General features: G+C 42.8%; 8 protein-coding genes and 1 pseudogene across 16 annotated transcripts; 4 read left to right on the forward strand and 5 right to left on the reverse strand.

The window, feature by feature from the left end:
* Positions 1 to 4,327: 4,327 nt before the first annotated feature.
* Positions 4,328 to 11,985, reverse strand: LOC121538810 (ectonucleoside triphosphate diphosphohydrolase 5-like). Its single transcript, XM_041846977.2, has 13 exons — positions 11,531 to 11,985; positions 11,010 to 11,089; positions 10,498 to 10,641; positions 10,044 to 10,119; positions 9,606 to 9,641; positions 7,532 to 7,620; positions 7,348 to 7,427; positions 7,165 to 7,226; positions 6,872 to 6,973; positions 5,926 to 6,069; positions 5,649 to 5,705; positions 4,560 to 4,675; positions 4,328 to 4,453 (listed from the first exon to the last, which is right to left on the reverse strand). Exons 1-13 carry the CDS (start codon positions 11,838 to 11,840, stop codon positions 4,370 to 4,372), a joined length of 1,380 nt encoding a protein of 459 aa, XP_041702911.1. The 5' UTR covers positions 11,841 to 11,985; the 3' UTR covers positions 4,328 to 4,369.
* A 12,568-nt stretch (positions 11,986 to 24,553) lies between these two features.
* On the forward strand, positions 24,554 to 36,051 carry LOC121539295 (basal body-orientation factor 1-like). Of its 3 annotated transcripts, none has more exons than XM_041847677.2 (11): positions 24,554 to 24,895; positions 25,014 to 25,266; positions 25,366 to 25,431; positions 31,411 to 31,554; positions 31,661 to 31,741; positions 31,955 to 32,025; positions 32,841 to 32,985; positions 33,582 to 34,075; positions 34,185 to 34,289; positions 35,096 to 35,164; positions 35,354 to 36,051. In XM_041847677.2, the coding sequence occupies exons 1-11, from the start codon at positions 24,855 to 24,857 to the stop codon at positions 35,451 to 35,453; spliced, it is 1,569 nt and encodes a 522-aa protein (XP_041703611.2). In that variant the 5' UTR covers positions 24,554 to 24,854; the 3' UTR covers positions 35,454 to 36,051. The 3 variants fall into 3 exon arrangements, with proteins under 3 accessions (XP_041703611.2, XP_041703612.2, XP_041703613.2); XM_041847678.2 differs by having other exon boundaries at positions 35,099 to 35,164; XM_041847679.2 differs by lacking the exon at positions 35,096 to 35,164 and having other exon boundaries at positions 24,555 to 24,895.
* On the reverse strand, positions 35,632 to 45,142 carry LOC121539294 (methylmalonate-semialdehyde dehydrogenase [acylating], mitochondrial-like). Of its 4 annotated transcripts, none has more exons than XM_041847675.2 (13): positions 44,986 to 45,070; positions 44,391 to 44,516; positions 44,224 to 44,268; positions 44,009 to 44,083; positions 43,194 to 43,355; positions 42,705 to 42,783; positions 42,148 to 42,450; positions 41,794 to 41,915; positions 40,887 to 41,076; positions 40,240 to 40,421; positions 39,950 to 40,129; positions 36,559 to 36,657; positions 35,632 to 36,280 (listed from the first exon to the last, which is right to left on the reverse strand). In XM_041847675.2, exons 3-13 carry the CDS (start codon positions 44,242 to 44,244, stop codon positions 36,176 to 36,178), a joined length of 1,518 nt encoding a protein of 505 aa, XP_041703609.1. In that variant the 5' UTR covers positions 44,245 to 44,268; positions 44,391 to 44,516; positions 44,986 to 45,070; the 3' UTR covers positions 35,632 to 36,175. The 4 variants fall into 4 exon arrangements, with proteins under 4 accessions (XP_041703609.1, XP_041703610.1, XP_041703608.2 ...); XM_041847676.2 differs by having other exon boundaries at positions 44,387 to 44,516; XM_041847674.2 differs by lacking the exon at positions 44,391 to 44,516 and having other exon boundaries at positions 44,224 to 44,265; positions 44,986 to 45,142.
* A 223-nt stretch (positions 45,143 to 45,365) lies between these two features.
* LOC121539296 (maleylacetoacetate isomerase) lies at positions 45,366 to 49,520 on the forward strand. Of its 3 annotated transcripts, none has more exons than XM_041847682.2 (9): positions 45,366 to 45,640; positions 46,022 to 46,073; positions 46,183 to 46,250; positions 46,353 to 46,433; positions 46,593 to 46,718; positions 46,978 to 47,053; positions 47,150 to 47,202; positions 49,153 to 49,202; positions 49,320 to 49,520. In XM_041847682.2, the coding sequence occupies exons 1-9, from the start codon at positions 45,611 to 45,613 to the stop codon at positions 49,444 to 49,446; spliced, it is 663 nt and encodes a 220-aa protein (XP_041703616.2). In that variant the 5' UTR covers positions 45,366 to 45,610; the 3' UTR covers positions 49,447 to 49,520. The 3 variants fall into 3 exon arrangements, with proteins under 3 accessions (XP_041703616.2, XP_041703617.2, XP_041703618.2); XM_041847683.2 differs by lacking the exon at positions 45,366 to 45,640 and adding an exon at positions 45,774 to 45,880; XM_041847684.2 differs by lacking the exon at positions 45,366 to 45,640 and adding an exon at positions 45,845 to 45,902.
* Positions 49,521 to 51,666: 2,146 nt separating this feature from the next.
* Positions 51,667 to 52,544, forward strand: LOC121538808 (annotated as a pseudogene).
* A 4,191-nt stretch (positions 52,545 to 56,735) lies between these two features.
* LOC121539293 (protein TMED8) lies at positions 56,736 to 60,540 on the reverse strand. Of its 2 annotated transcripts, none has more exons than XM_041847672.2 (6): positions 60,260 to 60,540; positions 59,411 to 59,450; positions 59,088 to 59,187; positions 58,887 to 58,983; positions 58,364 to 58,654; positions 56,736 to 58,173 (listed from the first exon to the last, which is right to left on the reverse strand). In XM_041847672.2, exons 1-6 carry the CDS (start codon positions 60,270 to 60,272, stop codon positions 57,956 to 57,958), a joined length of 759 nt encoding a protein of 252 aa, XP_041703606.1. In that variant the 5' UTR covers positions 60,273 to 60,540; the 3' UTR covers positions 56,736 to 57,955. The 2 variants fall into 2 exon arrangements, with proteins under 2 accessions (XP_041703606.1, XP_041703603.1); XM_041847669.2 differs by having other exon boundaries at positions 59,411 to 59,522; positions 60,260 to 60,538.
* Positions 60,541 to 60,818: 278 nt separating this feature from the next.
* noxred1 (NADP-dependent oxidoreductase domain containing 1) lies at positions 60,819 to 64,457 on the reverse strand. The gene is made up of 7 exons (XM_041846976.1): positions 64,444 to 64,457; positions 64,123 to 64,283; positions 62,167 to 62,369; positions 61,893 to 62,073; positions 61,576 to 61,730; positions 61,265 to 61,463; positions 60,819 to 61,069 (listed from the first exon to the last, which is right to left on the reverse strand). The coding sequence occupies exons 1-7, from the start codon at positions 64,444 to 64,446 to the stop codon at positions 60,874 to 60,876; spliced, it is 1,098 nt and encodes a 365-aa protein (XP_041702910.1). The 5' UTR covers positions 64,447 to 64,457; the 3' UTR covers positions 60,819 to 60,873.
* Positions 64,458 to 65,428: 971 nt separating this feature from the next.
* Positions 65,429 to 97,324, reverse strand: LOC121539291 (autophagy-related protein 2 homolog B). The gene is given in 42 exon segments (XM_045207487.1): positions 65,429 to 66,381; positions 66,511 to 66,660; positions 68,425 to 68,579; positions 70,251 to 70,372; positions 70,543 to 70,625; positions 70,876 to 70,945; positions 71,584 to 71,797; positions 71,894 to 71,972; positions 72,129 to 72,230; positions 74,363 to 74,554; positions 74,827 to 74,944; positions 75,131 to 75,363; positions 75,467 to 75,666; positions 75,767 to 75,899; positions 76,207 to 76,377; positions 76,473 to 76,549; positions 76,639 to 76,709; positions 76,808 to 76,900; positions 76,998 to 77,104; positions 77,246 to 77,326; positions 77,468 to 77,667; positions 80,785 to 80,935; positions 81,061 to 81,236; positions 81,473 to 81,636; positions 81,770 to 81,912; positions 91,160 to 91,358; positions 91,464 to 91,572; positions 91,672 to 91,945; positions 92,114 to 92,302; positions 92,552 to 92,644; positions 92,821 to 92,983; positions 93,088 to 93,331; positions 93,689 to 93,800; positions 93,915 to 94,063; positions 94,206 to 94,355; positions 94,455 to 94,551; positions 94,667 to 95,093; positions 95,246 to 95,348; positions 95,444 to 95,596; positions 95,766 to 95,928; positions 96,097 to 96,512; positions 97,262 to 97,324. Coding segments are annotated over 41 exon segments (6,303 nt in total). The 5' UTR covers positions 96,259 to 96,512; positions 97,262 to 97,324; the 3' UTR covers positions 65,429 to 66,150.
* A 93-nt stretch (positions 97,325 to 97,417) lies between these two features.
* On the forward strand, positions 97,418 to 99,607 carry LOC121539290 (GSK3-beta interaction protein). The gene is made up of 3 exons (XM_041847664.2): positions 97,418 to 97,792; positions 98,454 to 98,693; positions 98,798 to 99,607. Exons 2-3 carry the CDS (start codon positions 98,457 to 98,459, stop codon positions 98,954 to 98,956), a joined length of 396 nt encoding a protein of 131 aa, XP_041703598.1. The 5' UTR covers positions 97,418 to 97,792; positions 98,454 to 98,456; the 3' UTR covers positions 98,957 to 99,607.
* The last annotated feature ends 2,642 nt before the right edge of the window (positions 99,608 to 102,249 follow it).

Raw genomic sequence — 102,249 nt, forward strand, 5'->3', positions numbered from 1 at the left:
CATTCTCTCAACCAGCTTCATAAGGTAGTCACCTGGAATGCATGTCAATTAACAGGTGTGCCTTGTTAATGCATTTAAGCCAATCAGTTGTGTTGTGACAAGGTAGGGGGGGTATAAAGAAGATACCCCTATTTGGTAAAATACCAAGTCCATATTATGGCAAGAACAGCTCAAATAAGCAAAGAGAAACTAAAGTTCATCATTACTTTAAGACATGAAGTTCAGTCAATTCGGAAAATGTCAAGAACTTTGAAAGTTCCTTCAAGTGCAGTCGCAAAAACCATCAAGTGCTATGATGAAACTGGCTGTCATGAGGACCGCCACAGGAAAGAAAGACCCAGAGTTACCTCTGCTGCAGAGGATAAGTTCATTAGAGTTACAAAGCCTCAGTAATTGCAGCCCAAATAAATGCTTCACAGAGTTCAAGTAACAGACACATCTCAACATCAACTGTTCAGAGGAGACTGTGTGAATCAGGCCTCCATGGTCGAATTGCTGCAAAGAAACCACTACTAAAGGACACCAATAATAAGAAGAGACTTGCCTGGGGCAAGAAACACAAGCAATGGACATTAGACCGGTGGAAATATGTCCTTTGGTCTGATGAGTCCAAATTTGAGATTTGTGGTTCCAACCGCCATGTCTTTGTGAGACGCAGAGTAGGTGAACGGATGATCTCCACATGTGTGGTTCCCACCGTGAAGCATGGAGGAGGAGGTGTGATGGTGCTTTTCTGGTGACACTGTGATTTATTTAGAATTCAAGGCACACTTAACCAGCATGGCTACCACAGCATTCTGCAGCGATACGCCATCCCATCTGGTTTGCGCTTAGTGGGACTATCATTTGTTTTTCAACAGGACAATGACCCAACACACCTCCAGGCTGTGTAAGGGCTATTTGACCAAGAAGGAGAATGATGGAGTGCTGCATCAGATGACCTGGCCTCCACAATCACCCGACCTCAACCCAATTGAGATGGTTTGGGATGAGTTGGACCTCAGAGTGAAGGAAAAGCAGCCAACAAGTGCTCAGTATATGTGGGAACTCCTTCAAGACTGTTGGAAAAGCATTCCAGGTGAAACTGGTTGATAGAATGCCAAGAGTTTGCAAAGCTGTTTAACACTTTTTTGGTTATTACATGATTCCATACGTGTTATTTCATAGTGTTGATGTCTTCACTATTATTCTACAATGTAGAAAATAGTAAAAATAAAGAAAAACCCTTGAATGAGTAGGTGTGTCCAAACTTTTGACTGGTAGTGTACATCTTTGAGTCGTCTTGGGTATGTCTGTATCAGCTTTGCAGATCTGGATTTGGGGATTTTCTCCCGTTCTTTCTTGCTGATTTTCTCAAGTTCTGTTAAGTTAGATGGGGAGCGGCAGTGAACAGCAATCTTCAAGTATTTCCACAGATTTTCAATGGGATTCAAGTCTGGGGTTTGGCTGGGCCACTCAAGGACTTTCACATTCTTGTTCTGAAGCCATTCCAGCATTGCTTTGGCTGAATGCTTTGAGTCAATGTCCTGTTGGAATGTAAGTCTTCGCCCCCAGTCTAAGGTCGTTTGCACTCTGAAGCAGGTTCCCATCAAGGATTTGCCTGTATTTGGCTCCATTCATTGTTCCCTCTATCCTTAACCTGTCTCCCAGTCTCTGCCGCTGTAAAGCATCCCCATAGCATGATGCTGCCACCACCATGCTTCACAGTATGAATGGTGTTAGACGGGTGAAGAACTGTGCCTGGTTTTCTCCAGACATAACGCTTTGCATTCAGGCCAAAGAGTTCAATTTTTGTCTGAACAGACCACAGAATCTTTTGCCTTATGCTCTGAGTCTTTCACGTGCCTTTTTACAAACTCCAGGCGTGCTGTCATGTGCCCCTTTTTCAAGAGTTGCTTCCGTCTGGCCACTCTCCCTTAAAGCCCAGATTGGTGAAGTGCTGTAGAGATTGTCCTTCTGGCAGGTTCTCCCATCTCAGCCAAGGAACAGCCAAGTTCTGTCAGAGTGTTCATTGGGTTCTTGGTCACCTCCCTGACCAAGGTCTTTCTTGTCCGGTTGCTCAGTTTGGTCGGACGGCCAGCTCTAGGCAGAGTCTGGGTAGTTCCATATTATTTCCATTTCCCAATAATGGATACCGCTGTGCTCTTGGAAACTTTCAACACTCTAGAAATTGTTTTATACCCGTCCCCAGATATATGCCTCATCATATAATGATATCTCTGAGATCTAAGGACAGCTCCATCATGGTATAGTTTCTGCTCTGACATGTACTGTCAACTGTGGGACCTGTATATACACAGTATATACACAGGTTTTCTTTCTATGGAACTACCCAGACTCTGCTTAGAGCTGGCCGTCAAACTGAGCAACCGGGCAAGAAGGACCTTGGTCAGAAAGGTGACCAAGAACTCAATGACCACTCTGACAGAACCACAGAGTTCCTTGGCTGAGATGGGAGAACCTGAATTGGCCACATGTGGACTCCAATCAAGTTGTAGTGAAATCTCAAGGATGATCAAAGGAAATTGGATGCACCTGAGCTCAATTTGGAGCTCATAGCAAAGGGGTGTGAATACTTATGTAAATTATGTTTCTTTATTTCATTTTCAATAATTTTGCAAAAATTTCTAAAAACATGTTTTCATGTTTCAGCCTTTTGTGTGTAGATAGGTGAGATTATTATTATTATTATTTTTATTTTATTTAATTCAGGCTGTAACACAACAAAATGTGGAATAAATCAAGGGGTATGAATACGTTCTTAAGGCACTGTACCTGTACACCAAGAACACTTTTAATATTTTATTGAAACATACATGTATAATGTATACATGCATTTTACTTGCACCAGGTTTTCATAAAACATGATTTACATGATCAGTTATCAAGCAGTTCACCTTAAAACATTGTGAACATTATGCAGCAGAAATAAAGTTTTCATTTGCAAAGTCAAAGCAGTTACAGTCTGGTAAGTATTTTACTAATACAGGTTTACTTTGTAGTATTATATACAGCAGTAGTTATTGTACATGTTTGCTACTGGATTGTTGAATAGGCTAATGCATTGCACGAAGAGCAGTTATACAGCAAAGTTCATTTTGTACAGATTGCAACAGCATTCAAAATAAGCAGGATCTGAGATTTAAATATTTGTACAGTTCACAAGAAGGAAATTCCAAACAGTATTAATAAGCATTGTGTGTGTGTCTTGCACCAAGAGCTATATCGCTACAAATGAAAGATTTATGGGTTTAAGGTCTTTGATATATCTGACATGCTTCTTAGGCTGTATGTATCAGTCTATGAATGATATAGTACTAGAGGGATATTGAAATGATGACTAGTTGCTGAATACAGCAACAAGCTAAAAGCTACATTTTCATTTGGAGAGAGTCCTGTAGTCTTGCCACGGTTGATCGAACAATTACCATTTAGTGCTCCACTGTAGACAACACAAATAACACAGCCTTTACCAACAGTTAGAAACTCAAGGCACTCACTCGTATGATTCAATTCAACTGGCCATTCTACACAAGGCCACATCTACTAAGGCTGCACTTTCAAGACATAGGCATCAACGTCATACATACAATAGTTATCATATATCAAATGCAAGACATACTCAGTGAGAACACTATCTTCTCACCCTCTCTGTGCTTTACTTTCCCCCTGAGTTGTGGCAAATTGGTCACCTCTAACGTTGATGAATATGTACAACTCTGTAGACAACATCCAAGCAAAATATCTCAGCTACAGCATCGGCAGTTAAAGTGTTATGTGCAAAGTATGAGGGGAAACGTTGCTGGTTATATATATATTGTGTATTGTGAGGGAAAATATATTGTTCATCTGTCCTACAAGATATTTCCAGATAGAATGAGTTGCAGGCATTCAGAGCTATGACTGAAGGTTGCATTCCTGGAACTTATTTATTCTCCAAATATTCCACTGTACTTTTACAGTGCACTCCAGGAGCACAGTAAGCACCAAAGTTTCCTAAATAATTTACCTGACTAGTTGCAGTGCTTCTAACTACTCTACACGCTCGAAGGTAGCCAAATAAGACTGCATTTCAGGTCAGACACCACTAAGGAAGCGTAAATGTAAACGCTTGCTGTAAAAAAATAAAGTAAACTCACTAATTATGGATTAAACATACAGTAGAAATAGCTGTCCTTCCTTATAAAAATATAGTGATTTCTTTGTCAATAGTTCTTGTATTATTTGCAGGAGGGTGCTGGTGACAGAGGGGAGGGGTTGGCTGGAGAAGCTTGGCAGTGCTGCTGAGCAGGAGGGAGGGGCTGGTGGGGGGGGTTGGGATGCCCCCAGTAACAGGCTGTCCCTCTCAGTGCAGGTAGGCTAGCTGCCCTTAGTGGATGTTGAGGTTGTTGAAGTGATCGAATGTGGCTCCCAAGGCCCAACTTGTCTCAACATTGTTCACCTTCTTGGCGAGCTGTGGAGCAGAACAAGGAAAATAAACATCAAAAATAAACCATCCTATTAACGCCTTGGTGCATGTCCCCTGCCTGTGTGCCCAGTGACCTGTTCCTGACTCTTACCTGCAGCACTGTGTTGTCCTTGAAGCCAAAGCCCTCCTTCAACAGGCATGTGATATATGTCATATCCATGCAGAGGAAGGGGCTGATGGGACGGTACTTGGTCATCTTGTTGCACACTTAAACAAAACAAGACAAGTAGGCACTACATTAACAACAACTCACATATCACTGACAGAAAGCAGAGAGCACGGGTGGGCGTATTTAGAGATATCTTGTATCATGTTCAAAGTGGGGTCAAGCAGCAGTCAACCTCTAACCTGTGTGCCACATAATAGAAAGCTGGTCAACTTGTTTTGTTTATTTAGTTTGTTTAGCTGACTGAACAAGAGGGTGTGAGAAGAGTCAAGGGTCTGCACATGTTGGTGAGTCTGGGGGTGGGAGGCCGAGCCAAACAGACTAGCTGTACACAGCGTGTCTCTCTCAGTCTCAGCCCCCGGGTCGGGTTGGGTGTTGTGTGGCTGTCAGGTACAAGAGACAGAGCTCACAGCTGCCCAGGTCAACTGCCTGCCAACCTGCCCAATGCCAGACGTGTTCATCGAGACCATGTGAAAGTGTTCTCACAATGCAAACAGACTTTACATAACACACCAACTCGCTCCTGCTAGCTGTAAATCTAGCACAACACAGGCATTTATTTTGCCACATACTCTAATGAATTAACCAAAGCTATATGTCAATCTAACGTGTCAGGGCACTTTTCACATCGCATCAGATTACTGTCAACTATGTGTAAATGTCTTAAGTAGCTAAATGTCCATGTGTATGTAGAATATCAATGTGTTTCTGTATGCTCCGAGAACAGTTATGAATCAGACATTACATCTGATGGTCCTTCGTTATATTGGAAATGGCCAATGTTAGGTTAGCTGTGCCAAGAAGAAGTTTGGCCACAAACAAGGTTGAATATTTGTGTGAGTTCAAACAGCGTGTATTTTTGCAGGATAACTATGTGGGGTAAGGAACTGATATTTTGTGAGGCCTTGTGAGATTGTTGGAGTCTAAAATAAGTGCCAACATTTCTTGTTTGTACACTGTGTACTGTATCAATATAGTCAACATGTGTCTAAGAGAACAGCCTAGGACTCTCACCTTCTTTGGCTCTCTTCTTGAAATCCCTGACTTCTACTATACCACCCCGACTGCCATCTGGAAAACAAAAACAAGATTAGCCTACTTTTTGTCATCTGCTACAACAGTTGTCGTTTCAGTTTTCCAAGCATATCATGAAAAATGCAGTAAATGTATCTGAGTAGAAAACAACTAAACAACTCTTTAATTGAAACCCTTTCATATCATTGTGAGGTTTTACTGGATGCATACTGAATGGTGATTTTGCAGCTGTCCTGCTCTCTGTGTGTCTACTCACCAATGAGGCCTGACTCCACAGCTCTGTCGAAGTAGTAGGAGAAGGCATAGAAGATGCTGCTGCCCTTTATCTCGAACGGCTGGTGTACGATGCCTTTCACCACTCTCATCACCTCATAGTAACACAGCTTGTACCCTGCATAACCTGGAGAGAGAAATAGATCACACCATTAGTATCATTAGTATCTATCACAAGCTGTACTGAATCTTCAAGGTAGGTATCATATTTATATTATAGCATTATGTCAGCTTTATGACGACAAAACCCCAATTAAATTGTTAACAAGAATAATTAAAAATCAGCACCAACAATAAAATATTTATTTTCAAATGAGAGTAAAATAACTGAGTTTGCTGCATGCTTGTGGTGGAATGCACTGGGAGACCCTGGAGCCTCTTTATGAGGTCAAAATGGGGTTGAGGCAATGGGCTCTCCACTAGAAAAGCCCTAAAAGCCCTAAAAGTACACTCACATCACCCTGGGATTGGTTGGTTGGTTACAACCAGGGAAACCAAGTGCTGACAAGAGTAGCACTTAGCAAAGGCCTGTTGGGTGATCTATTTTTACCACATAATTGTGAGCGGTCAACATTAAGCCTTTCGTTACACAGAGAAATAACATCTCTGGGACTAACCCAGTATCTCTTGGCTACATGACTGTGGTATGGGAGCGTTGCATTATTTGCGGAGTTAACTGACAATTTTCCTCTTATTTAAATACAAGGTTTGCTGTATTATAACTGTTGAAAGTCTGAGTGCAGAGAGAAAGAATGACAAAACATGCATTTTGCACCACAGTGCAGTTGGCTCCAGTGGAAAATGTTTCCCAAATCAGACTCAACTAAACTCTTACATTGAGCTATCTGAGACTGAATAATTGATTTCTAGATTAGAAGATTATAAAAAATTAAATGTTATCGAAATGGTATGTTTTATTTTGCGCTTACCATCAGGAATTCCGCTAACTTTGTAGGTGATTCCCCCAAAAGTCCAGTCCTCTCTGAACTTCTTGGGTAGACAGGAGCTTGTGAAAACTTTCCAGTCCAGACCTGAAAGAGTAAACCAGATTGGCTATAGCATTGTCCATTGTCCCCCACAAGGATGACATCTAAATAGTGTGTCTAATTTATAGAAAGCTTAAGTGTGTCTTGCAGCATTATACAACTCTATTCATCATGTACAGATGAATGACTGAGCAGTTAATCTTGCATATCTAAGTAAATTAGACAATTCAAATTACCATCAGCTCCCAAAGCCCCAAGAGTTGCCAATCGAGCCGCTACGAGTCCATTTCCAAGGTAGCTGAATGAGGACAGAAATTCAGAATACATTCATGACAATGCCAAAGTAATGTGAGTATAGGGTTTTGCATTGTATGCCATGACATATAAAGTAACTGCTTTACCAATGGTTGATTACTCACCTGTGAGTGTAGAGTTGTAGAGTGTTATTGAACATGTTGATATTGGCAATGTAACTGGCTGGGGCGGTGAAAACTGTTTTCTATGGGAACAGAGAGAGGTGTTCAGTAATGTGTAATTAAATAGCAATAGTTATCTAAATCTTTGCAAAACGTCACTAACAGTGGAGTTCAGTTGAACATTTACCTTTGATTTAGGAAGGAAAGTGATCTGGGTAGATCCTCCACCCAAGTCCAGGATCCCCACTGTCTTCCTGGTTTTGGCATACAAGTGACCTAAAGCAAACAGATGGAAAGTCAAACATTTCCAGAATTGGAAATAGAAAACTATAGACAGGATGCTATCCATCATCAACATTATAAACAGAAAGTAGAACATACTGCATTTAGAATTAATTCATTTTCCAACCGCCCGCTTGAGACAAAGACTGGCATTCTAGCAGATATACAGGGCATTCGGAAGGTATTCAGACCACTTGACTTTTTCCACATTTTGTTACTTTACAGCCTTATTCTAAAATTGATTAAATTGTTTTTTTCTTCATCAATCTACACACAATACCCCATAATGACAAAGCAAAAACAGATTTTTAGAAATTTTAGCAAATGTATACAAAATAGAAAACAGAAATATCACATTTACATAAGTATTCAGACCCTTTACTCAGTACTTTGTTGAAGCACCTTTGGCAGCGATTACAGCCTCGAGTCTTCCTGGGTATGACGCTACAAGCTTGGCACACCTGTATTTGGGGAGTTTCTCCCATTCTTCTCTGCAGATCCTCTCAAGCTGTGTCAGGTTGGATGGGGAGCGTCGCTGCGCAGCTATTTTCAGGTCTCTCCAGAGATGTTCGATCGGGTTCAAGTCCGGGCTCTGGCTGGGCCACTCAAGGACATTCAGAGACTTGTCCCGAACCCAGTCCTGCATTGTCTTGGCTGTGTGCTTAGGGTCGTTGTCCTGTTGGAAGGTGAACTTTCACCTCAGTCTGAGGTCCTGAGCGCTCTGGAGCAGGTTTTCATCAAGGATCTCTCTGTACTTTGCTCCGTTCATCTTTCCCTCCATCCTGACTAGTCTCCCAGTTCCTGCTGCTGAAACACATCCCCACAGCATGATGCTGCCACCACCATGCTTCACCGTAGGGATGGTGCCAGGTTTTCTCCAGATGTGACGCTTGGCTTTCAGGCCAAATAGTTTTATCAGACCAAAGAATCTTGTTTCTCATGGTCTGAGAGTCCTTTAGGTGCCTTTTGGCAAACTCCAAGCAGGCTGTCATGTGCCTTTTATTGAGTAGTGGCTTCCGTCTGGCCACTCTACTATAAAGGCCTGATTGGTGGAGTGCTGCAGAGATGGTTGTCCTTCTGGAAGGTTCTCCCATCTCCACAGAGGAACTCTGGAGCTCTGTCAGAGTGACTATCGGGTTCTTGGTCACCTCCCTGACCAAGGCCCTTCTCCCCCGATTGCTCAGTTTGGCCGGGTGGCCAGCTCTAGGAAGAGTCTTGGTAGTTCCAAACTTCTTCCATTTAAGAATGATTGAGGCCACTGTATTCTTGGGGACCTTCAATGCTGCAGACATTGTTTTGGTACCCTTTCCCAGATCTGTGCCTCGACACAATCCTGTCTCAGAGCTCTACAGACAATTCCTTTGACCTCATGGCTTGGTTTTTGCTCTGACATTCACTGTCAACTGTGGGATCTTATATAGACAGGTGTGTGCCTTTCCAAATCATGTCAAATTAATTGAATTTACCACAGGTGGACTCCAATCAAGTTGTAGAAACATCTCAAGGATGATCAATGGAAACAGGATGCACCTGAGCTCAATTTCGAGTCTCATAGCAAAGGGTCTGAATACTTATGTTTTCGCTTTGTCATTGTGGGGTATTGTGTAGAATGATGAGGAATAAAATGTATTTAAACCATTTTAGAATTAGGTTGTAAAGTAACAAAATGTGGAAAAAGGGTCTGAATACTTTCCGAATGCACTGTAGGTCTGTGGCCACCGACAGGAAGAAGAAGGCTATTGTTTGGGCCATTGGATGGGTTTGAAAATAAATCTCCTCTTATTAGGCTAACCCTGCGTAAAAATTGAGGGAATTTTGCATCCCATCGTGACCAGATTGTGGCCAACATGACTCAATACAAGACAGTCAGACAAGAGAAAGGAGTCTTTCACTGCCCGGCAACTGTGTACAGTGTAAACCTCAGAAATGAACCCCCTGACCATTAAGACCACCTTAGCAAAACATGAAAAATGCCTTACCTGTCAAAAAGTTCACCGTTACCCAGGCCAGGACTCCTACGAGAGAGAGTTGATGGAGAGAGTGTAAACATTCACTTGAACAAAATCATGTGCAATTGTTGCCTTTGTAGTCTTGTAGTTGGAAGTTAACGATACATATTGCCATTTGAACACATGCATAGAGGACAGATTGAACTGTCAGTTCAGAGATTAGAGTTTTTTAAAATAATTTAGCATCTGTGTTATATTAGTAATATTTATCTGACATGGATAGACCAACCCAGGTAATTACTACTGTCTCAGATCTCATGTTATGGCTCTCATAAAGTGAGGCTAATGAATTGCACATTTGATGAAACAGGAGTTAGTGCGGGTGTCTTAATGAGTGATGTGGAGGATCACTTAATATTGGGCGTGGGAAGAGACAGATGTTGGTGACATACCAACAAAGTGGCATACCTTCATTTGTTCCATTCATTATGGAGACACTGTTGTTTGGTACAAAGAAGGGGGACTCGTCGAAGACTTCCCGAACCTACATAGAAAATGTATAAATGCAGTGCATATTAACAAAGAACATCCTGAATAAAGACAATAAGAACAAAACATAAACCTAAAATACTAGACTCAGGAATCCTTCTGAGGCACATTTGTCTGAGAATGACTGAATTCAAAACCACAAGCATAGCTTGAGTAGCTACATGAATTTAATAATTCAAATGACATATTCCACTACTCCAGACAACCCCAGAACAGCTGTTTTTTGCACAGTGATAGCCACCAAAAAGTGGGAAGACTTTTCCCCGTTCTTTCAAGGACACTTGTAAGCACTTAGCGGTTTCTCGTCCCTATCCTTGGCGGGACGGGTCGTCCCTGTGCCAAATTGTCTGAGGGGAGAGAAAACGTGCCTCACCTCATTCAGCAGAGCGTTAGCCTTCTCCTCAGGTAGGAGTCGGAGCCCGGCTGTGGCTTTCAGGACCACCGGGGTCTGCTTCCACTCGTGCTCTGGAACCGTCTTCTTGGCCACCTTCAGCAGCGCTCTGATCGTGTTCCCACCCTGAATGGGATAACAGGCATTAAGAGATGAGCATGGTCTCCACTGGAACACTCTCAAAGCATATCCGTGACCAAACTAGGCTGATATGGATATTTCAACAGTAAATTAAGTATATAACGGCATTAACATATTCAGTTGATTAAGGGGTTGATATGTTTGTCCACATATGCTCTTCACATCATCTGGTTTGTAAAATTTAGATCCCAAGAACGTAAAGATCAGACGTAGTGATAGCATCAGCAGAATCACATCATGTAATTATACGGTCTACATCACATTGCAGACTGTAATGAATGATTTGTGGACTGTGGACAAACCTCCTAATTCCCACAATCCCTAAATGAGAAAATGATAGACATGATACATACCTCTTCAGGCTTATCTTTATAGGCAGACAGACCAGGCTTCACTGCATGATACATCTCATTGTCCAGAACTGGCAGCTCAACTAAAAACAGAAACAGTGGATGCATTCAATTGTCAAACAATATATGAATATGTGAAATAATAGAACTCTGTTGCATTTATGTCTGCTTTTAAATTAGCTGTGTTGCCTCAATCACTCCATTACTTTACAATCACGGATGTTTAGACAGAGTACATACATAAACAACAAATTAACCTCTAGAGTCCATTGGAGGTCTGTTTTTAGGGATTTCAGTCACACTAACAGATGATTAAAACTACAACTCAGCTGCCTCTGGGTTCCGTTTTGCCCATGCTTGCTCTCTCCCCACGCTGACGGGACATGCTTGTCTTTACACCACTGAGCGAATGACCCAACAGCAAACATAGCCTCTCTGGGAGACAGCTGAGTGTAAAGCCCTATTGGCTCCTGAGACTGAGAGAGTGAATGAGATACACAGAAAGAGAGAGAGAAAGCACTCACCAGGGTCTTTCTGAATAAACTTGTAGATGTGGATCCGGGTGCCTGTGCTCCCAGCATCAAACATGATCCCAAAGAAAGTGCGGCTGTTGACAGGTTGGGAGACCTCAGGCAAGACTTCAGGCACAACTTCGGGCAGGAGGTTTTCGGGCAGGAGGTTTTCGGGCAGGAGGTTTTCGGGCAGGAGGTTTTCCATGTTAGCAGAGTGTTCGTGGTGGACTGTCTGGCGGTGATAGTAGGTTGCCTCCGCTTGGAAGTTCCAAGCCAGAACCCACATGGACATTACTGTAAGGAGTAGCATCTGAAAAGCCATCGTTTTAACACCCGAAGAAACACTGATGCTTTTGTAAAAGCTAAGCAAAACCCTTTACTGTGCCTTTTTCAAGTTAGTCTTCTTCAAAGGAGCAGCACAAAATGCAGTGGCAGCAGCTTGCAGAGGTGATGAGAGGCAACCGGAGAGGCAGAGGCAGAGTGGGTAGCGATGCACACTCAGGACTGTCTGGTCATCTGTTTACAGTATATAAAGACATAAGGGCTTGATGTGGGGCCACACCATCACAGGCCATCCACCAATCCTGTTGCGTTCCATCTCAGTTCCTTCAAAAGTCCCCCCTTCTGAAAGAGCTGGATACTGAATACCTGCTTACCAGAAGCAGTTCTATTAATTCCTAAACTGGGTAACACTAAACCGTTTTTTTTTCTTTCTTCATCTTTAGTGTGCAAACTGGAGCCAAACATCCCACTAAAAGAAGAAAGAAAGGGGATATATCAAGACATCAAAATGACTGGCTTGCAGAAACTTGAAGCAATGTTCTTAAAATACATTTTATTGGTGTATTTAATTAAGACTTACATGCAAATTTGCCAATTACAAAAATTCCTTCCCTGTATCTTGACTTTTACATGCACACTTCACAATTACTTAAATTTGCCTGAATTTGCTTAATTAGCATGATGTCAGAAATAAGTTATTTTAGAGTAGATTACTTATTTTAAGCTCATGTTGCTTGCACTCATTAGTATTTTGAAACAAAACTGTATAACTAAATATAAATATAATATAGTTATTTCATAACTGATTAAAATGTTTGTTTTTCTAGTCTTGGTGTATAAAGAAAAGTAGCCATTATCTAATATACTGTGGGACTTTGTGGTGAGGATATAAAATGGCATTAAAATCATTAAAATGAGGAAACCCCAAATGCTTCAGCAGAATTTTGAAGTTCAGACAGAAAATATTAGTCATTGCGGGGTAGAGGAGTTGCAAGATGGATTTTGCATTACTACCTGAAAGCCCAAGTCACGACAGGCAAGACAACTTTCTCTGGGTATGCACAAGTCATTTTGCGTGTGTATTACATTCCGAACAAATCATGACGTGTGAAAATTACCTCATTAAAACATATGCTGCAGCCCTTTAATCCCCAACCAACCTTTAACAAGAGATGTGCAGATGCAACTTGAGCTCCAACTTGCATAAATGCTGAAAGAATGTAAGCAATAATCTCACTCCCACTCATCCCTGTGTTAACCACAAGATCTCCTAGGAAATACATTTAAGGCAAGTTTCACAGGAGAAACCATGAAAAGCATGAGTGGCTGCTCTCAGTTTTAGGTGGGTGGTTGCCTGGTTGGCAGGCGTCTTTAACCAATCTATCAGCAAAAGTATTCTAATGTACTGTAATGTTCAAAGTTTCCAGGAGGGAGGGAGGCAATAACGATATGCTACTGCACCTCAGCAAAGAGGCCCTGCTAACTCAGAGACCTCATATGAACTGAGGTTTGCACCAGAGTGAGATTTCCTTCCCTCAGTCCCCACGAGAAGCTGCAGCAAGAGTGAACAAAGACTGGGCTGAAACATGTAGAATTTGTATATTTCTAGATGCAGGCTTGCTGAACTGGTCTCACCCAACTCTGCTTCTGCTACTAATGAAACTGGTTCACCACCCAGTCAAACACAGGGTGAGTGAAGCACAAATGTGTCAGACAGCTCAGCTGGCAGGGTGAAATTGAGCGGGAATGGGGGCGGCCGGCGGTCCTGCAGCAGGACTTGAGGAGGGCAGAGAGGAGGTCCACAGAGAGGACATTCCAATCCCGGGACACTCCGCTGTTCTTTTTTTTTGTGCAGCGCACTGTTCCAACACTGTAATTTGGACTAAAAATATTGCACTTTCTTTTTTTCTAAATACTGTGGGTACTTTTTTCCAATCCTGTGGCTCACCATTATGGTCCCTTCCCCCTATCAAAGCATGCATGTGCTGGACCTCTCATTGACTTTGTGTCTATTTAAGAATATTCTGATCTGGCATGCCATGACGACATTGTAATGCTCTATGAGCCAATTTAACAGGTTGCTGGCTGCTCACACTCAAAAACATAAGATGTCATATTAGAGTTACTTACTCTAGTCCTTGCGAAAGCCATGATGTGTGTTTGCTGTCCCCCCATGCTGCTATCTCCAAAGTCCTTTGTGGGAAGATGAATCTTGCCCTGACAAAGACAAACGTATTATACTTTATAATTAAGTTTGGCATTCAGACATACAGTAACCTACATTAAGTACTACTATAGAAAATTATGTACAGTATTTGGATCATTTGCAGTGTTTTGATGGATCTGACCCTTGGGATCTTACTACTTGTACTTTTCGCACACTGTGTTTACAGCATGAGTCAAAACATATGCTATACCTTCATGATCCAATTACAATGATTTCAGAGGACAGCCATGGTCTGACAAGTTCTGACCAATGGCGGTCAAATGACTAATGTGAGCTGAGCTGCAAAAAGCGAAACTAGAACTGTTCAGTGGTTGTGGTTGAAAACCATGATAAAAATTGTATTTTGCTTCATTGATATCTGTTAATTTTTTTTTGTAATAGTTGAGAAAAACAGTAACTTGTAAAGCAAGGTAATTGGTAAATAATATAAATATCTATATGAGAAGTTTCGTTAGCCTATAGGGCTTTAGGGAGGGAGGCATAGGCCTATAGAAATTAGCCGGCAGTATGACACAGCACGTACTAATCAAAGGTCCAATAAGAAATCCTCAGTGGTAGTCTAACTTAAATACAACTTTTGATGTTTTGTTGCAACTTAAACAAATGCTTTAAAGCACGAGAGGTGACCCATGCTTTGTAATCCAAGCCTTGCAATCTATTATTAATACACTGCAATGTTACCCTCAGGAATTTCATGTTTGTGGGTGTCCTACCCCAAAACTCTATTGAAGAGACCTAAACCTTGTCATTACAATTCCAATGATAATGACAGCTTCGAAATGCTCAGGGTTATTTCAGTTCTCTACTCCCTGTCATAGCAATTAGCTTTAAATTTAGTCCCCAAACTTTGTGCATGATGCCAGAGCAAAAAGCTATATTCTTAAATTTACAGTAACTACACCCTGAGATTTTAGGATATACGTTTTTGTTCAACGTTTGGTTGAATATTGTTCCTTGGGCACCCTCCAGTTTCTCCAGAAAGCAGAATTTGGACGCCAGTTCAGCTTTGCAAGGGCATGCAATGTGGGCTTTGGATTCAAATGACCTGCAATAACTTTACATTGTTTATTTCAGTTGGTTGAGGTTCTCAAAATCTGCAAAGTCAACTGCAATTTGTTGAACTTCTGTGGATTCTCCGCAATTTATGTAATCCAACAAAACAGCTGTGTGATCCTGATGGCTGTGTAACCTGTCAGCGGCCCAAGGTTCTTCCCAGGGCACACAGTACAAAATGCCTCTCAGAAGGGGTGCAAATGTTATTCCATACCAGGGGGTGCACCTCGTTCCACATACACCTATGAACAGATCCTTGTGTCAATGTGTGCTACAGTGCATTCGGAAAGTTATCAGACCACTTGACCTTTTCCACATTTTGTTACATTACAGCCTTATTCGAAAATGGATTAAATTGTGGGGGTTTTCTCATCAATCTACACAATACCCCATAATGACAAAGCAAAAACAGGTTTAAAAAAAACTGCAATATCACATTCACATTAGTATTCAGACCCTTACTCAGTACTTTAATGAAAAACCTTTGGCAGCAATTACAGCCTCGAGTCGTCTTGGGTATGACGCTACAAGCTTGGCACACCTGTATTTGGGGAGTTTCTCCCATTCTTCTCTGCAGATCCTATCAAGCTCTGTCAGGTTGGATGGGGAGCATCGCTGCACAGCTATTTTCAGGTCTCTCCAGAGATGTTCGATCGGGTTCAAGTCCGGGCTCTGGCTGGGTCACTCAAGGACATTCAGAGACTTGTCCCGAAGCCACTCCTGTATTGACTTGACTGTGTGCTTAGGGTCGTTGTCCTGTTGGAAGGTGAACTTTCGCCCCAGTCTGAGGTCCTGAGCACTCTGGAGCAGGTTTTCATCAAGGATCTCTCTGTACTTTGCTCCATTCATCTTTCCCTCGATCCTGACTAGTCTCCCAGTCCCTGCCGCTGAAAAAAATCCCCATGCTTCACCGTAGGGATGGTGCCAGGTTTCCTCCAGACGTGACGCTTGGCAATCAGACCAAAGAGTTCAATCTTGGTTTCATCAGACCAGAGAATCTTGTTTCTCATGGTCTGAGTCCTTTAGGTGCCTTTTGGCAAACTCCAAGTGGGCTGTTATGTGCCTTTTACTGAGGAGTGGCTTCCGTCTGGCCACTCTACCATAAAGGCTTGATTGGTGGAGTGCTGCAGAGATGGTTGTCCTTCTGGAAGATTCTCCCATCTCCACAGAAGAACTCTGGAGCTCTGTCAGAGTGACCATTGGGTTCTTGTTCACCTCCCTGACCAAGGCCTTTCTCCCCCCGATTGCTCAGTTTGGCAGGGCGGCCAGCTCTAGGAAGAGTCTTGGTGGTTCCAAACTTCTTCCATTTAAGAATGATGGAGGCCACTGTGTTCTTGGGGACCTTCAATGCTGCAGAAATGTTTTGGTACCCTTCCCCAGATCTCGGAGCTCTACGGACAATTCCTTTCACCTCATTGCTTGGTTTTTGCTCTGACATTCACTGTCAACTGTGGGACCATATATATACTGTGAGGGAAAAAAGTATTTGATCCCCTGCTGATTTTGTACGTTTACCCACTGACAAAGAAATGATCAGTCTATAATTGTAATGGTAGGTTTATTTGAACAGTGAGAGACAGAATAACAACAACAAAATCCATTAAAACGCATGTCAAAAATGTTATGAATTGATTTGCATTTTAATGAGGAAAATACGTTTTGACCCCCCTCAATCAGAAAGATTTCTGGCTCCCAGGTGTCTTTTATACAGGTAACGAGCTGAGATTAGGAGCACACTCTTAAAGGGAGTGCTCCTAATCTCAGCTTGTTACCTGTATAAAAGACACCTGTCCACAGAAGCAATCAATCAATCAGATTCCAAACTCTCCACCATGGCCAAGACCAAAGAGCTCTCCAAGGATGTCAGGGACAAGATTGTAGACCTACACAAGGCTGGAATGGGCTACAAGACCATTGCCAAGCAGCTTGGTGAGAAGGTGACAACAGTTGGTGCGATTATTCGCAAATGGAAGAAACACAAAATAACTGTCAATCTCCCTCGGCCTGGGGCTCCATGCAAGATCTCACCTCGTGGAGTTGCAATGATCATGAGAACGGTGAGGAATCAGCCCAGAACTACACGGTAGGATCTTGTCAATGATCTCAAGGCAGCTGGGACCATAGACCATAGAGAACCTCCTTCCCTCAGCCAGGGCATTGAAAATGGGTCGTGGATGGGTATTCTAGCATGACAATGACCCAAAACACACGGCCAAGGCAACAAAGGAGTGGCTCAAGAAGGAGCACATTAAGGTCCTGGAGTGGCCTAGCCAGTCTCCCGACCTTAATCCCATAGAAAATCTGTGGAGGGAGCTGAAGGTTCGAGTTGCCAAACATCAGCCTCGAAACCTTAATGACTTGGAGAAGATCTGCAAAGAGGAGTGGGACAAAATCCCTCCTGAGATGTGTGCAAACCTGGTGGCCAACTACAAGAAACGTCTGACCTCTGTGATTGCCAACAAGGGTTTTGCCACCAAGTACTAAGTCATGTTTTGCAGAGGGGTCAAATACTTATTTCCCTCATTAAAATGCAAATCAATTTATAACATTTTTGACATGCGTTTTTCTGGATTTTTGTTGTTGTTATTCTGTCTCTCACTGTTCAAATAAACCTACCATTAAAATTATAGACTGATCATTTATTTGTCAGTGGGCAAACGTTCAAAATCAGCAGGGGATCAAATACTTTTTCCCTCACTGTAGACAGGTGTGCGCCTTTCCAAATAATGTCCAATCAATTGAATTTACCACAGGTGGACTCCAATCAAGTTGTAGAAACGTCTCAAGGATGATCAATGGAAACAGGATGCACCTGAGCTCAATTTCGAGTCTCATAGCAAAGGGTCTGAATACTTACAGTTGAAGTCGGAAGTTTACATTCACCTTAGCCAAATACATTTAAGTTTTTCACAATTCCTGACATTTAATCCTAGTCTTAGGTCAGTTAGGATCACCACTTTAGTTTAAGAATGTGAAATGTCAGACTAATAGTAGAGAGAATGAGTTATTTCAGCTTTTATTTCATTCATCACATTCCCAGTGGGTCAGAAGTTTACATACACTCAATTAGTATTTGGTAGCATTGCCTTTAAAATTGTTTAACTTGGGTCAAATGTTTTGGGTAGCCTTCCACAAGCTTCCCACAATAAGTTGGGTGAATTTTGGCCCATTCCTCCTGACAGAGCTGGTGTAACTGAGTCAGGTTTGTAGGCCTCCTTGCTCGCACACACTTTTTCAGTTATGCCCATACATTTTCTATAGGATTGAGGTCAAGGCTTTGTGATGGCCACTCCAATACCTTGACTTTGTTTTCCTTAAGCCATTTTGCCACAACTTTGGAAGTATGCTTAGGGTCATTGTCCATTTGGAAGACCCTTTTGCGACCAAGCTTTAACTTCCTGACTGATGTCTTGAGATGTTGCTTCAATATATCCACATAATTTTCCTTCCTCATGATGCCATCTATTTTGTGAAGTGCACCAGTCCCTCCTGCAGCAAGGCACCCCCACAGCATGATGCTGCCACCCCCGTGCTTCACGGTTGGGATGGTGTTCTTCGACTTCCAAGCTTCCCCCTTTTTCCTCCAAACATAACGATGGTCATTCTGGCCAAACAGTTCTGTTTTTGTTTCATCAGACCAGTGGACATTTCTCAAAAAAGTATGATCTTTGTCCCCATGTACAGTTGCAAACCGTAGTCTGGCTTTTTTTAATGGTTTTGGAGCAGTGGCTTCTTCCTTGCTGAGCGGCCTTTTGGGTTATGTCGATATAGGACTCGTTTTACTGTGGATATAGATACTTTTGTACCTGTTTCCTCCAGCATCTTCACAAGGTCCATTGCTGTTGTTCTGGGATTGATTTGCACTTTTTGCACCAAAGTACGTTCAACTCTAGGAGACAGAACGCGTCTCCTTCCTGAGCGGTATAACGGCTGCGTGGTCCCATGGTGTTTATATTTGCGTACTATTGTTTGTACAGATGAACGTGGTACCTTCAGGCGTTTGGAAATTGCTCCCAAGGATGAACCAGACTTGTGGAGGTCTACACATTTTTTTCTGAGGTCTTGGATGATTTATTTTGATTTTCCCATGATGTCAAGCAAAGAGGTACTGAGTTTGAAGGTAGGCCTTGAAATACAGTGGGGGAAAAAAGTATTTAGTCAGCCACCAATTGTGCAAGTTCTCCAACTTAAAAAGATGAGAGAGGCCTGTAATTTTCATCATAGGTACACGTCAACTATGACAGACAAATTGAGAATTTTTTTTCCAGAAAATCACATTGTAGGATTTTTAATGAATTTATTTGCAAATTATGGTGGAAAATAAGTATTTGGTCACCTACAAACAAGCAAGATTTCTGGCTCTCAATTACCTGTAACTTCTTCTTTAAGAGGCTCCTCTGTCCTCCACTCGTTACCTGTATTAATGGCACCTGTTTGAACTTGTTATCAGTATAAAAGACACCTGTCCACAACCTCAAACAGTCACACTCCAAACTCCACTATGGCCAAGACCAAAGAGCTGTCAAAGGACACCAGAAACAAAATTGTAGACCTGCACCAGGCTGGGAAGACTGAATCTGCAATAGGTAAGCAGCTTGGTTTGAAGAAATCAACTGTGGGAGCAATTATTAGGGAAATGGAAGACATACAAGACCACTGATAATCTTCCTCGATCTGGGGCTCCACGCAAGATCTCACCCCGTGGGGTCAAAATTATCACAAGAACGGTGAGCAAAAATCCCAGAACTACACGGGGGGACCTAGTGAATGACCTGCAGAGAGCTGGGACCAAAGTAACAAAGCCTACCATCAGTAACACACTACGCCGCCAGGGACTCAAATCCTGCAGTGCAGACGTGTCCCCCTGCTTAAGCCAGTACATGTCCAGGCCCGTCTGAAGTTTGCTAGAGTGCATTTGGATGATCCAGAAGAGGATTGGGAGAATGTCATATGGTCAGATGAAACCAAAATATAACTTTTTGGTAAAAACTCAACTCGTCGTGTTTGGAGGACAAAGAATGCTAAGTTGTATCCAAAGAACACCATACCTACTGTGAAGCATGGGGGTGGAAAGATCATGCTTTGGGGCTGTTTTTCTGCAAAGGGACCAGGACGACTGATCCGTGTAAAGGAAAGAATGAATGGGGCCATGTATCGTGAGATTTTGAGTGAAAACCTCCTTCCATCAGCAAGGGCATTGAAGATGAAACGTGGCTGGGTCTTTCAGCATGACAATGATCCCAAACACACTGCCCGGGCAACGAAGGAGTGGCTTCGTGAGAAGCATTTCAAGGTCCTGGAGTGGCCTAGCCAGTCTCCAGAACTCAACCCCATAGAAAATCTTTGGAGGGAGTTGAAAGTCCGTGTTGCGCAGCGACAGCCCCAAAACATCACTGCTCTAGAGGAGATCTGCATGGAGGAATGGGCCAAAATACCAGCAACAGTGTGTGAAAACCTTGTGAAGACTTACAGAAAACGTTTGACCTGTGTCATTGCCAACAAAGGGTATATACCCTAAGTATTGAGAAACTTTTGTTATTGACCAAATACTTATTTTCCACCACAATTTGCTAATAAATTCATTAAAAATCCTACAATGTGATTTTCTGGAGAAAAAAACTTTTTTCCCCCACTGTACATCCACAGGTACACCTCCAATTTATTCAAATGATGTCAATTAGCCTATCAGAAGCTTCTAAAGCCATGACATCATTTTCTGGAATTTTCCAAGCTGTTTAAAGGAACAGTCAACTTAGTGTATGTAAACTTCTGACCCACTGGAATTTTGATAAAGTGAATTATAAATTAAATAATCTGTCTGTAAACAATTGTTGGAAAAATTACTTGTGTCATGCACAAAGTAGATGTCCTAACCAACTTGCCAAAACTATAGTTTGTTAACAAGAAATGTGTAGAGTGGTTGAAAAACGAGTTTTAATGACTCCAACCTAAGGGTACGTAAACTTCCGACTTCAACTGTGTGTAAATAAGGTATTTCTGTTTTTTATTTTTAATAAATGTGCAAAAGTTTCTAAAAACCTGTTTTCACTTAGTCATTATGGGGTAGTGTGTGTAGATTGATGAGGAATTTTGTTTATTTAATCCATTTTAGAATAAGGCTGTAACATAACAAAATGTGGAAAAAGTAAAGGGGTCTGAATACTTTCCCGAAAGGACATACTTTCCAAATGAACATATCCCCGAAGCAGAAAATGAACATGTTTTCTTGATATTCATGCAAAGGTCTGTTGATGGGATGTTTCCGCATTTATCTAATTGGTCTGAATGTCTGTAGCACAGAGATCCTATTAAATTAGTTATACTGAACAAAAATATAAACGCAACATGCAACAATTTCAATGATTTTACTGAGTTACAGTTCATATAAGGAAATTAGTCAATTGAAATAAATTCATTAGGCCCTAATCTATGGATTTAGCTGGGTGGGTGGATTGATTGGGTGGACCTGATTGGGTGGACCTGGCTCCCAAGTGGGCATAGGCCCACCCACTTGGGAGCCAGGTCCACCCAATCAGAATGAGTTTTTCCCCACAAAAGGGCTTTATTACAGACCGAAATACTCCTCAGTTTCATCAGCTGTCCGGGTGGCTGGTCTCAGACAATCCCGCAGGTGAAGAAGCCGGAAGTGGAGGTCCTGGGCTGGCGTGGTTAGACGTGGTTAGACGTGGTCTGCGGTTGTGAGACCAGTTAGACATATTTCCAAATTCTTGAAAATGACATTGGAGGCGGCTTACACTACCGGTCAAAAGTTTTAGAACCCCTACTCATTCAAGGGTTTTTCTCTATTTTTACTATTTTCTACATTGTAGATTAATAGTGAAGACATCAAAGCTTTGAAATAACACATATGGAATCATGTAGTAACCAAAAAAGTGTTAAACAAATCAAAATATATTTTATATTTGACATTCTTCAAATAGCCACACTTTGCCTTGATTACAGCTTTGCACACTCTTGGCATTATCTCAACTAGCTTCACCTGGAATGCTTTTCCAACAATCTTGAAGGAGTTCCCACATATGCTGAGCACTTGTTGGCTGCTTTTCCTTCACTCTGCGGTCCGACTCATCCCAAACCATCTCAATTTGGTTGAGGTCGGGGGATTGTGGAGGCCAGGTCATCTGACGCAGCACTCCATCGCTCTCCTTCTTGGTCGAATAGCCCTTACACAGCCTGGAGGTGTGTTGGGTCATTGTCCTGTTGAAAAACAAATGATAGTCCCACTAAGCCCAAACCAGATGGGATGGCGTATCGCTGCAGAATGCTGTGGTAGCCATGCTGGTTAAGTGTGCTTTGAATTCTAAATAAATCACAGTGTCACCGGCAAAGCACCCCCACACCATAACACCTCCTCCTCCATGCTTTACGGTGGGAAATACACATGCAGAGATCATCCGTTCACCCACACCACTTCTCACAAAGACACGGTGGTTGGAATCAAAGATCATTGAAATCTTAAATATAAAATATATTTTGATTTGTTTAATAGTTTTTTGGTTACTAAATGATTCCATATGTGTTATTTATAGTGTTGATGTCTTCACTATTATTCTACAATGTAAAAAATTGTAAAAATAAAGAAAAGCCCTTGAATGAGTAGGTGTGCCCAAACTTTTGACTGGTAGTGTATGGTAGAGAAATGAACATTCAGTTCTCTGGCATCAGCTCTGGTGGACATTCCTTCAGTTAGCATGCCAATTGCACGCTCCCTCAAAACAATCTGTGGCATTGTGTTGTGTGACAAAACTGCACATTTTAGAGTGGCCTTTTATTGTCTCCAGCACAAGGGGTCTCTTTGTAATGATCATGCTGTTTAATCAGCTTCTTGATATACCACACCTGTCAGGTGGATGGATTATCTTGGCAAAAGAGAAATGCTCACTAACAGGGAAGTAAAACAAATTTGTGCACAAAATTTGAGAGAAATACATTTTTTGTGCGTATGGAAAATGTCTGGGATCTTTTATTTCAGCTCATGAAACGTGGGACAAACACTTCACATGTTGCGTTTATATATTTTATGTTATTATATGGTGTGTAGCCTAGCCCTTAATCATGACTCTCAGTTCCATTAGATTATACATACTGTAAGTAATTGGATAAAGGATTATTCTATAAGGGGGTATTTTGCTTGTGGTATGGTTTTGGAACCATAAGAACCTTATTTTTTACATCAGCTAAAATTGATTATGAAAAAAACAAAAGGTTTGATATGCAGTCCACAGGAGGCTGCTGAGGGGAGAACGGTACATAATAATGGTTGGAAGGGAGCAAATGGAATGGCATCAAACACCTGGAAACCATGTGTTTGATGTTTTTGATATCATTCCACTCCAGTCATTACCACGACCCCATTCTCCCCAATTAAGGTGCCACCAACCTCCTGTGATACACACCTTTATAGGGTTAGGGTTCCCGCACGGCCATGTTTAACAGTCATCCAACTCGGGCCTCTTTCTAGAGCTCTGATTTACCGACCTTAAAATCACTGACGGCATGATTTGGACTCATATTCCCAGTTGTCTTGAACGCACCATCTGCCCCATGGAAGCGCTTACATCGTTTTCGTGACGTTGTCAGCCAACCCATCATGGTGTGTTGTTGTAGGCGCTAACTCGTGTATGGTTCGTTGGACAAAAACTATGGGAAAATTGAGTTTAGGGTTTTTGGATAAACGTTGAAAATAAGGGCTGTTAAACACAGGCTTATGAGATCTAATACTTTTGTTCTATGCGATAATCTTTATCAGCTAACATCACTTTTTGTGAATTTTGATGCATTTATGTAATCAGAAAACGCACACAGCCTAAAGCACATGAAGGCTTCATAATTCATAAAGGTCATGTTAACTGACTGATGTTATCTCAGAACAAAACGTATAAGATCGCCTAAGCCTGTGTAAACCTCAGACCTTATTTTTGGTGTTTATCCCAAAACCCTATCTTTCCCCATTCATTTTCCTCATAGGAATGGCTGAACGAACCAGAGGTAACTCATTTTCCGTTTATTAGGACTACAAGCTGGCGAGCTCTATAATGGACTAAGCAACGTTACTCCTTATAGTCAAAGGACCTTACTTGTTCTGTTTAAAGGCAAATTGGTTCTGGAAGCCAAAACAGCCAAATAGTCCATCTAATCGTGAATCGATTCTCAATTGTGGTATGTTCTAGAAACATAAATCCCTCTACTTTCAGATCACATAAAAATAATTTCACAAATGCTAAATACACTGTTTTAACTGGTTTATACACAGCCGACAGTATTTTTCAGTGACCGCATGTTTGTGGAGTCTGTTTTCCTTTTACACACAGGTGTTTGGAGAAGCAGATAGCTAATTAGCACAGGTGGTCCACTCTGTCTTCTGTCTGTTTTCCGTAAACAAGCGCTGTAACGTGGATATCTATTTTTCCCAGTCGGAGCACGTTTTCTTCCGAGTTCCCAGTTGTCGGAAATCCGATGTGTTTTTGTGTGATTGCATGCTCATTGAAATTTAGCTGGAATAGTTGTGTATACTGTGCACATATGACATTACTTGTTTTTTGTTGTTGCATTTAACATTACATTACAGACATGCTGCAGGTGATTTTGACGTAGGCTGTGAGCATGTCCACAGCCAGTGCCATATGACAGCGTTTCTATGCCAACATTGTTGTAAACACGGTTTCCCCAGTGCCTTGAAGTGAAGCTAACCTAGTTAGCCTGTAAGTGTCCCATTAATTCTTAGCAGTTAAATTATAGCTAGTATTCGAAACAATGCCCAAGAAGAAAGGAAAAAATGGAAAGAAAAGTAAAGGGTAAGACAATTTTTTCTTGGTGTCGTTATAGCTTGAATTGGCTAGCTAGCTACCTGTAGCTAGTTTTACGCACGGTTTGTGTAGCTAATTTACTACAATTCTTTGTCCAAATGTCTAGAAAAGGAAAGAAAGAAGGCAAACATGAGTCAAAAGCAGATAAAGAGTCTGACATTGAGAAGGCAAAGGCCAATGCTGCTCTTTGGGAAGCCAGGCTGGATGTCACTGAACACTCGCGCGTGGAGTACCGTGAAGCTGCCCGCAGGTTGGCACGAGCCAATGAAGAGCTCACTAACCAGCAGTATCGTGCAGAGAAGGACACAGTTGACATAATTACCTTCTTGAAGAGGAAAGATGCCGAGAAAGAAGAAAAGGTTAACTTTTGTCCCCAGATATTTATAATATCCATAGTACATCTGCACCTTAATTTATTTTCGTTGGGGCGTTTCCTAACATTTTTTATTTTATTTCAGATTGCAAGGCTGGAGGGACAACTTAAAAGTAAAAAAAAACAAGCCCTTGAGGAAAATGAACAACTGGTAAGGATTTAGTCTTTGTGAAGGAACAAACTTGGGTAACCTGCCAAGTAAGTCTTCCATAATTTCAAAGAACAGGGAGTGACTAGACAGTTTACAAAAACAGGTCAGAAATGGACCAGGAACATTTGCATGTTTTACTAAAACTGCTGACATCCCTGCCCAGCATTGTAGTCTACAGTGAGGGGGAAAAAAGTATTTGATCCCCTGCTGATTTTGTACGTTTGCCCACTGACAAAGACATGATCAGTCTATAATTTTAATGGTAGGTTTATTTGAACAGTGAGAGACAGAATAACAACAAAAAAATCCAGAAAAATGCATGTCAAAAATGTTATAAATTGATTTGCATTTTAATGAGGGAAATAAGTATTTGACCCCTCTGCAAAACATTACCTAGTACTTGGTGGCAAAACCCTTGTTGGCAATCACAGAGGTCAGACGTTTCTTGTAGTTGGCCACCAGGTTTGCACACATCTCAGGAGGGATTTTGTCCCACTCCTCTTTGCAGATCTTCTCCAAGTCATTAAGGTTTCGAGGCTGATGTTTGGCAACTCGAAACATTCAGCTCCCTCCACAGATTTTCTATGGGATTAAGGTCTGGAGACTGGCTAGGCCACTCCAGGACCTTAATGTGCTCCTTCTTGAGCCACTCCTTTGTTGCCTTGGCTGTGTGTTTTGGGTCATTGTCATGCTGGAATACCCATCCACGACCCATTTTCAATGCCCTGGCTGAGGGAAGGAGGTTCTCACCCAAGATTTGACGGTACATGGCCCCGTCCATCGTCCCTTTGATGCGGTGAAGTTGTCCTGTCCCCTTAGCAGAAAAACACCCCCAAAGCATAATGTTTCCACCTCCATGTTTGACGGTGGGGATGGTGTTCTTGGGGTCATAGGCAGCATTTCTCCTCCTCCAAACACGGCGAGTTGAGTTGATGCCAAAGAGCTCCATTTTGGTCTCATCTGACCACAACGCTTTCACCCAGTTCTCCTCTGAATCATTCAGATGTTAATTGGCAAACTTCAGACGGGCCTGTATATGTGCTTTCTTGAGCAGGGGGACCTTGCGGGCGCTGCAGGATTTCAGTCCTTCACGGCGTAGTGTGTTACCAATTGTTTTCTTGGTGACTATGGTCCCAGCTGCCTTGAGATATTTGACAATATCCTCCCGTGTAGTTCTGGGCTGATTCCTCGCCGTTCTCATGATCATTGCAACTCCACGAGGTGAGATCTTGCATGGAGCCCCAGGCCGAGGGAGATTGACAGTTATTTTGTGTTTCTTCCATTTGCGAACAATCGCACCAACTGTTGTCACCTTCTCACCAAGCTGCTTGGCAATGGTCTTGTAGCCCATTCCAGCCTTGTGTAGGTCTACAATCTTGTCCCTGACATCCTTGGAGAGCTCTTTGGTCTTGACCATGGTGGAGAGTTTGGAATCTGATTGATTGATTGTTTCTGTGGACAGGTGTCTTTTATACAGGTAACAAGCTGAGATTAGGAGCACTCCCTTTAAGAGTGTACTCCTAATCTCAGCTCGTTACCTGTATAAAAGACACCTGGGAGCCAGAAATCTTTCTGATTGAGAGGGGGTCAAATACTTATTTTCCTCATTTTAAAATGCAAATCAATTTATAACATTTTTGACATGTGTTTTTCTGGATTTTTTTGTTGTTATTCTGTCTCTCACTGTTCAAATAAACCTACCATTAAAATTATAGACTGATCATTTCTTTGTCAGTGGGCAAACGTACAAAATCAGCAGGGGATCAAACACTTTTTTACCTCACTGTAAATCATATTAATTGTCCTGCAAGCCTCAAGGCTATACATTGTTTGTCTGATGTCATGTACAGCATCAAAAGAATGTGCTGTGTTGTGTCTGAACAACAGTGTTATTTTTTAATTAGGCAGTCCCTATGCAAATTTATAGAAAACAAGCTAAGAAAACATAAAACTAAGAAACGAATCCCTACATTTCCAGCCATATAGTCTAGATTTATGATATATGGTAATGCTATGCGGCAACAGAAAATAAAACTTAATTAAAATGTGCATGGTCTCAAACATACAAACTAGTTTTGATATAGCCTAAGTTATCCATCCCTCATGTGTCATATGGATTGTTTGTGCTGGTGTGCAACTTTTTTACGGGTTAATTTTGACAGTTGATCACATTGATTGGAGTAAAGATCATCCAAATATCTGTTGCAATGGTTCAACAACAAGGAAATGTGCCGCTTTGGCTAACAGCTGTTTTCCATCTCCATTTCTTACTTCATGGTGGTAAAAATAGGACCCAATAAGCTTTTGAGAAATAAAAGAAGCTCGGTCTGGACCAACTAAAAAAATCCCCATCATATGCCTATGTAGCACTAATTCTGGAAATAAATATTGATGTGGTTGAGCTAAAGATGTGATTTCAAGACATGCCCCTCAAATCCATTTGCTCATTGTGAAGTGATAAAATGGTTCATCTTGAAAATTGACTTAGCTAATGGAAACCATTGCATTAATAGCACTCAAAGAACGTGAGTGCAGTGGCTTTTGTCTCAAAGTAGTCTGACATGTGACTCTGAATGTTGAAAAAGTCAGCCAACCAAACAACTACACTGAGTGTACAAAACATTAAGGACACCTGCTATTTCCATGACAGACTGACCAGGTGATTCCAGGTGAAAGCTATGATCCCTTATTGATGTCACTTTTTAGATCCACTTCAATCAGTGTAGGTGAATGGGGGGAGACAGCTTAAAGAATGATTTTTTAAATTGAAACATGGATTGTGTATGTGTGCCATTCGGAGGGTGAATGGGTGAATGGGCAAGACAAAAGATTTATGTGCCTTTGAACGGGGTATGGTAGTAGGTGCCAGGCGCAACGGTTTGTGTCAAGAACTGCAATGCTGCTGGGTTTTTCACGCTCAACAGTTTCCTGCTTTCGACACCTTGGAGAGTCCATGCCCTGACAAATTGAGGCTGTTCTGAGGGCAAAAGCGGGGGTGCAACCTCAATATTAGGAAGGTGTTCTTAATGTTCTGTACACTCAGTGTATATCATCAAGAGTTTTCCAGTCATTCTATTGGGTCAGTGTCATATTTTAATTACATTTAAAACACTGCATTAGGCAAAACAAAGAAAAGAGAGATGCATCCATAAGCAAAACTTCTTAAGCACAAATCTGGCCATCAGATAGCATTGAGGAGTACACCACATCAGTCACTGGCTTCATCAATAAGTGCATCGATGATGTCGTCCCCACAGTGACAGTACGTACATACCCCAACCAGAAGCCATGGATTACAGGAAACATCCGCACTGAGCTAAATGGTAGAGCTGCCGCTTTCAAGGAGCGGGACTCTAACCCGGACGCTTATAAGAAATCCCGCTATGCCCTCAGACGAATCATCAAACAGGCAAAGAGTCAATACAGGACTAAGATTGAATCGTACTACACCGGCTCTGACGCTCGTCGGATGTGGCAGGGCTTGAAAACTATTACAGACTACAAAGGGAAGCACAGCCGCGAGCTTCCCAGTGACACAAGCCTACCAGACGAGCTAAACCACTTCTATGCTCGCTTCGAGGCAAGCAACACTGAAGCATGCATGAGAGCACCAGCTGTTCCGGATGACTATGTGATCACGCTCTCCGTAGACTTTTAAGCAGGTCAACATTCACAAGGCCGCAGGGCCAGACGGATTACCAGGACGTGTACTCTGAGCATGTGCTGACCAACTGGCAAGTGTCTTCACTGACATTTTCAACATGTCCCTGACTGAGTCTGTAATACCAACATGTTTCAAGCAGACCACCATAGTCCCCGTGCCCAAGGACACTAAGATAACCTGCCTAAATGACTACTGACCCGTAGCACTGACGTCTGTAGCCATGAAGTGCTTTGAAAGGCTGGTCATGGCTCACATCAACACCATTATCCCAGAAACCCTAGACCCACTCCAATTTGCATACCGCCCCAACAGATCCACAGATGATGCAATCTCTATTGCACTCCACACTGCCCTTTCCCACCTGGACAAGAGGAACACCTACGTGAGAATGCTATTCATTGACTACAGCTCAGCATTCAACACCATAGTGCCCTCAAAGCTCATCACTAAGCTAAGGATCCTGGGACTAAACACCTCCCTCTGCAACTGGATCCTGGACTTCCTGACGGGCCGCACCCAGGTGGTAAGGGTAGGTAACAACACATCTGCCACACTGATCCTCAACACGGGGGCCCTCAGGGGTGCGTGCTCAGTCCCCTCCTGTACTCCCTGTTCACCCATGACTGCATGGCCAGGCACGACTCCAACACCATCATTAAGTTTGCCGACGACACAACAGTGGTAGGCCTGATCACCGACAACGATGAGACAGCCTATAGGGAGGAGGTCAGAGACCTGGCCGTGTGGTGCCAGGATAACAACCTCTCCCTCAACGTGACCAAGACAAAGGAGATGATTGTGGACTACAGGAAAAAAAAGAGGACTGAGCACGCCCCCATTCTCATCGACGGGGCTATAGTGGAACAGGTTGAGAGCTTCAAGTTCCTTGGTGTCCACATAACCAACGAACTATCATGGTCCAAACACACCAAGACAGTCGTGAAGAGGGCACGGCAAAGCCTTTTCCCCCTCAGGAGACTGAAAAGATTTGGCATGGGTCCACAGATCCTCAAAAAATTCTACAGCTGCACCATCGAGAGCATCCTGACTGGTTGCATCACCGCCTGGTATGGCAACTGCTTGGCCTCCGACCGCAAGGCACTACAGAGGGTAGTGCGTACGGCCCAGTACATCACTGGGGCCAAGCTTCCTGCCATCCAGGACCTCTATACCAGGTGGTGTCAGAGGAAGGCCCTCAAAATTGTCAAAGACTCCAGCCACCCTAGTCATAGACTTTTCTCTCTGCTACTGCACGGCAAGTGGTACCGGAGTGCCAAGTCTAGGTCCAAAATACTTCTCAACAGCTTCTACCCCCAAGCCATAAGACTCCTGAACAGCTAATCATGGCTACCCAGACTATTTGCACTGCCCCCCCACCCCATCTTTTTACGCTGCTGCTACTCTGTTAATTATTTATGCATAGTCACTTTAACTCTACCCACATGTACATATTACTTCAACTACCTCAACTAGCCGGTGCCCCCGCACATTGAATCTGCACCGGTACCCCCCTGTATATATAGCCTCCCTACTGTTATTTTATTTTACTTCTGCTCTTTTTTTCTCAACACTTTTTTGTTGTTTTATTTTACTTTTTTATTAAAAATAAATGCACTGTTGGTTAAGGGCTGTAAGTAAGCATTTCACTGTAATGTCTGCACCTGTTGTATTCGGCGCATGTGGCCAATAAAATGTGATTTGATTTGATGAAGGAATGGGAGCTTTCTAAAGAGAGCTGTTGATCATTTAATTTATCCCTGTCGTAAGTTTATAGAATAGCATTTATAGAGTTATCTAAAGAATATAAATTAGGCATAACAATATAATCAAATAGTTGGTAACCTATAATTTAGTCATCATGTACATGATTGTGGGTGCATGTTTTGCTTGCCTTCAATAACTTTGGCAATTTTTGTCACATTTTTGACTGGAGTGTACACAGCAGCAGTTAAACTGATTTCAGCCTTTCTGACTGATCTGTTCCCGAAGTTGGGTTGGGTTGCAAAGGCCGGACTTCATCTAAACTTTTTGATTTTCGTCCCAGCTATTATAAGTGGTTGTTTTCCTCCTATTCCTGGAAGCTATGGTAATTTTTTTCAGAAAATCTGAATAGATTCTATTTCTGAAATGGCAACTGCCATCTCACGTACAAATATGTAGTGGATACACACAGATGGTGTACATTCTCAAAATGTTCATTGTATACGTAGCTAACAATAGTGGTGTATACACTATTTACACCTGCTGTATAGAGTTACATTATTGTCTATGTCTCCAAAATTCAAGATATATAACTATATGATTGGTTGTTGCAGGTTGCAGAGTACACTCTTAAAATCAATAAGCTGGAAGAGAAGTTTGAGAAGAGATCCAATGAGTTCAGGATGATCCAGGGTGAACTGAAGACTATCAAGGAGTTTCGAAAAAAGAAAGCCCAGATGGAGCAGGAGTTAAATAGTGTGAGAACAACATAGACAGAAACCTTGCTTGACACCCTGAAGTACCACTCTTGATTGTGTATGATTTCACAGTTCTATCAATGATCATCAACTCTCTACTTTCTAGATTAAAGAAAGCATGTACATTGCGGACAGGGAGCACAAGGAAAGCCTAGCTAGAATGGAGCACAAATTCTTCAGTGAAAAGGTATGATGATGGCTTCAAATTGACACATTATTTTGTACATGCACTTACAGTTCCAAGGAGGTGTTGCCAGTGCAAAATAAACTTGGGGAAAACTAGCCTTGAGCTAATAAAAAAGTATTGGATTAAATGGGTAAAGATGTTCAGGTGTAAAAGGCCTAACTGAGCAATAGAGAGGCGGGAGAGAAACAGTGAGTACTGTGTGTTCCCTTGCAGGTTCGCCTAGAGAAGGAGGCCGAGCAGAGGATCGCCCAGCTGGCTGAGAGGGCCCACAATGAAGCCATTGTGTGAGTGTCTCCGCTGGCCAATTACATGCTAATTTTACTTTTCAAACTGCACCTTCAGGTCAGGGGAAAAAAAAGAGGCAAAATACATAATTTGTGAGGGAAAACAAGGTTATTATCTTGACTACACCAGTTTGTCTTCCTCAAGATAGTGTACATCACCTAAGCCAATGATGACATCCCCAGCAGTTCCAGAATGCCTTGCAGGGAAGAGTGTTCTGGTTTGGAACAGAGTGTGGGGAAGACCTCTGTGTGCTGTATAGTTCTAAAGCCATGTAGGCTGTCATTGTGAATAAGAATTTGTTCTTAACTGACTTGCCTAGTTAAATAAAGATAAAATAAAATAAAAAATATGAGGACAGACTAGGGATGTACTTTGAATTCTGTGTGTTTTATGGTCTATAAACTCTTCAACATTGACACTGAATGTGGCATTTATCATCGATTGCATTGCCAATTCTAGACCTAAATCCTTGGCCATATATAAAGTTGAAATGCATGTAACCTGTGTTTTCAGACAGAGCTGACATTGACCCAGTTTGTCTCAATTTGGTGACTAAGCGAGAGTGACTCAAAGGAAAATTAAAACCAGATCCTTCCCAGTATTCTAAGCTTGGAATTGAATGTCACTTATAATTTGCTCTAGTCTACCACATCACCAGACTGCTCCCTATCCCGCCACCAAACCCAATGCACCACCTTGATGTTGTCGAAGTGACTTTAGACTGATAGATAACAGAGGGGGAAGTGCCAGTTGTACCTCAGAGTTTGGCACCTAACATAAAAAACGGTGCATTCCTTGTTTCCTACACTAACAGCCAGTTGGACGATGCGTCACGCTCAGTGTTCAAGGAGAACGTTCGTCTCAGTGAGGCTCTCAGCTGCCATATGAAGGAGGTAGATGACCTGAGGAAGATGACTGTGTCATTGGCTGAGGAAAACACTTCCCTGGCACTGCATAAGGTACACCGGCACCATGGCACGTCAAACAGAGCAGTGGGCATTTTCATGCACTAGCAGGGCCTGGACAAAATAATTTGTATTTATTTATGTGGCAGATCTCCAGTGGACATACAGTATTTTAGATGGTATTTCCCCTGTTTTATTTATTTTTGATGACCCCATGTTTGTTTTACTTGCGGCCCCTCTTTCCCCTCACCTCCACAGTACGAGCCAGTATCTCGGTGGCTGGTAGTTGTGATGAGTTTCCACTGGCTTCTGGGTTCCAAGTCAGTGGCTTCCCCCTCAGCATTTCTGGCACTGTTTCTCTAAGGCAAATAAATACAGTGTACCGTAATCTCATCCCTGATTATGTCGATAAAGCAAGGATAGGATTAAGTCACCCCAGCTCAGTATTTCTTCCAATCATTCTTCCATTCTTAATCCTTTTTCCGTTTGGCAGTTAAGTCCCCCAAAACATTATCCATTTATCAAAATGCCATTTAGTGGCTTTAATGAATTACGTTACTTTGGAGAATGCCTTATGTATATTTTCATGATGATCTCAACTCTTATTTTAAGACTAACCCCTCAATCTTTCCTATATTTTCCACCCCTAGGAGACCAGTGAGCTGATGATAAAGGAGAATGTGTCCCAGGTAAGGGCCCAGAATGAGGAGATAGCAGAGCTTAGGGGGAAGGTGGGGACCTTGGAGCAGGCCCTGGGGCTCATGGTGGGGGAGTTTGAGAGAGACAAGGAGGAGACGCAGCACCGAGCCCTGGTTAGCACCCAGGCCGGCCAGGTGGAGCTGGATAAACTGCAGAAGCTGCTGGCCATGAGGGAGAAGGAGATGGGGCGAGTGAAGCGGCTGGCGCACAGCATTGTGGAGCAGCGCACAGAGCTGGAGTGCTTCTTTCAGGAGGCTTTGGGCCAGGTGAAGCAGGAGATCCAGGCCAGCCGGCTGCAGTACAGGCAGGAGGCCCTGGAGGCCTACCGCAGGAGGATGAGTGAGGCCCGGTCAGGCAAGCAGGAGTACCCCCGCATCCGCACCTTCCACAAAACCCCTCACAGCACCAACAGTGTCTACACCGACCTGGAAGAGGCCGAGAAGTGGTGAGGCCTGCCTGCGGTCTTTACCACCACTTACTGTACATTTCCCCATTGCACTGGTAGAAACTGTTCCAACTTGGAAATCTATTTTTCCACTACACTTGTGTTTCAGGAATAATCTCCAGAGCAACAAGGTTGACATCTCTGAACTCACGTGGGAGCAGAAGGAGAAAGTGCTTAGACTGCTGTTTGCAAAAATGAACGGACAGAAAGCAAGGTAACAGCTAGCTACTACATTGTGTGGGTCCTGTGTTGTCTGCCAGCAGACATGCTCATTGTTAGCTTCCCTATTTTCTCATTTCTATTTCTACTGCGTTCAGTTTAGAATGATACCATCAAATTGGAATCATTAAACATGAAAACGAAACCACTAGCACAATAAATGTTGAGAACAAAACGCAGTGACACCATAAGAAGCATGAGCCGTGCTGCAGTCTGGGAGAGGGCCTTTATTTGTGACTCCTCCTTTTTAATGTCTTAAACAGCTCTTTTCTCAGCAAAAGAGGATACCATAAAACATCAGTTAGGTTTAAACCAATTTTCTTTTCCGTCCAGCGGCTTAAAAAGAATGAAGAAAGAGTCTGGGCACAATAGTAAAAATAGGGCCAGCCACAGAGACGTGTGCTTGAAAACAAACATCTGGCCACGCAGATTTGCCTTCAGCCTCTTGGCCCCACTTCACGTGCACAAGGGGTTTATTTCGTTTTTGAACGCCTGTGGTCAGGGAACCGCTGGCAACATTAATTTTAAGTTGAGTGCAGGGGATCTGAATGTATAAGGGGGTATTGGAGGGCAGAGATGTGCATTCATGGCAATGTCAACATTTCCCTGGCATCTAGCCTTGCAAACATACAGCATTTGGCAACGTAGGATGAATTTACAGCAGTAGAGTATGAATCATAATGACCTGATGTAACCCTTACAAGGCCTTTCTGCAGTCAACAGCTAGAGAGAGAACAGGTGCCACAGTATGGTAAAATATGCCTTTTTTAAATGTACAGCATTTCAATGCAACTTATTTAGCAGGAAACAGAGTCAACCTTTGGCGTTGTCTGCGTCCCCAGAGAAAAACCAGAACGACACTAATCCCGGGTAAGACACCAAAAGAATGCTTGAGGACATGACAGTCCTGGTTTTTGTCTTCATAATTACAACGCTTCGGTAGATTTATGTCCAACAGAGCATGTTTAGCCACCGAAACATTTAGCAGTGAGAGTGATTCCTGAGTGTGATTTATCAGACCTTGTTGATTTTTTTGTTACATAATGACATGTCTTGCAGAATTACAGAGGAGCCGTCCCATGTGCCCTTCATCACCCAGGCGCCTGTGTCTAACCTACCCTCGAACCCCAGCGCCCTGCCGGATATCCAGACCACATGACCTCTCCCTGCAGTGTTAGTCGGTCTGAGAAATGTGCTTGTCCAAATGAAGTGTCTCCAGAATTATGTGGATGGTTATGTGAAAATTGCTTCTATGGTATTTTCTCATTGTCATGAATTAAAGTTTACTTGAACTTAAACAGACAGACAGGGGAAAAAGACAGATGGACGATAAAGGGTTCAATTTAAACGGATGGATTTTTATTAAAATGCAACCTGGACGAAATGAATAACTGCACCACAGCAAGTGTGCATAACACATTTCAAATATTCAGATGCACTGAATGTATGATTAATAGTGGCATCACATTTGGCAGCTACACAATCATCAACATCAAAATGCTGGTGAGGCAGTATACTTTGAACACAGATGTTGCATACAAAGAAAAGATATGCAAGCACTTTACACTGTTTTAACTGCTCCACAGTTATTTGCATTGTTTCCTAAATCGTAACATAGATACAGACACAATTAGTAGAAACGTATACAGAACAAAGGAACCGTCATTCAATGATGAAGCCAAACTATTGATCCATAGTGAGTGAATTAATCTTGAAATACCATTGAAAAAATAAAATCATTTTGGGTCCAAATTCTACATTAAGGCTTGTCAAATTACTATGGGTAATTATCAACTCATGGTGACGGGACTGCACAGTAGTTTTTGACATTTTGCTTCACAAAAGACATGGGGAAGTGGGATCGTTCTTTCTCCAGACCCTTTAGCGTCCCATGGTTGGCATGGAAACTGCAGGAGTTTTCACGGTTGCGTCTTCTGCCTTCCATTGTGAAGTAACTGTTTTGATCTGTGTGTAAAACTGGATGCCCTGTAGAAAGCAGAGACGACATTATAATAGACTGCTCTGTAACTATGGCATCATGACCGTATTACATAACAGAAAATGAAATGAAGCTGAAAATCTGGACTCAAGATAATTGGCTTTGATCAGCCATCACTAGGACTGAGTGGTTTACATCATCAGTCAGCCACAGAAACTCACTGAATAGAGGCCCCAACCTACAGTACAACCCCTTATTAGGACCAGCCATACTAACTACTGTCTGTCTTCAAAGACCTTGTTACCATATGTCAACTGATACTCACTTGTTTGCCGTAGAAGTTGGTGTCTCCTCTGAAGGAGCCTCGTGAGCCAGTGAAGGAGAACATGGGTAGAGGAACAGGGATGGGAACGTTCACCCCAATCTGCAAAACACAAACTTCCATTACCGCATTGGAAACAAATACCCCTTCAGAGCAACTGAATGAGTAACACTGGGAGAGGAAGGTGTACTAAATGCTAGTTCAAAGAACAAACAATGCATGAAAAATGAGTCACAACAATCCCGAAAACCATTGCTTGTGTTCACAGTGTTGAAAGCATTGCATGCGAGAGGGACAGAAGAACTAAACAAAACATTTTGTTTTTGAGGCCACTGGAAACTCATGGTTGGTCGAGAATGTTTGAAAATGCAGGAGTAATTTTGGACACGGGAGTCAAGCCTTTTGGCTGAGGGATGGAAGAATCAGCAAACACAGGACATAGCGGAGGCCCACATTTTGTTGTGTTACAGTCTGAATTTAAAATGGATTGAATTTAGATGTGTGTCACTGGCCTACACACAATACCCCATAATATCAAAGAGGAAGGAAACCATTCAGGGATTTCACCATGAGTACAATTGTGACTTTAAAACAGTTAGAGTTTAATGGCTGTGATAGGAGAAAACTGAGGATGGACCAACAACATTGTAGTTACTTCACAGTACTAACCTAAATGACAGAGTGAAAAGAAGGAAGCCTGTACAGAATAGAAAATATTCAAAAACATGCATCCTGTTTACAATAAGGCACTAAAGTAAAACTGCAAAGAATGTGGCAAAGAAATGAACTTTACATCATGAATACAAAGCGGTATGTTAGGGGCAAATCTAACACGTCACTGAGTACCACTCTTCGTATTTTCAAGCATGGTGGTGGCTGCATCATGTTATGGGTATGCTTGTCATCGGCAAGGATTGGGAGTTACAGTGGGGGAAAAAAGTATTTAGTCAGCCACCAATTGTGCAAGTTCTCCCACTTAAAAAGATGAGAGAGGCCTGTAATTTTCATCATAGGTACACGTCAACTATGACAGACAAAATGAGAAAGAAAAATCCAGAAAATCACATTGTAGGATATTTAATGAATTTATTTGCAAATTATGGTGGAAAATAAGTATTTGGTCAATAACAAAAGTTTCTCAATACTTTGTTATATACCCTTTGTTGGCAATGACACAGGTCAAACGTTTTCTGTAAGTCTTCACAAGGTTTTCACACACTGTTGCTGGTATTTTGGCCCATTCCTCCATGCAGATCTCCTCTAGAGCAGTGATGTTTTGGGGCTGTCGCTGGGCAACACAGACTTTCAACTCCCTCCAAAGATTTTCTATGGGGTTGAGATCTGGAGACTGGCTAGGCCACTCCAGGACCTTGAAATGCTTCTTACGAAGCCACTCCTTCGTTGCACGGGCGGTGTGTTTGGGATCATTGTCATGCTGAAAGACCCAGCCACGTTTCATCTTCAATGCCCTTGCTGATGGAAGGAGGTTTTCACTCAAAATCTCACGATACATGGCCCCATTCATTCTTTCCTTTACACGGATCAGTCGTCCTGGTCCCTTTGCAGAAAAACAGCCCCAAAGCATGATGTTTCCACCCCCATGCTTCACAGTAGGTATGGTGTTCTTTGGATGCAACTCAGCATTCTTTGTCCTCCAAACACGACGAGTTGAGTTTTGACCAAAAAGTTCTATTTTGGTTTCATCTGACCATATGACATTCTCCCAATCCTCTTCTGGATCATCCAAATGCACTCTAGCAAACTTCAGACGGGCCTGGACATGTACTGGCTTAAGCAGGGGGACACGTCTTCCACTGCAGGATTTGAGTCCCTGGCGGCGTAGTGTGTTACTGATGGTAGGCTTTGTTACTTTGGTCCCAGCTCTCTGCAGGTCATTCACTAGGTCCCCCCCGTGTGGTTCTGGGATTTTGCTCACCGTTCTTGTGATCATTTTGACCCCACGGGGTGAGATCTTGCGTGGAGCCCCAGATCAAGGGAGATTATCAGTGGTCTTGTATGTCTTCCATTTCCTAATAATTGCTCCCACAGTTGATTTCTTCAAACCAAGCTGCTTACCTATTGCAGATTCAGTCTTCCCAGCCTGGTGCAGGTCTACAATTTTGTTTCTGGTGTCCTTTGACAGCTCTTTGGTCTTGTGACTGTTTGAGGTTGTGGACAGGTGTCTTTTATACTGATAACAAGTTCAAACAGGTGCCATTAATACAGGTAACGAGTGGAGGACAGAGGAGCCTCTTAAAGAAGAAGTTACAGGTAATTGAGAGCCAGAAATCTTGCTTGTTTGTAGGTGACCAAATACTTATTTTCCACCATAATTTGCAAATAAATTCATAAAAAATCCTACAATGTGATTTTCTGGATATTTTTTTCTCAATTTGTCTGTCATAGTTGACGTGTACCTATGATGAAAATTACAGGCCTCTCTCATCTTTTTAAGTGGGAGAACTTGCACAATTGGTGGCTGACTAAATACTTTTTTCCCCCACTGTATATAGGATTAAAAAAACTGAAGAGTTAAGCACAGGCAAAATCCTAGAGGAAAATCTGGTTCAGTCTGCTTTCCAACAGACACTGGGAGACAAATTCACCTTTCAGCAGGACAATAACCTAATACACAAGGCCAAATACACACTGGAGTTGTTTACTAAGATTACATTGAATGTTCCTGAGTGGCCTAGTTACAGTTTTGACTTAAATTGGCTTGAAATCTATGGCAAGACTTGAAAATGGCTGTCTATCAATGATCAACAACCAACTTGACAGAGCTTGAAGAATTCTAAAATAATAATGTGCAAATATTGTACAATCCAGGTTTGCAAAGCTCTTAGAGACTTACCCAGAATCGGTGATTTCAATAAATTTGCAAACATTTCAAAAAACATGTTTTCACTTTGTCATTATGGGGTATTGTGTGTATACGGGTGATTTAAAAGAAATTTTAATCAATTTTGAATTCAGGCTGAAACAACAAAATGTGGAATATGTCAAGGGGTATGAATACTTTCTGAAGGCACTATTTATGCTTTAAATATTTAACAGGTCCAAAGGAATCCCTTTAATTTAAGATTTCCCGTCCTGTAATCCTACTAGGAAAATGTATTTCTATGTCCCTGTTTTAATAAAAAAGGCACATATTTGCTGTAGCTATTTATAGTCCACATGGGGCGGGGTGGTGAAGGGAAGAGGGGGCAGAAGTGTTTGGTTTAGAGCAGAAGCAAATAAGGCTATACTTGCCATGGAAAATAATGGTTGTTGAGTGTATGTTTTAGAATAGATGTGCGATGTCCTCCTTGTTTAAGGTATAGACATGGTAGAGGGTATGAATGCCTCCATTCTCCCAGGAAGTAGGGACACACACAGGTCCACAGACACTCACCTGGCCTACGTCCACCTCGTGAGTGTATTTGCGTGCTGTGGCTCCGTTGGTGGTGAAGATAGCTGTGCCGTTGCCATAGGGGTTATTGTTAACCAGGCTGATGGCGTCATCCAAGGATTCAGCCTCAAGGACAACCAGAACAGGCCCAAAGATCTCCTCAGTATAGCACTTCATCTGAGGCTAGGAGACAAAAAGGAAATGACCGGATTTCAGGATATGGACAGAAAATAACATCAGCATACTTTTGGGCAGTACAACTAGAAGATTTGCACCTGCAAGAACACACTTACTGTGACATTGCCGATGATGGTAGGCCCCACAAAGTTGCCGTTCTCATAGCCCTCGACTTTGACGTTCCTGCCGTCGAGCAGCAGCTGAGCTCCCTCGTCCACCCCACTCTGAATCAGGCTGTTGACCCTTTCCTTGGCCTGAGGGGAGATCAGGGGCCCCACATCCGCACCTGCCTGGTCCCCTGGGAGGGTTCCCGAAAAACAACCTGCAGTGAGAACTCTCCCTCACAGCCACACACACGAGACACACATGTACACACAAATACACCTTCACCCGCAGACACACAAACACTCAAAAGCCCTGCCAGGGTGAGGGGCACATTGAGGCACTCCCTCTAAAATGGCTGTTTAGGGGTTTCCTGTGCAGCCACACAAATTAGAGTGTTTATGATTGCCAATAAGGGGAATCATTCATTCTTCTCCTCCCCATCAAGTTCTCTTAAGCTTTGGCCACAAATGTCGCCGCAAATTTGCAGCATGAGTGACTCAACAAGCCCTCTTTCCCAGCTCAGCCCCATCTGAAGTTATGGTACAGCAAGAGGCGAGAGGTGTGGTTAGGGCGCATGGGTGGCCTTAAGAGGGTGAGCAGAGGGCCCCTTAGGGATGGAAAGGGCGGGAAGTGTGGGCAGGGTGAGAGGGTGGGGTACCTGCGTTAACTCGCAGAGCCTTGGCACGTTCCACCAGTTCAGGCAGCCAGCTGCGGGCCTCGCCCACCAGGATGGCCGTGGAGAGAGCCATGCAGCGCTGTCCTGCTGCCCCGAATGCCGCACCCACCAGCTGGTTCAGAGTGTTCTCCTTATTTGCATCAGGCATCACCACACCATGATTCTTTGCTCCCTACAGCAGAGCATAAGGGTGGGAAATGTTTAGCCTCCTGTCCCTCGATCTGAATACCCATGATCTGAATACCAGGGAAAAGTGATCCAATTCAAATAATGCACATTACGTCTCGATCAGACCGACAGCTTCATTGCGTTTTGGAACACCAGCAGTACATTCATTTCCAATGGAACGCTGCACTGCAGAGGCAGTTGCAGTGCGTTCTGTGTGGTGCATACGTTGGATATATCCAAAGTATGCATCAAATTGTATGCATAAACTTGACAGAAATAGTAGCAAAAGGGGAATTATTAACTTTTGTTGCACACATATCAAGTTCAAATGTTGGATTACATAATGGAAAAAGTTTGACTGCAAAATGTATTACGCAGCATTGATGCAATGCCTTCAATGTGGTTGCATGCAGATTAGATCAGAGATGGTCTCGAAAGTTCATCCTCTCAAAGAACAATAAAAAGTACAATATTGTAAGTGCTTTATATTACGTCAATGCATTTCATTTGTAGATCATTATTGTGGGAATGTGTCAAATAAGATAAATGACACATTTCCACTCAATCTTTTCCACAAAGTGTCTGGGCTGTCTGGATCTGAATCCCTGTTTCATCTGTACAGCTAATCAGCCAAGGTAGAAAAGAGAAGCAGAGGACAACATTCAACAATCGTTTTTAAGCCAACACTGCCACCCTCTGTTCATTAATGGCACAAACTCACCATGTTGGACTGTACTCTCTTGCCGTTTTTAGATCCCCTCTCATAGATGTACTCTCCGGCTTGGTTAGAGCCCACGAAGCTGATGGCCTTGATGGCCGGATGATCACAGATGAAGTTGACAGCTGGGAAAGACCGGAGCAGGGATTCATTTTGCATAGAGCACTGACAGGCCAGCCATAATCTCTCCATTATCTCTCCACTTTGTAATGCAACAACAACATCAATGCATTGTAAATGCATGTGAATCAAAGCATAGAGACACAGTGATTATTCAATTATTCACATCACAGCACCAATGTCTCCAGATATAGCTTAGAGAACAGCAGGTGATGGGACATTTAGCTTTTTTCTTACCGTCGTGCTGGCCATGGATGATGTTCAAGGTCCCGTCTGGCATCCCAGCATCCTGCAGCATCTTGGCCAGCAGCATGGTGCAGGCTGGCACCCGCTCTGAGGGCTTAAGCAGGTAGGTGTTGCCACACACCATGCCCATGGGGAACATCCACAGAGGGATCATGGCAGGGAAGTTGAAGGGGGCGATGCCAGCACACACCCCGATGGGCAGGCGGAAGGTGTAGGTGTCCATGTCTTTGGTGATGGAGGGCAGAGTCTCCCCCAGCATCAGGGAGGTGATGCTGCATGTGTGCTCCACCACCTCTGGAGAAGAGACAGTGGGTGTCATTCAGGTACAGAGAACACTGGGTCAGTCACAGAATGTGTGTGTGACTATCCCTCATATGGAGACTGAGTCACATTAGTGATAGACCAAAGAGCTCTTTATACTAGTGACCTAGACCCTTAAATAATGTACTGATTAACCATTTCCTTGGCTGCAACAAGTATTAACAGAGGCTAATAGACCATCTCTCTAAATGTTGCCCTTTGGAAAAGCCAGTGCACATGAGACTTACGCAATCCTCTGAACACATCCCCCTCTGCATCTGCCAGGGTCTTGCCCTGCTCCATAGTAATGCTCCTGGCAAGCTCTTTCTGCAAAACAAGACACATACACCATGAGCTAACACGCACATCAAATCAGTTTAATTTAAAATGAGTAACTCAAGCTAAGCAACAGCAGCTGTAAACAAATAGTATGGAGGCATTGTGGTGTTCCTCCTTTCTTATCACCTAAGGACCTAGTAGCTATCATGTTTAAAAGTGTGCCATTGAGAGTAGGGTTCATATTAAATCAAATCCATGCTGAATTTGTATGGTATAAAATATTCAAATTAAAGGGCATGCAAGGGCGGTCTTTGGACCCCAAAACATGACAGAAAAACAATGTGCAACCAAAAGTGCATGACGTTAAACGTGCAACAGAGAATTATGAGATTTGACCTTTGCTTCTAGCGATATTGTATCATATGTACTACAAGTTCTTGTCCCTGCTACAGACTTACAATGTTGTCCTTGATAAGCTGCTGATAGCGCAGAAAGATCTGTTGGCGCGCCAAGATGGAGGTTTCAGACCACGAGTGGTAGGACTGTGAGCAGGAGTCCACAGCAGCCAGCATCTCTTCCTGTGTAGCCTTGGGGACGCGGGCTATCACCTCGTTGGTGGCCTATAACAGTCAGAGGGAAGAATTCATTAGTGGGTGAACTGTAACCTGATTATAAAAATATATATTTGATTGGTATGAGCTGTGTGCTCAGCTTGAGCAGATAACTTCAACACATTATGATCTGACACACACTGACAAAACCATCAGATCGGGCCATTTCATCAAAAATATTGCAATCTAGAGGAATTTCTTTGACTCTTGAGAGTGCTCTAATCTCATTCTAAACCTCTATGATATGAGCAAACTAAAAGCAAAGGAAGGCCGAAGGAGCAAAGTGTCAGCTAACTGACCTTTGAACTTTCATGCAAAAGCATTCTTGAGAATTATAACAATTTATTGCACACCTATATGTATACTCATAAAAGTCTAGCTCTTTTTATTTTACATAATAGTAATGGACCTATAACCTTGTCATTGCTGAAAACTTGGACAATTTTGTACAGCAACTGGATAACATAATATGCTGAAAGTCAAAACTCAGGTAACTGATTAACCAGCTAAGTAGACCTTAATGTAAAGTGCAGCAGTAGGCTGCACTTTACAAGGTGTTGTTTGTGCATTGTGACACATGTTCTGTGCATCAACTAATAAAATACGATGGGTAATACAATTTAGAAGACTATATTTGAGCTCTTTTAGGCCTAGTTACTTACCGGATTGTGAATATCTAACCATTCTGAAGTCTTGGATTCAACAAACTTCCCATCAATAAACAACTTTGTGGTGGGCTGCGGGGAGAAATGTTTAACATGTTAAATTTCTATCAGAAATACAGATCTGTGTGACAATTAATCCTCTAGAGGTAATCTGTTTGTAGTCATATACAACCACCATCATTCAACTGTATTATTAAACTGTTATTACTGACCACTGAGGAGGAGTAACACATGCGCTTGACCTGAAGAGGTACCTGCTGAGAGGAAGCAAGTGGTCAGCTGTAAAGAATACCTCATCCATGAGTTTATCCATTTATTGTGAATAGTATCATCTCAAATGTCAGCTATATAGCATTAGAAGCAAAGGACTACTACCTACTTCCAGGCCTTCTGTTAGGACGGGAGATTAATGTACAACTATGGCAATCCGGAATGTCATAGAAGTGCAACAGGGCCATGAAGGTGCACATGGGGGTCAATTTTACAGTGATTGTTGGAGGGATTACTAAAAGTCAAAAATGTATCAATTAAACAATTTAGCTGGAGAGCACACATGGGAGTCATAGAGCTGTACAAAGCTTGACAGGCAGCTGCATATGATAAGCACATACTTTTTTCCATACAAAGAGCAGGAGAGGTCTAAGGAGGAATGGTTCCTTAAACTTAGTGACCCACAGAATAGACAAGAACAAGACAAGAGCCAAGCCATATGGCATCTATCACTTTGTAAACAATGTGAAACATTTCAAAACATTGGTGGCACCTTAATTGAGGAGGTCAGGCTCGTGGTAATGGCTGGAGCAGAATCAGTGGAATGGTATCAAATACATGGTTTCCATATGTTTGATGCCATTCCATTGGCTCCATTGTGACCATTATTATGAGCTGTCCTCCCCTCAGCAGCCTCCTGTGTTTCAAAAGCTGTTAGTGTCTTGATTGACTCTTGGGTAAAGCAATATAACATGAGTTCTTACCCCTTTCTTCAACAGTGATCTCATTACAGTCGTTGCCATGATGAAAATGTGTTTATTGCTTGATTTATCCCAAAATAATGTCCCAAACCCCCTTCTAGGACCGTGGCCAGGAGACACCCTTCAAACTTACTCCCTCAACTACATGGATTTAAAAGAAGGAACTGTCTAGAAATAGCTGCTCAGTTATTGGCTTAGAATAAGACCTCCCACAAAAATATAAACCTTATTGGCTGAAACTGCAACTCTATTAGCTAATCTCTATTTACAATTAAAGACGAACCGCCTTTATTAGAAAAAAGCTCTCAATGCAAGTATTTCATTGGATAAAACGCGGATCAGTCTTTTTGACCACTCAACTTGGTTCATTTATGTAATGTCTGTCACAGAGTTTATCGCCAATGTTTATACTAAGTGAAAATAGCTACATTGTTACAATTAGTTGGCGCTACCTTTATGAAACACGGTGGAATTTATAATCTGCTTGATAAAGGAGAAGATTGCCAGTTTGTATCACTGACAGCCGTGATCGAACAGTCAGAGTAGATTCTGTGACGTCATTGTCAAAGCAGTTTAAATGACCAACACGATAATAGTTTACTTGTCTCTAGCCTACCTATAACCTGCAATGCGGCTCTCACTCGCTTGCCTGACAAAGGTAGGCCCGTTGTACCAATTCTTGCTTGCAACAAGTAGACACGTGTGTGATACTAAAACATGTGGAAATATTTGCAGACAAGATACTGGGAGAGTGCTTAGTCATAGACCAAAAAAACAGGGAGGGTATTTGGGAACGCATTCTATTGGCCGCCAGAAACTGAGATATTTTTGGTAGCATTAGGAACTTGTAGTAGTTGAACGCCTGATCTGTCTAAATACTATGGCAACTCAAACAAAGGTGAAAAAATGAGCAAACTTTAGTAAGATATAATAATATTGTATTGTTATCACGTCAACTGATTTACTTTTCTCCCTTTTAGTAAGATATAATAATATTGTATTGTTATCACGTCAACTGATTTACTTTTCTCCCTTTTAGCCCATTCTTCATGGATATTTCAGGAGTTCATGCTCTTGGAGGGTTCGAATTGGTAAGTTCCTTTTGACTATGTAGTCTTCTACATCACTGCCTATTTTACAGCATTAGAAAATTGTCTGACTTTGACCCTGGAAAGAAATAACCTACTTTGCTTCTTCCAGCTTTTGCTCTGAAAGGTATTGAATTTGACCAAGTCCCAGTCAATCTGATCAAAGATGGGGGTCAGCAGGTAACTTCCTCACACATCATGCTTTTTCATCAGGTAGAGGTAATTAACCTCAATGGTATATCAGATATAATGTCCTCACACTGTACCTATTGTATATTTCAGCTTACAGACCAATACAAGGCATTAAACCCTATGCAACAAGTGCCTGCTGTCCAAATTGATGGCATCACCCTGTCACAGTCAGTGAGTCCAATAATGTTATTGGTTTGTCACTGTTAACAGTTATGTACTTTTGAGATGCTGATAAAAGTCAAAAGATAACCTCTTAAATCTAGCTCCAAATTCCCTAAATATAACATTGACTACTGACAGCATTGATAAGACCTATCCACTCACACTCAGCTGGCAGTGATCCAGTACATTGAGGAGACCAGACCAGGACCCAGGCTTCTCCCTGCAGACCCAAAGAAGCGTGCCCAGGTGCGCATGATCTCTGACCTCATCGCCTCCGGGATCCAGCCTGTGCAGGTGAGTGAATTACAGCACAAAGAAAGTGGGTAAACGAGAGAAAAGTATACAACAAATTGAAAGCACACCAGTCCACTGCAGATCTCTGACCTAGTTTGCAAAACAAACTTGGTTTACTGTATTGAAGGAAAGCAAAATCAGATGGCAGAACCTCAGACATGCTGACATCGTGGTTTAACAGCCATTGCAACAATGATGATGATGATGATGATGATGACTGTAGAGGTACTCAGTCATGTCTGATCATCTTGTATTTCAGAATTTGTATGTGCTACAGAAGATAGGAGCAGAGAAGGTGCAGTGGGCGCAGCATTTCATCCAAAGAGGTTTTGAAGGTGGCTAGAATAGCCTTACATTCAACGTGCCACTATAGCTCATCTCCAGACAACCATTACAGGCCTGACTCCATGTCCCTGTGTGTTTCTCCTCAGCCCTGGAGCCCATTCTGAATGAGACGGCTAGCAAGTACTGCGTAGGGGACGAGGTGAGGAGACACTCGTTCATCACATAAAAACACATTGGCAGTGTTAAGCTAAGTATCTCAAGTTAGGTTTTTTTATTGTCACGCGCACAAGTAGAGTGAAATGACTTTCTTGCTTGCTCATTCCCAACAATGCAGTCATCAATATCAGTAGTACAAAAAAAATAAAAGTCAAGTAGAACAAAAACACACGAGAAATAGAAATAAGAACACAAGGTAAGCTATTTACAGGGGCAATTCCAGGGTTGGTGCCAATACCATATTTACAATGTGCAGGGGGGATACTGGAGTGGTAGGGTTAGATTTGTATAGGGGTAAGGTGACTAGGCATCATAGATATGATAAACAGAGTAGCAGCAGCATACAGTGCCTTTAGAAACTATTCATACCCCTTGACTTATTCCACATTTTGTTGTTACAGCCTGAATTCAAAATGGATTAAGTAGATATTTTTCTCACCCATCTACACACAATACCCAATAATGACAGTGAAAATGTTTAGACATTTTAGAAAATGTACAGAAATATCAAATGTACATAAGTATTCACACCCCTGAGTCAATACATGTTAGAATCACCTTTGGCAGCGATTACAGCTGTGAGTCTTTCTGGTTAAGTCTAAGAGCTTTGCGCACCTGGATTGTACAATATTTGTACATTATTCTTTTAAAAATTCTTCAAGCTCTGTAAAGTTGGTTCTTGATCATTGCTAGATAGCCATTTTCAAGTCTTGCCATAGATTTTCAAGCTGATTTAAGTCAAAACTGTACCTAGGCCACTCAGGGACATTCAATGTTGTCTTGGTAAGCAACTCCAGTGTAGATTTGGCCTGCTGAAAGGTGAATTGGTCTCCTAGTGTCTGTTGGAAAGCAGACTGAACCAGGTTTTCCTCTAGGATTTTGCCTGTGCTTAATCTATTCAGTTTTTTTAACCTAAAAAACTGCCTAGTCCTTGCCGATGACAAGCATACCCATAACATGATGCAGCCACCACCATGGTTGAAAATATGAAGAGTGGTGTGTTGTTGGATTTGCCCCAAACATAACACTTTGTATTTAGGACATAAAGTTCATTTATTTGCCTTTTTTTTGTTGCAGTTTTACTTTTAGTACCATATTTACACAGGATGCATGTTTTGGAATATTTTTATTCTGTGCAGGCATCCTTCTTTTCACTTAGTATTGTGGAGTAACTAGAATGTTGTTGATCCATCCTCAGTTCTCCCATCACAGCCATTAAACTCTGTAACGGTTTTAAAGTCACCATTGGCCTCATGGTGAAATCCCTGAGCGGTTTCCTTCCTCTCCAGCAACTGAGTTAGGAAAGACGCCTGTGTCTGTGTAGTGACTGTGTGTATTGATACACCATCCAAAGTGTAATTAATAACTTCACTTTGCTCAAAGGGATATTTATTATCAGCATTTTTTTTTACCCATCTACCAATAGGTGCCCTTCTTTGGTCTTTGTTGTTGAAATTCACTGCTCGACTGAGGGACCTTAAGGATAATTGTATGTGTGGGGTACTCATTCAAAAATCATGTTAAATACTATTATTGCACACAGATTGAGTCCATGCAACTTATTATGTGACTTGTTAAGAAAATGTTTACTCCTGAACTTATTTTGGCTTGCCATAACAAAGGAGTTGAAAACTTACTGACTCTAGACATTTCATCTTAATTAATTTCTAAAAATGTCTAAACATAATTCCACTTTGATATTATGGGGTATTGTGTGTAGGCCAGTGACACAATCTCAATTTAATCAATTTTAAATTCAGACTAACAACAAAATGTGGAAAAAGTCAAGGGGTGTGAATACTTTCTGAAGGCACTGTATATGATTGTATGTGAATGTGTGTAGAGTCAGTATGAATGTGTGACGTTGATCTACAGTAGACCTCACTTCAAGTTGAGGAATTCTTGATTTAACTAAATAATGTTTACCTCTTAGATCTCCATGGCTGACATCTGTCTTGTCCCTCAAGTCTATAATGCTGAACGGTAAGGCACCCTCCATCATTCAGTCAGAACTGTAACAGAAAAACACCACAGCATGAGACTGATTTTACACTGAACATACAACCCACATGAAGAGAGACTTTTACATTTGCCCAACAGGTTCAAAGTGGATGTTGATCAGTTCCCAACTATCAAAAGATTAAACCAAACCTTACTGAAGGTAGATGCTTTCAAAGTGAGTCATCCATCTTGCCAACCAGACACACCTGCTGACATATGTACATGATAACCCCTCTGATATCTAAAGGAGCCAGTAGTGCCACCATCATTGAATACTTCAATAAAATGCTTTGATATTAATCATTTGGTTTCAATCTCGTGACTTGAAATAAGACTAAAATAAAGAATGTTTGGGTTAAGACCATTTATTACTTGTATGATGAGAAGTTGAGTTTGAATATGTACATTTTAACCTCTCATACAGTACATTCCCCCATCTTGACATATGCCCAACATGACACCGGAACATAGTGGATTTGTGAGGATAAATACAATAGAAAACATGAAAGTGCCCAATACCAGCCGACTGGTATACACAAGGAAAGTGAAAATGTCTGTCTGCAATTTGTTTAATAATTGGTTTAGTAAAATAGCTGAAGTTCAGCTAATCTCAAGCAGCGGTTGATTAAACCATGCTTAAAAAATTGAAATGTAGATAGAAAGTTATTTGCTTTCAGCTCTACCATGTGATAGCACACATTGGTGAGAACATATCTAGAACAGAGGACAGATGTTGCTTGTTAGATCTGGTGCCTATACCATTTCTCAAATGGGGAGAATGCCACTTTTTAAAAAATCTATACAAAAATGTTAACGACCCATAATGTAATGTCAGACACCTGACAACACTGTGATAAAAAGTAATCACTTGCACCATAACTGACAATCAACATCCCCCTCCAGGAAAATAGCAAATTAGGCTAGGCTACAGCCTTCAGTGGCCACAATAAAACTGTTACTGAAGACTTAATGACATCCAAGCCTAATGTAACAGAGCCATTACACATGAAGCTGGTTGAGAGACTGCCAAGAGTGTGCAAAGCTGTCATCAAGGCAAAGGGTGGCTACTTTGAAGCATCTAAAATCTTAAATATATTTTGATTTGTTTAACACTTTTTTTGGTTACTACATGATTCCATATGTGTTATTTCATAGTTTGATGTCTTCACTATTATTCTACAATGTAGAAAATAGTAAAAAATTAAGAAAAACCCTTGAATGAGTAGGTGTGTCCAAACTTTCGACAAGTACTGTATTTTAATTATATTGTAATTGTGATTTATCGGGGGGGTGCAGCACTCTCAGCACCCCTACTTCCCGCGGCTATGCCCTACTTGGAAAGTATCATATTCAAGCATGAGGCCTACCATAGGCCAAATACAGGGTTTCTCAGGTAAAGCGTCATCGATTTCTGTCTTGTCAGGCATAGCAAATGCTGTCTCCTAGATGTGAGGAGTTGGAGGTTGTAATCGGCAAAGTGTGAATCATACATACACTTTAGTTTCCTGTTTCATTTAATAAAAAATTACAATGTAGACCACTATATGGATAAATGCCTCATAAAATCAAAAGTAGTGACAGGTCTAGATAAATCCATAGCAAACTAGTAGAAACCCCTGCCTTTGGAACCCCTGTAACTCACCCTCTGACTCCCAGAGGTGTTGAGTAGAGTATGGGCGAGATGGCTGTTGTGCTCGACTGGGCTGGAGTGTTTTCTTGGCACAAGCGGAGTATTGCTGATGAAACTGGATTCATTCTTTTTGAGGAAAGAGTTGAATAACAATTAAAGATACTGGTACATTATGTAGGCAGCGTTTTTAATCATTCCAGATTCATGCCAAGAGGAATGGAGTATCTGGTCAGTGTTTCATTCATAATGTGACAGGTGTCACAATAACTACACAGAACAAAAATATAAATGCAACATGTTTCATGAGCTGAAACAAAAGATCCCAGAAATGTTCTATATGCACAAAAAGCTTATTTCTCTCAAATGTTGTGCACACATTTTTTTACATCCCTGTTAGTGAGCATTTCTCCTTTGCCAAGATAATCCATCCACCTGACAGGTGTGGCATATCAAGAAGCTGATTAAACACCATGATCATTACACAGGTGCACCTTGTGCTGGGACAATACAAGGCTACTCTAAAATGTGCAGTTTTGTCACACAACACAATGCCACAGATGTCTCAAGTTTTGAGGGAGCGTGCAATTGGCATGCTGACTGCAAGAATGTCCACCAGAGCTGTTGTCAGAGAATGTAATATTAATTTCTCTACCATAAGCCACCTCCAACATTGTTTTAGAGAATTTGGCAGTACGTCCAACCGGCCTCACAACCGGTGTGGGAAGCGGTTTGCTGATGTCAACGTTGTGAACAGTGCCTCATGGTGGCGGTGGGGTTATGGTATGGGCAGGCATAAGCTACGGACAACGAACACAATTGCATTTTATCGATGGCAATTTGAATGCACAGAAAGACACCGGGCCATGCAAAACGAACAAACTCATAGGGAGCACAGAAGTGTAGGCGTACATTTTTACTCATTTATTTTACGTTTAAATTAGCAGATACCAGCACTGCAATGGCAATTGACTGGCTTGGATTTGGCTACGCTGCAGCCATAGCCCTTGGGGGATTCATGGGATACAAGATAAAAGGTAGTGTCATGTCATTGATAGCTGGGCTATTGTTTGGCAGCATAGCAGCCTATGGGGCCTTCATGATTTCAAATGACCCAACCAAGACTTTCTACTCCCTCGTTGCCTCAGGAGCGCTGATAATAGTGATGGGGAATGAGATTCAAGAAATCTGGGAAAATAATGACAGGTGGTATCATGGCAGGACTAAGTTTGCTGATGGTCCTACGACTTCTCTTCATGGGTGTGATTGTAATGTGATTTGAACAATACAACAACCAACTAAAGCAAGACGGAAAATGTCATCGCAAGGGATGAAGTTCCATTTGCACATTTGTTTGTGCTTGCCTATATGTATTTTTGTAATCATACTTCATGTTTATACGTTCTTTAAAGAACTTGATGTTGATCCTGCAACCTATGATCATATTGCTGCTTTTGTCATTCCTAAAGTATGCAGCACTGGGGCAATGATGGTGCACATACACAATGACTAAATGCTATGTGGATGGAGTAAAAAGGTTGTTACTTCCTTGAATAGTTGTGTTGTCTCATAGGACATTGTTTAAGTTGAATGAACTACATGAATGGCTTACAAACAATGACTGAGTGAATTGTTATTGTAAGAAATGTATGAAAAAATGTATGGACTCACTAACTGTAAGTCGCTCTGGATAAGAGCGTCTGCTAAATGACTAAAATATAAAATGTAAAATGTAAATACCATGATGAGATCCTGAGGCCCATTTTTTTTTTAAGGTATCTGTGACCAACAGATGCATATCTGTATTCCCAGTCATGTGAAATCCATAGATTAGGGACTAATGAATTTATTTAAATTGACTGATTTCCTCATATGAACTGTGACTCAATAAAATCTATGAAATTGTTGCATGTAGCGTTTATATTTTTGTTCAGTATATATTGAACATGTACAAAATGGCAAGCTAGAAACCATATCTCACAAACAGTGACCAAAATCTTCCCATACACTCCTCTCCTCCCTTTCTCTGTTGCCTCTTGGACAAGGTCAGCATTCTAATCTCCCTCCCAAGTCAAGCACCTTCAAAACAGGCAATATAGACCTTATATATGGGCATTTTTGCAATTGTTATTAATTAGAATGAATGTAGGTCTAATGTACCTAGTTTGGGCTGACAGAGTACCAATCCCCTGCAGCTTCACGTCCTGGCTAACCAGAACATCAATTGAAATGGTTGACTTGCTTGATAAGGACGTCCATTCTCCCAAGACCGAATACCACAAGTTGTTTGGGCAGTGGCAATGGGACATTAACTAGGTGGCACTGGCAATTGGACTTGCTCCAAGAGATAAGGAATTAATCAGAGGTCTTATATTGGGCAAGACACCGACAAAACATTTCTGCTGTGAACTGCAGCAAGGATAAAGATTGGGAATAATGTTGGCTCAAATTGGGGGTTTGCTGCGTGCCCACTTTAAAAGAAATTAAACAACCAAAAACCTGATAGCTAACTGAAAATTAGACGGGGTGACTCACAAAAGGACCAGATTACAAAAGAGGTCAGGCGTCCCATCTTTTCTCCACAACAAAACTGCAGATTTGGAGAAGTTGAACAGATTTCTGTTAACGAAGATTGTCCCAATTGCACCAGGCCAAGTTGCTCGCCAGAGCAACTACAGGTGAAAGGGGCGTGTCGTTTAGAAACTGCGAAACTGTTTGATCTGTACTCCCGAGTGGCGCAGTGGTCTAAGGCACTGCATCGCAGTGCTAGCTGTGCCACTAGAGATCCTGGTCGTAGCCGGCAGCGACTGGGAGACCCATGGGGCGGCGCACAATTGGCCCTGCGTCGTCCAGGGTAGAGGAGGGAATGGCCGGCAGGGATATAGCTCAGTTGGTGGAGCATGGCGTTTGCAACGCCAGGGTTGTGGGCTCGATTCCCACGGGGGGCCAGTATGAAAAATAAAATAATGTATGCACTCACTAACTGTAAGTCGCTCTGGATAAGAGCGTCTGCTAAAATTACTAAAATGTAAAAACAAAGATTGTCCCAAATGCACCAGGCCAAGTTGCTCGCCAAATCCACTACAGGTGAAAGAACTGTTTGATCTGCTCTAGAGGGTTGCTGTGTGCAAAGATCTTCTTCTTTGATGAGGTTTAACGGTGGTTGGCATCCAATAAATGTTGCATTACTGCCACCTACTAGACTGGAGTACAACTCCCTTATACTTTGCTTGAAAAAAAACAAATACCCTACCATCTAACACTACAATCACAAAACAAAAAAATATTAAAACAAATACTCCACTATTTCAATCTATTTAGTCCTACCTCAGGCCAACAACCTGAAAGGATGGGACACCACCACTTAACACACCCTGTAACTCTTCTGATGTCAAGTCTTGAACACCCAAATACCTCTCTGCAGCTGCCACCACAACCTCAATTTTCTGCTACTTACTTTCCATTCCGGCATTACAGTTGATAACCGTTGCTATAAACGCTGAAAATCCAATCTTACTGAAACATATATCACTTGTTGGCCTATCCCGCTATACTGGCACAGATCTACTACTCACACCACTCCTCTCAGATCCCTCCCCCTTGACCCATCTTCCTCTACTTTCTTCACTGCATCAGCATATGACAACTTCTGCATTACTCTAACCCTGGAAACCCTCATTCACTTCCATTTCTCTTCCTGTCTTCAGCTCACTCTGCTTATACTTTCTACCATTCTTCTTTAACTAACCATCTCCTTTTTTCCCGCCATTTTTAACCGACTCAATCTCACCCTCTTCCTCTTCCTCCCTCTCTCTCTTAGACCTCCTCTGCCTCTCTTTTCCCCTCCATTCCTCCTCCGTATTCCAAGTATACGTCTCCTTATGATAATACTGCACTTCTCCTGACATACATCTTGTTCTTGCCATCTCAAGGGACGCCATTTAACCGGCTGTCACAATCTCCATACAATCAGCATGAACCCCTCGGGATGTAGCGCTCAACAGTGCATCCCACAGAGCGCGTCTTGATGTTCTTTTTTATCAATAGCTACCGTGACACTTTTCCATTTCAAATAAGCGCGCTCTTCCAACCACCACCACACCACACCACACCACATCACTCCACTCACTTCTCTCTCTCTCTCTCTCTCTCTCTCTCTCTCTCTCTCTCTCTCTCTCTCTCTCTCTCTCTCTCTCTCTCTCTCTCTCTCTCTCTCTCTCTCTCTCTCTCTCTCTCTCTCTCTCCTTAGGCTGCTCTCTTTATGTGCACAGATCTAGTCCAAATCTTTACCATTAGGCAGCGCATTTTACCCTTCTGCATGGGGGTCGCGTGACCTCGTTCTATCGTCCTCTGATTACGTTTGGGAACAGCTCAAAATAAAACCATGTTGATATTTCATCAGCTCTCAACTCCCTCATGATTGTTCTTAATGGAGAGTCATGGGACAAACTCCCATAAGAGCATTGGCCTTATTCTGTATGTGTGAGACAGGTTGGCTCTTATGATCAAATCCTATACTGTAGCGTTTTCTGTCATGGCCTCAATTTTCAGAATGAGTTAAACAATTCCGGTTATCCAAGTGATCTTGTCATTTCAGCAGTTGCAGGCTATCCCCTTGCTTTATAGCTAATAAGACAAAATTACATTGGATGACCAAGGATATTACTTCTATCCTCCAAAACCTCTAAATACACTATATATACAAAAGTATGTGAATTAGTGTATTCGGCTATTTAAGCCACACCCATTACTGACAGGTGTATAAAATCGAGCACACCACCATGCAATCTCCATAGACAAGCATTGACAATAATGGCCTTACTGAAGAGCTCAGTGTCTTTCAACATGGCACCATCATAGGATGCCACCTTTCCAACAAGTCAGTTCGTCAAATGTCTGCCCTGCTAGAGCTGCCCCGGTCAACTGTAAGTGTTGTTATTGTGAAGTGGAAATGTCTAGGAGCAACAACGGCTCAGCCGCAAAGTGGTAGGCCACACAATCTCACAGAACAGGACCGCCGAGTGCTGAAGCACGTAGCGTGTAAAAATGGTCTGTCCTTGGTTGCAACACTCACTACCGAGTTCCAAACTGCCTCTGGAAGCTACGTCAGCACAAGAACTGTTCGTCGGGAGCTTCTTAAAATGGGTTCCCATGGCCGAGCAGCCTCACAAAAGCCTAAGATCACCATGCGCAATGCCAATCATTGGCTGGAGTGGTGTAAAGCTCGCCGCCATTGGACTCTGGAGCTGTGGAAACGCGTTCTCTGGAGTGATGAATCATGCTTCACCATCTGGCCGTCCGACGGATGAATATGGGTTTGGCAGATGCCAGGAGAAAGCTACCTGCCCGAATGTGGCTGAATGGAAGCAAGTCCCCGCAGCAATGTTCCAACATCTAGTGGAAAGCCTTTCCAGAAGAGTGGAGGCTGTTATAGCAGCAAAGGAGGGGACCAACTCCATATTAATGCCCATGATTTTGGAATGAGATGTTCGACATGCAGGTGTCCACATACTTTTGGTCATGTAGTGTATATGCTTTCAGTTCAGAGGGTTATGTAGCATTTATATTTTAGTCATTTAGCAGAATCTCTTATCCAGAGTGAGTTACAGTTAGTGAGTGCATAAAAAAAAAAAATCATACTGGCCCCCCGTGGGAATCGAACCCACAACCATGGCGTTGCCATGCTCTACCAACTGAGCTACACAGGGCCACTCAGGTAGCACTCAGGTTAACACCAATGCTTTCACATAGAGCCGGCCATTACTGTAATAAACCCCAAAAGCCTTGATATTAATTGGCTTAGACCAAGCTCTCTATACTTGACTACTTCATGGTACCATGAAGCAAATGAGGCAGAGCTGTAGAAATGTAACATACCGTAATGCAAATGAGAGAATCTTTCTTCTTTATTGTGAAAAAACGTTTCAGGAAAGCTTATAACAAACAGAAACACATACTGTACAGTACAAAGCTGAAACTTATTTTCAGTTGCCTTATATTTTAGCAGCACAATTCATGATATCTTTGGAAACATGCACAACACAGATGGATGAGGTACAAACATTTTAGGGAATTACATGTGGGCGGCTATAAACAAATTAGGAACATGATTAGGTGCATACAGAGCTACACAACACAGAAAAGACACACACTCAAAATGATCTTCCTTTACAGAGATCGGTGCATAACATTTTACTTTAAAGGGACAATCCAAGTCATTCAGAAATATTTTGAATCTGTTAGTATCTACAATAGTCTCATGTGATTGTCCACCAAGATCAACCCACCGCCTGACAACCAGCAAACTAAATAGGGATTTGGCAATGTAAATATTGAACCAGTATTACATAAGAGCTTTTTGTGATAGGGGATGGCTTTTATTTGTGTCATAAAAAAAGACAGGGGGTGACCATTTGCTTTGCATTGGACTCGGAGCAACATTCAATATACTTTCATCAACATAATTACTCATTCCAATCAATATTTGCAGAAAAATAATGGAATTGTTGTACTGAACATTGTTTTAGATGCTGCATTGGGATTATCATACAATTCAAGTTGACAACGTTTAAAAACAAAATTCTGCAAAAAAGTGACACATCAAGTACACACCAACATTATATGATATCAAACAATGTGTAGACACAAAAAGAAAACCTCCCAGTTCTATAGAGCATCTCTCCTGTTTAAGCTTTTGACATAGCAATCATCTTTCTATCAGTGTTTCCTGATTGCTGCCGCCACTGAAATTGTGTCTGAATAAAATATATACTATATATATATATATATATAGAACATATATCTTGAAAATATGGGCAATTTGCCTTAACTCACTGCACAAAACTTTTAAACACCAGAACATGGCACAAACAAAAAGCTTCGTAAAATCTTGCTCTATAAACATAGTAAAACATATGAAAAAAAATTCCCACTCCATAATTCTCTTGTCCTCTCACATTTTAAATGTAGCCTAGGAGCGAGCAACACCAGCTGATTGTGATAAAAAATATATGCACCTATAATTAACCCTAACATATTCTATGGAATCAAAAATAGATATCATAATTCTTCAAAGTCATACATTCATATGCAATAGTGGACTGGATCCTCACGCACTGTAATACACTCTGTAGTACAGAGTCTTATTTCGCCATAGCGAGTAGGAGTTATCAAACTTCAGAAGGTAAGTGCCCTCGCCTGGATACTCATGACTGCCACCTTGCACTGCCATGTGACTGTCCTGACGATACACAGGTAAGATTTCCCCTAAGTTAGAGTTGGCCAATGATTTGGACCCCTTCTCAACATCCCCTGTGTTGACAGGTCCTGCAGGAGACAACACAAATAGTCTTCAAGACAACAACCTCAACTAAATGAATAAGAAGCAGTTAGATGAATTACAAGATCTGAGATCAGTTATTATCAAAGATATTCCTAAACTTTTCAGATTATGAAATATAAAAAATGTGTTGGTAACTAAACACATTTCAAACCAAAAGAGGAGGTGCTTACTGACCTTCTAGCTCATCCTCATCTTCCTCATCACTGGATTCGCTGATGTGGACTGTGATGGCACGGCTGGTGACAGGGGTCCAGTCAAAGTAGATTCCAAAGCCTATGTCATAGCTATCTGTGGCAAACTCCCAGCACACTCGCTTTCCCTCATGGACAGTGGGCACATGTACGGTCATAATGTCTCCTCTGTACACTGTCACCACACTGTCCTTTTCCAGTCGCAGCTTGGCCTTGAGCTCCTTCATCGCCATGGATGTCCACGTGGAGGGAGGCTTTAGTGGGGGCATTTGGGCTAGAGCACAACCATAGACCATATGTGAGGACAACATGGGAACCAAACATGAGCAGAGAGTGTTCAAAATGTGTGTGATAGTAGAGTATCACACAATTAGAGATCCTTTGTCAAATTTATATTTTCAGTATGATCATTCTTTTATCAGTAAATTGCAATACAGACATCAGAACATGGATGAAAGATATGAGTTCTCTTAAGTGTCAGTAGTTGTGAAACACTAGTGTGTCACCTTTTCTCTCTCCAGGGTTTTGACTATTCCCACTTCGGCTGTTCTCCTCAACATCTCCCCCCATTGCCTGCTGCCCACCAGGAGCCTCCTGATCAACCTGAAAACACACACATGCAACAAGTCTATAGGTGCTTGCAGTATATTCATTACTGCCAATTAATTTCATTGCCATGTCATTTTTTAGGCAGACATGATGTTTACCTCAGCTGGCTGGTCGGACCCCTCTGTGTCATTCGTTCCATCCATATCAGGGTTGCTTATGGGGTGGTTGGAGTTATTTGAGAGGTCTGTGCTCTGGAGCCTGTACACAGACAGATGACCATTCTAATCAAATTTCTAATCACAATTCAACAAACAATGCAATTGTGCTATGTGAGGCATACATAAAAACCGTCAATGCATTACAAATATTCAACATTTTTGTGATGCATTTCAATTGTATTCAGTTATAGTACGTTTCAGGAACGAAGTACAGTAGCTAAAAAGCAAAATATCAAAGTAGGAATCAGCAACAGGTGAGTTACCTGTCTAGCGGATTGGTCTCCCAGTTTTTCGACGTTATCCCTGGGAAAGAGGAAACCGACAACGCTGTCAATCTTGATTGAAGCTCGGATGTAGCCTCTAATTTCTCCATCGCTAAAATGAATGCATAAACACTTTTCAGTCTCGCTCTAAATCGCGTACTGTATTCCCTCCTCTCTCTCTCGCACACGCACACACTTGTCTTTAGCACTAAATTGCAGTTTACCATCATATCAGAGGAGAATGTCTGGAAGGCATTCAGATCATGCATAAAAGAAAAACAAATACAGAATGAAACAAACAAAATGCTGTATCGCATTAGTGGGAACCAAGACTGTTGTCAGGGCGTGTCTTCCGGTTTTGACCAGCAGAAGTGACTTTCCGTAACAGGATAGGAGAACATACGCAGCAGGTTAGGAGAATTAACATGGCAGGTTATGATAATTAGGTTAAGGTTAGGAAAAGCGTTAGCTAAAATTGTTCCCGACGCGACTCAAACATATAGCTACAACCAGGTCTGCCCTGAGAACGGTATTGGTTTCCACTAATGCGATGCTGCCTAGCTAGCTAGCTAACGTCAAAGCCCGACTGATGCGCGCGCAGTTACAAAGTTACATTTCTAGCTATCTTTTTGGTCACATAATTTCAACATTTGTAACCAATTTTGCTGTTAGTAGCAAGCTGCTGTCCCCGCGGAGCAATGACTGCACCCTGCTGAGCTGGACGTATATGCTAGCTAGCTATAGCCTTCGTATATGCTAGCTAGCTAGTCTTATGATCATCTGACATTCTTTGGATCTATGCGACATATTGTTACTCGTCAACAAGTTGTAATTAAATAAAAAACCTACCTGAGATAATCATGTGATAATGATTTGTTGTATTCCTGCTTGGCTAGTTCCAGGTTTTTCTCCGGAAATGTAGGTAGCACACGAGCCAACGTTATCTGATCTGTCAAAACTCCGTTCAGACTGCGCAGAAAAATTCTCATCCAGAAAATAACAGATTTTGGTATTGCCGTAATTTAACGAGTGTTAGCGGAATTTGACGATGTTAATCGTGAGAAAGTTGTTTTCTCTCTACTTGCCTCTGCAGGTACAGTAATATTACCGTGACTGACAAATCAAAATGTTCATTACACTCTGGGAATACTAAGACTTCGTTGAGGGATACATTTCAGGATTTCGTGTGCAGACCAAGCCACGTCAACTAGGCCTACAGCTTGATGATTATGATGATGAACACTGAATAAAGCAGTGGAGAAATGATTGCCTGGTGTTGGTTGATGATGTATGGATAGATGTATGGATGGTCCCCATCCTTATGTCCATGCCCTGATGATAACCTGAGATTGTTATACATTTTACAGAGTAAATGAATTGATCTGATACAAAATATACTCAATCCCTTTATTTTACTCTGTTACAGTTTGAGAGTAAATCAACATCACACAATATCAGATGTTTTACAATGATTTGGTGTTATGACAGACAGTTCCATCATTGGGTTTTCCAGTCTCTTTCTTTCCCTTCAGTGGAGCCACCATTACTGAATTGTATAGAGCAGAGACGCAATCCTGCATAATGTTGTTTCTCGATATAAAGCACGATAATGGTGTCTCCTTAGACTGAACATCAACTAAATTAATCCAGGGGAAAGACCTTGACAACATGGGAGACAAATGAAAAATGATGATTAGTTAGCCAAATCATTAATTTGTGTTAAAAAAAAGTATATGTTTGTCATTCTATTCCTGGGTATTTTTGAGTTTCAACACAGGTTACATTAAATATGTAAGTTAACTTTTCTCATTAGAAAAACCCTTTGTACAAAATGTGTGCAAAATGAAAACTTACTCATCTGGCGTCAGGGAAGATGCATAGGAGGAATTGACAAAATTATTCAGGATGAATGCCACAGTGCCTGGACCTTTTAACTGGAACAGCTCATTGATCAGCCCAAGGGCTTCAGTGGATCCCACATTTGCCGCGGTGCACATGTTCAAGAGACTGTACAACAACCCAAACAGCCACTTTGGATCCAGACAGAGCCCACCTAAATAGGAAAATGGATCAGATATCTTATCTTGTATGTCTGAATATACCATCAGACATTTACATTTCGTACAGTAAATATGCAGTAAGTGTCCACACCAATAATTACCAACCTCTCATGGCAAGAGGACAGGATGCATCTATTACTTCTGGGTCTTTCAAAGCCATGGTCACATGACCTCGGGAAAGCCACATGTTGACAGAGTCACAAGCCACAAACTCATACTGTGGTTTGAGAATGAAGCTGTGACCAAGAAGCTGTGCCAATCTTAAAAAAACAGAACATAATATAGAATCCAGCAGGTGTGGATGGAGTTATACAAAGATATGAGTTTTTGAGGAAATTTTTTCGGGACAATGATTTGAATGGCAGGTAATATTTCTTGCCAATAACACAAGGGTTTTGGAGATCTTTTAAATGAGTTTTTACCTGTTTAAAGGTACGGCAGAGAGGAAGCTGTACACCAGGCAGTGCTTTGGCAGGTGGGATTGGAGCTCTGCACACACCTTGGGTAGGTGAGAGGGAAGGCAACAGAGGAACAGCACATCTGCCCAGGCCACCAATCGCTGGTTGTCAAAGTAACACATGATACCCCTCTTCACAAATTCCTCTGTTATTTACAAGGTGAAAATATATTACATTCAATACATTGTTATATTTGTAGTTTATGCCATTTGTTCCTTTCATTTTATTTTTCAATTACCTAGAGTTTCAGGCCTCCTGGAGGAAATGTTGATTTGTGATGGTTTTAGGCCATTCTTTTCAAGAAGCACTTGGACCAGCTGTTTTCCAATGTGTCCCCCTCCAAGCACACCAACAGTCAGACCTTTTCCTTTTTTAGATACATTTGATGGCAGTAAAACCGTATCTATATCTGCAAATTGTCTAGGTAGGCCAATGCTTTCTCTACAAAAAAGAAAATGTGTTTTAGAGTTAAGGCCTTTCTCATCTATATATATATATATATATACACAGTTGAAGTCGGAAGTTTACATACACTTAGGTTGGAGTCATTAAAACTCGTTTTTCAACCACTCCACAAATTTCGAGTTAACAAACTATAGTTTTGGCAAGTCGGTTAGGACATCTAGTTTGTGCTTGACACAAGTAATTTTTCCAACAATTGTTTACAGACAGATTATTTCACTTATAATTCACTTTATCACAATTCCAGTGGGTCAGAAGTTTACATACACTAAGTTGACTGTGCCTTTAAACAGCTTGGAAAATTCCAGAAAATGATGTCATGGCTTTAGAAGCTTCTGATAGGCTAATTGACATAATTTGAGTCAATTGGAGGTGTACCTGTGGATGTATTTCAAGGCCTACCTTCAAACTCACTGCCTCTTTGCTTGACATCATGGGAAAATCAAAAGAAATCAGCCAAGACCTCAGAAAAAAACATTGTAGACCTCCACAAGTCTGGTTCATCCTTGGGAGCAATTTCCAAACGCCTGAAGGTACCACGTTCATCTGTACAAACAATAGTACGCAAGTATAAACACCATGGGACCACGCAGCCGTCATACCGCTCAGGAAGGAGACGCGTTCTGTCTCCTAGAGATGAACGTACTTTGGTGCGAAAAGTGCAAATCAATCCCAGAACAACAGCAAAGGACCTTGTGAAGATGCTGGAGGAACCAGGTACAAAAGTATCTATATCCACAGTAAAACAAGTCATATATCGACATAACCTGAAAGGCCGCTCAGCAAGGAAGAAGCCACTGCTCCAAAATCGCCATAAAAAAGCCAGACTACGGTTTGCAACTGCACATGGGGACAAAGAAATGTCCTCTGTTTGGCCATAATGACCATCGTTATGTTTGGAGGAAAAAGGGGGTAGCTTGCAAGCCGAAGAACACCATCCCAACCGTGAAGCACGGGGGTGGCAGCATCATGCTGTGGGGGTGCTTTGCTGCAGGAGGGACTGGTGCACTTCACAAAATAGATGGCATCATGAGGAAGGAAAATTATGTGGATATATTGAAGCAACATCTCAAGACATCAGTCAGGAAGTTAAAGCTTGGTCGCAAATGGGTCTTCCAAATGGACAATGACCCCAAGCATACTTCCAAAGTTGTGGCAAAATGGATTAAGGACAACAAAGTCAAGGTATTGGAGTGGCCATCACAAAGCCCTGACCTCAATCCTATAGAACATTTGTAGGCAGAACTGAAAAAGCGTGAGTGAGCAAGGAGGCCTACAAACCTGACTCAGTTACACCAGCTCTGTCAGGAGGAATGGGCCAAAATTCACCCAACTTATTGTGGGAAGCTTGTGGAAGACTACCCAAAACGTTTGACCCAAGTTAAACAATTTAAAGGCAATGCTACCAAATACTAATTGAGTGTATGTAAACTTCTGACCCACTGGGAATGTGATGAAAAAAATAAAAGCTAAAATAAATCATTCTCTACTATTATTCTGACGTTTCACGATTTTTAAATAAAGTGGTGATCCTAACTGACATAAAACAGGGAATTTTTACTATGATTAAATGTCAGGAATTGTGAAAAACTGAGTTTAAATGTATTTGGCTAAGGTGTATGTACACTTCCGACTTCAACTGTATATATATTTAAGTAGGCCTAACAAAATGATTGCCTAGAGTGTTCTACTGTATTGTGTGGGATATTGTGTTGTGAGTTTCCAAGCATACCTCAATGAATATGCAAGTTTGCATAAGAAGGCTGCATGTACACATCCACATACAGTCAATCCAGTAGCACGTGCACGAAGGAATAATAATTCTTTTTCATGTTCACTTAATCCACACTCGAAGCCAAGGGTGTTCAGTTTTACAGTGAAGTCCAACATCGTCTGAAAAGTTCAGCAAAGGGTGGGGATGAAATCAATGTAGCGCTTTACGTTCAGTGTTTACTCGACACATTGTGTAGCATTGTATATGACATGACAGTGTAAGGTTACAATATTGTATCATTATTTGCACAAGAACGGTATGCGAGTGCAACAAACTTACCATCTCCGGGCAGTTTGTAGCGTTCCCACTGTTTCTATGGTAACCAACCCGTGGGTGTGTCCTCTTTATTTTGCCTCCACTGATGAGCATTATTATAAAGGGAATAACGTTTGGCTTCTCAAGAGGCCAGATATTTCAGTGGACATTAAATAGTTTATTTCCCTTTTAAGAATATCACATGCTTTTAATACAAATTGTGAAGATCAACTGTACACTTATGTACAATAAACAATATTCTCTATTATCACATACATTACAATTCCCATTACATTAACAGTTATAGACATTTTTGAATTGAACCGTTGTCCAAAACAACTCAGGGGTGTAGAGCATATTTAAAGGCTGCATTATCACAATTATCATATCAGCCATCTCCAAAATAAGCACAGATGCCTACAAACAATATTGCAAACATGGGTATGATATTTAAGACTTTAAGTACCAGACAGCACAAGCGGATTTAAGGAAAAGTATAGTGACATTTATGTGAAATGTGTAATATAGTTGGACACTGACATAAGAGAAATATAAAATTGAGAAGTAATCTATTTAAACATAAAAATAAAATAAAATGCTTCGTACTATAGACAATTATGCCATAAGACTGTAGTCTCCAATGCTCTTATAGTGTATTTCAGAGTCACTAAACAACCATAATCAGCAAAAAGTCTAACACCCCCATGTTACTTGTCACAAGTGACCTTCACATCACTTGTAATTGAAAGTGCAGATGATCTATACATTTCAACCACAACACATTACACAATGCTGAGAATGTCTTTTAGGATGCTGTCTGCAAGAAATGTTACATAGAATAGTTAAAGTTATAAAGCCCACACATATACATGGTACAACATATAAAATGTTAGGGGACATACACTTCAATAGCTTACATTTACATTTTAAAAAACATTTGTAGTCATTTAGCAGACGCTCTTATCCAGAGCGACTTACAGTTAGTGAAAGCATACATTTTTCATATTGGCCCACCGTGGGAATCGAACCCACAATCCTGGCGTTGCAAGCGCCATGCTCTACCAACTGAGCTACAGGAGGCTTACAGCATCTCTTCGAGATATTAGTGTTATTTGACACAAATTAGGATAAGCGAATGTTGAATATGACAAACTATAGACGTGCTGTACTCAGTCACGATTGTAAAAAAAGAAGAAAAAAAGGACCCAGTGAAATGCTGAGCTTTCTGACACCACTCCTCATCTCTGTACCATGTTAGGACATGGTGCACTACTTTTCCTCACTGTTACCATTCTGGAAAGATTCTCAACATTCAAAACAAGCCAGTCCTATCCTCAAGCCAAGGTAATCAATTATGATCTACAGTATGGCACAGTGACCTCTATGCCTCTGCACACCAACTGCTCCTGCGAGTCCCTCTGTCTAACATATGGTACTATAACAGTATAATACATTATTACCATGAAGGTACTGCAAGGGAAAATGTGGTATAGAAGGTAACACAAGTTAATTCACACTAGCTCAAACTGCCACAAGTCTATGAGATTAATTGTATTTAATTTACACCAGTGCTGACTTTTCAGCGACACTCCATTTTGCCTCAAAAAGTAATCAATCTGCAGTGCCAGATCCTTCCAGCTTGTAATACTCATCGGGCCTTGCAACAGCTGAGGGAGTGTCTTCTTTGACTCTGCACAACCATCAGTTCAGTCATTGGACAGCAGTCGGCCATCACTCCTCCCCTTGCCGCCATTTCTGGGATTCTTCCTGGTGTGCGTCTGGGTGAATCTGGTTCCTCATGCCCCCCAGCACGTTGGAGGTGGCCTCGGTGGCCATGATGAGAGGCTTGACCACAGCTGGGGGGAGCTGTCGAAGGACCCCACCCACTGCCCCGGTCATCCCACGCTGCTCGTGCTCACGCGTGGCCGTGTCATAGATGGTCAGAGCAGTGTCCGTGATTCCCTGTGGGGAACGCACATATTGAGCATGATTTATTACAGTCCTGACAGGTAACTTCATCCTGTAGTGTGTTACACTTTCAGCAGCACTACAAGCAGATGAGATGCAAAATGTTAGCGTCATGCAATTTACCTCTTTTACAACGCTGTAAGCGTTGGCTACTCCTTCCCGGAGATCAACTGGCTGATGAGACAATCTGTAATGAGAGAACCGTTTTATTCTCTTTGTCTCCCTCTCATCGGATCCTGGAGATACCATGTCATAGGCTGTCTCTGCTGCTGCCTGAAGATCACAAATAAAACAAATTGTTTTGCATTACATTATGGAGCCCGATAAACTTGTAACACAGAAGCTGAAAAGAGATGCAAGACAGTTATTTGATCCCCTGCTGATTTTGTACGTTTGCCCACTGACAAAGAAATGATCAGTCTATAATTTTAATGGTAGGTTTATTTGAACAGTGAGAGACAGAATGACAACAACAAAAAATCCAGAAAAACGCATGTCAAAAATGTTATAAATTGATTTGCATTTTAATGAGGGAAATAAGTATTTGACCCCCTCTCAATCAGAAAGATTTCTGGCTCCCAGGTGTCTTTTATACAGGTAACGAGCTGAGATTAGGAGCACACTTTTAAAGGGAGTGCTCCTAATCTCAGTTTGTTACCTGTATAAAAGACACCTGTCCACAGAAGCAATCAATCAATCAGATTCCAAACTCTCCACCATGGTCAAGACCAAAGAGCTCTCCAAGGATGTCAGGGACAAGATTGTAGACCTATACAAGGCTGGAATGGGCTACAAGACCATTGCCAAGCAGCTTGGTGAGAAGGTGACAACAGTTGGTGCGATTATTCGTAAATGGAAGAAACACAAAATAACTGTAAATCTCCCTCGGCCTGGGGCTCCATGCAAGATCTCACCTCGTGGAGTTGCAATGATCATGAGAACAGTGAGGAATCAGCCCAGAACTACACAGGAGGATCTTGTCAATGATCTCAAGGCAGCTGGGACCATAGTCACCAAGAAAACAATTGGTAACACACTACGCCGTGAAGGACTGAAATCCTGCAGTGCCCGCAAGGTCCCCCTGCTCAAGAAAGCACATATACATGCCCGTCTGAAGTTTGCCAATGAACATCTGAATGATTCAGAGGAGAACTGGGTGAAAGTGTTGTGGTCAGATGAGACCAAAATCGAGCTCTTTGGCATCAACTCAACTCGCCGTGTTTGGAGGAGAAGGAATGCTGCCTATGACCCCAAGAACACCATCCCCACCGTCAAACATGGAGGTGGAAACATTATGCTTTGGGGGTGTTTTTCTGCTAAGGGGACAGGACAACTTCAGCGCATCAAAGGGACGTTGGACGGGGCCATGTACCGTCAAGCCTTCCCTCAGCCAGGGCATTGACAATGGGTCGTGGATGGGTTTTCCAGCATGACAATGACCCAAAACACACGGCCAAGGCAACAAAGGAATGGCTTAAGAAGTAGGACATTAAGGTCCTGGAGTGGCCTAGCCAGTCTCCAGACTTTAATCCCATAGAAAATCTGTGGAGGGAGTTGAAGGTTCGAGTTGCCAAACGTCAGCCTCGAAACCTTAATGACCTGGAGAAGATCTGCAAAGAGGAGTGGAACAAAATGCCTCCTGAGATGTGTGCAAACCTGCTGGTCAACTACAAGAAACGTCTGACCTCTGTGATTGCCAACAAGGGTTTTGCCACCAAGTCATGTTTTGCAGTGTGGTCAAATACTTATTTCCCTCATTAAAATGCAAATCAATTTATAACATGTTTGACATAATAATAATAATAATAATATGCCATTTAGCAGACGCTTTTATCCAAAGCGACTTAGTCATGTGTGCATGCGTTTTTCTGGATATTTCTTTTTGTTATTCTGTCTCTCACTGTTCTAATAAACCTACCATTAAAATTATAGACTGATCATGTCTTTGTCAGTGGGCAAACGTACAAAATCAGCAGGGGATCAAATACTTTTTTCCCTCACTGTATGTATTTCTGGACTGGGGTGAGTTTTCTTTACCTGGATAGTCCGCACCATGCGGTTGGTAAGCTCCAGAGCAGCCATAGCTGTGGAGGTTCCAAAGGAGGCAGTACCACGCTGCAATCCCCGTACAACCCGACCATCCTTCCGGTACTGCTCTATCGGGAGCCACACCAGATCCCTAAATCCCTGGACTGAACATAGGAAGGAGGAAAAGGAAAAGTGTGTTATTATTTGGTTAATGCAAAAAAGGCCCATTAAATCAGGATTTCTGATTTGACTTTAGTTTAAGACATCTACACATTAACATACCCTCAGATATACACTGAGTGTACAAAACATTAGGAACACCTCCTCTTTCCATGACAGACTGACCAGGTGAAAGCTACTGTATGATCCCTTATTGATGTCACTTGTTAAATCCACTTCAAAATCAGTATAGATGAAGGGGAGGAGACAGGTTAAAGAAATATTTGAGACATGGATTGTGTATGTGTGCCATTCAGAGGGTGAATGTGCAAGACAAAAGATTGAAGTGCCTTTGAATGGAGTATGGTAGTAGGTGCCAGGCGCACCGGTTTGAGTGTGTCAAGAACTGCAATGCTGCTGGGTTTTTCACGCTCAACTTTCTTGTGTGTATCAAGACTGGTCCACCACCCAAAGGGCATCCAGCCAATGGCAGGCCAGTGGTCAAAAACGGGTCATTGATGAAAGAGGACAAAGGAGGCTGACACTAATTGTGCAGCGCAACTGACGGGCTACAGTTTGTCAACTTACAGGCAAGTACAGCATTGGTGCCCAAGACCCATAAAATAATCCACAACTCGTCATACCTTGACACGAATGGGGTATGGCAGCCGACGACCTTACAGAGTTCCACTTCATTCAGCAAAAAACAAGAAGAAACTGCATTTGCAGTGGGCTAAGGAATGAAAACACTGGACACTGGAGAATTGGAAAAACATTGCCTGGTCTGATGAGTCCTGGTTCCTGCTGTTTCACGCTAATGGGAGAACTAAGGTATGGAGAATGAGTACATGCATCCATCATGCCACGTGTCAACATTGCAGGCTGGTGGTGATGGTGAGGGGTATGTTTTCACGGCACAGATTGGGCCCCTTGATAAAAGTGGAGCAATGTTTGAATGGCACAGGATATCTAAACATCATTGCCAATCAGGTGCATTTTTTATTTTTTTACATTTTTTACATATTTAGCGTCCCTTCACGGCAGCAGTGTATCCATCAGCGAATTGATTTTTTTCAGCAGGATAATGCACCATGCCACAAGGCTAGGATTGTCCAGGAATGGTTCCACGAACATGACAGTGAATTCAGCTTACTGCAGTGGCCTGCCCAGTCACCAGATCTCAATCCAATTGAGCTGTGGGATGAGACAGAACGAGCAAATCAGAGTAGAGATCCACTACCATCCAACTTGACAACTGTGGGAAGCATTGGAGTCAACATGGGCCAGCATCCCTGTGGAATGCTTTCAACACCTTGTAGAGTCCATGCCCCAACAAATTGAGGCTGTTCTGAGGGCAAAGGGGGGTGCAACTCAATATTAGGAAGGTGTTCCTAATGTTTTGTACACTCAGTGTATTTCTAACAATTGTCTTTTTAGGTTGAACCAAAAGCTTTCAGACTAATTTCCATTGTGGTCCAATTGGCTAAAACAAGCATGACCATTGTCAATGATATAGTGTATGGTTCTGAGAGGCTTAGCCAGAATACAAAAGAGACAGTTAATCATTTCAGGAAGCTCTTACAAATTAAACCACAGGCAACATGCTGTCTGATTAATAGGTAAAGACATTACAGCGCTTCAACACCAGTTTATCAACATACACATGTCCTACTTACCCAACTGTACCAGCGAGTGGATAGGTCCCACTCCACCCAGCAGTCCTGGCAGCTGGTTCTTCTTGATGTCGTTCAGCCACTCATTTATTGCATAGGAAAAGAGCTTATCCACACCCAACAGTCTGGAAGAAAACCAAGAATGTCCTTCTAGTTACTGCATAATGTATTTTTCATACTAGATATAATAGCTTGTGTGTCATCATTTAACATAAGGAATGACCCAATTAAGTGTTGGTACGTCCTATCATAACAAATCATACTAATATGAAGGGACTGTACTGATTAAACCTACCCTTGTCTGTAGCATAATCGCCTTAGTTTCAGCTCGGAGCAATTCAGCTGTGTCAACCCAATCACAATACCAGCAAATGTTCCCTGAAACAGAGGAGCAGCGCAAGAAGCATGTGCAAAATGTGCTACTGTGAGAGTAAGAAATGCTCCATTTATAAATAATGTGCTTCCGCATTTGAATACTGTCCATCATCAGCGCTTGTTAACCAAAATATTGCACAATATGTAGGCTGCACAACACCAGTTGTCAAGTCTGTCAACACTGGAATCCCTGAACAGAAAACTGAATGTGTTTGTATACAGTATGTTTTTAGAGATTGTTAAAACAACATACCTGCTCCATTGAAACGTGTTTTCCATGGTAATCCAGACGAATAGGAACTTCAGAGGTAAACCAAAACTCTCTGAGGGAAATCAAACAAATATTTCATAATTTGCTAACAAAACCCATAAACACGTGCCTCCCGAGTGGCGCAGCGGTCTAAGGCACTGCATCGCTGTGCTAGAGGCATCACTTCAGACCCGGGTTTGATCCCGGGCTGTATCACAACCGGCCGTGGTCGGGAGTCCCATAGGGCGACACACAATTGGCCCAGCGTCGTCCGGGTTAGGGGAGGGTTTGGCTGGGGGGGCTTTACTTGGCTCATCGCGCTCTAGCGACTCCTTGTGGCGGGCCGGGCGCCTGCAGGCTGACCTCGGTCGTCAGTTGAACAGTGTTTCCTCCGACACATTGGTGCGGCTGGCTCCCGGGTTAAGCGGGTGGGTGTTAAGAAGCGTGGTTTGGCGGTCAAGTTTCGGAGGACGCATGACTCGACCTTCGCCTCCCGAGCCCGTTGGGGAGTTGCAGCGATGAGACAAGATCAAAATTGGGGAGAAAAGGGGATAAAATAATAATTTTAAGAAATTGAAGAATAAAATATAATAAAATAAACATGTCATTATTTGTGTGTAGATCACATATGGTGAGATGAAGGTAAGTTATGCCTTAACCCAAATAACATCAGGTGCCTGTCCACCTCTACACATAGTAAGGGACAGCTACCTGAAGAAGATGGGCTGGTCAGTGAAGGATGATGCAGTGGCAGCCTCAGCTTCCCCAGAGTTGCTGTTACTGGATAAGGTGAGGCCGTTGAGGCTGGAGCGGTTCTGGGCAGGCACAGAGATAATGGGGGCAGGGTCCTGGCTCCCACCTCCATGCTTAGTGAAGCTACAGGTCACCTCTGGGGCAGACGGCTTCTTCATTGAAACGCACAGGGCTGCAGACCAACAAATGCATCATTGAGGGTAAACTAAATCTACTCAACACTCTACATTGTTCATAATGTACAAGGCTCTAGCCAAGGATATTTTACCTTCTTGATCAGGTGGAGAGAACATCTCAACTTCAGCAGCAAGGCTGGCAAAGAAGTCTTTCAAGAAAAACAATGCATCCTACATGAAAATAAAAAAGACAAGGTAATTTCAAAGGGCTCAATAGTATAACTGAAAATTTCCATGGCTTCAATTTCCATGGCTTGAAATCTTTTGCAAACCTCAGAAGGATGTATGATTAACTGGATAAAACCAGCACGTTTTTCTCTGGCTCACCTGATCGACGTTGAGACGAAGGGGCATGAGTGAGACTCGCAGACAGCATTCCTGGGGTGCTTGACCTGTCTCTGGACACATGTGCAGAGCCCGAACTGTCAGCTGCAAGAAAACAAACAAACAAAAATATATTTAAGCAATAAGACACGAGGGGGTGTGGTATATGGCCAATATACCACGGCTAAGGGCCGTTCTTAAGCACGACGCAACGCGGAGTATTTAGCACAAACACCCGAGGTGCCTTATTACTATTACAAACTGGTTACCAACGTAATTAGAGCAGTAAAAATAAATGTTTTGTCATACCCCTGGTATACGGTCTGATATACCACGGCTGTCAGCCAATCAGCATTCAAGGCTCAAACCAACCAGTTTATAAAATAATATATGCCATTTAGCAAACATTTTTATCCATAGCAACTTACAGTCATGCGTTCATACAGTGGGGAGAACAAGTATTTGATACACTGCCGATTTTGCAGGTTTTCCTACTTACAAAGCATGTAGAGGTCTGTAATTTTTATCATAGGTACACTTCAACTGTGAGAGACGGAATCTAAAACAAAAATCCAGAAAATCACATTGTATGATTTTTAAGTAATTTGCATTTTATTGCATGACATAAGTATTTGATCACCTACCAACCAGTAAGAATTCCAGCTCTCATAGACCTGTTAGTTTTTCTTTAAGAAGCCCTCCTGTTCTCCACTCATTACCTGTATTAACTGCACCTGTTTGAACTCGTTACCTGTATAAAAGACACCTGTCCACACACTCAATCAAACAGACACCAACCTCTCCACAATGGCCAAGACCAGAGAGCTGTGTAAGGACATCAGGGATAAAATTGTAGACCTGCACAAGGCTGGGATGGGCTACAGGACAATAGGCAAGCAGCTTGGTGAGAAGGCAACAACTGTTGGCGCAATTATTAGAAAATGGAAGAAGTTCAAGATGACGGTCAATCACCCTCGGTCTGGGGCTCCATGCAAGATCTCACCTCGTGGGGCATCAATGATCATGAGGAAGGTGAGGGATCAGCCGAGAACTACACGGCAGGACCTGGTCAATGACCTGAAGAGAGCTGGGACCACAGTCTCAAAGAAAACCATTAGTAACACACTACGCCGTCATGGATTAAAATCCTGCAGCGCACGCAAGGTCCCCCTGCTCAAGTCAGCGCATGTCCAGGCCCATCTGAAGTTTGCCAATGACCATCTGGATGATCCAGAGGCGGAATGGGAGAAGGTCATGTGGTCTGATGAGACAAAAATTGAGCTTTTTGGTCTAAACTCCACTCACCGTGTTTGGAGGAAGAAGAAGGATGAGTACAACCCCAAGAACACCATCCCAACCGTGAAGCATGGAGGTGGAAACATCATTCTTTGGGGATGCTTTTTCTGCAAAGGGGACAGGACGACTGCACCGTATTGAGGGGGAGGATGGATGGGGCCATGTATCTCGAGATCTTGGCCAACAACCTCCTTCCCTCAGTAAGAGCATTGAAGATGGGTCGTGGCTGGGTCTTCCAGCATGACAACGACCCGAAACACACAGCCAGGGCAACTAAGGAGTGGCTCCGTAAGAAGCATCTCAAGGTCCTGGAGTGGCCTAGCCAGTCTCCAGACCTGAACCCAATAGAAAATCTTTGGAGGGAGCTGAAAGTCCGTATTGCCCAGCGACAGCCCCGAAACCTGAAGGATCTGGAGAAGGTCTGTATGGAGGAGTGGGCCAAAATCCCTGCTGCAGTGTGTGCAAACCTGGTCAAGACCTACAGGAAACGTATGATCTCTGTAATTGCAAACAAAGGTTTCTGTACCAAATATTACGTTTTTCTTTTCTGATGTATCAAATACTTATTTCATGCAATAAAATGCAAATTAATTACTTAAAAATCATATAATGTGATTTTCTGGATTTTTGTTTTAGATTCCGTCTCTCACAGTTGAAGTGTACCTATGATAAAGATTACAGACCTCTACATGCTTTGTAAGTAGGAAAACCTGCAAAATCGGCAGTGTATCAAATACTTGTTCTCCCCACTGTACATTTTAAGTATGAGTGGTCCTGGGATTAAACCCACTATTCTGGAGTTGCTGGCACCATGCTCTACCAACTGAGCTACAGAGAACCACAAACAAACACATTCAGCATAAACATGCCTTAACCACTACCATGTCTTTAATGTGACCACAATCACATGGACATTACTCTACATGCACAATGTCTCTCACCATGTTGGAGTGGGCTGTGCGGGGCATCTCCTTGCTGGAGTAGAGGTACAGGAACTTGTTCATCTGGGAGGTGGCCAGTCTGTCTCTGATCTCCAGGTCCTGGACGATGAACACCTGCCGGGACTTAGGCTGGTCCGCCGCCGACCCAGAGGCCACTGGGGCCTGGGGGTACACCTCATGCTGGAACCGCACCTGGGAAAAGAGCAAGATGTCCTCAACTCTAGCTTCATACTAAAGGATGCACTTATCATCCCATTTGGCACACGTGTAGCTCAGTTGGTAGAGCATGGCACTTGCAACGCCAGGGTTGTGGGTTCGATTCCCACGGGGGGCCAGTATAAAAAAATAAAATAAATGTATGCACTTACTAACTAAGTCGCTCTAGATAAGAGCGTCTGCTAAATGACTAAAATGTAAATGTAATGTTGTCTTGTTACAGGAGAGGGGTTGTCATGTCCTCCTACCTTGCTGAGCTGGATCTCCATCAGGACGTCAAGGTTCCTGCCCCGCCCTCCTCCGGCCCGTCCTCCACCCCTGCCCTGTCTGACTGGGGTCTGGGAGGGGGAGCTGTGTGGGGTACACCTTCAACATCATCAAAACATTAACAGAGGACACTTGATCATCTATTGCACCTTTTGACCATTACTCTAGATCCTTTTCTTTCTCTATCCTTCCTGACATTTGACACAATCTCAGTTCAATCACATCTCCCAGTATTGTTGTTGTAATAAAGAACAGTTGAACAGTCCAAAGCACAAACACACTCACTCCCGACGACTTCTAGCTGGAGAGGAGGTGAACATCGCGCTCCCAAAGTCCTTCCCTCCATAGAGGTGCCAGATGACAGAGATCTCCCTGATGAGGTAGCGCACCTCTGGGACGGGGAAGTTCAGGGCTCCCCTGCTGGAGTCGCTGCTGTCCAGGGGCTGGCCAAAGTGGTTGTCTTTGATCTCAATAGAGTCTGGGATCAACTTATTCACCACTGGCTCCTCGTCCCGATCCTGAGACAATAAACACACTCTTCACACCAATGCAATAGACAGACTAAACATACTAGTTATCCAACATGCTGCATAAGTAACTGTATGAGATGCATGCTCTTACGTCTGCCGTGGAGCCCGGGGTCTCTAGAATACAGAAGTCGTCGTTCTCTGAGGCCAGGTTAGGGGCAGCGGTGATGAGGGGGGAGTGGAGGGTGAGGTACGTGGGGCTCGGCTCCTGCGACAGATTCCCGCTCTCGTCCGGGAAAAGGAAGAGGTCAGAGCGAGGCGGGTCGAAGTCCTGATTCTGCTCCTCGTGTATTCCTGTAGCGGTTGAGGAGGGAGTGGGACCAATTGAGTCTAGTCAAATTCACTTCTATGCATTAAGTGAATGTTAAATAGTTGTGTTTGTATGTAGTCTCACCATTGTGTTGCAGTGCCAGGGCGTACTGACTGTCTGCCTCCTCCATGGCCTCACTCATCAGGTCCTGCAGCATCTGCTGCTCAGCCTCGGGAAGAAGAGGAGCCTGGGAAAGGGGTCGGCTTGGAGCCTCCGGCTGACCAGACATACAAAGACATTAACAACATTTGAACTCAGCAGACAGCAGAGTCCATATCCTCACTACAGTATTTAGAATCACACCTGTATAAAATCTACACAGTCCAGACTGGTCTGCTCTCTCAACGCAGGAGTTTGATATACTGTAATTGTAATGGCTTTGTTGTGTCATAAATGTGTCTCACAATATACAGATACATTAAATTCTCCACTGCCCATTCACTGCTCATCACACTCAAGGAAACCGTTTGATATAGCGTAATGGCTATGAGTCATAAATGTATCTGAGGGGTATAAAAGCTGACCTTTGCTCTCTGCTTGGAGCTGGTGCCCTTGGCCTCCGGCCCAGGAGGGGGCAGTAGGTCTCCATAGCTGGCCACATACTGGATGAGGTTCATCAGAGCAGCACAGGAGTCTGAACATGTTCTGATATGGATGACATCACTGGAGCAGCGCAGCTCAAATCTGGGCTCAGTCTGTCAAAAGACACATTGAGAAGATTGGCTCAACGGTGCCGTCTTGTTGTTGGAAAGAGGTTTCTCATAGATCAACAGAGGTTGCCAGCTCTTACAAATTCTCTGTCCACTCCAGGTTTGACCGCAGTGATCCTCAGCTCTAATGTTCCCATGTCTACCACCTGCACATAGTCTGGGCGATAAAGCACATGGGTTACTGGTCAGAGCGTCTAAAGAATGTTTGATTGACATACAAATTGAAAATGTAACAGATTGGCTCACCTCGCATTAGATTTACAGAGACGGCATTGCTCTTGTCAGAGAGGAACAAAGCTGCTTCATCCAAAATGATCCTAGAACCAACACAAAATACATACAGAAATACAGAAACATCCAGTGATACGCCACTGCTGATTTCTTGTCAATGACATGACCAGTGCTGGAACAGTACCTGAGAGTGGAGGACGAGTGGTCTAAGGAGACACTGCTAGAGATGCTGAATGTCTCCACTACCATCAGAGACCTGAGTGGCAGGTACAGGGGTCTGCAGAGAGAATATAGCATGTAAAAATACAAACACTGATTATACAGAAAATACAGATTAATTAGGTTGTGAACGTGACATAGTCAGTCAACAGCACCTGTAATCTAGTGAGCAGCTCCACAGGTGGAGATGAAGGGTGGTGACTGAGGCAGGGGGGGTGTAACCTAACACAGGCTCATCAGACACATTCAGGAAGTCTACGATCTGTTACACACAACAAAGAAACACTGATCAGTCAGGAGTATGGTTCATCTGTTCCAAGGGATGCTTAATATATGATTAAGATAAGTTGTGGCGTTGAACTGTACACAAACAACACCTTGGATGGACAGGTGTTGAGTTTACCTGGTCATACCAGCCCAGTTTTGGGGGAACCACTAGGTGCTGGAGTGTGGCCCCTTTCACTCCCACTGCAATCAGGAACTCCTGCAGAGGAAACCCAGACCAACAGTAAACACATATCCTTGTGTCTGTCCAAAACTACATGGCTTTTCTTTCTCAAGAAAATGACTAGTGTTTGAAAGTTTTTGCACACCAATAGTACAAATGTAAACGGATTGTACCTACCTTGACATTGCGCTCCATGTTCTGGGTGGAGATCTTGACGGCAACAGACAGCATGCTGTGGGCCTCGAGGCCGATGCCCTCAGAGGGGGACGCCCTATCAGGGGCTGCCTCAGAGGGGTAGATGGCCGGCTCCAGCCAATGAGGACGTGTCCTGCAGGGCAGCTTGATGTCGGACACTGGGGTGTCTCCCTCCACCAGACCTGGATAGACAGATATAATACCACACAATGTAACAGACACAGAGGCATCACCATGAACAATGGCATATTTACTCATTTGGAGAGGGGATCTATGAAGCTTCACCTAAAATTTACAAAAATGTCAGTGTGACTAGGCGTAGCCCTTCACACTCGTGCCCGTATACAGTTTGAAAATGGCAGATTTGGACACTGATAAGCTCCTAAATTGGAACGCAGTGGTTGTACAGTAACATGCTATACATGACGTCAGATCTCAGGGCCTCCCTTTCACAGCTCTGTATGGGTTTTGACTGACAGCTGTTCTGAACTTGAGACCCGCACGCGATAAAAATCCCTCCCGCTAATTGGTAAACGTTTGCTAATTTTTTTGTTTTCCGAGTGAGGGAAATTACACTACATGTCCTTGTTTTCCATGAAAACATACATGAAATGAGTTTGAATAGGAAATATAGCAAAATGCATAGGAAATGTAGTCATTGACAAGGTTAGAAATAATATTTTTTAATAGAAATAATAATTGTGTCCTTCAAACTTTGCTTTCATCAAAGAATCCTCCATTTGCAGCAATTACAGCCTTGCAGACCTTTGGCATTCTAGTAATCTGAAGAGATTTCACCCCATGCTTCCTGAAGCACTTCCCACAAGTTGGATTGGCTTGATGGGCACTTACATTTACATTTTAGTCATTTAGCAGACACTCTTATCCAGAGCAATTTACAGTTAGTGAGTGCATACGTTATTTCATTCTGGCCCCCTGTGGGAAACGAACCCACAACCCTGGCATTGCAAGCGCCATGCTCTACCAACTGAGCTACACGGGACTACTTCTTACGTACAACAGCTGAATAGGGTTGAGATCCGGTGACTGTGCTGGCCACTCCATTATGGACAGAATATCAGCTGACTGCTTCTTCCCTAAATAGTTATTGCATAGTTTGGAGCTGTGCTTTAGGTCATTGTCCTGTTGTAGGAGGAAATTGGCTCCAATCAAGCGCCGTCCACAGGGTATGGCATGGAGTTACAAAATGGAGTGATAGCCTTCCTTCTTCAAGATCCCTTTTACTCTGTACAAATCTCAAACTTTACCACCACCAAAGCACCCCCAGACCATCACATTGCCTCTACCATGCTTGACAGATGGCATCAAGCACTCCTCCAGCATCTTTTCATTTGGTCTGCGTCTCACAACTGTTCTTCTTTGTGATCCGAACACCTCAAACTTCGATTCGTCTGTCCATAACACTTTTTTCCAATCTTCCTCTGTCCAGTGTCTGTGTTCTTTTGCCCATCTTCATCTTTTATTTTTATTGGCCAGTATGAGATATGGCTTTTTCTATGCAACTCTGCCTAAAAGGTCAGCATCCCAGAGTTGCCTCTTCACTGTTGACATTGAGACTGGTGTTTTGCGGGTACTATTTAATGAAGCTGCCAGTTGAGGACCTGTGAGGCGTCTGTTTCTCAAACTAGACATTCTAATGTATTTGTCCTCTTGCTCAGTTGTGCACCGGGGCCTCCCACTCCTCTTTCTATTCTGGTTAGAGCCAGTTTGCGCTGTTCTGTGAAGGGAGTAGTACACAGCGTTGTATGTGATCTTCAGTTTCTTGGCAATTTCTCGCATGGAATAGCCTTCATTTCTCAGAACAAGAATAGACTGATGAGTTTCAGAAGAAAGTTATTTGTTTCTGGCCATTTTGATCCTGTAATCGAACCCACAATTGCTGATGCTCCAGATACTCAACTAGTCTCAAGAAGGCCAGTTTTATTGCTTCTTTAATCAGCACAACAGTTTTCAGCTGTGCTAACATAATTGCAAAAGGGTTTTCTAATGATCAATTAGCTTTTTAAAATGATAAACTTGTATTAGCAAACACAACGTGTCATTGGAACACAGGACTGATGATTGCTGATAATGGGCCTCTGTACGCCTATGTAGATATTCCATTAAAAATCAGCCGTTTCCAACACTGTATTTCTAATCAATTTGATGTTATTTTAATGGTCAAAAAAATTGCTTTTCTTTTGAAAACAAGGAAATTTTAAGTGACCCCAAACTTTTGAACAGTAGTGTATGTAAATTACAAGGACTCTGTATTTTGAAAGATGAGATGAGATGTTGAGGATTATAATAAATACCGGTTTGATGTCATAAAAGCAAGCCAAACACCCGTGAGTCCAAACGTGCACTTCACATGTCCATATCATAAAACTCATGACATATACAGTGTCAATGTTTATGATCATATGTTTAATGTACAGTTACAAGATGACATGGCATTATACCCTGGGTTGTCCTGAACAGAGTGAACCTACTTTGTTCTATTGTGAAGAACATTTGCTGTGGACCATGCGTCTGAATGCACTCATAACTCCATTCTGTGCGCACCAAAATTACAATCTGCTTTGCCTTGTGAAAGCCTAACACTATAAGCTCATATTTTATAATTTAGCTAGACATGTTGGCAATAGAACAAGATTTCACATTATGCCCACCTGACCCAGATTTAGATTTATAATGGACCGTTTTTGGATTGCATTAACAACAGTAATTGTGTAAAGGCGGGGATGCAGGGCTGTGTAACAAACAAAATAACTACAAGTGTGCTTACTCTAGTTCCTCAACGGCACAGCTAGGAGAGCTCAAAAAAGCACCTTATAGCTGAAGACTAAACTTCGAGTGCATTGAAATTACTTAGGAACTGGGCACACTTGAGAGGTGTGTGGCAAACCAGTTTGACCTCTCACTCAAACACGTGTAGTTGTTTTGTCTTATGTTGCACCTACCCCAAATTTTCCAGGAATATTCTTATCATGTTACTGAATGTATCAATAGTATTTTCAGATTTCTTTATCAACAAATGCAGCAAAAAGTACAGTAAATGTAAAATACACATAAAATCAACAGTGTCATGTTTGGATTCAGTCTTGTGTCAGGTGAACTGTTGTCCCCTCAACTTTGGTCTAATAATTTCCCCATAATCTCCTAACTGTTCCCTTTTAATTGCTACCATGGTTATGCATATGCGTTCCATATTTCTCTTGTAAGCAACATAAAAAATTTAGCATTATCCATATAGGCCAATTTCCACGAGTGTAAGGGGTTAATGTCTCCATTCTTACCTTGGTGATAGAGACATATGTTACTGTTGTGGAAGCAGATGTAGTGCTGGTCTTTGTAGCCTTCAAACTGTGTCACACTGAACAGGACACCATTCTTCACCTCCAACCAGAACTCTCCATGTTGGTTATTCAAAACCGCCTCATCCTCCTGCTGGAAAGAAAAATAAAGATTATTTTCTTATACCAGTCAGCCAAACAGCCTCAGAGAATACCCAGCTGTTTGAATGCAATGTAATTTAGAAATGACAGATCATTGTGACTGTAACTCAGGGTTACCTTAGCATTGGTCTGCAGGGCCACTAGGCCAAGGTTGACAGTGAGGATTACAGAGAACAGGCTCTGGGAGGTCTTGCCCTGGGCCTTGGGCTTCTTCTTCCTGCGAGATCTGAAGCACTGCTCAGAGGCAGGGGAGTAGTAGTGCATGGTCTCCTCCTCCGATCCACTTTCCTCCTCTACAATCACAAAGCACAGGACACCACAGCCATATGAGTAGGCAAGTTGCGGTTTGTTTGAAAAGACGGAATAACATTTTACCATGAATAGTAGTTATTAGTACTTGGTAAGTGCATATATATATAATGCTATTGCACAGAACAGAGTGCCCTACAGACCTTCAGGAACATATGAAAACCATGAATGAGGTTGAGATGTAGCAGATGTTGGTTGTACTATGTGGAGACAATCTCACCCTCAGGGCCAGTGGAGCGGAACGTGCTGAAGCTGTCGTTGGTGTAGTGTGCCGTATTGATCAGCTGGCTGGCTACAGACAGCCCTGCTCCATACGGCATGTTCTCCACTGTCTCCACAGGCGAGGGAGCGTTGGGGTCCCATAACAGCAGGTCATTGTTTATCCTGCCAGAAGAGAGGAGGAGGAGAGATTAGAGATTTAATTTTAAAAAATACAATTCACTACAACATTGTGAAGATTTCATTTAGAAAATCATCCCAGCCAATCCCAATCACTCATGTTCCCCGTGCACATTACCTGTTGTGCAGTTTCTCATAAAAGGCCTTGTTGGGTAATGATAATTGCACATTTGGCAAGCACAGCTCTAGGATGAAGCGGGAATTGCTCATGGTTTTCTCTTGGAACTCTGTCATCTCAGCCACATTACCAGGAATGACCATCTGAGGAGAGGGGAAGAAATGTCAATCATTCATGTTTCCTTAATTGACCATAATTCTATCCTCCTGATTCCTGCTTACAAGCAAAAATTAAAGCAGTTGTGCACCGAGGCCTCCCACTCCTCTTTCTATTCTGGTTAGAGCCAGTTTGAGCTGTTCTGTGAAGGGAGTAGTACACAGCGTTGTATGTGATCTTCAGTTTCTTGGCAATTTCTCGCATGGAATAGCCTTCATTTCTCAGAACAAGAATAGACTGACGAGTTTCAGAAGAAAGTTAATTGTTTCTGGCCATTTTGATCCTGTAATCAAACCCACAATTGCTGATGCTCCAGATACTCAACTTGTATGATTTCTAAGTAATTAATTTGCATTTTATTGCATGACATAAGTATTTGATCACCTACCAACCAGTAAGAATTCCGGCTCTCACAGACCTGTTACTGGTTGGTAGGTGATCAAACACATATGTCATGCAATAAAATGCAAATGAATTACTTTAAAATCATACAATGTGATTTTCTGGATTTTTGTTTTAGATTCCGTCTCTCACAGTTGAAGTGTACCTATGATAAAAATTACAGACCTCTACATGCTTTGTAAGTAGGAAAACCTGCAAAATCGGCAGTGTATCAAATACTTGTTCTCCCCACTGTATGTATGTATGTATGTATGTTTTATGTATATTATATATATATATATATGTATATTATATGTATATATATATATATATATATATATATATTGTGACGTCACGAGAGGCTACACAGCTTTCAGCGGGATTGCTCAAGTAGTGCAAGGAGACAAGGTTCAAACAAAACAAGGATTTTATTATAGGTCTTGGGAAATTAATCGAAAATATAACAAAATTCTGTTCTCTTGTGGCTCTTTAAGGGTTAACAGTTCAGGGATGTCTCTTCCACATCCAAAATCATAATTCTCACTCGCTCAGATAACTTTTCCCCAGCCTTACTGTAGTCCACGTTGCAGCTAGTGGCCAACCCAGCAAAAAGTCCTTCCAAATGTCTCTCACGTATTTCCACAGGTGCATATATCCAAAGGTGAGTATTTCCCCAAAGGTAAGTATCTCCAAATCCTTATATTCCTCATGGAAGTGGACGTGCAGCACTCTTGTCCTCCAGAGAGCCCAGGTTGGAGACTGTGTCTCTTCACCCCCACACACTCCCTCAGTGTGTCTCTTCCCTTCCCAAACCTTCAGCTCATCAGCTCCTCATTTGTTTCAGCTGCGTGGGAAGATTGGCCATAGAGGGTTGGAGTTCCCGACCATACCAGCAGATGGAGCCATAGCTGTCTGGGTTTGCAGCCACCTCAGGGGGGATGTAACGTCCCTCCAGGACACAGCCTCTCGTGACATCACACATCCCCCTCCTCGGGACCGACGTCCTCGTCGGGGTAAAGGCAGCGAAGAAGGCATCACGCCGGGAGAGGGCGTCCGCATTGCCGTGGTGCTTGCCAGACTGCTCTCTCTTCAACTCCTCCAACTCTAGGACCAGGGACTCAGCCTCCTGTTGTCTCTCCTTGAGTTTCTTACTGAACGCATCAGCCTTGGTTTTAGCAGAGTTTAGCTTCTGTTGAGCAGCTTTCAGTTCCTTCTCTCTCTCTCTGCCTCCGCATTCTTCATCTTGTTCTCCAACACCTTGTACTTCTCCTCTGCCTTCTTCTGACCTCCTTACTACTGCGCAGGGTCTCCTCACACTCCTCGATGGTCCTGCGCAGCCTCTCCAGCTCCTCCTGTTGCTTAGGGAAGGAGCTCTGTTGGAGTTTAGCCTGGAGGATATCTAACTCTTCTGTCTTCATGTCTAACTGTTGCTTTAACAAACGATACCTCTCAGCGGTCCCCTTCAGACCAGACAGTTCTTTGTCCAGATTCTGTAGCTCCGTCTCTGTGTCGGTCTGGGCACCTGCCATCCCTATCAGAGCCCGGGCGGGAGTGAGTAATTGGAGGATTGCACCGGAGCCTTCCCAGCCTGAGTCTTGCCTCTCCGTTTCCGAGGTACTCAGGGTTATCCTCTCCTGAGACTCTCTCCCAGAGTGGGTAAAAGGCTGGGCAGTCTCGTCCCAATTAGGACAGGGACGGGGAGGGAATCAACCACCCCGCCGTCGTGTGTATGGTTCCCCGTGTGCTGGTCATTGTAAGTTCAGTAATGGGGTATTCTCTGGTGTCCCCATGGACACAGGAAACTGGGAGGACTTTCCCCGGGGTCAGACACGTTGGGCCCACCAAATCCTTACGCACCAGGGTGGCCCGGCTACCAGAATCCAGTAAGGCCTCCACATCATGGTGATTCACAGTTACCGGGCAGGTGGGGGGGTCGATCTGGGCCGCCATCTACGACTCCCAAGAGCGAGGCAAAACGGTGTGTGGGTGCTGAGCTGGAGGACTCCGCAGTGGGCATAGGTTCATCGGCTGGTTTCCCACACTGCCAGGAGATATGTCCCATCTCCCCACACCGGTAACACTGTCGAAGTTTCCCCCCTCCTGGTGTACTCTTCTTGGACCCGCCTGGTTTCTGGCTCCCCCTGAGCCGGGATAAGTCCTGACGTGGCTGGGTTCGAGACCTTGGGGTCCTTTGGACGGGTTCTTCCCATTTGGGGTGGGGCCGCACTCCTGGGGTCTTTTCGGGAAGCATTCAGCATCTCCGCTGTGGCCTGGTACTTTTCCACAGCTTCCACGGTCAGATCAGCCGTGGTCAAGGCCTGTTGACTGATGAACCGTTTTTGCCTCATAAGGCAGGGCGCGTAGGTAACGATCCACCACAACGGCCTCCACCACCGCCGCTGCTGTATTCCTCTGCGGATCCAGCCATTTCCTTGCGATTCGGACAAGTTCATGCATCTGCGCCCGAGGAGGTTGGTCTGGTTGGAAGGTCCAGCTGTGAAAGCGCTGGGCCATACCAAACTTTGTGAGTCCATATCTGCTGAGGATCTCAGACTTCAGGGCATCATAGTCAGTAACCTGGTCAGGGCCCAGGTCCCGGACAGCATTCAGCGATTCCCCGGTTAGAAAGGGGGCTAACAGACCAACCCACTGTTGCTTGGGCCAGGCTTCCCTAGTGGCCGTGGCCTCAAATGCATGCAGGTATGCCTCAATGTCATCGGTAGCTCCCATCTTAGATATAAAGTCACTTGCCTTTATTGGGCGGGTATTTTGGACCACCCTCTGTCTCTGCAACTGCAATTCCTCTGCCTTCAGAAGGTTGGCTTTCTTTTGCTCCTCCAAGAGAGCCACGTTTGCTTGCATCTGGGCTTGCTGGCCAGCAACAAGGGCTTTCAATATGTCCTCCATTTCAGTCGGGCGGGGAGCCTACGGCCAACTTGGAAAACTGGGTGATCAAACCTTCGGTATCCTCCTCTGACATGCACTATTAACGCTTGAGCGTGCCCGTATTCTCCACCATCTGTGACGTCACGAGAGGCTACACAGCTTTCAGCGGGATTGCTCAAGTAGTGCAAGGAGACAAGGTTCAAACAAAACAAGGATTTTATTATAGGTCTTGGGAAATTAACGAAAATATAACAAAATTCTGTTCTCTTGTGGCTCTTTAAGGGTTAACAGTTCAGGGATGTCTCTTCCACATCCAAAATCATAATTCTCACTCGCTCAGATAACTTTTCCCCAGCCTTACTGTAGTCCACGTTGCAGCTAGTGGCCAACCCAGCAAAAGTCCTTCCAAATGTCTCTCACGTATTTCCACAGGTGCATATATCCAAAGGTGAGTATTTCCCAAAGGTAAGTATCTCCAAATCCTTATATTCCTCATGGAAGTGGACGTGCAGCACTCTTGTCCTCCAGAGAGCCCAGGTTGGAGACTGTGTCTCTTCACCCCCACACACTCCCTCAGTGTGTCTCTTCCCTTCCCAAACCTTCAGCTCATCAGCTCCTCATTTGTTTCAGCTGCGTGGGAAGATTGGCCATAGAGGGTTGGAGTTCCCGACCATACCAGCAGATGGAGCCATAGCTGTCTGGGTTTGCAGCCACCTCAGGGGGATGTAACGTCCCTCCAGGACACAGCCTCTCGTGACATCACACAATATATATATATATATATATATATATATATATATATATATATACATACATACATACATACATACATAGTTTACATACACCTTAGCCAAATACATTTAAACTCAGTTTTCCACAATTCCTGACATTTAATCCTAGTAGAATTTCCCTGTCTTAGGTCAGTTAGGATCACCACTTTATTTTAAGAACGTGAAATGTCAGAATAATAGTAGAGAGAATGATTTATTTCAGCTTTTATTTATTTCATCACATTCCCAGTGGGTCAGAAGTTTACATACACTCAATTAGTATTTGGTAGCATTGCCTTTAAATTGTTTAACTTGGGTCAAACGTTTTTGGTGGTCTTCCACAAGCTTCCCACAATAAGTTGGGTGAATTCTGGCCCATTCCTCCTGACAGAGCTGGTGTAACTGAGTCAGGTTTGTAGGCCTCCTTGCTCGCACACACTTTTTCAGTTCTGCCCACACATTTCCTATAGGATTGAGGTCAGGGCTTTGTGATGGCCACTCCAATACCTTGACTTTGTTGTCCTTAATCCATTTTGCCACAACTTTGGAAGTATGCTTGGGGTCATAATCTGCTCAGACCCCAACCAAGGAGCATCAAAAGTCGTGCTATAAATTCTCAGACAACACAAAAATTCCTTGATGCCCTTCCAGACTCCTTCTGCCTACCCAAGGACGTCAGAGGACAAAAATCAGTTAACCACTTAACTGAGGAACTCAATTTAACCTTGCGCAATACCCTAGATGCAGTTGCACCCCTAAAAACGAAAAACATTTGTCATAAGAAACTAGCTCCCTGGTATACAGAAAATACCCGAGCTTTGAAGCAAGCTTCCAGGAAATTGGAACGGAAATGGCGCCACACCAAACTGGAAGTCTTCCGACTAGCTTGGAAAGACAGTACCGTGCAGTACCGAAGAGCCCTCACTGCTGCTCGATCATCCTACTTTTCCAACTTAATCGAGGAAAATAAGAATAATCCAAAATTTCTTTTTGATACTGTTGCAAAGCTAACTAAAAAGCAGCATTCCCAAGAGAGGATGGCTTTCACTTCAGCAGTAATAAATTCATGAACTTCTTTGAGGAAAAGATCATGACCATTAGAAAGCAAATTACGGACTCCTCTTTGAATCTGCGTATTCCTCCAGGGCTTAGCTGTCCTGGATCTGCACAGACTCTGCGAGGGCCTGGGATCGGGAGAGACACTTAAGTGTTTTAGTACTATATCTCTTGACACAATGATGAAAATAATCATGGCCTCTAAACCTTCAAGCTGCATACTGGATCCTATTCCTACTAAACTGCTGAAGGAGCTGCTTCCTGTGCTTGGCCCTCCTATGTTGAACATAATAAACAGCTCTCTATCCACCGGATGTGTACCAAACTCACTAAAAGTGGCAGTGATAAAGCCTCTCTTGAAAAAGCCAAACCTTGACCCGGAAAATATAAAAAACTATCGGCCTATATCGAATCTTCCATTCCTCTCAAAAAATTTTAGAAAAAGCTGTTGCGCAGCAACTCACTGCCTTTCTGAAGACAAACAATGTGTACGAAATGCTTCAGTCTGGTTTTAGACCCCATCATAGCACTGAGACTGCACTTGTGAAGGTGGTAAATGACCTTTTAATGGCGTCAGACCGAGGCTCTGCATCTGTCCTCGTGCTACTAGACCTTAGTGCTGCCTTTGACACCATCGATCACCACATTCTTTTGGAGAGACTGGAAACCCAAATTGGTCTACACGGACAAGTTCTGGCCTGGTTTAGATCTTACCTGTCGGAAAGATATCAGTTTGTCTCTGTGAATGGTCTGTCCTCCGACAAATCAACTGTACATTTCGGTGTTCCTCAAGGTTCCGTTTTAGGACCACTATTGTTTTCACTATATATTTTACCTCTTGGGGATGTTATTCGAAAACATAATGTTAACTTTCACTGCTATGCGGATGACACACAGCTGTACATTTCAATGAAACATGGTGAAGCCCCAAAATTGCCCTCGCTAGAAGCCTGTGTTTCAGACATAAGGAAGTGGATGGCTGAAAACTTTTTACTTTTAAACTCGGACAAAACAGAGATGCTTGTTCTAGGTCCCAAGAAACAAAGAGATCTTCTGTTAAATCTGACAATTCATCTTGATGGTTGTAAAGTCGTCTCAAATAAAACTGTGAAGGACCTCGGCGTTACTCTTGACCCTGATCTCTCTTTTGACGAACATATCAAGACTGTTTCAAGGACAGCTTTTTTCCATCTACGTAACATTGCAAAAATCAGAAATTTTCTGTCCAAAAAGGATGCAGAAAAATTAATCCATGCATTTGTTACTTCTAGGTTAGACTACTGCAATGCTCTATTTTCCGGCTACCCGGATAAAGCACTAAATAAACTTCAGTTAGTGCTAAATACAGCTGCTAGAATCCTGACTAGAACCAAGAAATTTGATCATATTACTCCAGTGCTAGCTTCCCTACACTGGCTTCCTGTTAAGGCAAGGGCTGATTTCAAGGTTTTACTGTTAACCTATAAAGCGTTACATGGGCTTGCTCCTACCTATCTTTCCGAGTTGGTCCTGCCGTACATACCAATACGTACGCTACGGTCACAAGACGCAGGCCTCCTAATTGTCCCCAGAATTTCTAAGCAAACAGCGGGAGGCAGGGCTTTCTCCTATAGATCTCCATTTTTATGGAACAGTCTGCCTACCCATGTGAGAGACGCAGACTCGGGTCTCAACCTTTAAGTCTTTACTGAAGACTTATCTCTTCAGTAGGTCATATGATTGAGTGTAGTCTGGCCCAGGAGTGTGAAGGTGAACGGAAAGGCTCTGGAGCAACGAACAGCCCTTGCTGTCTCTGCCGGGCCGGTTCCCCTCTCCACTGGGGTTCTCTGCCTCTAACCCTGTTGCAGGGGCTGAGTCACTGGCTTGCTGGTGCTCTTTCATGCCGTCCCTGGGAGGGGTGCGTCACTTGAGTGGGTTGAGTTACTGACGTGATCTTCCTGTCTGGGTTGGCGCCCCCCTTGGTTTGTGCTGTGGTGGAGACCTCTGTGGGCTATACTCAGCCTTGTCTCAGGATTGTAAGTTGGTGGTTGAGGATATCCCTCTAGTGGTGCGGGGGCTGTGCTTTGGCAGAGTGGGTGGGGTTATATCCTTCCTGTTTGGCCCTGTCCGGGGTTTCTTCGGATGGGGCCACAGTGTCTCCGGACCGCTCCTGTCTCAGCCTCCAGTATTTATGCTGCAGTAGTTTATGTGTCGGGGGGCTGGGGTTAGTTGGTTATACCTGGAGTACTTCTCCTGTCTTATCCAGTGTCCTGTGTGAATTTAAGTATGCTCTCTCTAATTCTCTCGTTCTCTCTTTCTCTCTGAGAACCTGAGCCCTAGGACCATACGTCAGGACTACCGGGCATGATGACACCTTGCTGTCCCCAGTCCGCCTGGCCTTGCTGCTATTCCAGTTTCAACTGTTCTGCCTCGGTTACGAAACCCCTACCTGTCCCAGACCTGCTGTTTTCAACTCTTAATGATCGGCTATGAAAAGCCAACTGAGATTTATTCCTGATTATTATTTGACCATGCTTGTCACTTATGAACATTTTTGAACATCTTGGCATGGTTCTGTTATAATCTTCACCCGGCACAGCCAGAAGAGGACTGGCCACCCCTCATAGCCTGGTTCCTCTCTAGGTTTCTTCCTAGGTTTTCGCCTTTCTAGGGAGTTTTTCCTAGCCACCGTGCTTCTACACCTGCATTGCTAGCTGTTTGGGGTTTTAGGCTGGGTTTCTGTACAGCACTTCGAGATATTAGCTGATGTAAGAAGGGCTATATAAAATAAAATTGATTGATTGATTGGTCATTGTCCATTTGGAAGACCGATTTGCGACCAAGCTTTAACTTCCTGACTGATGTCTTGAGATGTTGCTTCAATATATCCACATAAATTTTCCTTCCTCATGATGCCATCTATTTTGTGAAGTGCACCAGTCCCTCCTGCAGCAAAGCACCCCCACAGCATGATGCTGCCACCCCTGTGCTTCACGGTTGGTATGGTGTTCTTCGGCTTGCAAGCCTTCCCCTTTTTCCTCCAAACATAACGATGGTCATTATGGCCAAACAGTTCTATTTTTGTTTAATCAGACCAGAGAATTTTCTCCAAAAAGTACAATCTTTGTCCCCATGTGCAGTTGCAAACCGTAGTCTGGCTTTCTTATGGCGGTTTTGGAGCAGTGGCTTCTTCCTTGTTGAGCGGCCTTTCAGGTTATGTCTATATATGACTTGTTTTACTGTGGATATAGATACTTTTGTACCTGTTTCCTCCAGCATCTTCACAAGGTCCTTTGCTGTTCTGGGATTGATTTGTACTTTTCGCACCAAAGTACGTTCATCTCTAGGAGACAGAACGGGTCTCCTTCCTGAGCGGTATGACGGCTGCGTGGTCCCATGGTGTTTATACTTGCGTACTATTGTTTGTACAGATGAATGTGGTATCTTCAGGCGTTTGGAAATTGCTCCCAAGGATGAACCAGACTTGTAGAGGTCTACAATGTTTTTCTGAGGTCTTGGCTGATTTATTTTGATTTTCCCATGATGTCAAGCAAAGAGGTACTGAGTTTGAAGGTAGGCATTGAAATACATCCACAGGTACACCTCCAATTGACTCAAATTATGTCAATTAACCTATCAGAAGCTTCTAAAGCCATGACATCATTTTCTGGAATTTTCCAAGCTGTTTAAAGGCATAGTCAACTTAGTGTATGTAAACTTCTGACCCACTGGAATTGTGATACAGTGAATTATAAGTGAAATAATCTGTCTGTAAACAATTGTTGGAAAAATTACTTGTGTCATGCACAAAGTAGATGTCCTAACCGACTTGCCAAAACTATAGTTTGTTAACAAGAAATTTGTGGAGTGGTTGAAAACGAGTTTTAATGACTCCAACCTAAGTGTATGTAAACTTCAACTGTATATATATAATTTTTACTTGAGTTTATTTAGTAAATATTTTCTTAACTCTATTTTCTTAAAACGGCATTGTTGGTTAAGGGCTTGTAAGTAAGCGTTTCACGGTAAGGTTGTATTCGGCGCATGTGACAAATACTATTTTATTTGATTTGATTTATTTGATTTGTCAGTCCTAGCTAAATGTTGATAAATCAGTCCTAATTATGTTCAAATTAGTGTTTCAATAATGATGTGTTCCTACCTCCTCATTCTCATACATGACCCGGCGTGAGGAGAAGGGGGAAGGTTCAGGCTTCCCAAAGTCACAGACATCCTTCAGTGAGTGGGCTCCCCCTCCCTCCTCCTCATCTGGGGATTGGTCTTCAGCCCCCTCGTCCTCCTCAGCAGTCACACGCTCCAGGATGGAGTGGACAGCGGTGGGGTTGACTTTCAGCACCACTCTGGAGGGGCAGGGGAGGGTTAGTAAGGAGTTTCACAACATCTAAAGAATAAGGTGTAGGTATGACATGAAGCAGTACAGTACTACATGGACAGATGTACAGTACCTGGGCCAGTCAAACTTCCCGCTGTCAGAGATGGTCATGTTTCCATCCATAGTGTGGGAGACCCTGAGGAACCTGGCTGCAGTCTGGTCCTCCTCTTCCTGAAACTTCCCTGTGAGAATGGATGGAAAATGAGTACATGAATGATGTGTATCAAAAGTGGTTCTGGTTATGAGGCTACACTGTCCGTTAGCAGTTGGATGACACATACCGACTAGCTCCCTGAAGGTGAGCTCCATCTTGGTCTGCTCTGGGGAGCTGCCCCCTGTGAACTCGGTCTTCACCTCCAGGTCCTCCAGCTCCAGGTACAGAACCTCCTTCTGCAAGGACCTCTTAAACCAGGGGCCCCTCTCCTGGTCCGAGCGCAGGTCTGGGATAGGGAAGCGCACCACCAGGTTCAACACAGGGGCGTTGACTGTTATCAACACGTGGGTGTTGGCTGGAGTACGGTTGTCATCAAGGAAGACCTCTGTAAAGGCCTTGTGCTGTGGGGTGGGTGGAAGCAGCATTTGATGTGATGTTGTTTTTCATATTTCCTTCAAACACAAGTTTACCAAAATGTTTACAATGTAGAAATGATGATATGACTGCTAAAAAGCCCTGAAAGGGCCTTGAGACAAAGTAGAGGGACAGTGGGTGAAGACAGTCCTCACCAAGCTGACGTGTTTATTATAAGACGTGTACATGTGAGAGGCCATCATCTCAGTGGTGACCAGTTTCTGTGGCTGCAGCAGAGAGTTGAGGCGGTCCACGATGCTGATATCCACTTCAGAGCGGACTGCCCCCAACTCTACCTGAAAGTCAGCCTTCCTGGGCATGGTACTCAGACGCACCTGTCCACCCTGGACGAAGGAGTATAAAGGGGTACTGTATCAGGCACTGTATTGTTACGTACATTGTGGGCCGAATCCTAACTTGAGATCCACACATGTAATTTGAATTCCCACACAAATCTCCCTTTTGACATTAATGCATAAGTGATGCAAAATTAAGTTTCAGTTACTTGAGTGTCATAAATTGGGTTGCGGAACTGGGAATCCAATTACAGCGCATTCATTGCAGCTTCTAATCTCACTAAGATGTGCTCTTACCTGCGGCCCTCTGCGTTCAGCCAGTTTGTAGAGCAGGTGGAGGCAGGTGGCAGATGGTGCCTCAGTTGTGACAGAGGTGTCAAATGTCAGGAGCTGAGGTAGGACAGACAGAGCGAACATCAAAATGCATCTCTATAAGCACATGTATGCCTAGATCCCAAAATTGATTTGAACATCTGTTATGATATATTTTATGCTCATGTGTTGTAATCTGAGTGCTTGGACACTCTGTGGATGTGAGTGGGTGTTGTTGGTGGGGAGGCCTTTACCTCGGTGTACTGAACCCCTCTCTGGGACCCACCGCTGGGAGCCTCAGAGGGGAAGAGACACTCCAGCAGCTCCATCTGACCCAGGGACACGTCTGTGCTGAAGGTGCGCAAGCTGGAGCTCTGACAGTGCTCATAGGTCACCTTCATTCCCTGAGCCACAAACCTGGAGAGATAGAGGACAAATATGCAAGATGGGGTTGAGTCAGTCAGGTTCCTAAGGAGGTAACGGAGATAAAAAATATTAATAGACAATGTCAATAAGATCACCTGAGGTGGTCGTAGGGGCAGGCTTCGTCAAAAGCTGTCCTTAACTGGATGAATGCAGCTGCGGGAAGCTGGTCAGAGCAGACCACCCTGAAGAAGTCAGCAGCCATGGGGGCCAGGGGGCTGGGGGCAGCATCCGGCGGGGGCAGGGGGTCAATGTGGAGAACACACACAGCCAGGCTCCCCAGAGTCAGCCTGAAGACCAGCTCCGGCCTGGACTCATCACTGTGGGCTTTGGTTGGGTGGGCTGAGACACAGGACAAAATGTGTGAATTATTGACTTGTAAACACTACCATGACATTTCTGTTTTCTCCTGTGTCAAACGATGTCAGATTAAGAAGTTACTGTCTTAAGAACTGAATAGGAATACTGACTCAAACAGATTTCTTCCTTTAAAAATAATGTTTATCCATCTGTTCAATGTATTCTAAATGGTAGTGAGTGAGAGTGCATGATGCTGGTTCTTAGACTGCATTCACACAGGCAGCCCAATTCTGAGCTTTTTTCCACTAATTTGTATTTTGACTAATCACATCAGATCTTTTCACATCAGCTATTTTTCAGAGCTGATCTGATTGGCTGCCTGTGTGAATGCAGTATTACAGGTCTGTCTCAGCAGCTTGTGTTGGAGTGGTGAATCCCGTGTCAGGAATGGGCTTTCCTGGGCCTGCTTCTCCCTCTGTCTGGGCACATCCAGATAATAGTCCCAGAGGATCTTATGAGGACAAAATAACAAAGAAATGTACTATGTTACAATCCCCATACCATTAGGTCAGGTTAAGCTGCTAAACAATACAATGGACAATAAATACTGTATATTGAGGCATACCGTGGCATTGCCAGGAGACTCTCCTGGGGAGGGGGAGTAGTTACTGTTGAGTGACAGGTCCAAGTCCACAGTGGGCGGTTCCCCCAGGGGAGGGAGGGACGACAGGCTATGAGACATGTCCATGTCAGCCATGGAGAAGAAGACATCCTCTGTGCCAACAACAAAGAAACAAAGACGCTAGATCAAACAATTGTTCATGATAACAAGATATAGGCCTACAATAACAAAAAGCTCAATATAAAATCATCAGGTTATTAAACATAGTAGGTGGGGGTAACAGTTCATCGGAACCTCGGCTGGACACAGTTCTGGTGGTCTGGCTCTCGAAGAGGTCAGGGTCGGACTCCTTCTTCAGGCAGCGGTTTAGCTCCATATGGAGCCGATACTCATCCTCCTGCTGCATGGGCCGGTTCCTCTTGTCCTTCCCCCACTCCGGCCCAGCTTCGCACACAAAAGCAGAGGCTTTTAGTGTTTCACTCACCAACGTCTGACGCAGCTCCTTTTAAGATATCATCATTCAATTGCCATCATTAAACCAACCTGAGCCTGAAAAAACTCCAAACACGTCCAAGAGTAGGTGAACTTGCCGTGGAGATAGCAGCACAATCATTGTGCTAATCTGTCCATCAACATCCAACTGAAAAACAAAATACTGTTTTAAAGACCAAGACAATAGACATTCTGTGCATTTCAGTGTGTCCAAGTTTCACAGTTGCTGTGCCATTTCAATCATGTGAGAATGCTGTACCAACCTTTGCTCCAGGCATGGTTTGGTTCTGTTTCAGGACAAGCGACAGTTCAATTCTGCCACTAAGGTGACCAATCTGCATGGGTTCAAAGGGTGTTGCTGAGGAAACAGGCTCTGTGAACTGGGGGTGTGGCTCACAGATGATTCTAGGGTTCCAGCTGGGGGATAGCTTGGCCTCTGTCTCCTGAGGGGGTGCAGAAAAGGGGTGAGTGAGTATCAGTTCTCTACGCTTCAAAACTACACAGAGGATTATTTGAATGTAGACTCACTGCTGGGTGGGTGAGGACTTGAAGCCGGCTCTGGCCGCCTCTGAGAACTCATCCCAGAAGACGGTGACTCCCTCCAGCTGCACGTTTTTATGTGCAAATGTGGTGGGTTGGTGCACATTTACACTGGAGCTCTCCTCACCAGTCTCATCACAGTAAACAATCCTGAACAACACAGATAAGGATGTAAGAGCTCATGTAGAGAGTGTCAATGTATCGAAAATGCTCAATGAAATCAGAAATACCTAAGTAAAAGGTATTGGGCACTACTTGAAGATAAATGTGCAAGTAGTTCACTCCTTGTAACCTCAACTTACTTGTTGATACGCATCTCAAGAGCGATTCCTGTTTTGGAATTTTCTGGAAAATGTTCGATTCTGAGAACCGTGTCCAAAAAAGTCACCTTGACCCTTCTCAGAACTAAAGAAACGACAAAGATGACATTGTTATCAACCCTCTGATGCTTGGAAAGAAAGCCTACTCAAGTGTTGTTGTATGGTAATGATGTACCACACCTGTCTCTATGGTCTCTGCAAACTTCTCCAATCCCTCCAATGGCTGGAAGCTCTCCCCCAAGTCATCTGTTAGTCTCTGGCTCAGACACTCTTTGGCAAGCTGCATGCTGCTCGTCATGAAGCTGGACCAATACATGGGTTCCATACCTGAGGCTAGGGGCACACAACAGGAAACCCTCATGGTCAACATTGCCAACATGGTTTATTCAATCTGTAGCCGATATGGGATCGTTAGCTAGTTAGCTGTGTGTGCGCTAGTAGCAGCCATAATGCAATGATGATGACGATGACGAGACAAACAAAGATGGAGGTGTCCCCTCACCCATATGTGGTCTGGGTCTGAACACCATCTCCAGCCCCTTGACCTCCAGGGCACAGTTCTCCTGCAGCAGGGACGCCCATGGTACGGTCAGAGAGATGGTCTGGATGAAGCCCTCTATTACCTCGAAGGGGGCATCCGCTGACTCAAGGATCTCATTTAAAGACTGAGGGGGAAGAAATAGCTCTCAGCATGTATGTCAATACAAATCCCATTATTAATATATAATAATATAATATGCCATTTAGCAGACGCTTTTATCCAAAGCGACTTACAGTCATGTGTGCATACATTTTTTATATTTGCTTAGCTACATAACAAAGGTTGAACTTACCCACTTGTCCAACGGCACTTGTGCCAGTGATCCAGTGCCTTGATAGAGGTCTAAGCTAAGCTGATCTAAGCTCAGCTTCTCTTGTAGGAAATTGCCCAAATACCGATGCAAAAGGTATCTGCATGCCCGCTTCTTTATAGACTCAGAAAATGGCCAAGGCATGTTGGTCTGATAATTGTGGTGGCTTCCAAATGGCTGTTGAATTCAGTATTCAACAAAGATGTTGTATGGAGAAAAAGGATGTTGGATAACTATATATTTATCTTTAAATAATTTAGCATTGGTAGTATCAGTCTTGTAATCCTGGCGACTTCCAAAAAACAGGAACATGTCATCTTAAACATCCTTTACACACAGGGAGAATTCAATGATTTCTATGGAGATATGTGGCAAAATTTCAACTTCAGTTGCCGTACCTGCCAATGAGATAGAACATAACATTGAAACTCTCAACTACACATTTGATCACCACACTAGATGACAAGTTAAGACTTCAGTACCGGTACTTCAGTATTCCGTACCATGTACAGTAGCAATATTGTTGTCACTCCTAGGAGGAGAGGTAGACAGTAGACAGCATTACTGTTAGTAGCTGCATGTTAGTTACACCACCCTCACCCTGACTTCCAATCTTCGGCCTAAAATCTAAACCGAATGGGTGGCATTATCAGCTAGTTAGCCAAAACAGACACTGGCATCACGTCATTTCTAACGCCGGGTGTCTGCTCGCTTGATAATCCTGTCCATATCGTTAACTGAAAAAATCCGATATCAAGGTTTCTTTTAATGGTATGACAATACTGCTACCCCAAAAATAATCTTACAGTTTGATAGCAAGGATGTAGCTAGTATGACAAGCTTGGAGGGTATGTCGATGGCTATCAAATTAAATCCCCACAGCATCAACTTGTTGTTGTTTCTCGTCTGGGATTGTTAGTTAGTTAGTTAGCACCGAATTTGCATGAACCTCTTACATTTACGTCATTTAGCAGACGCTCTTATCCAGAGCGACTTACAAATTACTCTTCAACATCTTGGATTCGAACCAGTTTGTCTGCTACACTCTTTTGAATATATTTCAACTGACATGGTAAGACAGTATGTTACATGTCACATAATGGGTTCTATATAGCAATTTGATCACATAATAGCTTTCATTTCTCACCTTCAGCATGAATTGTTTACAAACACTTTCATGACTCCGCACCGTTGACGCTTTCCACGTTCCGCTGTACGTAAAAAGACAGACGGAAGTACACATTCAAACTCCACCCCCTTCTGCGTAAATCAACTAAAAGTGTTTACTGCGCATATGCTCCTAGCAAAGCTTTTTCATTCACAAGCCATTGCACCTTACCTTTTTCGCATGACTTCTGAATAATTGCCATGTTGAAAGAGAAGGTGTTATCAAAATGTTTAACTACGGTGGTGTTAAAACAGAACAACTGGCATTGATCAGAAGTCACTAAGAGCCAAAGATTTTGAGAACTGGAATTGTGAATCGTTACTGATTGTCCTGTTTGTGTCGGTCTTGATTATTATTATTTTAAATTATATTGTTAATGAACAATTTCCAAAGTACGCTTTGGCAATATCATCTACATTCTTACGTCATGCCGATAAAGCAATTGACATTTTCATGAACAAAAATCTTTGTTGATCACCCGGAAGTACAGTAAAAACAACCACAGAGGAGGTGAGTAACGCAGCTAGAAAAAAAACATTTGACAAAAATGACAATATTTCCTCATACTGTTGAAGTTTACATATAATCATGATTATGTTTATGTTATTGGAAATACAAATCCTACAATAAAGAGAACCCATAGCCACGAACATTGGCTGCTATCGGCCGTAAGCTAGCTAGCAAGCTAACATGGTGATGATGGTGGACTGTCTTGTCACTGAATGATAAGTGGTAAACAGTAATAACTATGTTATTAGATGCTAGTCATACTCTAACTCGTCTCAATAGTTTTCATATTATTCATTAATTAATTCAAAACCATCACAACACACCAGCCTTTAAAGCCCTGCTAATATTAGTTTACAATCACAGACTGGGCCCACCCACAAAAAAAAGTCAACCCTGGAGCTAGGTGCATTCCATGATGGTTGAACTTGCTTGTATCATCTACCTCCTTGAATATAGTGCAAGGAACGTTAATTTGAAGCTTTACATCATAGTTTACAAACTGTAATATGACCACAAAAACAAATGTATTATTGTATAGTAAAACACTTGTAGTTAAAACAGTTGTACTTAGCTAGCATTTAGCTACTATACTTCATTTTCTTACTGATTGCACATTTAACCTCACAGTTGTGTCTGGTGTTTTTATGTGTGTCTGGTGAAGAGTATGGAGATAGACTACCAACCAGAGGACTCGCATGTCTCCTTATTCGACGAAGACTGTATTGATCACGTGAAGGACATGAGGTTGGAAGCAGAGGCAGTGGTCAACGATGTGCTATTTGCTGTGGCCGAAATGTATGTGTCCTCAAATTTGGACAGTGCTTTGGCTGTGGCCTACATAAACGTGGAAACAAGAGAGGGCAATCGCTATTGCCTTGAGCTTAATGAAGCTGGACTAAGGGTGAGGGATATCAACAGAATTGTATTTGTGCCATTATTTAATTTGTGCTGTTCCCACCCCCACCTACCGGTATATGATTGACCACTCTCTATTTGACCTTACAGGTGGTTGGCTACGCTTTTGACCAGGTGGATGAGAGCTTGAGCACCCAATACTATGAGACTGTTTATTCACTGCTGGATACCCTCAGCCCAGGCTACAGAGAAGCCTTTGGGAATGCCCTGCTACAGCGATTAGAGAGGCTGCAGCAAAATGGACAATGAAAGACAAAATGGAGCTAATGATGTGGAAGTGAAACAGGGGTTGTAGGGACATCAATTGTACTATGCGAATTCAAACATAGCAACCTTTCTCATCAGGTTATTTAGCAGGCATTTGGCTACTACTACAGTACTAATGACCAATTTTCAGATCAAGCAAAAATTGACTTTAATACTACAATAAGTGGTACCTTCTCTCCTGGGTTCACCCTGGTTTTCTGTGGGTTTCATATTTATGTTATTCACAACAATGATTTAGACCTGCTGCGTCAGTCTGTGACCAGGATTATCTTCTGTCATCATTCCCATCACCCCCCCGATCTAACCAAATTAACTCTCACACTTCATTAACTGTGCTTTACCTCTACATAGGTAGATTGCACTTTAAGTATGTTACTTAATGAAATTGTCCTCTGTCGTCCACTGAAATAAGTCTACTTGGGCTTCTATGTACATCAGTGGGTGCATGTCTCATTGAAACAGCCAAAGAGAGAGAAGATGTGGGGATTTTATATGACTTGTTTTCCTAATCCATCAACCACCCACTCTGATATTATTACTCATAAACTGCCTTAACTATCCGGGTTCGATCCCAGGCTGTGTCACAGCCGGTCGTGACCGGGAGATCCATGAGGCGGCGCACGATTGGCCCAGCGTCGTCCAGGTTAGGGGAGGGTTTGGCCGGCCGGGATTTCCTTATCCCATCGCGCTCTAGCTACTTCTTGTGGCAGGCCGGGCACCTGCAAGCTGACTTCGATCGGCAGTTGGACAGTGTTTCCTCCGACACATTGGTGCGGCTGGCTTCCGGGTTATGCGAGCAGTGTGTCAAGAAGCAGTGTGGCTTCGCAGGGTCGTGTTTCGGAGGACGCATGGCTCTCAACCTTCGCCTCTCCCGAGTCCGTATAGGATTTGCAGCGATGGGACAAGACTATAACTACCAATTGGATATCACAAAAAAAGGGGTAAAAGTTAAAATAATAACTGCCTTAACTATTGACCATGATATGCTCTTTGGTCAGAATAATGTAAAGTACAAATCATTTACATAACCCATGTCATAGTTACTGAAGTGTTCATTGTTGTCATGGTAGTTAAAAATGTATTGTTTGGCACTTTTCATTTCACACTCCTGAATTTTGAATAACATTGAGAAGGGTGAAATATGATTCAAAACAGTCAAGTGGCCATTATTGGAAGGGTTTCAAGGGCTGCTTTTGTCATTTGGGCAAATATAATTTATACCACATTTCAAACAAGGAAATGCATTTTCATTTACTATTCACATTACTTTTATGAATACTAAATACAGATTTTGATATTGACCTGATATTTTGAGAAGCGGTCAGATGAGGGAGACATTTTATGAAAAATATGTGAGCTACAGTTTTGTGTGGCTGAATTGAGGACTTCCTGGTGTCTGTCATATTATTGTATATTCTAATTTATGTTTCTCTGTTAAGTACCCCAAGCTATCATACTTTTTAGGCAAACAATTAAAGCACCTGAAGATGAGTTGAAGAGGATGTATCATTGATAAACAAACTGCTTTTAGTTCGTAAGTAAAAAGCACAGAAGATATGAGCGTTTACTACTGATTCCACCTCTAGGAGTCAACAGTATTGTATATAATTCAGATGTTGTGAAGCTGCTTGAGGATGGTGGCTCCTAGTCCTATCAGTTTTACAGCTCTGGTCATTTTCCACAGTTATCGTAATTCGTGTTGAGAATTTAGTTGTGTGTGAAATAAATTATCGTCCATTTTAGTGTAATTTAAGTTGACTTAGTATCAAATCAGTTTACCCTGTAAATGTCATTAGAATTTTTACTGTCATTGTTTGATGCTGACCTTTGTGCAGACAAACAAAAGCTAGTTAAATACGTTTAATTACCTTGTCTGCAATTCTGTTGCACTTATTGCTTTTGAAATGAGTGATGTGTGTGCATCAGTCTTACCAAGGTGAATGAGTAAACCCAGTCATCCCATTAAATAAAATCTTATGATCTTGAAAATGCTGAGGCATGTGTTACTTATTTTATTTGGTTATGAGCTTTGAAAGTTCAACAGCACACAACAGCATTTTATTTTGAGACATTTGCTTGTCCCTAATGTTAATCAGATGTGAAGGCAAACTTCCAAAAAGGTAAAACTATAATACTACAAAATGTAAGATTAATTAAAGACTATTAGATGTAACTATTTAGAAATCTTGATTTTAAAATCTAGTCTTTGCTGTTTGTCAGTACAGAAGAAAAAAGAATCCCCTCCCAAAGTAGAGTTACAACATATTTAGCAGTCAAAAGGAAATACAGTACATGCCAAATAGCTTTTCAGACCAAACAGCAGCCAGTAAAAATAAGCAAATATCTAGAAAGTTGTACCGCACTGCAATGTAAATAAAGTCTAGGAATTTATTGTTCACAGGAACATTAACAGATTCATTATGATCAATCAAAAAATCTAATCAAATTGTATTTGTCACATGCGCCGAATACAACAGGTGTAGTAGACCTTACCCTGAAATGCTTACTTACAAGCCCTTAACCAACAATGCAGTTCAAGAAATATAAAATATTTACTAAATAAACAAAAGTTTAAAAAATCAAATCAAAAACGAACACAATAAAATTACTTAACAATAACGAGGCTATATACAGGGGGTACCGGTACCGAGTCAATGTGCGGGGGTACCGGTTAGTCGAGGTAATTTTTAAAGTGATTATGCATAGATAATAAACAGCGAGTAGCAGCAGTGTAAAAACGAAGGGGGGGTCAATGTAAATAGCCCGGGTGGCCATTTGATTAATTGTTCAGCAGTCTTATGGCTTGGGGGTAGAAGCTGTTAAGGAGCCTTTTGGTCCTAGACTTGGCGCTCTGGGACGCTTGCCGTGCGGTAGCAGAGAGAACAGTCTATGACTTGGGTGACTGGAGTCTTTGACAATTTTTTGGGCCTTCCTCTGACACCGCCTAGTATATAGGTCCTGGATGTCAGGAAGCTTGGCCCCAGTGATGTACTGGGCCGTACGCACTACCCTCTGTAGCGCCTTACTGTCAGATGCCGAGCAGTTACCATACAAGGCGGTGATGCAACCGGTCAGGATGCTCTCGATGGTGCAGCTGTATAACTTTTTGAGGATCTGGGGACCCATGCCAAATCTTTTCAGTCTCCTGAGGGGGAAAGGGTGTTGTCGTGCCCTCTTCACAACTGTCTTGGTGTGTTTGGACCATGGTAGTTTGTTGATGTGGACACCAAGGAACTTGAAACTCTCGACCCTACAGCCCCGTCAATGAGAATGGG

Source organism: Coregonus clupeaformis, chromosome 25 (genome assembly GCF_020615455.1).
Source record: "Coregonus clupeaformis isolate EN_2021a chromosome 25, ASM2061545v1, whole genome shotgun sequence".
Taxonomy (NCBI): domain Eukaryota; kingdom Metazoa; phylum Chordata; class Actinopteri; order Salmoniformes; family Salmonidae; genus Coregonus; species Coregonus clupeaformis.

Excerpts from the sequence above, each read along its gene's own strand:
- LOC121539293 (XM_041847669.2), bottom strand. Across the intron at positions 58,984-59,087 it reads GGTCCGACCAGCCAGCTGAG|GTTGATCAGGAGGCTCCTGG; the intron begins GTAAACATCATG and ends GTGTGTTTTCAG. Across the intron at positions 58,655-58,886 it reads AAACCCTGGAGAGAGAAAAG|CCCAAATGCCCCCACTAAAG; the intron begins GTGACACACTAG and ends GTTGTGCTCTAG.
- LOC121539296 (XM_041847682.2), top strand. The coding sequence starts at position 45,611 with ATGCGGCTCTCACTCGCTTGCCTGACAAAG. Across the intron at positions 47,054-47,149 it reads CATCCAAAGAGGTTTTGAAG|CCCTGGAGCCCATTCTGAAT; the intron begins GTGGCTAGAATA and ends GTTTCTCCTCAG. Across the intron at positions 49,203-49,319 it reads CAAGTCTATAATGCTGAACG|GTTCAAAGTGGATGTTGATC; the intron begins GTAAGGCACCCT and ends TTTGCCCAACAG.
- LOC121539290 (XM_041847664.2), top strand. The coding sequence starts at position 98,457 with ATGGAGATAGACTACCAACCAGAGGACTCGCATGTCTCCTTATTCGAC. Across the intron at positions 98,694-98,797 it reads TTAATGAAGCTGGACTAAGG|GTGGTTGGCTACGCTTTTGA; the intron begins GTGAGGGATATC and ends TTGACCTTACAG.
- LOC121538810 (XM_041846977.2), bottom strand. The coding sequence starts at position 11,840 with ATGGCTTTTCAGATGCTACTCCTTACAGTAATGTCCATGTGGGTTCTG. Across the intron at positions 7,227-7,347 it reads CTACAACTCTACACTCACAG|CTACCTTGGAAATGGACTCG; the intron begins GTGAGTAATCAA and ends GTCCTCATTCAG. Across the intron at positions 4,454-4,559 it reads AGGACAACACAGTGCTGCAG|CTCGCCAAGAAGGTGAACAA; the intron begins GTAAGAGTCAGG and ends TCTGCTCCACAG.
- LOC121539294 (XM_041847673.2), bottom strand. The coding sequence starts at position 45,024 with ATGGCAACGACTGTAATGAGATCACTGTTGAAGAAAGGG. Across the intron at positions 36,658-39,949 it reads ACGAGGTGGACGTAGGCCAG|ATTGGGGTGAACGTTCCCAT; the intron begins GTGAGTGTCTGT and ends TGTGTTTTGCAG. Across the intron at positions 36,281-36,558 it reads CCAACTTCTACGGCAAACAA|GGCATCCAGTTTTACACACA; the intron begins GTGAGTATCAGT and ends TGCTTTCTACAG.
- LOC121539295 (XM_041847677.2), top strand. The coding sequence starts at position 24,855 with ATGCCCAAGAAGAAAGGAAAAAATGGAAAGAAAAGTAAAGG. Across the intron at positions 31,555-31,660 it reads TGGAGCAGGAGTTAAATAGT|ATTAAAGAAAGCATGTACAT; the intron begins GTGAGAACAACA and ends TCTACTTTCTAG. Across the intron at positions 32,026-32,840 it reads GCCCACAATGAAGCCATTGT|CCAGTTGGACGATGCGTCAC; the intron begins GTGAGTGTCTCC and ends CTACACTAACAG.
- noxred1 (XM_041846976.1), bottom strand. Across the intron at positions 62,370-64,122 it reads AAACTTGCATATTCATTGAG|AGAAAGCATTGGCCTACCTA; the intron begins GTATGCTTGGAA and ends TCTTTTTTGTAG. Across the intron at positions 61,070-61,264 it reads TCTTCCCTGACGCCAGATGA|GTCTTTCCCCTGGATTAATT; the intron begins GTAAGTTTTCAT and ends CATGTTGTCAAG.